The 124077-nt window shown below is 38.1% G+C and overlaps 1 protein-coding gene, 1 long non-coding RNA gene and 1 pseudogene across 2 annotated transcripts; 1 reads left to right on the top strand and 2 right to left on the bottom strand.

Annotated features, from left to right (window-relative positions):
- Positions 1 to 27965: 27965 nt before the first annotated feature.
- LOC130243108 (carcinoembryonic antigen-related cell adhesion molecule 20-like) lies at positions 27966 to 77410 on the bottom strand (annotated as a pseudogene).
- On the top strand, positions 55924 to 57092 carry LOC130243930 (uncharacterized). The gene is made up of 3 exons (XR_008839176.1): positions 55924 to 56088; positions 56801 to 56891; positions 56998 to 57092. It is a non-coding gene; the product is annotated as an uncharacterized LOC130243930 (long non-coding RNA).
- A 4616-nt stretch (positions 77411 to 82026) lies between the features above and the next one.
- On the bottom strand, positions 82027 to 105524 carry LOC130243107 (carcinoembryonic antigen-related cell adhesion molecule 1-like). Its single transcript, XM_056475164.1, has 9 exons — positions 105443 to 105524; positions 95827 to 96144; positions 94963 to 95244; positions 94609 to 94863; positions 94361 to 94487; positions 94029 to 94069; positions 87953 to 87975; positions 82129 to 82293; positions 82027 to 82032 (listed from the first exon to the last, which is right to left on the bottom strand). Exons 1-9 carry the CDS (start codon positions 105492 to 105494, stop codon positions 82027 to 82029), a joined length of 1269 nt encoding a protein of 422 aa, XP_056331139.1. The 5' UTR covers positions 105495 to 105524.
- Between the last annotated feature and the right edge of the window lie 18553 nt (positions 105525 to 124077).

Below are 124077 nucleotides of genomic sequence, written 5' to 3'. Positions count from 1 at the left end.
CATTATGTTTAAATTGTCTTTCTTTCTTTAACTAAACAGAATGCTGTAATTGGTCAAGCGCGGAAACGTCAGTTTTGAAATAACCCGCACTTAACTGAGCGGACTGTAGGGTAGTAGTTGTCGTACACCAAAAATGAGTGGACATGTGGAGAGAAACGCGAGAGAAAGAGGAGAGGAGGCATCTTTATTGAGGCATGTTCCATTCACACCTTCTTTAAACAGACCCATGATCAGGAGAATGAGGGAAAAGAAGAAGACGTTATGGTAACGTTAGATGAGTAATCTAGAATTAACCAGGCGGAGGAGGCTAACAGCAGCGCAACGCGGACTGGATTCATCATGTCAGAGAGAGAGAGAGAGGGAGGGAGGGAGAGAGACTGGAGAGGAGAAGAGGTATAGTGTGTGTGATTTCGAATACTTTTAGGTTTATAATCAAGTTGATCTATGCTGTTTGCCTACTCTTCATCACGAGGAGACTACAGAAAATACAGGAAGAGGAGGAGAGAGACAGTTAATCATTAATAAGTGTGTGTATTATGAAAGACTCATAGAACTGGATTGGAGAGGCATTGTGTGTTATATGCCATGCCAATAATACGGTTTATACGTTTGTAAAAGTTATACATTAAAATACCCTTAAAAATAAATAAATTATATATATATATATATATATATATATATATATATATATATATATATATATATATATATATATATATATATATATATATATATATATATATATATATATATATATATATGTACTATATTATATATAGTGTTTTAGTGAACTTGAACAAGTATAATAAAAAACATAAATTTTCATTAGTTTTATTAGTATTTTTATTAAATGCTTTGAAAAATAAGTTAAATCTTTGTAGACTATAAATATATGTACTATATATCATTTATTTAAATATGTGGTCATATGAAATTATATATTTTGTAATTCAATTCAACTATAGGGGTGCAGCCGGGTACAAGACAATGTGCCCAGGGGCCCCTGAGTTCTTAATCCGGGCCTGGGTCTACAGTTACAGGAAAATCTATAAACACTGATTCTCTGCAATAAAGTACTTTGTTCTGATATTCACCAACAGACAATCTGCCCACAAGCTTTTATATCTTTAGAGACACACTGTGTAAATATTCACAAGGCAGGACTAGTGCTTAACTTGAAATTATGTGGTGTTTATGGGTTTAATAAATGTTATCAATAACAGAGCAATAAATTCACGGCGTCTGCAATTGTAAATAACCCACGCAGCAGTCTGGAGGACTTTTGCAACATTTTTCTTTACAAAACTTTGTGCAGTCTATGCACTGATGGGGGTTGAAATAATTATATTAATTATAAAATAATATTTACAATTATTAAAATTATTAATATTGCTAATTATTTTAAAAAGGCCTGTTTCAAGCCTTGTGTCCCTGCGTAGATAGCAAATCTAGTTTATGACTATTTTGGGAAATTATCAATATTTATGTTTCTACAGTAAATATATCAAAACTCAATATTTTATTAGCAATGTGCATTGCTAAGCACTTCATATGGACAACTTGAAAGGTGGTTTCCTAAATATTTTGACCCCTCAATATTCAAGATTTGTAAATAGTTGTATCTCGACTAAATATCCTTACAAAGTACAAATCAAACTAATTCAGCTGTCAGTTGATTTCTAAATCTTAACAACAAAAAAAGCACGTATAGCTGATGTTGTGGTCCAGGGTTACAATTCTGATCGGATGATGAATATTCTAAGGCAGGGATGTCAATCTTAGTTCTTGGAGGGCCACAGGTCTGCACAATTTAGCTCAGCAGTTCTCGATCCTGGTCTTTCCGGCCCCCCTGCACTGCTTTTTTGCTTGTCTTTTTTTCTTTAGGCAGCCCATTAGAAAAAAGATCCAAGAAGGAAATGTGTTGAGATGGACCCTTTTCACATTTGCTGGTTGTGCAGTAGCTGAAGTCGTCATATTTGGGTAAACTTAGATCGTAGTGAATGGGAGAGTACGACAAATACATTTTTTAGAATCTTTATTGCTGAAATAATAATAAAAAACTCCACTTTGGTGTTATCAAGATTTCAGAAAAAGGAAAAAAAAATGAGTGAGATGGAAAACAGGAGCCAGAAAAAGAATAACGTCAAATTTACTGTCCTGCCTTCCTCCATAGACGCTGCTTTAGAAACACCTCGCAAAAGCGGTAAATTCATTATTTCTCATTTGATGCAAAAACAGTATAATACATACATAGATACATTTATTCATTTTCTATTCAGCTTAGTCCCTTTATTAATCTGTGGTCACCACAGCGGAATGAACCGCCAACTTATCCAGCATATGTTTTACGCAGCGGATGCCCTTCCAGCTGCAACCCATCATCCAATAATGATGGGTAATTAATAATAATAATACATAATATCAATACACTCTCATACACTACGGTCAATTTTAGCATACCCAATTCACCCAAGTGCATGTCTTTGGATTGTGGGGGAAACCAGAGCACCCGGAAGAAACACATGCAAACATGGGGAGAACATGCAAACTCCACACAGAAATGCCAACTGACCCAGCCGAGGCTTGACCCAGCAACCTTCTTGCTGTGAGGCGATCATGCTACCCACTGCGCCACTTAATTTAATGAAATATTAAAAACTTTCGAGGATTTAAGATGCTGTTGATCTTTAAATGCGTCAACAGTGTGAAAAGTGTTTATTCCCATGTTTCCTACAGAGTGTTCACTGCTCTCTTCCCTCTCCAATCGGTTGAACTTACTACATTGCTATATTAGAAAAAGAAAAAAATAGCTCTACACAACTTTGCAGCATTTTTCAACTGTAATCATGTGGTTAGCATCAAAGTCCTATCTTGCACACGTTACTCTTTGAATTGAACACATTCCCAGTCATGTCCATTTTGCAGGGCCCTTAAATGGAACAAACCTAACCAGGATTGAGAACTGCTGGTTTGGTTTACATCCTTATTTAAAAACACTTCAAACTCCTGATCAAACTAATTGATTGGTTCAGGCTTGTTTGAAACCTGCAGGTAAATGTGTTGAAGTAGATCCATACCAGATCTTTCTTGACTACTTTACAGTTCTCCACCCCACCCCAGTACTCTACTACCGCCCCCCCCCCCCCCCCCCATAGAGACACACCCACACACAGATGTCATTCTCTCATTCACCATGTTTAAAGTATGTTAAAGCCTATTTATAGCTGTGTACACATTGTCTCATATATGAGATTCCTACTTGTAAAAATTGCACCTCGCAGTTTGCAACTACCTATTTTCTGAGCACCACATCTTGCTCACGTGACCCAATTTTTACCCCTACAGTCATTAAACCCCCTTTCAGTTTCAATCTATACCTCTAAAACTGCAACTTGAATAGACATGTAAAGTTCTGAGCAAAGGTAGAGGATAGGTCATGATGGTGCAAAACAGGAAAGAAAAGAGAGTATGCAATGGTAATTTGTCAGTGGCCTATCCAGACTCTGACTAAACATCAGAGCTATTGTGGGAAAATACTAGATTTTTATATTTAGAGTGCTTAATCTTTAAATTTAGACAGATACCTGCTATGAAAAGACAGAAAATGGAAACTCATTTTTGAGTTGAAAACTCAGAGCCATTTACAATCGTGAGCACATGAACACAATGGCCAATTTGGGGAGCACAAGAAGCCAGCACAAGAAGCAGCCAGCAAAGCTTGATGATGTACTGGACCAGGTCTAATACGTAGTGGACGTGCGTGCTAGCGGATTTTGGAAACAATAACTATATTAATTGTTAAATTACACGTCAAATTGTGTGTTACTAATTCTACACCTCCCCCAACCCTAAACCCAACCGTCACAGTAGCATGTGCGTTACCTCAGTGGGCGTTACAGTGTCAACTTTGTATTGAACCTGATCCAGTATGTCATCGTGCTACAGACTGCAGCGAGTAATCCTAAATGCAAGTGGAAAATGCTACTATTGATACATTTTTATACATTTTAGTAAAAACTCATCGAGTTGGTAATTCCAACCCCATCTCACGGCAATTCATAACTTTTTGAATTAATGGCCAATTTGTATGAACTCGTACAATCTAATTCGTACAATTTAGTACAATTTGCTCATCACCCAGTGACGGTTGGGTTTAGAGGTGGGGCTGGGTGCCACGCCTCCTTTTTAAAATTGTACGTATATGTATGACTGAACTCGTACAAATTCGTACAAATTAGGTAAAGTACATACGTTTTCTCATTAGATCAGGCTGGTAATTCTGATCATGTCGCCACTGTGACCCATCATGGTTGCGGCTGCATCCCAGTGTGTGGCCTCACAGCTTATTAAAATAATTCATAATTAGCTCTTCTCATAGGATAAGAAAATTCAGTTTCATAAATAACTATTTTACTTTGTCATGTATAATGCTATGCTACATTACCGAAGTGATGGCCCCCTATGTAGATTCTAAACTCAGAAAATGAGGGAAAGCTCAAAATTAGCCAGTTATTAACAGCAACTAAAGATAACAGATGCTAATGTTGTCTAAATTGGTCTTCAACACATAAATCTGTTAGAAAATTAATCCAGGGTTGTATGACCTTTTAAATGATCACCCCTTGGTGTTTACAGTATATGGGGACCACCAGCATTATTAGAAGTAACACTGAAGTAGTATTGAAGTTAATGAGACAATTAAATGATTATTAAGCATTGTTGATAAACACCATAACAGGTAGCCTCAGCCTTGGATGGAATCATGTAACCAATAGGGATGTGTGATCTTATATCTGAGGCTGATGTGATACGCATCTCAATACACAGCCAATGTTGCAATAGGACAAATCCCAATTCTGTTTTATACCCATATGTCTGGCGTGCACCTATACCTTCCTCTTGGACCAGAGTGTGAAGGAGTAGGGCTGAAAATATACCCTTCTATCAAATGAGATACCGAACATGCATAAGTCATCATCATATGTCGTCGCTAGCTCATACATCATACAAGATGTTGATTGCAGTAGTCATTCCAGAAGGTGCAAGCACAGCAACATTTAACAGATTACTCACTTGAAATGTTGTTATGTGCTGTATTTGGACTTTGTTTTCAGCTTGACAGTCTTTCTAACAGGAACATATGATCATGTGGTAAAAAGCATTAAACTGAGCTGTGTTTTTACACAGCGCTCAAATTCATAGATGTAACCACAAGAAAACTATATGTTAACGTTATGCGTACCAGGGCATGATGTAAAAAAATAATAATTTCCTGGCCCTAAACTTTACTGACAGGGTCACTTAGGCCCAATTCTACCCCTTAGCCCTTCCCCTTACCCCTCGTTTTGCGGGTTCCCGTGAAGGGGTAGTGGTGTCCCAATTCTCTTTAGCTTGACAGCATAGGGCTAAGGGGAAGGGGTATACACTCCATCAAAAGAAGATTTTTCAGGACCACACTCGAAACCAAGGTGGTAAGAAAATTTCCCAGAATACACCAGCCACTGCACCCAGATCCACCTATTAGTATTTTTTGTCATTATTACGAATTTTTACGACAAACAAACATATGTTTTAATATATTCATAACCGTGTTCATGTTTTACAGTCATGCTTTAAAAAAAAGCTAAAATAAAAACCGCTAAATTTCGCGATCTATAATCCCTAATAATAACTTCTGTACAGCAGTTCCACAACATTCTAACACTCGATGACACTCGAATACCCTGTCAGAAAAGTCTAGTGGCTGAGAATGAGCTTTTTAAAGTGTCTGCTATAATGTTAATGTTATTTTTTGTGTTCACCTAGATGAATATGTGTAAATGCGCAGTATAGTTACAATCTTATTGCCACATTAGATTGTTATGATAACATAATATATGCCTTCAGTGATTTCCTGAAGATAAAAAACAAAAAATAGCACATCTGGAAAACTACAGCAGTCGCCATCATGTAATCAGATATGAAGCAAGAGATCGCGATTACACATGATGACGTGTGCAGGTGCTCTCCCAACTCTTAAGGGGTAAACTTCGAAGCCCTTCCTCTTAACCCTTGGTTTTAAGGGCCAAGGGGAAAGGGTAGGGGTACAAAAATAGAATTGGGATTGGGCCTTATTCTGTGAAGTCATCAGGTATCAGAATCTAAAATATGTTGGGGAAAACATATGCAAAGGTTATTAAGGGTATGATTAGCGAATTTTAGCCATTGTGTCACAAATAGTTGGTCACCACATTTTTTACCCATCAATAGACAGTTAATTATAGTTGTTTTGCTAAAATCATTTTATGTCATCGTGGCTCCATACAAACTGCTGTAAAATTAAAAATGCTGTCTGGTATTGTTAGAAAATAAGAAATAAGGACAAGCCCATAGTAGACTTAAACCGAAACACTTGTCATGGAAATAAATGTATCATAAAAATTTGTAGCAGCCCACTATTCAAGCCCAAATGTACAACACTTTTAATACAATTGCAAAATTTCCTAAAAGCATAACACCTGTCGACAATGGTTTAGTTAAAAATTGCAAATCATAGCATGTCTTTGATCACTGTTGTATTCTTTTGGTCAAAAAATACAGATAATAAACACAAAAGACAGAAAGTTTGGTAGTTAGATCAGCCAACATGAATAATCAGGTCTTTGTAATATCTTGCTCTAAGCCAGGGGTGTCCAAACTTGGTCCTGGAGGGCTGGTGTCCTGGAGAGTTTAGCTCCAACCTTAATCAAACACACCTGAACCAGCTAATCAAGCTCTCACTAGATATACTAGAAGCTTCCTGGCAGGTGTGTTGAAGCAAGTTGGAGCTAAACTCAGCAGGACACCGGCCCTCCAGGACAGCCCTGCTCTAAGCAATTGATTATTATTGAGCACATACAGAAGACATATTTCTCTGTTGTGCATTAAAAGATCATTGACTTGTTCTACTTTAACCAACACTTTATATTCAATACCATGTTATCATATTAATAAGCAATTAATTTAGATCACAATATTAATGAGTCTAACAACAACTTAATTACACAACCTGATAATACTTTTTCTTAGTTCACTTGCCACAAAAGCTAAAGAGAACCTAACCTGATATATGAAGTCAAAGACCCCTGAAAAGCAATCCCTGTTCTCATCAATGGTGATGGTAATAAAATGACTTTCAGTGAATATTGCTAAGGGCTTTTGCTGACGTCTGACAGTCAAGCAAATTAGTAATAAGCAAAGCTGTAGATACTGTTTGTTATCCTCTGTTGAAATGTTGAGAGATTGAATGTGTTTTATTTCTTTTAAGGCTGTAACCAGAGATGTATAAAGTACTAGAGACCCAGAAAATCAAAAAGTTACTTGAGTAGAAGTAGAAGTGCTCTTTAAGCACCATACTTAAGTGGAAGTACCAAAGTATTCAAATTTTTTGTACTTAAGAATTGCAAGTAGTTTATTTCAAAATGTACACTGTAAAAAAATGTCTGTGATTTTAACAGTAAAAGTCTGTACAATCCACAGTGCAAACCTGTTGAATGATTAACAGCTCATTTCAGTACAAAACACGGAAAATAACTGTAACAGATCTAACCTTTGTTTTCGAGAAACTAACCAGAGTGTCTGAAATCTCACCATACATTAGTAACTACACAGTTACATTTACAAAAAAGTTCTGGCAACCATGGCTGCCAGTATTTTTCCGTAAATTTTACAGAATTTTTTTTACAGTGTAATACTCAAGTACTGAAAGTAAAAGTACAAGTATTGTGTAATGTAGTTATTAAAGAAAGCAGTCAAAAGACATCATATTGTTTTGTTTATTTTAAATATCTTTTTTGGGGCACGTGATTAAGCAGAACGAAAAGAATCATGGCTTACAATACTGTTTTTCTCTCGCGCTTGAACCACAGATCTGACAGATTATAACAGCTTTAACACACACCTTTCAAAGTTGTGTCACAAAACCACTCCGTAATCCACTCAAAACGCTATTGAAACCCATTTTCGGAGCACAAATTATCGGTTGTAAATGCTGTAAACGGAAGTTCTAAACATTCTACCGGAAGACGTTGGTCGCTATGGGGCCCTCAATGCAGCAGCCAAGAAAAAGGTCTATAATTGTAACGAGTAGGGGTGTGAATTTACATTGGTTTCACGGTTTGGTTACGATTATCATGCCATCGATTCAGTTAAATTTGATATCTAAGCATTGACGATGCTTTCCATACACTGTAAAAAAATTCTGTAAAATTTACAGAAAAATACTGGCAGCTATGGTTGCCAGAACTTTTTTGTAAAAAATACAGAGCTTTTCAGTAAAATAGTTTTTACAGAAAAATGTTGTATTTTTAACAAGAGAAAATTTTATCCATTAACTGATGCGATGATCATTTACAAACATTAGAGTTAATTATTTATATTTGCAGAAAGCAACTACTTTTTAATTGTCATTTACAGGCATTAAAATTAATATTTTAAATGTCTAAGCAATATAGCTGAGCATATTGATATTGAGAAGCATTGTACATCAGTTCACTACAAAACCTTTTAAATAATGTAAAGTCATTCAATGCATTATTGTGTTCATGTGTGACTGTAATTATCAAACAGACTGTCACTGCATCAGTAACTACACAATTACATTTAAACAAAAGAAGATGCAGCGCAACATCAGATTTAAGTTCATCTTGGACTTGCACACAGACGCTACTATCCTCCACAATGTTGACACAAAAATGTTTTACAGTATTTTGCTGTTGTTTTTCCTGATTTTACAAAAAAATACTGGCAGCTGTGGTTGCCAGTAACCTACTGTTTTTAACATTTTACATTCGGAAATTCAATCTACAGAATATTTCTATTAAAAATACATTCCACAGTCTGTATTTTTCATCCGACACATTTAACCCTTTAAATCCCAGAGCACAAGCCTCACTAGTGTCCTCACTACAGAGGGTTGAACACTCAGACAGTGATGAAGTTAATGAGATAATTAAGTGTCTAATTAAAGGAGGATTAATAATTATTGATGAACAAGTGTTAACAAGCAGAATCACTGAAGGAAAGAACAACAAGACCAAATAACACAAATTACAGCCAAAATCAAAGATGAAATCAACTGAAAATAAAACTAAATAAAATAATAATTAATAAAAAATAATAATTACACAATAAAACTTTTATTTCTCAAGATCTCGGTAGAGATCATTAAACAACTCCACAAACATCAGGAGCTTCACTTATTACTGAGCTTTGACTTTATTTCTGTCACATGAACAAAAGCTCTTAATGAAAGTGTTGTTCATTTGAAGTCACCATGATGGAAGACAGGGCCTGCTTTAGTCAGGATCTTCAACTTCTTGATTTAAAACAGTTATTTCTTTGGTTGCTACAATTAATTTTGTTAATCATTCTGATTGCTAAACATGAAAAGCACAAATAAACATAAAATAAAGTGTGATAAGATTAACTATCATATCAAAGCCACCCTTGCATTCTTGTTATATATAATCTGAAGTGAGAGAATTGAATACAATTCATGTGTGAAACCACTGGAACTTCAGCTATCAATGACAATTTAACAGGTCTAAATACACTAGTCTAGAGCTTTTAATCATTTAACAGGTTTTCACTTTAGATTGTACAGACTTTTACTGTTAAAATCACAGTAATTTTTTACAGTGTACATAATTAGATTTTTTTTTCACAACACAAGAATTCTTTTAATTAAAATCTATAAATACATTAATATTTATATATTATTCCTTTAACTGCCTGCTCGACCAAATGATTGACCATATTTTGACTGACCATATCTTATTGAGAGGAGCACCTAACTTAACTAAACCTGAAAGCCCTCGTCACAACATTGCTTCTACATTGACATCAAAAACAAGGAAACAGTCCTGACATCATGTTAACTGTTTTTGGTAAAAATTTGCAAGGTAAGCATATCTTTTTCAAATATTATCCTCTAAGAGCCCTAACTTTACAAAGTTATGTTACTTGGTACCATGAAAAATATTTAGTTTGTCTGTATTAATGTTTCAAAAACATGCTCAACCAAATGGTTGATTTGTCACTTTATGGTAAAGGTAGAAAAGAAAAACTAATGATTTCATATCATGCATTTCTGCAGTCTGAATGGACTGTTTGCTGAGAAATATCCACTTTTAATCGTTCACAGAATAAATATGACACAGCTTGTTATTTATTTGTGAATATAGATCATTTCTTAAGTATATATTTTTTCCGACACTTTTAGGATATTTTTGGAGTAAATATAATGAATTTTTTGAACTTGTGTGTGGAAATCACAACTTTCAAAGATGATTACCTCTTAAATGACAAATACTTGTGTATCAGCATTAGCACAATTGTAAGAAATTGATATTTGATTGTTTGTCAAACATCGTCAGGCCCTTTTACCAGAAAATCCCTTCACTGATGAGACAATTCAGCATGTTCACTCACATACATTCTCTCTCTCTCTCTCTCTCTCTCTCTCTCTCTCTCTCTCTCACATTTACATTTACATTTACATTTAGTCATTTAGCAGACGCTTTTATCCAAAGCGACTTACAAATGAGGACAAGGAAGCAATTTACACAACTATAAGAGCAGCAGTGAGCAAGTGCTATAGACAAGTTTCAGGTGTGTAAAGTCTAAGAAGCAAAGCATTAGTAATTTTTTTTTTTTTTTATAGAGAGAGAGAGAGAGAGAGAGAGAGAGAGAGAGAGAGGGCACGGTTAGTGGTATAGCCAAAGAGGCAGTTGCAGATTAGGAAGGAAAGTGGAGACTAAACAGTTGCGTTTTTAGTCGTTTCTTGAAGACAGCAAGTGACTCTGCTGTTCTGATGTAGTTAGGGAGTTCATTCCACCAACTGGGCAGATTGAATGTGAGAGTTCGGGAAAGTGATTTCTTCCCTCTTTGGGATGGAACAACGAGGCGACGTTCATTCACAGAACGCAAGTTTCTGGAGGGCACATATATCTGCAGAAGTGAGAGCAGATATGAAGGAGCACAGCTAGAGGTCACTTTGTAAGCAAACATCAGAGCTTTGAATTTGATGCGGGCAGCAACTGGCAGCCAGTGCAAACGGGTGAGTAGCAGAGTGACATGTGCTCTTTTAAGTTCATCAAAGACCACTCGTGCTGCTGCGTTCTGAAGCAGCTGAAGAGGTTTGATAGAACTAGCTGGTAGCCCGGCTAGTAGAGAGTTGCAATAGTCCAGTTTGGAGAGGACAAGAGCTTGAACAATGAGTTGAGCTGTATGTTCAGATAGGAAGGGTCGGACCTTTCTGATGTTGTAGAGTGCGAATCTGCAAGATCGAGCAGTTCTAGAAATGTGGTCAGAGAAGTTCAGTTGGTCATCAATCGTTACTCCAAGGCTTTTTACCATTTTGGATGCAGTGATGGTTGCTCCATCCATCTGGATTGAAAAGTTATGGTGAAGAGTCGGGTTGGCAGAAACTTCAAGCATTTCCGTTTTCGTGAGGTTAAGCTGGAGATGATGATCTTTCATCCAGTGTGAAATGCCTGACAGGCAGGCTGAAATGCGAGCTGGAACCGAGGGATCATCAGGGTGAAAAGAGAGGTATAGCTGGGTGTCATCAGCATAGCAGTGGTAGGAAAAAACATGTTTCTGGATGACTGTTCCTAAAGATGCCGTCTAGATGGAGAAGAGAAGTGGCTCAAGGACAGAGCCCTGAGGTACCCCAGTGTTTAGATGCTGTAGGTTGGACACCTCTCCCCTCCACGACACCCTGAATGACCTGTCCGAGAGGTAGGAACTGAACCATTGAATAACAGTGCCTGCGACGCCCAGTGACTCAAGCGCAGATAGCAGGATCTGGTGGTTTACAGTGTCAAAAGCAGCTGATAAATCCAGCAAGATGAGGACAGATGATTTAGAGTCTGCTTTAGCCAGTCTGAGATCCTCCACGACCGAGAGCAGGGCAGTCTCAGTTGAGTGGCCTTTCTTAAAGCCAGATTGCTTGTTGTCCATGAGGTTGTTTTGAGTAAGAAAGTCTAGGACTTGATTGAACACTACTTTCTCCAAAATCTTGGCCATGAATGGAAGCAGGGATACCGGTCGGTAGTTTTCAAGTAGCGTTTGATCCAGGTTGGGTTTCTTTAGCAGTGGGGTTACCCTAGCCTGCTTAAATGAAGTAGGGAATAGACCAGAGTCAAGAGATGTGTTAATTATGTGAGTCAGTGTTGGTATGACTGCAGGAGAAATGGCTTGCAGGAGATGAGAGGGAATGGGATCAAGCGGACAGGTGGTTGCATGGCTTGATAGCACGAGATTGGACACCTCAGACTCAGAGAGCTGGGAAAAAGAGGTGAGTGTGTGTGGTGTTGGTGCTGTATCTTGCGTGTTTGTTGTAGGTGCAGCAAATTGAGCACTGATTTTTGCAGTTTTGGTGCAAAAGAATGTAGCAAAGTCATCAGTAGTGAGTGTGGAGGATGCGGGTGGAGAAGGAGGATAGAGGAGGGAGGAAAATGTTTTAAAAAGTAAGCGAGGATTGGTGGCAATGTTGACTTTCTGACGGAAGTATGTCTGCTTTGCAGAAGTAACCTCAGTCGAGAAAGAAGACAGAAGAGTTTGGTATGTTATGAGCTGTTCAGGATTTTTAGTTTTCCGCCAACTTCTCTCAGCAGCCCGAAGTTTTGAGCGATGCTCACGGAGAACATCAGAGAGCCAGGGTGCAGGAGGACTGGCCCGGGTTGGTCTGGATGTAAGAGGGCATAGTCTGTCTAGACATGATGTTAGCGTGGAGCAGAGTGTATCAGTGGCACTGTTCGTATCAAGTGCAGAGAGTTTGCAAGATGGAGAAAGAGAGTTAGAAACAATGGTGGATAGTCTATTGGGTGAGAGAGAGCGTAGGTTTCTGTGAAAGGCAATTAGAGTTGGACTGTGTGGCATCTCAGGAGTAATGTGGATGTTGAGAGAGAGAAGGAAATGATCCGATGTTTGTAGTGGAGTTACTAGTGTTTGATCAGCGAGGCAATGTCGAGTGTAAATAAGGTCTAGTTGATTACCTGATTTGTGAGTAGCAGAAGTAGGTGCTCTTTTGAGGTCAAAAGAGGCAAGCAGAGTCTGGAAGTCAGCAGCTTGAGGTCTTTCAATGTGGATGTTGAAGTCACCTAGTACCAACAAGGGAGTGTCATAATCAGAAAAAGATGAGAGAAGAACATCCAGTTCATCTAAGAAGTGACCTAATGTACCCGGTGGGCGGTAGATGACAACCACATTTATGCGGAAGGGGTGGATAATGGTGACCGCATGGAATTCAAAAGAGCTGATTTTTGGCAGGGACGGTCTCTGAGAATTTCCATTCTTTGGAAATCAGTAGTCCAGTCCCACCCCCTCTCCCTGTCTGACGAGGAGTGTGGGAAAGAGAGAAATTAGTAGAAAGAGCTGCATGTGTAGCAGTGTCCTCCGGTCTCAACCAGGTTTCAGTTAGAGCCATGAGACTAAAGTCAGAATGAGTGGCTATGGAGGTAATAAAATCTGCTTTGTTAACAGCAGATTGACAATTCCAGAGGCCCACAGAGAGAGAGAGTTATGAAATAGAGGATACATGAATTGATCGAAGGTTGTGAGGGTTGCGCCTGCAGCATACCTTCCGTGCTTTGCGAGTGTTAGTAACAACAGGAATTAGTAAACACATAATAAAGTGCAAGGAAAACAATAATGAGTGCAGAGATAACGTAAAACAATAAAGTAATAAAAAGTACTCAAGTGCTTTGTCGGTGTCTTTGCTCGGTGGAGTCGCGCAGGTAGAGTCGATGGTCTCATGCACGCACGCACGCATGCACGCACACACACACACACACACAAACACATTTTTGTGAATTGTGGGGACATAACATAGGTTACAATTGTTTTTATACTTTACAAACTGTTCTTTCGATTGCTCTAAAAAACAAGAAAACATGTATATTACTGTGTTAAATGAAAATCTGAAATATTTTATGGCTTATGGCTATGATTTAGTATTCAAAAATGTTTTATTTTGATTATGTTTTTAAATTAAATTGGTCTTACACTTCATATTTTAATAGTATATTTATTCATTCAGGTACTTTTACCATAAACCAACATCTCAACCATTTGGTAGAGGCTGATATTTTAGAAATTAGGGGATGTGTTGGGGAAAAAATGCATTGATTGTATTAACTAGCGACATTAGGAGTTAAGAAAAAAATTTTATTGCTTTTTTCTTGGTGTGACAGTTAAAGGGTTATTTGTAATACAATTTTGTCCTTTAATACAGCAGTAAGATATATGAACTGTGCCCTTAATTTGACCCACTCAAAGAAAACACTCTTTCTGAATGTATCAAACAAAACCAAAGACTGTAAAATATATGGACGTAGTATCCGTGACGTCACCCATAGGTTTCTGAAGAGCGCAAATGAAGCTACGAGTAGGCGCGGCCAACCATCGACATTTTGTTCGCGTGTCATCAGACCATAGACTGTAAAATAGCATCGCACCCACGGCGGGATACCAAACAAGGGCAAAGAGGCGGAGAGTAAGCGGAGCTACAGACACTTGCTGGCATTTTGCTTAGACCTGGCTAAGACAGACTTTACTTTGGGAGAAATGCTTAAAGAGCCCATATTATGGGTTTTTGAAAATGCTCTTCCATATAGTGTGTCACACAGCTCTAAGTGAAGTGAAATGTCCAGCTAAGGCTTAAACCTGTAAGTATACAGTGTTAAAAACTGTTGATTCATCTATAAAAGAGTCGACTCATAGTGCTTCAAATGAGTCGTCTTGATAACGAGTCATTAGGTGTTTCGTGATGACGCGGCTACGAAACACAAGTAGTTGCACGCGCAAGCCCGGGAGATTTGAAACCTGCGGCCCCGCCCACTAACAGAAAAAACACGCACACACACACACACACACACACACACACCGGTCGAATGAAGTCACGCTGTGCAGATGGATATTCTTGACAGTCTAATCAAAGATGAAACCTCAGCAATATAGCCTAGCCTTGAGCAGATCGAGTGCTTCTGGAAACTACATGCTTACAAAGAAGACTTCATCAGTTTGTTAAAGGAAGGATCAGTAAAGAGACTGCACAGCAAATTGTGAGGTGTTGAATTTCTGGTGTAAGCTCATGTAGTGTTTTAGTGTTAAAATCTAAGTGTACATATACTGTTTTTAACGCTGATGTGGGTTAAATTGTGACTTTAACAGTGTGCATTATTGGTGTTGCCTTTCCATACTCCTCATCGGTGTTAATTGCACATACGGGAACTTGAGGTGACTGAGTCAATACGGTCCCCATTTGACGATAAACTTTTCATTAATGGCTGCTCCTGCTGGACAGTTTCCTGCTGGAAACTTGACATAAAAGCAAACGAAAGACACGCGAGTCGGAATTTTTACATTTTAGAATTAAGAAGCCGGTTTAGCAACTTTAAAATCCGGGACTGTAAGACTATACCCGTGAATCATTACAGCATTTTCCTCATTAATAGCACAAACTGCAGTTTTTTTATTTGTAATGTTATATATACACGCCTGGGCTACTTGTTAATTACACAAATTGTCCTCATTTTAAATGATTTTTGGCGCGGGATTCTACACCACTTCAGTGTATATTTTACATACAGGACCCCCTCGTGAGTCATCAACACGGAGCGGAGCGGTAATGGCAGCAGCAAGTTTTCCGCTCATTTAATGCCAAAACAAGTGAGTTGTTTTGTACGTTTTATCGAAATTATAACGTAGTAATTTTATTTGAACAAAGAGAGTATTGCAGAGTAGTGTAATGTTACGCTTTCTGCCTTTAACGTTACTGCGAATGCCTCATAAAATGTCACTCATAAATTTAGTTTTAGACAGCTTTCCTATCTTTACACATGCTTAAAATCAAAATTTTTACCGTCTGTTTATTCGTTTGTGCGTAAATGGTATGGGTATGTTGTTGAAACTTATTTTAAATGTGATTGAATCAACTAATGCAATCCAATTTATTATTGAACGTCGCAAATTATGTGCTATTGAGCATTTTACACATGGTACACGATATCTGTAAGTGATTCTGGTCGGGCATGTGGAGAATGAATTCGTATCCTTACATGTATACCGTTAACAGCATTCCTTTTACGTTTGCCGTCAGCTAGTGTGTATAATTTTAAGGCGGGTTAATGTACCCTGATTTAGTGTTCCTTTTTTCAAACGGAAACTCGACGCCTTGCGTGACACGCTGGAAAAATAACGAACTATGCATGAAGCAAGTAGAATGAAAAGTAAGTTTTTCCTTTCCATTTTTGTTAGAAAACAAAATCATTAGCTTAACTTTAAGTTATACCGTTTTACATTAAGGATAGCAATTTAGTGTATGACGTCTGCTGCTGTAGTAAATGTTTTATTAATACTGCAAATGTTACTGATAATATATTCTAATATTAGTTTTATCATCTTTCTCCTGGAAAAGTCTAATGTAACTATTTACTAATATTATTTTTCATCGACGTTTGAAGGAAAAATGTACTAACCAGTCAATGTTTTTATTATATTTCGAGTTAAAATCCTGCACTAAGACCGGTTTTGTGCAAAGATTTGAATCTAATGTTTTTTGTGACTTGTCCAACTATTGCAAGAATCCACAGAATGTTAAACTCTCCATAATGTGCAAAGTTGGATTTCTACTTTTACATGTCGTAAAAGAAATGTGGTAAACCAGACTTAGAATTTTGAAGAACATTGATATTTATTTATGTAAATGTTTTTCTTTTTTTGTTTGTTAGTGTTTATTACCAAACTCTATTATAATCATATCTTTTATTTCTAACCAGATGATCAACAGAATGCTGTTTAAAGTACAGTATCAAGCTCGTAAGAGATACATGAAGCTTCCAGTATTGGCATATGATGCCCTTATACGGGAAGGTAAGTTTTCATACAATTTTTTTTGATACCTGGCATTTTTTTTTTTTTTTTTTTGGCTAATGTCTCTATATATTAGTTTAGCCTAAAACACGTTTAGAAACAGATATCATGAAACAACTGATGGAAAATTGTAATTTATTTAAATATTTGTTTTTCTATTAACCTAATTATATTATTTATTTTATGCCATTTTGTGTAGTCAAGGAGAAATTTGGTATATCTCCAGATCATACCATTTATTTGGCAGACGAGACCAGAACTGAAGTGGATGAAGATGTTTTTGCTGATATTATGGAACAAAAGCCTGACACACTTTGGACAATTGTTGATTCTATGGCTACAGAAGGTTTGCAAGGCTGCAAATGCAAATATGTGTGTTTTAAATAGTTATGTATTTGTAACATTTCATTTTCTTGTTAGATTCTACTGCCCCACCAACCTCTCAATTTTCAAGTGAAATGAAAACGGTGTCACCAACAGACAGCTGTGTTTCTGTTCTCTCAACAAAAAGACCTCGAACTGACAACCAATTTACTGAGGCCAAGGAGGTAGATTACATGATTAAAACCTGTATAAATGTTGCTTTATGAAATGATTTGATCAATTTATCTTTGTTTTTAAGCTTGTAAAAGATGTATTGGGGAAAAAAAGTGCAGGGGAGAAGATTTTTCAGGAGTACAGAGCAACTGGGAAAATCACAGATTCTACAAGGCGAATTCTTGTGAATGCTGTAGTTGGAGACATGATTGAAAAACATGGGTAAAGTATATAAATATGAGCTGTTTTTACAATGCATTGTCATCCCAATTAAAGGGATAGTTCACCCAAAACTGAAAATTTTGTCATCATTTACTCACCATTTACTTGTTTTTTTCTTTCTGCTGAACACAAAAGATGATATTTGAATAATGTTGTAAACATGTAACCATTTTCCCACTGATGGGTTGCAGCTAGAAGGGCATCCGCTGCGTAAAACATAAGCTGGATAATTTGGTGGTTCATTCCGCTGTGGCGACCCCAGATTAATAAAGGGACTAAGCCGAAAAGAAAATGAATGAATGAACATGTAACCATTGAGTGTGCTAAGGAAATCAATGGTTACAGAGTTCTAAAAGAATTTATTAAAACCACTAATTTGTGTTCACTAGAAAAAATAAACTCAATGGTTTCAAAGAACTTAAGGATGAGTAAATAGAGGAAATCTAAATTTTGGGGGACCCATCCCTTTTTAACAGACTTGAACATTCAAATCAAAATCTTTGAACTGTCTAGAAACTTGAGTCCAATTTTGCATATTAAAGGGACATTTAAACTAAAACTGAAAATTTACTCGCTATTTGCTCACCCTTAAATAGTTTCAGACCCTTATGGCTTTCTTTATTCAGTTGAACACAAAATAAGATATTTTGAAGAAAGCTGAAAACTTGTAACCATTGACTTTGTTAGTAGCAAATGCAAATAATATGGAAGTGAATGGTTACAGGTTTTCAACTTTCTTCAAATTATCTTTTTGTGTTCATAAAAAAAGTCTAGCAGGTTCGATAGAAGTAAAGTCTGGGTAAATGATTGTTAATATGTGGGTTATAAATGAAAATCGGTTGTACAAAGTGTGTTACCTTGTGCAGCAAAACTGTTGCATCACTTCACTACCTCATCATGGGATAGTAAAGTGTGCATATGTGCATTTCAGAATCTTTGTGATGGTAATTTACCTAAATACTTCTCACTCAGTGTCCTATTAATACTTTGTTTTTGGAAATGGTACTCTGCTTACATACTGTTTACATACGGTAGTATGTGTACTATGTGAGTTTGTACACAGCATAAGTCTGTATTGCTTGTTAAAGATTAAACTGTGCAGAAGCAGCACCCATGTTCTAGTTATTTGTTTTAATAAAGTACACGGTTTACTACATATTACACACTAAATTTTATTTATCTTCTTAGGAACATTCCACCAAAAGAAATACGAATTAAATATGCTGTTGGAATAGTGACTCTGTTCCCCTCCCTCAAAGATCCCTACTCCAAAAGAGGCTATGTGAGTTGTTGTTTATTTTCCCTAAAAAAATAAATAGTGTCTTTTTAATTTAACTAAAACATCTTGTTTTTTTATTGCAGGAACATTTTTATGATCCTTAAGGTAACTCTGGATACATAGCCTGAAGACTGAAAACGGTTCAGCGCAACAGTCAAGTCAGTAGGACCAGCATTCCACAAGGCATCTCTGAGAGGAGGGGCCCTATCACTGAAAGAGCGTTTTTGACAACGGAGATACAGCTAGAGGGAGATAGCTGCCAGGAAGCCATTTCATTTCTAAAACACTGTTCTGATCTGGAGCAAGTGGCTGCAAAGATGAAATCTACTTTCCAGTATCGCCAGGAACTGATCCGCAATCCTCAAAAGTCGCCATCTGTTTTCAATATATTCCCTAGGTTTCTTGACACAAAAGGCCTGGTATGTGCTGCACCAACTGATGGTGGTTTAAAATGGATTTTAATCTGCTGATGTGACATGAAATTTCTGTTTTAATCTATATAAAACATTAGGTGCTTCAAGACTTTGAGTTGCTGTTTGGAGTAGAGACTTCAGCAAAGCTTCTGGAGAAGTGGGGATCTTCTCTTAAACACAAAGTTTTTTTCAATGTGACAAATGTTTGTCTAAAAAATGACATTAATGATAAACTAAAGTTTTCAGGTATGAAATGCATATTCTGTGAAGTGATTTAATGTTGCCTGTGCTGTGTATTTTAAAGAAAATAAATTCTGTTTTGTAACTTTCTCCATGATTGTTTAATTTATGCGCTAAACACTTATTTTAATAAGGCTTTAACAGAAGAATTTATTTACATTTTGTTATTATTCCAGGGTGTTAAAATTTTTAAATATACACTTATCTTTATGAGTTTCATGTGTGGAAAATTTTAATTTTTACTCATGTTAGTTCAAAGAAAAATAGAATTTATGCTGAATATGACCTGGCTATGGTGATGGAGTATTTACTATACACTATATCTAGTTTATAGTTTTTACACTCTTAGTGTAAGGCAAGGCAAGGCAAGGCAAGTTTATTTATATAGCACATTTCATACGCAGTGGCAATTCAAAGTGCTTTACATAAACAGGAATAAAAGAAACAAGTATAAGAGAAATAAAAACAAATAATAGAAATGGTAAAAATTAAAATAAAATAAAATAAAATAAAAGCTGATAAAATGTTATAAAAGAATTAAAAAGAAGAGAAAAACATAGTAGTTCGATCTGTCGGACGTAGCACAGTGCTCATTCAGTAAAGGCACAGCTAAACAGATGTGTTTTCAGTCTTGATTTGAACGTGCCTAATGTTGCAGCACATCTGATCATTTCTGGAAGCTGATTCCAGCAGCGAGGGGCGTAGTAGCTAAAAGCCGATTTACCCTGCTTTGACTGAACTCTTGGAGTTTCTAGTTTATTTGATCCTAAAGATCTGAGTAATATATTAGGATTGTATTCAGTGAGCATATCTGTAATGTATTGAGGTCCTAGGCCATTTAGTGATTTATAGACCAGTAATAATACTTTAAAATCTATTCTGAATGTAACTGGGAGCCAGTGTAAAGACCTGAGGATAGGTGTGATGTGCTCTGATTTCCTGGTTCTGGTCAGAATTCTGGCCGCAGCGTTCTGGATGAGCTGCAACTGTCTGACTGTCTTTTTGGGAAGGCCAGTGAGGAGGCCATTACAGTAATCCACCCTGCTGCTGATAAAAGCATGAACAAGTTTCTCTAAGTCTTCACTGGAAACAAAGCATCTAATTCTTGCAATGTTTTTGAGATGATAGTATGCTGATTTACTGACTGCTTTGATATCACTATTGAAACTCAGATCTGACTCCAGAGTCACACCAAGATTCTTGACCTTATTTTTTGTTGTTTGACCCTTAGAGCCAAGGTACGCATTCACCTTGAGAACCTCATCTCTGTTCCCAAACGCAATCACTTCAGTTTTCTCTTTGTTTAACTGAAGAAAGTTTTGGCACATCCAATTGGTAATTTCATCAATGCATTGGCAGAGGGTGTCAATGGGGCTGTAGTCATTAGGCAGTAAGGCTAGGTAGATCTGAGTGTCATCAGCATAGCTGTGGTAGGAGATTTGTTTTTTTCTCATTATTTGGCTCAGAGGAAGCATATAAAGGTTGAACAGGAGTGGTGCCAGAATCGAGCCTTGTGGGACTCCGCATGTCATGGGTGTCCACCTCGACCTATGGTCACCTATACTGACATAGTAACCTCTCCCTTCAAGGTAAGATCTAAACCATTTGAGGACCGTCCCAGACAGCCCAACCCAGTTTTCCAGTCTATCCAGAAGTATGCTGTGATCGACAGTGTCAAATGCGGCACTGAGATCGAGCAGTACCAGCACTGTTACTGGGGGGGGGTTGGGGGGGGGGTTGTGAGTTTCTCTATCGTTGCAAAGAGTTTACGAGCATTGTTTACGTTGCTGTTTATAAGGCTTGAAAAGAAAGTCTGCCTAGCAGTTTTTAGTTCCATATTAAAAGCACGAAGACTGTCTTTATAGATATTATAATGGACTACTAGTTTGGTCTTTCTCCACATACGCTCAGCTTTCTGCACTGTCTTTTCGTCATTTGTATTCTTGGGGACCTAGTCCAAGATCCCCTTTGCCTGCTAGTTATCTTCTTGGCTTTAACAGGAGCAATGTCGTCTATGACATTCTTAACTTTAGAGTTAAACAAATCAAGGAGAGAATCAACAGAGTCTGCAGATATACTTGGTGCTAGCGATATGGCCTTCATAAACTGCTCATTGGTGTTCTCATTTATGCATCTCTTTCTAACAGAGACAGATCTGTCTTTAATAGCTGGAGTGATCAATATGTCAAAGAAAATACAGAAATGATCAGACAGTGCAACATCCTTAACAACAGTTGATAAAATGTGTAAACCCTTAGTTATAAGTAGATCAAGAGTGTGTCCACGATTGTGTGTGGGTCCTTGAACATGCTGAGTCAGATCAAAAGTGTTGAAAACAGTCATCAGTTCTTTTACAGCATTGACTTCTGGATTATCAATGTGAATATTAAAATCCCCAGCAATGGTAAAATAGTCAAATTCAGAGGTTACTAATGATAACAGCTCTGTAAAATCATCAATAAAAGCTGGAGAATATTTTGGAGGTCTGTAGATAATGATCAGTAAGATACGTGGAGCACCTTTTAGTGCTATACTCAGATATTCAAAAGACAAAAAGTCACCAAATGACACTTGTTTACACTCATAGACATCTTTAAACAGGGCAGCGATGCCTCCGCCTCTACTATTGGCTCTGCAAACACTCAAAAAGTCAAAGTTTAAAGGAGCTGTTTCATTCAGAACTTCTGCGCTACAGCTGTCATCTAGCCAAGTTTCATTTAAAAGCATGAAATCAAGGCAATTTGTGTTGATAAAATCATTGACTAAAAGTGACTTATTGTTGAGTGATCGGATGTTTAAAAGTGCTAACTTAACAGCTTTAGCTGTTTTTGCTACAGTAATCTCAGATTTATATTTAATAGACACAAGATTTGAGTGATTTGCTATACGGCCTGAAAAAGTCTTCGGTTTTCTGTCACGTAATACAACACATATATGTGTAGAGAAAGCTACAGGCACACTGGGTTCCTGCTTGTTCTGTAAACATCTGATAAAGACACTGTTATCTAAGCAGGCACCCGAGACACATCATGGAGAGCAGTTTTGTTCACCAGCTGAAGATGGTGCGTTGTTGTTTGGGCCCTGGCGGTGGGGCAAATGTCGGAGGGCTCTTCCAAGTGGGCTCAGAGGTGGTTGTGGAGCAGGCCGCTTTTTAGTTGGTAACTGGGGGCTTGCGGCAATAGAGTGTGAAAGTTTAGTTCCAGCATGCACCAGTTCCTCCATCTTTTTTGAGAAACCCAAGAGAGGCGAGCAAGATGATAATGAGAACGTGTCTGGTGACAGAGGCTGTGGCTCTGGAGATTCTGGGTGCTGAAATATGTTTTCCTGGGTGTTTTCCTGAGGATCATTTTTTAGTGACGAGACATGATGCTGTTCTGATGCGTCACAGTCTGTCTGTGTTGAGCAGAGGGCCAGCGATAGTGTCTCTATCAACAGTGGGTGTTTTGGCTGCGTAGCGTTATCACTGTCCTTGGGTGATGCATCAGCCCCAAGTCCACTCGGGAGCTGATTTGAGGTCCTGTGGTCATCCGGACAGATGCTAGGTGTGTATGTGCCATTTGGATTGAGGTCAGTGGCACACACAGCTGATGGATGATGGAGGGAGAAAAAGATATTGTCCTTTAGCACCTTTGCACCAAGTTTGTTTGGGTGAAGGCCGTCTGATGTCAACAGTTGTCTTTGGTTCCAGAAGAGATTGAAGTTGTCAATAAAATTCAGTCCTTTCCTGTTACATGCTTTCTGCAGCCATACATTTAGACTAAGAAGCCGTGAAAACATATTTGTCCCTCTTGCAGGGAGTGGTCCACTGATGAACGGCTGAATTTTCACTCTTTCAACTGTTTCCATGAGCTCACAGAAATCTCTCTTGAGCAGTTCTGACTGTTCCTTCCGAATATCATTCTTCCCCACATGGATGATAATCCGTTTTGCAGTCTTGTGCTTTTCCAGAATTTCCTTAAGTTCTTTGTTTACATCAGAAACTGTTGCATGAGGGAAGCAGTATGTCATTGTAGATTTGCTCCTAAAATTCCTGATTATTGAATCTCTTACAACTAGTGTTCTTATCTCAGGTGCGATCGGAGCAGAATGCCGCTGTCTAGTTGGCCTTGAGCCTCTGTTCCATGCAGAGTTAGCTGCTGAGTCATGGGATCTCTGTCTGACTGCATTTGGGGATTCTTCACCCATATTACTCAATACTTCATATCTGTTCTCAAGCTGTATTTGAGTCCGAGCTGTATTTGGGGTAGAGGACGCTAATGCGGCAGCATATGATCTGACCCCACGAGTACCCTTTGGTCTCGCACCTTGTTTATGCCAATGCTCATTTTCAACAGTTTTATTCTGTTTTTCTGTGCTTGAAATAGTGGTAGGAATAGATTTATGGGACTCACCGGCTATTTGCTGTGAGCGTCCACAATGATGCTGCAGTTCTGGTTGGATCGTAAGTAACTTTGTTTCAAGAACTGCAATCTTTTGTAGAAGTTTGTGGCAGTTTGTACAGCAGTGAGAATCTGAATTAATCCGATCCAGAGGCATTTTCACAGCCGTGTTTTCCCGTCTCAGGAATGTGAGCAGCTGATAGCTGGTAGCGGGAGGATTGTTTAGACGATAATTCCCCTCTTGTTAGTAAAGCTATATTCCAGAAAGTTTGTAGAATCGATGCTGATCTTCAAGCTGTGTCGTTTGAGCACTGTGCTTATAGGCTCAAGTTAAAATTAGGGTTTAAGATATAAAAGCAAGTGAGCAGAGAGCGGAGCAGTAGGCAAAGACGTCCGAACAGTAGCGAAGCAGGAAGCAGAAAACTTATAAAATTATTTACTCAGCTTAAGTGTATATATTCAACACTTTTCAAAGAGTAACTTATACACTGGGCTGGTGGGACTCGTATATACACCAGAAGAGAGTGTAATTTAACACTTGAGGAGTTATATGTACACTGGACAATTTGCCCTGCAGGTGTTAAAAATGTTTAATGTGGTGTGCATTTTTACACTCTAAGTGTAAAATATTTTACACTGCAGAGGTGTACATATTTAACACTTTTCAAAGTGTAATCTTGACACTTGGCTGGTGGGTCATATAGACACCAGAAAAGTGTTAAATTCAACACCTGTGGTGTAAAATGTACACTGGCAAATTTGCTGTGTGTCAGAACATGGATCAGTGCATCATGAATCAGTTTCTTCCCCCATTTCACAAGTGTAAGTACGTGCGATTAAAATTATTGCCTTGTTTACTCTAGTTTGCAAATTATGTATTTAGTTGTGTTTTGTTACTTGTAACCGCGTGTACTGTATCAGGTTAACTCTTTATTTTCTCATATCGCGTGTAAAACCACGTTGAAAACGCGACGCGTGCCGCTTTGTTTACGGATCGCCAGCTATTCCTACACACATGCAACGGTCAAGTTTCAAAATAGTTCAGCTCAGGTTCCAGGTGGGGTGTCTAAATTGCACCCAGCAAGCTGAACTGGCGCTCTAGGCGTGTGTGTTGTGGTCTCTGGGGAGGAGTGTAATGTGTGTGCGCGTAGCACTAGAGCAAGCTGAACTGCTGCTCTAGGCAAAGGATGATCACGCCGCCCTCATTATCCGCCCTTATTATTCGCGGATATAACTAAGGACACGGGTGGTGAGGGAGGTGTCGCCGACGCCGCTATGGACGCGCCGGCCCTGTGTGCGTGTGTGTGTGTGTGTGTGTGTGTGAAAAGAGCAGGTACACTGTGATGGGCTAGGAGATCTCCTCGCCAGTTCTTGGACTTTTTGCTTGATAAAATAGTTAGTCGTCTGTATTTTCTAGTCCATCGTCTGTATTTACATTCACCCACTGGCAGCCAAAATCCACTATGAAGCGTGTGTGCACTGAGACTACTTTTATATTGTTGATTAGCAGCTGGCCATTTCACTCTGTCTCGTGCTGAAGCCTGTCAGTGTCGTCGACTTGTTTGGGAACAAATGAATCGCTGAACGATTCATATGGGAGTCGCTGGGATAATTAGGTAAAAATAAATGCAGGTTATAAGACCATGAAAGTGTTGTTTGACCTTGCATGCATATTAGACTGTTGTTGGAGACCCTTACAACCTAAATATGACCCTATTTCATGTATAATATGGGCTATTTAATACTTTATTACCTGCGACTCGTTTGTGTTCTGACCACATGTGCTTGGTTGTACACTATATCAATAAAGTGTTTAGACTTTTAAAACACTGCTGTAATACACAGAGCCACTAAACATTGTTTTTATGACGTTTTTCAACAAGAGGAACACGTGAAATACGCCCAAACACTTCAAATATAGTCTGTGTTAGTAAATGCAAGACTATTGATGAAATCCAGGCATAACACTGTATGACAATGCTTCAGATGACTGTTCAAGAGCCTACAGCTAATCAATCTGTCAGATTCTGGAGTGCATTACAGCTCTAAAGAACATTATAAATAATAAATGATCTCAAATAAAACAAATACATTTATAGAGATGGTATATAAGTATATAATTTCACTCACCAGGGAAACGGAGGCCACGTGAATGGTTTGTGAGCACAATTAAGTGCACACAGCATGTCATATTATCTGATAATTGTAGGAAATAATCCCAAAAGGCAATTGACTGTGTTAAGAAACATTAACCAACACAAACACAAAAATGTGATGTATATGCAGAGTTCATCGGCTAATTAGCCGTAATCAGCTGAGGTGACGAGACAGTGAGCAGCCAGACCTAGCTGTCACTCAAGTGGCCACGCCCTTAATTATGCAAACTTAATATTAACTTAATAAACTTAATAAAAACGAAATGGATGAGTTATAAAAAAATTCACCCCCTCACAGTTATATACTGTAAGCATGTTTTTATCAGCTATAAAAATGGCCAATTTCCCATTGCAGTCAGAAATGACCTGGAATTCCTGAAGCCAGTCCCCCAAGGCAAGTCGATGAATTGCAGTTTTAGTTACTTCCGTATTAGCTTCCCGAGGGAGAGCCGCTTGAACAAAACTCATGCACAGAAGACAGCATGAGCATTTAAAGCAAATAAACTAATGTAAATATTATCCTGCCTGCTTTTTGAGCACTGACAGTCGACGCGAGGTTACACCTCTTAGATTGGTTATTGTCTTCACCTTTTCAACAGAAAGGGCTGCTATCGGCTTTAGAAATGAAAGCGCTGTTCATTGATGGCGGGAAGAACAGCCGCGGTTACAGTCTGTATGCGCATAATACGCGGTTATCACAGGTAATCTATAACAGACACAGTGGAGAAAACTTGCACCTCAGACACGCTCACAAAAAGTTACCTCACAAACAGGCCAGTGGGTCAAAAGTCCAAAGTGAGAGAGGCAGAGATGGAGTCTTACAGCATTTCTCCATAGTAGTGAAATAGCGGCTCGTGTGCTGTGCCGCCTTCACTCGCCCTCGCGCCTCCGTCCTTCGCCATAGTATTGCGACATCGCGCATAGGAGATAAATGACATCAGTACGTAATAACCTGTTATGATCTATTACTGAACTGATATCGATGATTTTGACACCTCTAGTAACTAGTAACGATGCAGCTCATAAAAAAAATTTATCGGAGTAAAAGTATTACTCATCGAAAATATGTACTTAAGTAAAAGTGGAAGTAGGAGAAAAAAAAACAATACTCCAGTAAAGTACAGATACTGCCTTTTAGTATTAAAGTACAGTAGTGAAGTAGTTCTACTTCGTTACGATACATCTCTGGCTGTGACTGAAGTCAGCTGTAGTTTTGTGTTACTCTTCAGTGATTCTGCTTGCTAACAGCAGGTGTTCATCATTAATGCTCAATTAACATGTAATTAATCAATTAAATAATTCATTAACTTTAACACTGAGCTCAAAACATATTTTAAATTAGTGGAATTAACTTCTAGAAAAAAGTTTGAGTTGACTACACTCACAGTGTACTTACAGTGTACTGCTTTGATTAGGTGAATTCAAGGTATATTTTTAGCTTCTCTTCCTTCTTTAAAAATCTCAATTGTAAATCTTTTTAATACTAAATATAACAAACGTATTAACAAAGAATTTAAGCGCATTATCAAGAATGATTTTAATTGTTATCATTTAGGAGGTGTTTTATATTTGTACATTTTAATGATATTTTTACGTTAAAAGTATAATTATTGCAAATTACATTTGCAATAAATCAATGCAGTCAGCTTACTTCTAACCTGGGTTACACCATTACTCTACAGCAGCTTCATCTGAGGTCACTCTTGTGTTTGGTTGTTGGCATAGTGTTGTATTTGGTGTTAAGCATAGTGTACTGATATTGTAGAACTGGCCGTGCATAAATATTGATATTTTCAAGAAAAGTCACAATAATTACACATAGTTTAGAAATATGTTGCTTTACTCACATTCTGTTGGTTTTTGTCAAGTAGACAATAAGACCACAGATGCCTCCAACCACCAATAAAACCCCAATGACAATCCCAGCTATTGCTCCTGCTGACAGTCCTCCTCCCAAACCAGCTTCACCACCCTCTGACAAATATACAGGAAAACAGAGTATACATTACACACTGTAATGGCCCGTTTCCACTGAGTGGTACGGTACGGTTGGGTTTGGTATGCTTTTATGGCCGTTTCCACTGTCAAAAAGCGTACCGTATCACTTCTTCGGCAACCTTTCGAAAGGATACCAAACACGAGAAAGGGTACCAAAAGGCGGAGCCACACGCGCAGCTGAACGCTAAGACACAAGCCAGAATGAAAACAAAAAACCCACCATGTTTGAAATACACAGCGAGAGACTACAGCAGAATTATAAATACATATAATAATGAGCAATGGTTGATCTGGGCTCAAACAAACCTTGTCGTCGTCTTGATAAACAGCCACAAAGCCAAGAAGAAGAGCAGATTTACCCTGTGCCCCATAGTTTCTTACGAGCCAGTCTGAAGTGAGAGCGGTTTCGCTTTCTTGCTAGCGATCGCGCGCGTCTACCATTATATCTGAAATAACAAACTTCTTGAGCTGATGATAATAACCATTATATCTGAAATAACAAACTTCTTGAGCTGATGATAATAACCTGCGCTTGATTATTGACGTGCTTTTGAAACCCGATCCTGTCAGACACTGACAAACGCGAGAGTGAAGCGCGAAGAAACAAAGGAAAAGCCAGGGAAAAAAAGGAGCACATTATTTTTAGCAAACATGAACAAAATGCCATGCATAACTAACTTATTATCTTCACCTTTTAGACTAATATTAACTGGGAAATGATGGAATTACTGTCTAACAGAGGCTACATGTGCTGCTGAAGATTATAGACACAGATGAGAGGTTTTCACTGACTGTAGGCTATATTTTGTGTTGATTTTGAACCTAAATACGGACGAAATGTCTGCGGTGTGTAGTTCTTCTGTAGTTGGTAACATTGACTGTAAGGGGCTGTATGTGTTCATTTATTTAGTTATTTAATATAATTACAGACGTTACAGTAGGCATTGATCTGCAGTTATAATCAACTCATGTTCACATTGAATTCAAAGAAAAGTTAGTAATAAACATTTCTACACAAGTATTTATGTGTATGAAGCATCTGTTTTGTGAGAAGTGCTTTTCATATGATATGTGAACGACCCATACAGCTTTATTGTAGACATTTCCTCGAGCGAGAATGACGTCGACTAAAACTTTCTGTCATACACCACACCCACCAAAAAGGTACCCTTGTTAGTGGAAACGCAAGCCTGATAAAGGTGACCCGTACCAAACCGAACCGTACCGTACCAGTCAGTGGAAACGAGCCATAATGCACCTAAACCTATATCCATTTTGAAATGTTTTTGTAAACGGTGCATTTTATTCAAAATGCTATGTTGTAACAGCTTATGCTGTAAGCTTACACTGTAAAAAATGGCTGTGATTTTAACAGTAAAACTCTGTAAAATCTACAGTGAAAACCTGTTAAATGATTAACAGCTCATTTCAGTACAAAATACGGAAAATAACTGTAACAGATCTAACCTTTGTTTTCGAGAAACTAATCAGAGTGTCTGAAATCTCACCATACACCCTCATCCATTAGTCCCTAAATTAGTCAATTAGTTTAGTCCACTAGACAGAGTGAATGACCACAAATAAGTGAATTGATGAACACCTGCTGTTAACAAGCACAATCACTGAAGGAAAGAACAAGAAATAAAACTACAGACGCCGCCTCACACCAAACCAACTGAATTAAAACAGAGGATTAAACAACTCCATTAAATAACAGCATCAGCAGCTTCACTGATTACAGTTTGATTCAATTCTCTCATATCTGCAAGAATATTGGATAATTAACAGAGGTTAATATTTTTATTGAAAATGTTTGATTTGATCTCACAATCATGGAGATCAGAGGCTGCTTTAGTTGAGCTCTTGAACCTTCACAGTTCTATTTTAAAGTGTCTCTGACTGTTAGAACTGTGTTTCTGAAACTCATCAGTTATAACAGTTAAGAAAGGCTAAGAGAAAATATGCTGTATGTGCTCAATTGTAAATTTTCTGGAAGCTACTTCGCAAAAAAAGAACTGCTACTATATTTATACTGTTTGAGTTAATACTTCTGCTTTTCATAGAGGAGCTACATACATTTGGGAGTGAAATAATAATACTTCAGAATTGGTGTGTCATGCACAAAACCTAGAGGGCTCTGATGGTACTTTAAGACACACAGAGATCAAGAATCAGGATATGAACCTCAACCATGGTTGCTGAAAAGAAAAAAGCTGCATCATTCATTCATGCCACAATGCATGCTGGGTACCAGCATAGTACAAAACTCCCAGCATGCATTGCAGCATGAATAAATTATGCAGCTTTGTGTTCTTACAATTTCTTTCTTTTCCTTTATTTTATTTAGTTTTTGGGGTGTAATATTTCAGTCGATTGTTTTGTATTGTTCTGGGTTGTTTTTTTATTTTTTGTTTGTCACCATTATTGAGATTCAAAGACTAATTGTTGATGTCTCTGTGTGTTTAAATCTTGTCATAGAAAAAAAAAAAATATATATTTTTTATTATAAACTTTGTATTTAAACCTGTTAAACAGTCATTGTTGTTTATTATTCATTTCACTCACACGACTAATAAGATATTAAACAAGCAGGTGAAGGTGGTTATGATATTATAGTTTGTCTCATCAGACTCTATTTATATTTTTTATTTTGGCTTTCTGTGCTATTCGAACAGCATTTAATTATCGTAACCAAAACTAGTTTTAAAGGGCACATAGTTTACGTCTTTTCTATGATTTAATATTAATATTAAGGTTCTTCTGAGTGTGCCAGTTTAGGTTCAGTTTAAAACACAATTCAGATTTTTTATTATAATGTGTTAAAAAGTGTCATGTTGGGGGCGTGTCCACAGTTCGCTGATTAAAGCTAAGGTCACACTGGGCTTTGTGTGTGCGAAATTCTATCGTGCGTCGCTGCGAAAAGGGGCGGTATTAAACAAGATGATTAGACATTAAAAAAGCAAGCGATTGCTCCATGTTTTAAATTTCTGTCCAGAGAGGTCCTGTTTTGATCCTCGATTGGTCTCACGCAATCAAGTGATGCGATTTCGCAGGTCAGAGTTCACCAAGCTTGAACTTTGCACCGCAGCGACATGCGAAACTTGACGCATGACCTTGCGTTTCCGGTCTGACGCATTCGCGTGCGTATGAATGGAAGTCTATGGGAGGAAAACCCCAGTGTGACCGCAGCTTTATGGGTGTCTTGCTTCACATGTAAATTAGTTTCGGCTTCCCGCCCAACGTAACAAGGGGGCGGGGCCGTGAGCTCACCCGCTCTGCGTTTGCAACAGAGTCTGACAGACAGACTGCGAGAAGGAGCTGGAGTGAAAGGTTCAGCATTCAGTCGTACATAGACCAAGACCAAGCAGAGAGTACAAAATCATATGTGTTTCAAGTGCTGAGCTTGTACACAGAAACTAATAACCACGCACACTGAATTAACTTTGACTGAGGCACCGGATTTGCCGCTCGAAGTCGCGACACGGCACACCAGACACTCTCTGTGGCGCGGCAGATACATGTAGATACACGCATTTTTTAATTCTAAACATAGGTTTCTGCAGCGGTCCGCGGCGCCCAGCCGTCGACTTGAGTGTACCCTGATAGAAACCTATGTTTAGAATTCTAAAACGCATGCTAGTTAAGATCACAGGGAGCTTCTGGGATCGCGAGAAATGCAAACGGCTGAAGTATAAGGTAGACTCAATGAGAAGTACACATGTTTGCAAACCTACCTAAAGATACAACCAATAATTCCGATTAGAGCGATAATGTGGAGAATATTGCTCTTGTGTTGAGCCCAATGAGCCTTGCATCTAAAAATAGAGCAAGGGTGTTCCTTTAGTGATATTGCTTCGACTCACGCTGAAAATGTCGGACGTGAATCAACAAACTGAGGATATGATGACACGCCTGTCAATCAATATTGGTGGGCGGAGGGACCGCTCTCCTATGTAAAGTTGCACTCGGTTTGAAAACCGCTCCAATTGGTCAACAGTTTTTTATGTTGTTAAATTGAGAAAAAAAGCACTGGGTGGGCTTATATCACCCCAATATGACGGTCTATACACCATACATGCACATATGTCTGTCCAAACAGCTTGAAAAGTAGATTTTTTTTTACCATAGGTGCCCTTTAAAACAAGAAGTTGAAGAGTCCAACTAAAGCAGATGCTGACAGCATCATGGTGACTCCAAATGAACAACAGAAATTTCATTAAGAGCTATTGTTCACATGACAGAAATAGACAGAAGTCAAAGGTCAGTAATAAGTGAAGTTTCTGATGTCTGTGGAGTTGTTTAATGATCCTCTGCTGAGATTTTGAGAGATTAAATTTTATTGTGTAACTAGATATTAAAGTTTGAGAACAAACTTTATGGTGGCTTGAAAAGCTGAGTCTAAAAGTTTGAAGTCGTTTTAAAGTGTAAATAACTGAAGCAGTTTTTATGAAGTTTGAAACAGTCGGCATAGATAAGTACATATATGTTAGCTTGTTTCTAGGTTGTTGCTAGGCGGTTGCTAAAGTATTCTGAGTGGTTGCTAAGCAGTTGCTAACATCAATTAGCATGATTCTAGCATTAATTAGCATGTTACTAGCAAGTTTAAGATAGATAACAATATGCTGGCTTTTCAAGCCACCATAATAAGTTTAAGATAGATAACAGTATGCTGGCTTTTCAAGCCACCATAATTATTATTTTTTTATTATTATTTTATTTAGAGTTTTATTTTCAGTTGATTTCATCTTTGATTTTGGCTGTAATTTGTGTTATTTGGTCTTGTTGTTCTTTCCTTCAGTGATTCTGCTTGTTAACACTTGTTCATCAATAATTATTAATCCTCCTTTAATTAGACACTTAATTATCTCATTAACTTCATCACTGTCTGAGTGTTCAACCCTCTGTAGTGAGGACACTAGAGAGGATTTTGCTCTGGGATTTGAGGGGTTAAATGTGTTGGATGAAAAATACAGACTGTGGAATGTATTTTTAACGGAAATATTCTGTAAATTGAATTTACTACCGTAAAATGTTAAAAACAGTAGGTTACTGGCAACCACAGCTGCCGGTATTTTTCCGTAAAGTCATGAAAAAAAACAGCAAAATACTGTAAAAAAAATTTCGTGTCACCATTGTGGAGGATAGTAGCGTCTGTGTGCAAGTCTAAGATGAACTGGGAATATATGGTGGTATGCTGCATCTTCTTTTGTTTCAAGGTAACTGTGTAGTTACTAATGCAGTGAAAATCTGTTTGCTAATTGCAATCAAACATGAACACATTAGTGCATTTAATGACTTTACATTTTAGTGCACTAAGCTATGTTTTTGTGAATTTAACATTGTATTATTTCATGAAATATGGTTATTTTCCATAAATTTAACAGTTCCATAAAAGTTCCATGTTTTTTTACAGAAAAATCCTGGCAACTACAGCTGCCGGTATTTTTCCGTAAATTTAATGGATTTTTAAACAGTGTATAATAAAAAAAATGTAAACATGCAATTTTAAAATGACAAATTACAATTGTTTTTTGAGAATGTTTGAGTGATTCATTACAAATCTCCAGATTGTGTTAGTGCATTAGATTTGCTGTAATATACAGTGCATCCGGAAAGCATTCATAGTGGTTCTCTTTTTCCACATTTTTTTGAGAGCCCATAATGACAATGTGAAAAAAATATTTTTTTGAAATTGTTGCAAATTTGTTTGAAATAAAAAACCTGAAAAATCACATGTACATAAGTTTTCACAGCCTACGGTAAAGGTACAATCTGTTTCCACTGATCATTCTTGAGATGTTTCGGTAGCTCAATTAGTTCACCTGTAGTAAATTCAGTTGATTGAACATGATTTGAAAAGGCATACATCTGTTTATAATAAGGTCCCAGGTTTGACAGTGCATGTCAAAGTACAAACCAAGCATGAAGACAAAGGAATTGTCTGTAGACCTCCAAGACAGGATTGTGTCGAGGCACAAGGCTAGGGAAAGTTACAGAAAAATCTCTGCTGCTCTGAAAGTTCCAATGAGCACAGTGGTCTCTATCATCCATACTGGAAGATGTTTGGAACCACCAGGACTCATCCTGGGAGCTGGCCGGCCATCTAAGCTGAGTGATCGGGGGAGAAGGGCCTTAGTCAGGTACGTGATCAATAACCCGATCGTCACTCTGGTCTTAGCTCAAGCGCTTTTCTGTGGAGAGAGGAGAACCTTACAAAAGGACAACCATCTGTGAAGCATCCACAATCAGGCCTGTATTGTAGAGTGGCCAGATGGAAGCCACTCCTTAGTATTGGAATTTGTCAAAAGGCATCTGAAGGACTCTCAGACCAAAAGAAACAAATTTGAACTCTTTGGAGTGAATGCCAGGCTAATACCAACCCTACAGTAAAGCATGGGGGTGGCAGCATCATGCTGTGGGGGATGTTTTTCAGCAGCAGGAACTGGAAGACTAGTCAGGAATAGAGGGAATAATGAATACAGCAATGTACAAAGACATCCTGAATGAAAACCTGCTTCAGAATGCTCTTGACCTCAGACTGGGGTGACGGTTCATTGTCCAGCAGGACAATGACCCAAATCACACTGCCAAAATATCAATGGCATGGCTTCACAACAACTCGGTTAATGTCCTTGAGTGGCCCAGCCAGAGCCCTATTGAAATCCTATTGAACATCTCTGGAGAGATCTGAAAATGGCTGTACACAGTCGCTTTCCATCCAACCTGATACTGCTAAGGTACTGCTAAGAGGAATGAGCAAAAATTCCCAAAGACAGGTGTGCCAAGCTTGTGGCATCATATTTAAAAAGACTTGAGGCTGTAATTGCTGCCAAAGGTGCATCAATAAAGTATTGAGCAAAGGCTGTGAATACTTAAGTACATGTGATTTTCAGGTTTTTTATTTTTAATAAATTTACAACAATTTCAAAAATATATCATACATATTGTCATTTGGGGTATTGTGTGTAGAATTTTGAGGAAATAAATGAATTTAATAATTTTTTTTTGGAATAAGGCTGTAACATAAAAATGTGAAAAGGTGAAGCGCTATCAATACTTTCCAGATGCACAGTGTGTGTGTATATTATATATATATATATATATATATATATATATATATATATATATATATATATATAATATATATATATATATATATATATATATATATATATATATATATATATATATATAATGTAAGTGTGTAATGTTTTGTATTGTATAGCACTAAACCTAATTTTTATTAAATATGCTTACCTTGAACTAGTAAAGCATGTGCTTTACGTTTTCTCTTTTGTGACATTATTAAAGCTGTACAGATGTATTCTCCACTGTCTGTAAAGTCAGTCTTTTCAATGGTGTATTGTCTGTTGTCACACGGGTGTCTGACCCATTAAACGTCCAGCTGAATGAAGCAGAAGGTTCAGACTTTGCAGAGCAAAACAGAGACACTTGAACCCCTAAATCCACCACATTTGGACCCTTAATAGAAACATCATCTGGTCCATCTAAAACAGATAAGAGACTCACTGTTAGAGGAACAAACTGAGCTGAAGAATGTCTATAGTTCATCAGGCTTGATGTTGAAATGTTTCACACTCACAGTTGATGATCAGGGTGAGTTTTGCCGTGTCAGAGCTGACAGGGTTACTGTATGTACACTGATAATCTCCAGCGTCTGATCTCTGCACTGGACTGATGGACACTGATCTGTTATCAGATGAGAAGATGATGCTGTTGCTAGAAGACAGAGGACTGTTATCCTTCATCCACTGCACAGAGATGACGGTGCCACTTCCCTCAGAGGTGATGTTAGCAGATGATTCACCCTCAATTAATGTTTTTTGTGGACCAGTGAGCGTGACGTGATATATATTTTCTGTGTTGGCAAAGATATAGAAGCAAGAAAGTAGATAAAATCCTTAGTTTTGGTCTGTTGAAAACAGGCTGTGTCCCAGGCATAGCTTTTGTTGACCACAAGTCTTGAACCAAAACTGTGTTGAATAAAAGGTTTCTCCGAAAGCACAACTTCACTGAATTATCATTGAATATCAGTTGAAGAGTTGAAACTTCTACATTGAGCTTTCATCAATTTTGGGTAAGGTTAGGAGAGTGTAAAGAGTGTGTAAAAGTGTAAAATTCAAGTAATAAATGATGGAATAGCAAAATGTTGTAATAATGTTCTTGCTTGGAGTTACATATTACATTAAGTCAATATAAGCACAAATATGGTTTTAATGAAGAGTTATTTTTAAATCCAGTCAACATGTACACTGTAAAAAATGTCTGTGATTTTAACAGTAAAAGTCTGTACAATTTACAGTGAAAACCTGTTGAATGAGTAACAGCTCATTTCAGTACAAAATACGAAAAATAACTGTAACAGATCAAACCTTTGTTTCGAGAAACTAATCAGACTGTCTGAAATCTCACCACACACCCTCATCCACTAGTCCCTAAATTAGTCAATTAGTTTAGTCCACTAGACAGAGGTGAATGACCACAAATAAAAGCTACGGTCACACCGGGCTTTGTGTGTGCGAAATTCTGTCGTGCGGCGCTGCGAAAAGGGGCGGGATTAAAACAAAGATGATTAGACATTATTAAAGCGAGCGATTGCTCAAATGTTTTTATTTCTGTCCAGAGAGGTCCTGTTTGATCCTCGATGGTCCTCACGCAGTCAAGTGATGCGATTTCGCAGGTCAGAGTTCACCAAGCTTGAACTTTGCACCTCAGCAACATGTGAAACTTGACGCATGACCCTGCGTTTCCGTCTGACGGCATTCGCGTGCGTATGAATGGAGTCTATGGAAGGAAAAGTCAAGTGTGACCGCACCTTAAGTGAATTGATGAACACCTGCTGTTAACAAGCACAAGCGCTGAAGGAAAGAACAAGAAATAAAACTACAGACACAGCCTCACACCAGACCAGCTGAATTAGACAGATGATTAAACAACTTCATTAAATAACAGCATCAGCAGCTTCACTGATTACAGTTTGATTCAATTCTCTCATATCTGCAAGAATATTTGATAATTAACAGAGATTATATTTTTATATTGAAAATGTTTGATTTGACCTCACCATCATGGAGATCAGAGGTTGCTTTAGTTGAGCTCTTAAACATTTATGCTTTTATTTTAATATTTTTCTGGCTGTTATGACTGTGTTTCTGAAACTCATCAGTTACAGCAAGACAAGCGATGAAAACTTTTATGTACATAATACAGAGCTGATTTTAATAATCCACAAAATAAAAGTTGCAATTAATATTTTTTAATTTATGTGATTTTATTATGGGACAGTAGTACAGCTTCCTAAAGGGTCAACAAACAATTATGATGGAATTAATCATTAGAGTTTCATTCACAAAGCCATAGAAGCTCAACTAAGGAGATATATCCAGCTGCAGAACCACAGAACCACCACGTTTCACACACAATCTAGCCCACACGATTTAGGCAAACCATATATGGTAACTAACTAACTCCTTAGAAGCATTATCACCACCTATTGAATTTCACAAATGGTTTCCCATTTCAGTCATTATTATTCTATCGTAACGATCATTTTAACATCTCTGCAGTTTCTGAACTCAAATTATGTAAAAAAATAATTGGTTAAAGACACTCATGACTTTATTCATGTGTCCACATACACAAAGAAAACATAATAGACCGTCTAAGTGTAATAAACTAATTCAGGATCTTAATATTATCATACTTGGTTAAAATCACTTTTTTTTGTAAAATATAAAAAGCAAACAATGATGTGTCACATTAAAATCAATTACTAAAGTTAATCATTCAAACAATATATAATATAGTTATAAACTGATTATAAACTACTATCTTTTACTAAACTGTCACAGCTGTTATATATATATATATATATATATAGATATATATATATATATATATATATATATATATATATATATATATATATATATTATTTTTTTAATTAAATATTAATAGTTAATTTGTTTCTATTGCAAAATTTGGTTTAAAAACAATATAATGCTTACTATAAATTATTACTGTATTTTATATGGGAAATCATTAATGAAAAAGTTTTTAGTAAATTAAGCAAATACACACTAATAAATCGCTTGAGTAAAATATTAATATAGTGTTATATTTATTACATGTAAAAGATTTTTATTACATAATGATGTATTTTTGCCTATAATAACTTGCTATTATTTCCTTCATTATAAATGAATCCATTATATAAATTAAACCTGTCCAATTGAGATCTTCAGCAAGGCCAGCAAACGAGTATCTGCTATGTTGACTCTGTCTGATAATATGACTGATCATCTATGATGACTGACAGAAAGCTTTAAAGTCTATACGCTTATTTCACGCGGCCGCCATTTTAAAGAACCAAAGCGAGGCTGGGTGGGGAAAGAAACGCGGAAGTATAGGACCAGCACTGTAAACATTGCAGTGACATGCTGTGGACTACAAACCTCCAGCTGTTGCCGAGATTTCAAAATACAGATATGGTGTAAACATCACTTTAATATCAATCAGTACGTTTAATTTAAACAATTAAAAGCAATTTAGCATCAAACAACATCACAAGCTCTGTAAGAGCATAGACTGTAAAATATATGGACGGAGTATCCGTGACGTCACCCATAGGTTTCTGAAGAGCACAAAAGAAGCCACAAGTAGGCGCGGCCAACCGTCGCCATTTTGTTCGCGCGTCATCGCACCCACGGCAAGGGCAAAGAGGCGGAGAGTGGGCGGAGCTTGCTTAGACCAGGCAGACAGACTTTACTTTGGGAGAAACGCTTGATACTTTATTACCTGCGACTCGTTTGTGTTCTGACCACATGTGCTTGGCTGTACACTATATCAGTAAAGTGTTTAGACTTTCAAAAACACTGTTGTAATACATTGAGCCACTAAACATTGCTCTTATGACGTTTTTCTACAGGAGGTAAACGCGAAAATACTTCCAAACACTTCAGATATAGTGTGTGTTTAATGCAAGACTATTGATAAAATCCAGCACAACACTGTATGACAACGCTTCAGATGACTGTTCTAGAGCCTACAGCTGATCAATCTGTCACATTCTGGAGTGCTTTACGAGTCTAAAGAAAAAATATGATAAATGAACTTAAATCAAACAAATACATTTATAGAGATAGTGTATAAGTATAACTTTATTCACATGGGAAACGAGGGCCACGTGAATGGTTTGTGAGCACAATTAAATGCACACAGCATCCCATATCATCTGATAATTGTAAGAAATAAGTCCAAAAGGCAGCTGACTGTGTAAAGCCACACAAAACAACAAAAAATACGATGAATATGCCGAGATCAGTGGCTAATCTGCCGGATTCAGCTGAGGTGAAGTGACGGCGACCAGCTAGACCTAGCTGTCACTCAAGTGGCCACGCCCTTAATTATGCAAACCTAAAATAACCTAATATAAAGGAAATGGATGAGTTATAAAAAAATTCACCCCCTCACAGTTGTCATGGAGGGTAATAATAGCTATATGAACCATAATCGTTCTTTGTACCAGCTGTAAACACCTTTTTTTCTGCTGTAAAGTGGCCATTCTAACAGTGGGCTCAATTGCACTTTGCTCTATTATGGAGCCAGGACTAGCGGAATTTTGATGAATTGCAGTTTCAGTTACTTCTGTATTGGCCTCCGAGGGAGAGCGGGAGGTTGCCGCTTGTGTAAGAGTAATATGCTCAAGTGTCCTCCTAGGCTTCAGTTCATCAGCAGGTAAGCAGTAAACAGAGGGGACGCTTCCCTGCTTCAGCCTATGTAACTTGGTGAGCGATAAACACTGCAGTCCTCTGTAGCACACCCTCGTGTTGTCCCGGTACTGAAGTTTTAAAACAGTCTAATTCCCGCTAAGTTAAAATGAATGAAGCGCCGCTGAGCGCGGATGACTCGACTGATCTTCACGGCTGCTTCGCGATCCAGTCTCCATGTATCTTGTGTTTGCACTCAGTTTACCGCTCTTCAGCCAGTGCAAACACAGATACACGGAGACTGGAGCGCAAGCGCGAAACAGCCATAAGGATCTAGAGTCATCAAAGATCGCTCGGCTGTGTTTGTGCTCAGTAACAGCGGAGGGTGAACTGATGACCTTCTCGGCCAATCACAAGCATATCTGTTGAGCACGTGAACACAATGGCCAATCAGCGCTGTTTTAAGAAAGCCATCAACAGTGCTTTTAATGTAGCGGGAAATTGACAAATTTTCTTTTAATTCAGTAACGTGACAAGTCTATATAGTGAAAGAATCAGTTCATTAACTTGAGTTTGATAAATGGCATCTAAAACGTGTGTTTGGGAAAGAAAACGTTAGCTAACTAGTGCCGTTTCCCTTAACTTAGCTGAAAATGAGCTCTGATATCCCTTTATATTGTCACCATTCATTCAGAACGGACCTTCGAGTCACTCAGAAGGCGGTGTGAAATGATAAATTTGTGTTTCTTTCTAATCGCTGATAAGATATACAGCCAAGTACACAACGTTCTAATGTAACTCCCAACGATACTTCGGATTTCCGGATTTCTTCCCACCGCAGCCTCGATTTCGCTTTTAAAAATGGCAGCCGCGTGAAATCAATCTATTATATCGGTCTTTGTCAGGTGACATCACCCTCGTAAGCACCAAATTGCATTATAGGACATAGCCGCCATTTGTGTTGTATCCGAGTTAACGTGAGCTGTTGTATGGTTAGCGTCTTTCGCAGAGTACGTTCTTGTTGTGTTAAGGGCTGTAAGTAATAGCAAATCACGCGATCGAAAAGGTAAACAAATTATCATGACGACCAATAATATCCAGCTGCAGGCCAGCAGAACCGCACACGTTTTAGGCACACACAATCTGGCACACACAATCTAGGCAAACCATATATGGTTATGACGGATGTTAATGGTATTAACGTCTTCTTGGACATCGTCATCGATATATTTTGATATATATGGTTAATAAATATTGTACACAATAAACAGTAGTGTTTACTTTACTTTATTCACAAATATTGCGATCGAGACGGGCGAATGGGGAGCGTTGTTTCCGATCGCTATTCAAATATACTGAACAGTTTTCTATCAGTCATCACGTATGATCAGTCATTATTACCTGACAGAGTAAATATCGCAGATACTCGTTTGCTGGCCTTGCTGAAAGATCTGAATTGGACAGTTTTAATTTATATAATGGATTCATTTATAATGAGAAAATAATAGCAGGTTAAAATTGGCAATAATACATTTTTATATGTAATAAACATCTTTTACATGTAATGTATAACACTATATTCATATTTTACTCAAGAGATTTAATAGTGTGTATTTGCTTAATTTTCTAATAACTTAATTAATGATTTCCCACATTAAATACTGTAGTAATTTATAGTAAGCATTATATTGTTTTTAAACCAAAATTTTGCAATAGAAACAAATTAACTATTAATATTTAATTAAATATTATATTATATATATAATATTATATATATATATATATATATATATATATATATATTATATATATATATATATATATATATATATTAACAGCTAACAGCTGTGACAGTTTAGTAAAAGATAGTAGTTATAATCAAATAATCAGTTAAGATAATCAGTTTATAACTATATTATATATTGTTTATGATTAGCTATGGTAATTTATTTTAATGTGACACATTATTGTTTGTTTTATATTTACAACAAAGTGATTTTAATCAAGTATGATAATATTAAGATCCTGAATTAGTTTATTACACTTAGACGGTCTATTATGTTTTCTTTGTGTATGTGGACACATGAATAAAGTCATGAGTGTCTTTAACCAATTATTTTATTTACATAATTTGAGTTCAGAAACTGCAGAGATGTTAAAATGATCGTTACGATAGAATAATAATGACTGAAATGGGAAACCATATTTGTGAAATTCAATAGGTGGTGATAATGCTTCTAAGGAGTTAGTTAGTTACCATATATGGTTTGCCTAAATCGTGTGGGCTAGATTGTGTGTGCCTGAAACGTGTGTGGTTCTGTGGTTCTGCAGCTGAATATATTTCGAGACGACAGATATATTAAATTTCACACTCAGAGAAAGGAGATTGACAGACTGTAGCGGTGCAAGGCTTAAATCTGTAAGTGTACAGTGTTTAAAACTATTGATTCATTTATAAAAGAGTCGACTCATAGTGCTTCAAACGAGTCGTCTTGATAACGAGTCATTAGGTGTTTCGTGATGACGCGACTACGAAACATAAGTAGTTGCGCTCGCAAACCCGGGAGATTTGAAACCTGCGGCCCCGCCCACTAACAGAAAAAAAGTCTCACACACACGCACACACACAGACACCAGTCGAATGAAGTCACGCAGTGAAGATGGATATTATGGACAGTCTAATCAAAGATGAAACCTCAGCAATATAGCCCAGCTTTGAGCAGATCGAGTGCTTATGAAAACTACATGGTTAAAAAGAAGACTTCATCAGTTTGTAAAGGAAGGATCAGTAAAAAGACTGTCTGAACATGGATCAGTGCATCATGAATCAGTTTCTTTCCCCATTTCACAAGTGTAAGTATGCGATTAAAACTGTTGCAAAATGGAGCTCTAGTTATTAATTTCATGATAATTGTTTGTGGACTTTTCTGGAAGCTGTACTGTTGTCCCAGATGACATCACATAAATTTATTATAAATAATTGCAAATCTTGTCTTGCTTCAACTGATAAGTATCAAGAACACAGTTATAACAGCCAGAGAATCATTTGAACAAAACTGCAAATGTTTAAGAGCACAACTAATGCAGCCTCTGATCTCCATGATGGTGAGGTCAAATCAAACATTTTCAATAAAAATATAAACCTCTGTTAATTATCAAATATTCTTGCAGATATGAAACAATTGAATCAAACTGTAATCAGTGAAGCTGCTAATGCTGTTATTTAATGAAGTTGTTTAATCCTCTGTTTTAATTCAGTTGGTTTGGTGTGAGGCGGCGTCTGTAGTTTTATTTCTTGTTCTTTCCTTCAGTGATTGTGCTTGTTAGTTGCAGGTTCATTAATTCACTCAAGCTGCGGTCACATTGGGCTTTGTGTGTGCGAAATTCTGTCGTGCGGCGCTGCGAAAAGGGGCGGGATTAAACAAGATAATTAGACATTTAAAAAAGCGAGCGATTGCTCCATGCTTTAAATTTCTGTCCAGAGAGGTCCTGTTTTGATCCTCGATTGGTTTCACGCAGTCAAGTGATACGATTTCGCAGGTCAGAGTTCACCAAGCTTGAACTTTGCACCGCACCAACTTGCGAAACTTAACGCATGACCCCGCGTTTCCGGTCTGACGCATTCGCGTCACACTTGACTTTTCTTCCCATAGACTTCCATTCATACGCACGTGAATGCGTCAGACCGGAAACGCGGGGTCATGCGTTATTTTCGCAGGTTGCAGCAGTGCAAAGTTCAAGCTTGGTGAACTCTGACCTGCGAAATCTCGCCACTTGACTGTGTGAGACCAATCGAGGATCAAAACAGGACCTCTCTGGACAGAAAATAAAAACATTGAGCAATCGCTTGCTTTAATAATGTCTAATCATCTTGTTTAATCCCGCCCCTTTCGCAGCGCTGCACGACAGAATTTCGCACACACAAAGCCCGGTGTGACCGTAGCTTTAGACATTAAAAAAAGCGAGTGATTGCTCCATGCTTTAAATTTCTGCCCAGAGGGGTTGTGTTTTGATCCTCGATTGGTCTCATGCAGAGTTCACCAAGCTTGAACTTTGCACCGCAGCAACATGCGAAACTTGACGCATGACCCCGCGTTTCCGGTCTGACGCATTCGCGTGCGTTTGAATGGAAGTCTATGGAAGGAAAAGTCAAGTGTGACCGCACCTTTATTTGTGGTCATTCACTCTGTCTAGTGGACTAAACTAATTGACTAATTTAGGGTTTAGTGAATGAGGGTGTGTGGTGAGATTTCAGACACTCTGATTAGTTTCTCGAAAACAAAGGTTAAATGAGTGGTTAATCATTTAACAGGTTTTCACAGACTTTTTATTGTTAAAATCATGGACATTTTAAGCTACGGTCAGTGGGCTTTGGTGTGTGCGAAATTCTGTCGTACGGCGCTGCGAAAAGGGGCGGGATTACACAAGATGATTAGACATAAAAAAGAGAGCGATTGCTCCATGTTTTAAATTTCTGTCCAGAGAGGTCATGTTTTGATCCTCGATGGTCTCACGCAATCAAATGATGCGAAATTTGACGCATGACCCTGCGTTTCCGGTCTGACACATTCGCGTGTGTATGAATGGAAGTCTATGGGAGGAAAAGCCCAGTGTGACCGCAGCTTAAAGCTACGGTCACACCGGGCTTTGTGTGTGCGAAATTCTGTCGTGCGGCGCTGCGAAAAGGGGCGGGATTAAACAAGATGATTAGACATTTAAAAAAGCCAGCGATTGCTCCATGTTTTAAATTTCTGCACAGAGAGGTCCTGTTTTGATACTTGATTGGTCTCACGCAGTCAAGTGATGCGATTTCGCAGGTCAGAGTTCACCAAGATTGAACTTTGCACCGCAGCAACATGCGAAACTTGACGCATGACCCCGCGTTTCCGGTCTGACGTATTCGCGTGCGTATGAATGGAAGTCTATGGGAAGAAAAGTCAAGTGTGACCATAGCTTTACAGTGTAGGCTACATTTGAATTGCCGCTGCCCCCTTCCCCCACCTCAAACCTGAAAGTTGCAGTGAGAACACCTTGATGCCTAAGTCTCAATAGCAAAAGATCATAGCCCATTTACACCTCAGGACAGTGCTAAATATTTCTGAATGGCACATCTCCACTATCTCATTCTACCCAAAGCAAAAGTTACGATGTAAAATAATAAATATCCTTCTAATCAAGCTTCATTTAAAATTTCATTTTTAAAAAGAGATAACAGGATAATGTTATGGATAATGACTGTAGGAAAAAAATGTATATCTAAATCAATTTTTTTTCAAGATTTATTACTTAAGCTTGAAGTACAGTGCATTCTTAAATATTGTAGTTACAAATAAGCATTTGTAACTACAAAATAATGTACAAATAAGCATTTTTATACATGAACATCACAAAAGGCCTACAAAAATATTCACTTAACCCCATTTCTCTGTTAGGCTTGCATTAAATCACCAATTGCCTATTTGTTGAGTTTATGATACTGCCCCAGGCAGCACAGAGGCGAACAACATCAGTGCTGGTTTGTCAACTTCTCCGTGTTAAACTGTGACCAGAAATATCCTTTCTGGCTTCTATGAAACGGTGAATATTTCACTTTAATTTTAATTAGGCTAGATTATTATTATTTTATTAAACAAACCAACACAATCTCACGGCAACTAGTGTTTGGTGCTGAAGCAAATAGCGGAATTAAGCACTTCCCCCCCAAATTTTTTTGTTATTCTTTATTCCTTTAAATAATGTAGCCTAGTTGTGTTTTTAATGATTAACGAAGGACTTATAATGCTTTGTTTCATGCTTATCTCTATATACAAGTAGCAGAGTATTTACAGCTAATGTATAGTCTATTTCTGTCCGTTCGCATCTCATCCCTTTGTGCCACCTGTGTGTATTTGTGTATTTAGGTATTTGTGTCATACCTAAAAAACAAGTTCTTTTTTTTTAAAGCGGCAGCTGTAGATCATGCAGCGGTAATGGTCACATTGAACTCTCACCTACTGTATATTTGAACCCCCAAAAGGCAGTTTTAAAAATTATAATCTGCTCAAGTTAATTCATAGGTTTTACAACTTTGACCATATATCATTATAATTAGTGTTTGTAGTTTGATAGTTAAATACAGTTAAACACAAACAGTTCTAAAGCAGGATAAAGCATTGTAGTCCATTCACACTGTTTGTGAGAGATTTTAAAGCTTAACAATCTCCAGATGCATCTTGATGTTACTTTTACTATTTTATTACTCAAGTACTATTTAAATCTAGCACATTTTTACTCGAGCATGTTTGCGTCCAAACAATTATACCTGAGTACCATTTTTCCACCATGTTTGATCTTTCACTTGATAGAGGATGTAGAAAATATAGAAGATGCCTTTTGACATCCTTTGAACAAACACATCAGAAAATTCAAAGACATACATACACCATGCTCCAAATGTCAAACTAAAGAATAATATCTTACCATAAATCATCTTTATAATAATAACAATAATAATAATTCCTTACATTTATATACATTTCTGGACACTCAAAGGGCTCTACACAATTCTTTTGTGGGGAATCTCCTCATCTACCTCCAGTGTGTAGCATCCCCCTGGATGACGTGAAAGTAGCCATATTGTGCCTCACCACACACTACACCAGCTGATTGGTGGAGGTAGATGAGGAGATTGCACTGCAAAAAAAAATTGTGTAGACCCTTTGAGTGTTATTATTGCATATACAATATTTACAGTCTTATATCTTCTGGTCCACCATTTCTTCTGTCTAATGACTTTTGTATGTTATAGACCTATTGTGGATTGTATCAAATAGGCAACAGAAAAATATAGGCAATTAGGAACGAATGGACTATTCATCAACACAGTAATGTTTGTAAATTTACTTGTATTCTCAAATACAAGTTTTAGCCTGTTTCAGTAACTCACTCACCGAACACCTGTAGTGAAGTTTCTCCTCTAAGCTTGACTTCATTAATGAGATCCATAGACATAACGTATGAGCCAGCATCCTTCAGTGTCAGCTGCCGGAGCTCCAGAGTGAGAGTGTTTTTGTCAAAACTGACTCTGTCTCTATATGCTATGAATATGAATGGTGAATCAGGATGTCCTGACAGTATCATATTTTCTTCAAATTGCCAAGACACTGAATCAATCTCTGTTGATGGTGAATTATCAGGGGTGAACGTCACGCTTCCTGCTACAGCTCCATTAGTCAGCTCAGGAAACTGAAGTTCTTGGCCAAAATATTGACCTATCAAGAAAAAATGTCATTTGTTTTGACAAAAAAAGCCCACATTACCATTATATATATATATATATATATATATATATATATATATAATATATATATATATATATATATATATATATATATCAAAACCTGATCTCATGGTTTAAATATTATTCATATTTTCAGTTTTAAAACACAAGTATGTCTTTATAATTAATAATGTATATAATTAATGGGGTGCCAGCAATGTACCATTATTTTACTGCCAAAAACTTTGCTGTAAAAAAAACAGTAACATTGTACAGTAAAATACAGTAAAAATGTACAGCGATATTCTGTAAAAAAAAAAAAAGCAAAAAAAAAAAAAGTGCATACTGGGTAATTGTTGTTGTTTCGGAGAAAGTAATCTGTAAATTAAACTCCTCTTTTCTATTGCAAATGTTAATGTACACTGTAAAAAATATTCTGTAAAATTTACTGAAAAATACTGGCAGCTATGGTTGCCAGAACTTTTTTGTAAAAAATGCCGAATTGTTCTGTAAAATGGGTTTTACAGAAAAATATTGTATTTTAACAAGAGAAAATTTCATTCATTAACTGATGCAATGATCATTTACAAACCTTTGAGTTGATTATTTGTATTTGCAGACGTTTTAATTGGCATTTACTGGCATTAAAATCAATATTTAAATGTCTAAGCAATATATCTGAGCATATTGATATTGAGAAACATTGTACATAAGTTCACTAAGAAAAACTTTTAAACAATGTAAAGTCATTAAATGCATTATTGTGTTCATGTGTGACTGTAATTATCAAACAGAGTGTCACTGCATTAGTGACTACACAATTACATTTAAACAAAAGAAGATGCAGCGCAACATCAGATTTGACAAGTTCATCTTGGACTTGCACACAGATGCTACTATCCTCCACAATGGTGACACAAAAATGTTTTACAGTATTTTGCTGTTGTCTTTCTCGATTTTACAAAATATTCCGGCAGCTGTGGTTGCCAGTAATTTACTGTTTTTAACATTTTACATTCGGAAATTCAATCTACATAATATTTCTGTTAAAAATATATTCCACAGTCTGTATTTTTCATCCAACACATTTAATGAGATAATTAAGTGTCTAATTAAAGGAGGATTAATAATTAGTGATGAAAAACGGTTAACAAGCAGAATCACTGAAGGAAAAACAACAAGACCAAATAACACAAATTACAGCCAAACTCAGATGAAATCAACTGAAAATAAAACTCTTAAAATATTAATTAATAAAAATAAATATAATTACACAATAAAACTTTCATTTCTCAAGATCTCAGTAGAGATCATTAACAACTCCACAAACATCAGGAGCTTCACTTATTACTGAGCTTTGACTTTATTTCTGTCACACGAACAAAAGCTCTTAATGAAATTTCTGTTGTTCATTTGAAGTCACCATGATGGAGGTCAGAGTCTGCTTTAGTCGGGATCTTCAACTTCTTGTAATAAAGTATATTTCTTTTGATTGCTGTGTTTAATTGTGTTAATCACACTGTTAGTATAGCATGATAATCCCAAACAAAATAATATTAAGAGTGATGAGAATAATAAACATATTAAAGCAACTCTTGGTTTCTTGTGATCGTTTGAGAGTCATCTCAAGTGTGATGATAAAAAATTAACCGTAAGTGGAACTAATGACACTTAAGCAATCAATGACAATTTAGCAGGTCTAAATAAGCCAGTCATTATGAGAACATTTGATCTATGGCAGAACTTGCAAAAACACAAATGTCAAAAATTTGTCTCTGATCTCAATAATGGTGACAAACAAAAAATAAAAAACAACCCAGAACAATACAAAACACTCTACTGAAGTATTACACCCCAAAAACAAAATAAATTAAAGGCAAAGAAAGAAATGTTAAGAGCTTCAAGCTGCATAATTTATTCATGCTGCAATGCATGCTGGGAGTTTTGTACTATGCTGGTACCCAGCATGCATTGCGGGATGAATGACTTATGCAGCTTTTTTTTTTAGCAACCATGGATGGTTCATATGCTGATTCTTTATGTCTGTGTGTCGTAAGTGAATTACGGGAGTTTTTAAGGTATTCTGCATGAAAGTCTAACGATGAACTCCTTCATAATTGTTTGTTAACTATTCTGGAAACTGAAGTGCTGTCCCGAATATTACTGTGTACATTAAATATAAATTAGCCAAGTTCGTACATCGCTCTTCTTGCTATAGCTGATGAATTTCAGAAGCTCAGTTATAACAGCCAGAGACACATTGTGATAAGAAGCGTGCAGGTTCAAGAGCCCAACAAATACAGTCTCTGATCTCCATGATGGTGAGGTCAAATGAAACGTTTTCAATAAAAATATAAACCTCTGTTAATTATCCAATATTCTTGCAGATATGAGAGAATTGAATCAAACTGTAATCAGTGAAGCTGCTGATGTTGTTATTTAATGGAGTTGTTTAAAGCTACGGTCACACCGGGCTTTGTGTGTGCGAAATTCTGTCGTGCTGCGCTGCGAAAAGGGGCGGGATTAAACAAGTATTAGACATTAAAAAGAGAGCGATCGCTCCATTTTAAATTTCTGTCCAGAGAGGCCCTGTTTTTGATCCTCGATTGGTCTCACGCAGCCAAGTGATGCGATTTCGCAGGTTAGAGTTCACCAAGCTTGAACTTTGCACCGCAGCAACATGCGAAGCTTGACGCATGACCCCGCGTTTCCGGTCTGATGCATTCGCGTGCGTATGAATGGAAGTCTATGGGAAGAAAAGTCAAGTGTGACCGCACCTTAATCCTGTTTTAATTCAGCTGGTTTGGTGTGAGGCTGTGTCTGTAGTTTTATTTCTTGTTCTTTCCTTCAGTGATTGTGCTTGTTAACAGCAGGTGTTCATCAATTCACTTATTTGTGGTCATTCAATCTGTCTAGTGGACTAAACTAATCGACTGATTTGGGGACTAGTGAATAAGGGTGTATGGTGAGATTTCAGACACTCTGATTAGTTTCTCGAAAACAAAGGTTAGATCTGTCAGTTATTTTCCGTATTTTGTACTGAATTGAGCTGTTAATCATTTAACAGGTTTTCACGGTAGATTGTACAGGCTGTTACTGTTAAAATCACAGACATTTTTTACAGTGTAGCCTATACCCTTCTTGTTTTGTTTTTTTAATTATTATAATTATTAAGCTTTTTAAATGTTTTTACAATGTGGATGTCATAATTGCAAGATTTTGGTATCATTTTGATTGTTAATTATTCCGCATAGGACTGATTAAAAGTCTTTGTTCACCACATTGGTCAAGTTATATATACACTCTGGACACGTTTTGGTGCATTATCCTATTTATTGGTAAGAGGAAAACCCACTTAAAAAGAGCATTCCTGCCCCCTACTAGACATAAGGGTGTATCGTAACCCATGACGAATAGTGACACCAATAATAAAACAAATATAAAACTAATATTATACAAACATATTTTATTCTAAATAATTACTTATGCAAGCTTTCCAGAAATTTAATTACATAATGAACCTTTAATTTTGCGGGAGCATTCCTTAGCTTTATCTTTTTATATTTTTTATTATTAGCATAATCTATTTTCATTATTAAACAGATGTAGTTCCTTGGTAAATTGCATTATTTCTGTTTCATAAGCTTTGCGACAACATAGATTGATGACATAATGATCTTGTTCATTTTGCTTAAAGGACTTTTAAGTTGAAATTAAACTACTTCCTTTCCAAGTGAAATAACTTCCTTTCGCACTGAGAATTTAAGCATATACACATGTGAAATCACTTGCATATACTCTCTAAAAAATGCGGGGTTGGTTTTTTAACCCAAATGCTGGGTTGAGACTGCTAGGTAACAAAATTGGGTTGATTTAACCCAATTTGGGTTAAAAATCTGTCTTGATCTATAACCCAGCAGTGCTGGGTTGGGAACGCAGACGTGAAAGAGAGCACGCACTTCACGTCAGCATGCAGGCACATCAGCGTGAGAAACCGACATTTTTTTCGACTTTCGAGGGAAACGTAGACGTAAGTTGTTTAGTGTGTGTTTAACATTTTTATAAGAAATAACACACTTAGTTCACTGTATAATGTATATGCACGCGCTTAAAAAAAACAAAAAAAAAACTAAAGACTTAGCATCACGGTTGACCTGTAATCGCCCAACGGCCGAACTTACTCCGCCTCACGGCCGATCTGTCCTCGCCTCGCGGCTGACCTGTGATCGCCCCTCGGCCGAACGTGCTTTGCCTCACGGCCGACCTGTCCTCGCCTCACGGATGGCCTGTCCTCGCCTCACGGACGACCTGTATGGCGAGTGGATAGTGCCACGGATAACCGAACGAAGGAGACAGTCGTGTACTTTTACGTCTGAGAGGGTTACGTCGCCTCAGCAGTCGTGTGATAAGCACGTCGCCTCAAACACGTCTGACACTGACGTCGCCTCAACAAACGTGTAATAAGCATTTCCCGACATACGTGTCATGTGACGCCAAATAATAAGTAACCTTAGGTTGTTGTTTTACTACCAATTTATATTTATTATTTCATATAATTCACCATCACTATAAACGTGGTTTTAAGTTTAGCTCGAACAAGTTATCATTATATTGTTCTGAGATGTATAATTCCTTTATGTTATGTTTATGTTGATTTCTTGAGTCATTCTGACCGTGAAATGTGCGAAAATACTTGGCCCTTAAAAGAAGTTCAATAGGGGGTATAGCCTTTTGCATATTTAAAAAAAATATAGGCCCAAAACCATAAAATGCTCAAATTTGTTGCTGAGAAATGCTCTGATTATTTTTTGTAAATCAATTCACATTTCCACATGAAAAGATTCACGTTGGACACTAGATTATAAGGACTTATTTATCAGTAAAGCATATAATGCATCACATGAGTTAATTGTATAAGGGATACATGTCACATTGACATATCTCCTGTTCAAACAAAAAAAATTAACAGCTATTCCTCCATGAGATACCCATCCGAAGGCCTGTAGAGATCGCGGAGTGCCACTTGATCCAAGCCGGGATAATGCCAACCCTATGAGGACCTGAGAGGTGATGCCTAAAAAACGGACTTTGTGGACAAGATACACACACAGGCTATATATACACACACACATGGTTGTATCATACACAGACAGCATTTTTAGAAGCACTAGGCTATATGTTTATGTGACGTAAATTATTGTGAAAAGCACTATATGTAATGGCGATCTAATTCTTCAAGTTCTTCACCATTTCCATAGGGGCTCGGCACAAAGGATTTGACGCGCAAAACCAAAAACTTGCAATACAACAGTTTACTTTTTTGTTTGTCGAGAACAACAATAATCAAATACAAACAAAAGAACTATGTACACTTTATCAAGCTTCAAAATAAATATGGTTTTAGAACGGTCAAAAGACTGTCTATCATCAAGCCCCTTCCTTCTTTCTGATCCTTTTTTCCCGGATGCATACGCATACATATGACGTATAGCATTACTGAACACATAAACGTCATGCACATATCACAATATCACAAATAATAATATTAAATACTGTATCAAATAGCACTAACTTTGTATCCCAATACAAATATAAAATATTACAGAAAAATATTACAAAAATAAAAAGACAAATCTCTAGTGCTCTTTATGGCTCTAACACTATACATAAAAACTTAAATGAATGAAAAATCTTAAATTATGGTAAATATTACTGTTTCTGAGCTGCAGCCCTAGTTCATAATATTATAATGCATAAATGATAAATAATACTGTATTATACTTGTTCACTAATCAATGTGCGTTTTCAGCACAGGATGTGTATATTTTGACTATGTTATTTTATATTTTGATTTAGTTTAGCCTTATAGAAGACAAAACATTACTTATTTAGTCATCTGAATCGTTTTAGGCTACTTTTGTCTAGTTTTAGTCAAATTTCATATGATTTTAGACCTGAATCTACTCTGGATTTAACGAATACACATTTTCTAAGAAATTGTTGTACTATCTATGCATTTTCTGTGGTCGTATAGCTATGCTTTGTAAAAAGTTTCATTTGGCCACATAAATCTGTCTGCGACTAGTGTCTACATCTTCCTGGCGACAGCCCGGGGAAGAAGACTACCGGTAAAATCTTTTTTAACGTTAGAGATGCATCCAATGCTTTTTAATGGGCTCACTTAACCCCACCTCTAACCCTACCCCTCACATTGATGTCACTAGCTCCATTGAGTACATTGTGTCTGACATTGCATCACTGAGACGATGCAATCTCAGCTTGCATCATCAAGGCTGCATCCAGATACTATTGACTTAAATGCATTTGGTATACAGAGCCACACAAACTATGAAAATGATACTTGTGCCACGCTGAATATCATTAGATATTGTGATTTTTTTATTTGTGTGTTCATCAAATGTATTGTGTAAAAAAAAGGAATGCAAAGGCTGTGGAGCAAGTAATGGAAACTACTGTTAAAAGAAAATTAGCCAATAAATGTAATATTTATTCTGAAAAAAAAGCTCAATTGTTTTTGTTGGTAAAAAACATTATATTCATGTGTTCCATAAATAAAAAATTGTATAGATTATTTGTTAAACAAATCTGTATAACATTTATAGATTTGTTTGCACAGATCTGCGCAAACTTTCTTTTACGATATAATCACATATTAAACAAAATTTGACAGCACTTTGTGTATTGATTAAAAAAAACTGTAAATTTAGTCTCAAAATAAAAAACACAATGATCCAGTCAATGCAGTGTGTTTAGCAATGGTATTTGTGTCTCATGTTTTTAATCAGTGAGGTTCTAAGCCTTGTGAGTCAAAAAATGTACAGGTTCTAACCAGATTTACCAAGCCAGCCATGACTTACAAATCTTACAAGTCTATCGTTAAATTTATCCCTCCAGACAGCAATTTTCTTTGCAATCTCTTTCTCACACGTAAAGAAACCTTAAATGAAATAATGAACAGGATGTAAAAAAATGTATTGGACTAAAATACTGACACTATTAATTCTTTGGTATAGTAAAAAACAGGTATATAACAAATGAGTGTTTGAGCTGTATTTTTGTTTTAAACAAATACAAACATTTTAAATGCCTTATGAAAACCATAAACATCTGAAATGTTTTTAGACACATACATTGTACTCCTGGAGGTCCTCTTTTTCATTTAAATACACTAAGCTGGGAAGGACAACATCACTTGTCTAATACTTGACTTGATGCGAGTTTTGATAATACAAAAGTGTAGAAATTAGTCATACTGCATAATAATTACAACTGCATAATAATTACAACAAAAACAATAATTCACATAATAATACACATGATATTATCAAAATACCTGTCATTTTAAATATATTTTAAAATATTCTACAAATTGTATATTGCATTTTATATTTAAACCATAAATTATAAGACTAAACAATAGAATAACATATTAGTTGAAGCTGCCCGCATGAATGCAGTAATAAATTGTTGATTACTGTTTATATTGAAATTAGCCTACATCTTGATATACACCAATTAACAACAATGCATATTACAACACCCAAAAAATTTATTTTGCCTTTTTACTTTGAATTCTCATGGTCAGAATGCAGATTTCTGTATCATTCTGAAAGTGATACATTCAAATGGAACACAATTTAATCTGTTTTTAATAATTTATATATTTTTGTCGTTTTTATGTTTTTTACTTGCTTCTTTTAGGCTTATCTTGTTTATGTAAAGCACTTTAAATGACTATTTTAAAAGTTGTATTATTAAAATAAACTTGTCTTGCCTTGAAAGCTGCATAACAAAGCCTTAAAGTAGACTAGAAAATGATCCTTTAATGAGTGTAGACACTCATTTGTTGACACATAATAAGCCATTTCAAGACATAATTTGCTCGTGTATAATTTATGTATACAGCGATCTCAGGTGGTTAAGAACATGAAATTGACCTTTACATATATCCAATGCAGCTAAACCATAAGCCTGGCTTAACTGGCCCTATTATGTTATGTTTCTTCATTATCATGTGTTATAAAATATTCCTGCAATTTAATAGGCTACTAATTTGGTAACACTTTATAATAATAACTACACACTAATTAGCTATTAAGCATCAGCAAATAGAGTTTATCATTTAAGCATTAACTTTACATGAATAGACATTATAAGCAGTTTAAACTACAAATACCGTAACGTAAAAACACATGTATAATATGCTTAATAATTTCATACTTTGTTAATGATTTAATTTTTTAACACTAAATGATGTATTGCATTACAAACCAGCCATTAAAGAGAAGTTGGGTGTTTTTATAATCATCACAACTTTTTGGATTAATAAACTATGATATGAACATAGATATTGTTTTCAGGCATTAAGTAATGCTTTATTTGGTAAAGTAAAGCTTTATTTGGACACGGATGTGAGGCGGCGTGCTTAGGAGACGTCGTGTGAGGCGGTGTACTTAGGAGACGTCGTGCTTAGGAGACGTCGTGTGAGGCGGCGTGCTTAGGAGACGTCGTGCTTAGGAGACGTCATGTGAGGCCGTACTTAGTTAAGACGTATCATACACGTCAATTTTTTTTGCAATTTTCTTATGTGCGTCGCCGCTACGTCGCCGCCTAAAATGGTTTTTATATGACGTCGCCGTGTCGTCGCCGCTACCTTGACGTCTGCCCTCCCATTCACTCCTATTCAAAATTCGACACGTTGAGGCGGCGACGTTAGGGTCGACTGCTCCTTCTCCTTCTCCATGTGAGGCTGAGAAGTGGCACTATCACTCGCCATACTCGCCATAGACCTGTGATCGCCCCACGGCCGAACGTTTCTCCGCCTCACGGCCGACCTGTCCTCGCCTCACGGCCGACCTGTGATCGCCCCACGGCCGAACGTTGCTTCGCCTCACGGCCGACCTGATGATCGATAGACGGGAAAGCGCGTGTGACATCGGAAGGAGCTTGGAAAGGATAAGGTATTTTTTTATATTACTTTTGTATACGCAAAGTCCCTTTGTTCTATAGTCTTTGGCATCTACTTTGTTAGATACGGTTAACGGTTAAATCCACTGTGTTAGATACGGTTTTGATACAGCGGAGTTTACTTAACTAATCTGATGGTATTTTGTCAGCACATAAAGTTACACAAAAACTTCCCGCTCTGCTTGTAAGGTACATTTCGTTTAACTTAGTTGTACATTCGACAAGTTCATTTACTAATTTACGGGCATAATAATAATAATCCGATAACGTTACGTTTTTTTGATGTAACGTTAGGCAGGAATGTCTGAGCTCAGGATAAAGAATGCTTGAAACTAACGTTAAGCTTGTTTATTTTATAAACACCACACCAAGGATAATTAGGATAATTTAGGAGCTTTTTATTGAAATAAAGTGCCCTTTGAGGTGTAAACTGTAAAACAGTAAGCAGTATTTCTACTCTTGTACTTCTTAAATTTGTTCATTGATTTTTGTAACAATACTTTGATGCATAAGTGTATTAAATTCAGCTTCTCTAACAATGTTTTTTTTTGGTCAGAACATAATAAATTTCCTGCTCTGCATGTACATTTTGTTTAGCTGTACATTGAATAGCAAATGTTATTAATTTACTATGAGCGTTTTACATTCTAGACGTGATTTGAGCTATCTTTAATTAATCCTGTATGTATGGTTCATTTGATGCAGATTGGAATGTCTGAGCTAAGGCTAAATCCAACCTAATCATCTTCAACTGCAAAAAGATAAAGTTTGACCACCTTTTTATGTGACACCCTGGGTAATTATGATTATTTAGAATTATTTGTGATAAAGTGACTTTTGGTTGACATGATCTTTTTTTAATTAATTTTGCTAAAATGCTTTTATCTGTTATTCTTTTTCAGATGGATGAATGTATGCGTGAAAACCAAACTAAAAGAATAGAATCTTAAAGAGTTAATCCCCACAATTGAAGGTATGTAGTAATATTTTACTTGGTTCATTGTAATCATTAGGGCTGCCCTTGTGTAAAGATTTGGTTGACTTGTGATGTTCATTTGAAGCATTAGTTGAATAATATACATTTATTAATTAAACCATTTATTCATTCATTCATTTTCTTTTCGGCTTAGCCCCTTTATTAATCTGGGGTCGCCACAGCGTAATGAACTGCCAACTTATCCAGCATATGTTTTACACAGCAGATGCCCTTCCAGTTGCAACCCATTACTGGGAAACATCCATACACACTCATTTACACACACACTCATACACTACGGAAATAGTTAGTCAATTATTAGGGGGCAACCCAAGTAATCATTGGCCACTTCGACACTTTAAGCTGAGAGATAAAAAAAACAACAAATGCCAATTTTTCATTGACTGGTTAAATTTTAACATCTGCTGTTCATGCAACCAGTGGCTTTCTCTTGTTTTAGTTTTGGCACAGGAGTGAACCTTCCCTCGTCTTTAGGTCAGTTTGATTATAATTCAGAAGGTAATGATTCAATTAAAAGTTTCTTGATGCATGATGCATTTAATGCATGATGCTTTTCCTACAGTTATTTTATTAATAATGAAATATGTTATTTTTATGTTTGTCATTAGGGCAGCATAAGGGCGCAGTGGGTAGTGCTGTCGCCTCACAGCAAGAAGGTCGCTGGTTCAAGCCTCGGATGGGTCAGTTGGCATTTGTGTGGAGTTTGCATGTTCTCCCCGTGTTGGCGTGGGTTTCCTCCGGTTTCCCACACAGTCCAAACACATGCGATGTAGGTGAATTGGGTAAGCTAAATTGTCCATAGTGTGTGTGTGAATGAGAGTGTATGGGTGTTGCCAGGTGATGGGTTGCAGCTGGAAGGGCATCTGCTGCCTAAACATAAAAGGATGGCGGTTTTGTGAAAGTTGTGATGTGGTCACAGCTATGGTTTATATTTCTGAAATTTTTTGTGATAAGATGCTTTAATTGATAGTGAATGCATTGAAGTCTATATGGCCTGTAAGTTTAACATGAATTGAGAAAGCACTGGGTACCAGCTATGCATTATTTCCATTAAAGGGGAAGTCCACTTCCAGCAAAAAGACTCGCATATAATGTACTCACCCCCTTGTCACCCAAGATGTTCATGTCTTTCTTTCTTCAGTCAAAAAGAAATTGATTGATTGTTTTTTTTTAGGAAAACATTTCAGTATTTTTCTACATCTCCATGGACTGAGATGGTGCCTCAATTTTGAACTTTCTAAAGAAAATTTAAATGGCTTAAAATAATCAAAATGTGGTTGCAATCAGCTGAGGAAGAAGGGTCTTAGCTATTTTCATTAAGAAAATACAATTAAAATACTTAAAGAGCCCATATTATGGGTTTTTGAAAATGCCCTTCCATGTAGTGTGTAAACAGCTCTAAGTGAAGTGAAATATCCAGCTAAGGCTTAAATCTGTAAGTGTACAGTGTTTAAAACTATTGATTCATCTATAAAAGAGTCGACTCATAGTGCTTCAAACGAGTCGTCGTGATAACGAGTCATTAGGTGTTTTGTGATGACGCAGCTACGAAACACAAGTAGTTGGGCGCGCAAGCCCGGGAGATTTGAAACCTGCGGCCCCGCCCACTAACAGAAAAAAAAGTCTCTCACACACACAGAGACACACACAGACACCGGTCGAATGAAGTCACGCTGTGATTATTGAGTCTAATTAAAAGGAAACCTCAGCATTATAGCCCAGCCTTGAGCAGTTCTGAGTGCTTATGAAAACTATATGCTTTCAAAGAAGACTTCATCGGTTTGTAAAAGGAAGGATCAGTATAGACTGTCTGAACATGGATCAGTGCTTCATGGATCAGTTTCTTCCCCCATTTCACCAGTGTAAGTACGTGCAATTAAAATTATTGCCTCGTTTACTCTAGCTTGCACATTATGTATTTAGTTGTGTTTTGTTACTTGTAACTGCGTGTACTGTATCAGGTTAACTCTTTGTATTCTCATATCGCGAGTAAAGCCACGTTGAAAACGCGACACGTGCCGCTTTGATTACGGATCGTCAGCTGTTTACACACATGCAACGGTCAAGTAATATGTGGTGTGTGTGCGTGTGTGTGTGTGTGTGTGGTCTCCTCGTGTGTGTAAAACACGGGTATTCGCGGATATAACTGAGCGCCGCGCCGCTTCAATTCAGCCGCTCCTCTATGGAAGCGCCGGCCCTGTGGTGTGTCTCCTCGTGTGTGTAACGCACGGGTATTCGCGGATATAACTGAGCGCCGCGCCGCCTCAATTCAGCTGCTCCTCTATGGACGCCGGCCGTGTGTGTGTAACGCACGGGTATTCGCGGATATAACTGAGCGCCGCGCCCTCTCTATTCAGCCGCTCCTCTATGGACGCGCAGGCCCTGTGTGTGTGTGCGTGTGTGTGAAAAGAGCAAGAAACTGTGACTAGGAGGCTAGGAGATCTCCTCGCCAGTTCTTGGACTTTTTGCTTGATAAAATAGTTAGTCGTCAGTATTTTCTAGTCCATCGTCTGTGTTTACATTCACCCACTGGCAGCCAAAATCCACTATGAAGCGTGTATGCACTGTGACTACTTTTATATTGTTGATTAGCAGCTGGCCATTTCACTCTGTCTCGCGCTGAAGCCTGTCACTGTCGACCAATCGCAGCAGGCTGTCATCGGTCCAATCAGCGCAGATTAGCTTCGCGCTGAGGAGGGTTTGGGAACAAATGAATCGCTGAACGATTCATATGGGAGTCGCTGGGATAATTAGGTAAAAATAAATGCAGATTATAAGACCATCAAAGTGTTTTATGACCTTGCATGCATATTAGACTGTTGTTGGAGACCCTTACAACCTAAATATGACCCTATTTCATGTATAATATGGGCTCTTTAATTATTTCAAATGCTCATCTTGCCTTACTCTCCCTGAACTCTGTGTAAAATACAGTCAGAGTGTTCAACATAATCTAACTGTCTTGAGGTAGAGTACATACAGTTCAGACAAGGCAGAGCCTCGACAAGATGAATGTTTGACATTGAAATGTATTTAAATTGTATTTTTTAATGAAAAAAAAATAAGATTGTTGTGCTATATAAGTCCCTTCTTTCTCATCTGGAATCGTTTACAACCACATTTGTGATTGTTTGAAGCGGAATTTAAAGTTTAAACTCGGGGCAGCAGATCAGTCCATTATATGAATAAGAAAAATGCTGCAACGTTTTCATAAAGAAAACATAATTTCTTTATGAATGAAGAGAGAAGGCCATGAACATCTTGGAAGGGGCACATTAAGCTGACATTATTTAAAAAAACTATGGCAACCCTGTTGTTGCTTTAAGTCATCTGTACCTAGGCCAAAAGTGCAGCATAGTGCCATGGTCAGTGGTTACCTAATGCCAACACTGGCTGATAGCTTGGTGTGTTATGGTCTTAATTGCTTCTAAAGGTATTTCAGGTGTTCTAAAATTCACTCTTAAGATATTTACATTTTACACTTTTGAGTTTTTAATGAATCTTAATGAATTTTATTTATTTTTAATTTTTCAGATTGGGACCAATATGGCTGAGTATCTTCATCCATTGAATTCAAGAGTCCATTGAGTTTCCTTATGTTCTCATGCTTGGAGTTCTCATGTTCTCATGTTCACCACTGCTTTCAAGCCTTTGCCATAATAAATGGCACAGCACGTGAACGCTAGCAGTAAGAGTTCTGCGAGTATTAATTTTTGACGACAAACGGTAATTATTATTACTGTGACCTCACCGCTTCCTTGGATTCTGTGTACTTCAACATGTACACCTTCTAATACAGTTGAAGTCTGAATTATTAGCCCACCTGTTTATTTTTTCCTCAATATCTGTTAAACGGAAAGAAGTTTTTTTCCACACACATTCTAAACATTCGTTCATTCATTTTTTCTCTTCGGCTTAGTCCCTTTATTAATCAGGGGTCGCCACAGTGGAACGAACCCGCCAGCTTATTCAACATATGTTGACATTCAACAAATGTACGCATTTAATGCCCTTCCAGCTGCAACCCAGTTCTGGGAAAACATCCATACACTCTTGCATTTATACACATACACTACGGCCAATTTAGCTTACCCAATTCACCCATGTGTTTGGACCTATGGGGGAAAAAGAAGCACTTGAAGGAAACCCACGCAAACACGGGGAGAACATGCAAACTCCACACAGAAACACCAACTGACCCAGCCGAGGCTTAAACCAGTGACCTTGTTGCTGTGAGGCGATTGTGCTACCCACTGCGTCACCATGAAACCCATTTCTAAAGATATTTTTAATAACTCATCTCAAATAACTGATTTCTTTTCTCCTTGCCATGATGACAGCACATAATATTTGACTAGATATTTTTAAGACACTAGTATTCAGCTTAAAGTGACACTTAAGGCATAACCCGGTTAATTAAGTTAACTAGGCAGGTTAGGGTAGTTAGGTTATTAGGTAGTTAATTCTGACTTCAACTGAACTTTAAACTGCAATTACATTACAATCAATGAATTGTACCGCAATGAATCCTACTGTGACTGTTTCTCTCACATGGTAACTTGAAGCTCATGCACATAAATATTTGTGCATGTTATAAAATGTTTTTCATATTTTAAATGCATATTTTCTTGGAAGTAAATTTGACTTCAGTCAGTTTGATTCACTTTTATTATTCTAATATAGTTTTCTTCTACACTACAGTTACATTACAACTAATGTTTCTTACAGATGACTCTTTCATATCTCAGGATCTTTTGATGTTTGCACATGATTGTTCAAGTAAAAGTTATAAAATGTTTTCCTATTTTAAATTGTTTTTAAAATGCTTCCATCTTCAGATTCATTTTTACTCTTACAATCTGTTTTTTCTTCTAAACTGCATTTACATTACACTTGATCATCCTTACTGATGATTCCTTTATATCTTAGGATATATTCATGTTACCACATAATTGTTAATGGGAAAGTTATAAAATGTTTTCTTATTTTTTCCCAATATTAAATTTGTATTTTCTTAGGTTTTTTTTTTCAGTCTGTTTGATGCCTTTCATTATTACTTCACATATTTTTTCTACATTGCAGTTGATAATTTATATGAGGATATTTGATTGTTTGTGCACAAATTTGTATTTTGAAGTTAATCTTTCTGACTTCAGTCATTTTAGATGCATTTTCATTATTACTTCTACATACTTAAATTTTTCTCTACTCTGCAATAACATTGCAATTGATTCTTACTGATGATTCCTGATTTATGCATGATGTAAATGTTATGAAAAGTTTTCATATTTCAAACATGCATTTTAAGGTAATTTGTCTGACTTCAGTCTGATGCATTGTTACCGACTTTAGTCAGTGTTTCTGTGATACAGTTTGATATATTTTCATAGAAATGTGTCTTAACCCTTTAACTACCCTACCAAGAAACAAAATTCTCCTAATGTTGCTAGTTAACACACTCAGTACATTTTTAAACACATCCCATAATTTCTAAAATATCAACCTCTACCAAAGGTTGATGTGTGTGTTTATGGTAAAAGTACCAGAATTAATACATCTACCTCTGAAAATATGAAGTGTACGACCAATTTATTTTAAAATAAATAAATAAATAAAACATTTTGAACACTAAATCATCTTTTATTTTTTTTAATGACTTTAGATTAGATTAGATTAGATTAGATTCAACTTTATTGTCATTACACATGTACTAGTACAAGGCAACGAAATGCAGTTTGGTCTAACCAGCAGTGCAATAGCAGCAAGTGCAGGATACAGGTATAAGTTATAAAGTGCAGTTATATGAAAAACTATGGTGATATTTACAGATGGATGTACTATCAACATTATATACAGGTTGTATTAGCTATGAACAGATTTACAATAAATGAATATATGTACAGGATGCTATTAATATCAGGAGTGGCAAATAGATAAACAATTACAAATGTCCATGTGCAGTGGGTATGTCCAGTTCAAAAGTAAATCAGTGCAATGAATATGTGCAAACTTTAAATGTGCAAATGTTAAATAGTGCAGTGATTGTGAGGAGTTATAAGTTAGAGGAGTGTGGGGGTGTATGGGGGGGGGGGGGGGGGGGGGGGGGGGGGCAAAAGAGTCAGTGAGGGGCAGAGTTTCAGGAAGGAGACAGCTCTGGGGAAAAAGCTGTTCCTCAGTCTGCTGGTTTTTTGTCCGGGGGAGCCTGAAGCGCCTGCCGGAAGGCAGGAGAGAAAACAGTCTGTGAGCAGGGTGAGAGGTGTCCTTAAGAATACTGCGTGCTCGGCGCAGACAGTGTTTCTTCTGGATGTCCTCTATGGCTGGCAGTGTAGTCCCTGTGATGCGTTGGGCAGTTTTCACCACCCGCTGCAGTGTCTTACGCTCAGCAACAGAGCAGCTTCCATACCAGACTGTGACGCAGTTGGTCAGGATGCTTTCTATTGTGCATCGGTAGAAGTTCACCCAAGACGGCTGATGAAAGCTGGTTCTTCTTAAGTGTCCTCAAGAAGAATAGGCGCTGGTGAGCCTTTTTGACCAGGCTGGAGGTGTTGGTGGTCCAGGAAAGGTCCTTAGAGATGTGGGTCCCCAGGAACTTGAAGGATGAGACAGGCTCAACGGCCATCCCATTAATGTGGATGGGATCATGTGAGCCTGTTTCGTCCCTTCCTGAAGTCCACAATGAGCTCCTTGGTCTTGTTGGTGTTGAAGAGCAGATTATTGTCGGTGCCCAAGTGGCCAGATGCTGTATCTCCTCCCTGTAGGCAGTTTCATCATTATTGCTGATTAGACCAATCACTGTGGTGTCATCTGCAAATTTGATGATGGTGTTGGATCTGTTCGCAGGCCTACAGTCGATGGTAAAAAGGGAGTAGAGGAAGGGGCTCAGCACGCAGCCCTGTGGTACACCAGTGTGAGTGTGACGGTGGTGGAGCAGATGTGGCCTGATCTAACATTCTGAGGTCTGTTAGTCAGAAAGTCCATAACCCAGTTGCAGAGAGACGTGTCGATATCCAGGTCTCTGAGTTTGATCAGTAACTTAGAGGGTATGACAGTGTTGAATGCCTGAGCTGAAGTCAACAAACAGCATTCGTGCATAAGTGTTTTTATTGTTCAGGTGTGTGAGGACAGAGTGCAGTGCTATGGAGACGGCATCTTCTGTGCTCCTGTTGCCACGGTAGGCAAACTGATGTGGGTCCAGTGTGGATGGCAGAGAGTCTTTCAGATGTGCCAGGACCAACCGCTCGAAGCACTTCATGATGATGGGTGTGAGTGCTACAGGGCGGTAGTCATTCAGGCATGTTGGGCTGGAGTGTTTGGGCACTGGCACAATAGAGGTGGTTTTTAAAGCATGTTGGCACAGTTGCTAGGTTAAGTGACAGGTTGAAAATGTCTGTGAATACCCCAGCGAGCTGTTCTGCACATGCTTTGAGGACGCGCCCAGGAATACCGTCTGGTCCAGCAGCCTTACGCACATTGATCCGACTCAGTGCAGTGTAGGAGGTGAGTGTGATAGGTGAGTGGTCGGTTGAGGTAGTGTTCCTGGTGTACGGTCCTGTATTGTCTCTTTCAAAGCGGGCATAAAAGTCATTTAGCTCGTTCAGGAAGGAGACATTTGTGGCTGTGGGGGTGGACTGGCTGGGTTTGTAGTTGCTGATGGCCTGGATGCCCTGCCACATGCGCTGAGGATCAGAGTTGGAAAAGTGCTCCTCTAGCTTTAGCTTGTAACAGTTCTTGGCCTTTTGATGCCCCTCTTCAGATTAGCCCTGGAAGGGCTGTAGGCCTGTGCATCCCCTGATCTGAATGCAGTGGTGCGTGCCTTCAGCAGGAGGCGCACCTCCTTGTTCATCCATGGCTTTTGATTTGGGTATGTGGTGATCTGTTTCTGGGTTGTAACACTGTCTATGGTGGTGTTGATATATTCCAGAACAGAGGAAGTGTAACTGTCAATGTCTGTGTGATAGCCACATGTGGCCTGGGAAGCAAACATACTCCAGTCTGTGTGTTCAAACCTGTCCTGGAGTGTGGAGTCCACCCCCGCTGGCCACACTTTGATGGTCCTTACTGATGGCTTCACACGGTTGACGATGGGTGAGTACTTGGGGGTGAGAAACCAAACAAAGGTGATCTGATTGACCCAAGTGGGGGAGGGGGGTCACAGCATATGCTTCAACCATGTTTGTGTAAACTTGGTCTAAAGTTTTGTTTCCCCTTGTGTGGCAGAAAATGTTCTGAGGAATTTGGGGAGCACTGTCTTTAAGTTTGAGTGATTAAAATCCCCTGCAACATAAAAGCAGCCTCCGGGTGAGCAGTCTGTTGTTTGCTGATGGCTGCATGAAGTTCATTCATAGCGAGCTTGGCATCAGCGTCGGGAGGGATATAAGCGGCAGTTATTATGGTGGACGTGAACTCCCGTGGCAGATAAAACGGTCTACATTTAACCATTAGAAATTCCAGGTTAACAGAGCAATGTATCCCAACGACGACAGAGTTGGTGCACCAAGCTTTGTTAATATAAATGCATAATCCTCCGCCTCTGGTCTTACCGGAGTCATCCGCCGTTCTTTCTGCTTGAAATGTTTGATGCTCCGTTAGCGATATAGCGTTGTCTGGTATCCCGCTGTTTAGCCATGTTTCTGTGAAAATCATGACATTACAGTTCCATAATCTTTTGCTGTGGTTGATGCGCAGTCGAATGTCATCCATTTTGTTCACCAGTGACCGTACATTGGCGAGAAAGATGCTGGGTAAAGAGAGCCGGTGTGGTGTTAGCTTTAGCTTAGCTCTTAGCCCGCCGCGCTTCCCCCGTCTTTGTTTACGTTCTCTGCGCCGCCTCCGAGCACTTCCGCCCGGCCGGGTAGGTCTCTCAGGCCAGGGTGTTCTGGCGATCTCAGGGATGAGTCGAAGATTGTTAATAAAACTGTCCGGAATGCACAATCCAATATCCAAGATGTCCTGTCGGGTGTACGATGTAAAGGCACTGCTGTTCTGCACGAACAGACCCGAAATGAGCAGGAATAATACTGCGAAATTGCAGAAACTGGAGAGACGCTGAGCCTCGCGAACCCGAACGCGCCGCCATCTTGTCTCTCTATAACTTGTCTCTCTTATAACAGCCATTTAAAACCGTAAAAACCATTTTGGTCAACCATTTGGTAGAGCAGGCAGTCAAAGGGTTAATGCTGAGGTGCAGATGGGAAAAATGTCTTAAATTCATTTGTCATAAATAAAGTTCCATTACTGAAGTATATTGCTGTATTGTTTTTATTTTAGTTATTTTATTCACCAATTTCTAGATTAAATTTCTGACCCATTTTGGGTTACATTCAACCCAGCAGTGTAGTAATTTTTAACTAAAAGGTGGGTTTAATATCACAACCCAGCATGCTGGGTTAACGTGTAACCCAACTTGTTGGGTTAATGTAACCCAGCGTTGGGTTTGTCCCTTTTTTACCCAGCGTTGGGTTACCAAAACAACCCAAATTGGTATATGCGAGTAATTTATAGGTGTATATGCACGTGTTTTATGTATGTGTTGATAAGTGAAGTTTGATTTAAATCCTACACGGCGCCTCATAATAAACTGTGAAACATTTTTGTGTCACCATTGTGGAGGATAGTAACATCTGTGCAACTCCAAGATGAACTAACAGATCCAGATGTTGTGCTGCATCTTCTTTTGTTTAAATGTAGCTGTGTAGTTACTAATGCAATGAAAGTTGTTTGTTAATTACAGTCACACATGAACACAATAATGCATTTAATGACTTTATTTAAAGAGTTTTTGTAGTGAACTGATGTACAATGGTTCTCAATATCAATATGCTCAGATATATTACTTAGACATTTAAAATGTTGATTTTAATACCAGTAAATGCTAAACGTAGTTGCTTTCTACAAATATAAATAATTAACTCTAATGTTTGTAAATGATCATTGCATCAGTTAATGAATAATTTTTTATCTGGTTGAAAATACAGTTTTCCATAAAAACTATTTTACAGAAAAATGTATTTTTTACAAAAAGGTCTGACAACCACAGCTGCCAGTATTTTTCCGTAAATTTTACAGAATTTTTTTTACAGTGCATGCTGTAAGAATCACACAAAACTTATTACTCCCAGCATGCACTGCAACAAGACATTTTTACCATCATTGAGATGCAATGGCAAAAAACTCTCGCGATGGCGAAGTGTGTTCTGCGGATTGAGCTGCTGGCTGCAGTTACTCTCCAAAGACTGCGATCACCAAAAGCATGATAGGAAATGACTGGCTGACGACACAGCTCAAAGCTTATTGGCTGTGACTGTCAAAACTACAGGTTATTCTCTATCTTGTTTTTTTACTAAGCTTTATACCTGGCTTTGTTGTATAACTTTTTGTATTGTCATTGATAATTAAAAAATATATATAAAAGCATTACATATGGTTATTTATTTAGATTTACATGTAAACAAAACGAAATCCATGTAAAAACATAACGTGACCTATCTGATATATTTTAATGTTACTAATAAATCATTAGGATGTGCAAGTGCTATATTTTATTTCTATCTTAGTTTAAAGTCTTGTTTGTTGTCATTTTCACTTTTTTGTATGGTTGTGTGAGTTTTGTATTATAATTTTTTGCAACATTATTCCATGAAAGTCAATCCAATACATACATATGTGCATACATACAAGGTAATCAGACTGCTTGTCATTATGCCTCATCTTTGTGTGATTTCACAGTATTTTCCTACAGTCTGTTTTTATTCTGGAGAAAGTCTTAGGCTGTTTATTTCAGTCTGGAGTAAAAGCAGTTTATATAGGCCTAATAAGCATGTTAATATAATAAGCCCCTTAATTTCTTTGTCAAACAAACATTTGTCTTGTCACTCAAAAGCATCTTGCTATAGCTGCTTAATTTATAATGTAGCCAAATGAGATTTCTTGAAAGCTTTCTTGCTGCATAAGCTATTTATTTTGTCATTCTTTTAACATTTGTTTGAATATACATATTTATATTGTTACAACCCTATGTTTGTCTTGTCTCATCTGTCTTTTCTGTTTTGCTTAGAACACATCTAATTGGCCACTTCCAGCTTGCTTGTTCCTGATTGGCCTACAGTGTTTAAAAGCCATGACACTACTTCCTTGGCAGCCATCTTGTTTTTGTTCACTTGCTTTGTGTTTGTTGAAACTTTTGTATGTGTTAAGTCTGAATATTGAGATTTGTGAGTACTTTTTGTTTTGTGTGACTACTGAGATTCTATTGAGATTTGTGAGTACTTTTTGTTTAGTGTTTGTTTTGTTTTTTGATACTTTGTTCCACTGGCTTGTTTGACCCTTGTTGCCTGCTGACATTGATTTTTGGATTGTCCTTTAAATATGGTTGCCTGTTTTGTAAATAGTATATAGTGGGATAGTAAGTAGTTTGACACCATTTTCTTTGTAAAACCTTTTTGACCTCTGTTTTTTTGTGTTAGGAAGTTAGGGTAGTGAATTGTACTTTTCTTTTTTTTGATCAGGTAAGTTAGACATTTAACGTAAAGGAATTTTTGTTTGTTATTTTGGCCTTGTCAGCTCCCGAATTCAAACCCCAATAAATCTTTGACTTCATTTTCGTTGTCTTGTCTTTCATGTTGTGCACCATCCCTAGACGGTGCGTAACAATATTTTAAATACATCCTTTTAAGTAATGGGCTGTTCATCTTTGTGATTGTGGCCATCTTTTTGTAAAAACAGTGATATTTCAAATGCATCCACTCCCACATTAAAAAAATACTATAGCAATGCTATAGTGTTTTTGAACCATATTATAAAATAGCCTATTTAAAATAGTTGCTTTGGTATCACAACTATAAACATAACCCAATACTGAAACAAACTAAACATAACCCAAACTGAAACAAACATGTTCAAAAACACTATAATATTTACTATATATTACCATAGTATTTTTTTCATGAGGTCATTCGTCCGCGTTAAACGCGAACGCGAGCTCAGTCCCTGGTGACGTTTCCAGGCGGCATAACGGCTATGCATAACGGCGAGATGCATAATTGAGGTAGAGAGAAAACACATAATTAAATGACTATATAATAATAAAAATAAATTCTATGCATTATTCCTATATTTCCTAAATATTTCATTAACATTTCTTGAATTCTTGTTCATCTAAGCCCATTTCCTAGCAAGACTTTCAAAGAAATTAGCTCACCTTCCAGCTGCCCTAATTCTTGTATAAACTCAAACCTCTCTCTTTCATATGTAGGACCTTCTAAATTATATGATTAACTGTTTCCAACTCTCTGCAATTATCACACTTTCCTGATTCATGCTTTCCTATTTATACAGGCTGTAATTTAATGATGTATGACCAATCCTTAATCTTGTAATGATGACATCTTTCTTTCTATATCCGTACCTTTTCCTCTCATTTTCAACATATTCCTGAATCTGGTACAGATGTCTTCCTTTAGTTTCCTTGTTCCACACCTGTTGCCATTTCTTATATATTTCAACAGCAATCATTCTTTTAAATTCTGTTTTACTTAAGGCTAATTTAATTTCTAATAGCAAATTATTTAAAGCTTTTTTTGCTAGCAAATCAGCTTCCTCATTCCCATCTACACCCACATGTGCCGGTACCCAGAGAAATTAACCATTATTCTTAACTGCCTGATTCTGAATAAACTTTGTAAAATTTCAAATACTAAATCTTATCTAGCTTCAGATTTGGCACTTTGAAAGCTATTAAGTGCAGCCATTGAGTCTGTACAAATTACTGCTTGTTCTGGTTGAACCTCTTCAATCCATTGTAGTGCTATAATAATAGCTAATAATTCAGCGGTAAACACTGACACATGATCTGATAATCTCTTTGCAATTTTTTTAAGTTAAATTGTGGAATATATACAGCAGCAGCAGTTCTTCCACCCTTTGGCTCCTTAGACCCGTCTGTAAAAATCTGTAATATAGAATAATAATGTTGTTGCATATATTCTTGAACTATTAAATTAGATGGAATAATTGTCTCCTTGTTTTGAATTCTTTCGTGAATTTGCAGATCTACTAATGGCATAGGAAACAACCATGGGAGAATTGTTGGTATAACAACAGAGGGAGCAACTTCCAGATCTTTCCATTCTAAACTGTTTATTTCCTTTCTTATTACCCAACCAAAACTAGTCACTTTGTTGTACTCGTACTCCCAGCAATCTTTTTAAAAGACATCTAACTGGATGGTTTTCTAAATGTCTTTTTATTCCTATCCAATATCACATTCTCAACTGTGACATTCGATGTTCTAATGGCATCTCTCCCATTTCAACTTGTAATGAGACAACTGGAGATGATCTTAAAGCCCCACAACATATTCTCAGAGCTTGATTTTGTATAACCTCTATCTTTTTAAGCAATGCTTTATTAGCAGAACTATAAACCATACACCCGTAATCAATATTTGACCTTATCACAGCATTATCAATTGTTTTTAATGCTATACTACTGGCTCCCCACTCAACTCCAGCCAAACACCTTAAAACATTTATTCCTTTTTTACATTTTTCAATTAATTTCTCAATATGAATTTAAAATGTTAATTTATTATCCATCCATAAACCTACAAATCTGATTACATTTACTTGTTCTAGCCGAGTTCCATAAATTTTTATGTTTAATACTGGATTGCTTTTCTTTTTCGAGAAGCATATTACTTGCGATTTTGCAACAGAAAACCGAAAACCCCATTTATTAGCCCAACTCTCAACTTCATTCACTGCTATTTGCATTTTATTTTCTACAAATGTAACATTTCGTCCCCTTTTCCATATCGCTCCATCATCTGCATACAATGATCTTCCTATTCCTGATTCGATATTTTGAAAGATGTCATTTAATATTAGGTTGAACAGAATTGGGCAACTCACACTTCCCTGGGGTGTACCATTCTCAATTGGAAGAATCTTAAAAAATGCAGTCCCTACTCTTACTTGAATCGTTCTACCAAATAGAAAACTCAGAATCCAATTGTACATTCGCTCATCTATTCCCATGTTTTCCAATTTTAAAGAAGACCTTCTTTCCACAACATTTCATAGGCTTTTTCCACATCGAAAAACACTCCCACAAGTACCTCTTTCCCAATTTGAGCCTTTTGAATTTCATTTTCTAAACACAAGATTGAGTCCATTGTGTTTCTTCCTTTTCTGAATCCACTTTGACATGCTGAAAAAATGTTTCTACTTTCTATCCCAAAAACCAATCGACCCATAACCCTCCGTTCCATAATTTTGCATAGATTTGAAGTCAGAGCAATAGGTCTATAACTAGTTGGCTGAGAATGATCTTTTCCAGGTTTGGCTATTGGCACTAGAACTCCATGTTTCCAATCTGCTGGCAAACTTCCTTTCCCCCAAATTTTGTTAAACAATATCAAAATGGTATTCAAAGATACATCTGACAGGTGTTTAATCATCTCATAGCATATGTCATCTTTTCCTGGAGATGGATGTTTAACCCATGAGATAGCTCTTTTTAACTCCTATAACGTGAACTCTGAGTCGAACACACTTCCTGATGTATTCTTCTTTTCATATATGAGTTTTTTCCCTAATTTTCTGTTCCCTGATTTTTCTCATATCATCTGAAATATTTTTATTACTATGAATTTTTGCAAATGATTCCACCAACATTTCTGCTTTAGCATTATTATTAACGGATATTTTTCCATACTAACTAAAACTGGAATGTTATTATTTTTCTGAATTCCTCCCATCCTTCTGATCATATACCAAACTTCATTAATTTCAATTTCTTCCCTTATTTTATTACAGACTTCTCGACAGTAAAGTCTTTTTGCTTTTCTTATTTCTCTCCTAACTATTGCCTTCTTATAATTAATGAAATCATTGAACAATACAGATCTCCTGGCTTTCTTCATTGCTTTATTTCTCTCCCTAACTGCATTACTACATTCTTTATTCCACCAAGGAACTGCTTTTTTATTGTTTACATTTTTCTTTTTGCCAATAACTTCCTCTGCTGTATTTCTTAATACTTCACTTATTTTCTCATTTAACTCTTCTATGCTATCATTGTCATTGACCATTTCCCACATTTTATCATGACACACATCTCTAAAAAGTTCCCAGTTAGCATCATTAAATTTCCATCTTCAAATTCTTTCTATCGAAGTATTGATGATGTCTACCCCAATTTTACACCATATTGGATAGTGATCACTTCCCAAGGTACTGTGATGATATATTTTCCACCCACATTTCCTAGCTAATTCTCCTAGGGTCACTAGGGTAATATCTAATACAGATTTACGTCCATGAGACAAACAAACTCTTGTGTAACACCCATTATTCATACATACTAATTGTCCCCAATCTAACATTTCTTCCACAATCAATCCATTACTGTCCGATTTATCATACTACCTTCTGTCTAATGTTACCTCTTATGACTTCTAGTTTATCTTTACATAATTTTTCACATGGATTGTAAAAATGAATTACCTTAATACTACAACACCCTTCCCAAACTTCTATTGAAACCACCTAGTGATCCACCACCACCTCAACATTCCTATACCCTACACCTTGTTTTATAAAAGTAGCAACTCCTCCTCCATTACATTGTTTTCTATCCTTCCGAATAACCATATATCCTTGTAGAACAAAATCTTATTGTGGTTTAAGCCATGTTTCTTGAACACATATAATATTTGGTTTGTTTTCTAAATTGGAAATTACTTTTATAAATTCTTGCCCATTAGCTATTGAGCTTCTTGCATTCCACTGTAATATTAATAACACTATTAAGGGCCACCACATAATTGCTGAGAGGACGAAATCTGCATCTTTAATTTCTCACCAGTGCTGATTGTGCGGATACTAAATAAGAATTTTCCCAGCTTCACCAGCTGCTGCCTGTCCATTAGGAAGCTGTTGATCCACTGACAGACAGAGGTGGGCACAGAGAGCTGAGTTAATTTGGGCAGGAGAAGTTTTGGGATGATAGTGTAAACGCCGAGCTGAAGTCAACAAACAAGATCCTCACATAGGTCCCTGGTCTGTCTAGGTGTTGCAGAACATAATGCAGTCCCATATTTACTGCATCATCCACAGACCTGTTTGCTCTGTAAGTAAACTGAAGAGAGTCCAGTGAGGGTTCAGTGATGTCATTCAGGTGGGCCAGCACCAGTTTTTCAAAAGACTTTATGACCACAGATGTTAGTGAAACCAGTCTGTAGTCATTTAGTCCTGTAAGTTTGGGTTTCTTTGGGATGGGGATGATGGTAGAGCGTTTGAGGCAGTAGGGCACTTCACACAGCTCCAGTGATCTGTTGAAGATCAGGGTGAAGATGGGGGCCAGTTGGTCAGCACAGGATTTTAAACAGGCTGGTGTTATAAAATCTGGACCTGGTGCTTTTTTCCTCTTCTGTTTCCGGAAGACCTGGCGCACCTCATCTTCGTTAAACTGTAGGGCAGGTATGAGGGAGGCGGGGGGTGGTGGAGGTGTTAATGGTGGCGTGAAGAGCAGTTCAGAGTGGGTGTGGGGGGTTTTCTCAAACCGGCAGTATAACTCATTCAGCTTGTTTGCAAGTCGTTTATTGTCTACAGTGCTGGGAGATGGTGTCTTGTAGTTTGTGATGTTTTTCAAACTTTTCCACACAGATGCTGAGTCACTGGAAGAGAACTGACTTCTTAGTTTCTCAGAATAGTTCCTTTTTGCGACTCTGATCTCCTTTTCCAGTGTGTATTTGGCCTGCTTATACAAGGCCCTATCCCCATTCCTGTAAGCAACCTCCTTGGCCTGACGTAGCTGTCTGAGTTTTACAGTGAACCATGGTTTGTCATTGTTGTATGTGAGTTGAGTCCTGGTAGGAATGCACACGTCTTCACAGAAACTGATATAAGATGTTACAGTCTCCGTGAGCTCATCCAGATAATTTGCAGCAGCTTCAAAAACACTCCAGTCAGTGAGGTCGAAACAGGCTTGTAGATCCCGCTCTGTTTCGTAGTCCATCTTTTCAAAGATCTTAATACAGGTTTGGCTGTTTTCAGTTTCTGTTTGTAGTTTGGAATGTGATAATGGTCAGAGTGTCCCAAAGCTGCTCGTTGGACGGAGCGGTATGCATCCTTTATTGTGGTGTAGCAGTGATCCAATATATTACTGTCTCTTGTCCCAGAGAATAGTTAAAACAGAGTCCGGGTGTTGTTGCTCTATAACCGTGATCTGATCAGCTAGTTTCTGTATCGCCAGGCTCGCGTGCGCGTGCAGAGGAATGTAAACACTGACGAGGATAAACGAGCAGAACCTGCGCGGGGAGTAAAAAGGCTTACAGTTAATAAACAGTGCTTCGAGATCTGGACAGCACATCTTCTTTAAAACTGTTACATCTGTACACTACCTTTCATTGATGTAAAAGCACTTCCCGCCACCGCGCGATTTCCGCGTTGATTCTTCGTCGCGATCCGCTCTGAACAGCTGGAGGTGAAGCGCGTTGTCCGGTATGATGTTGTTCAGCCAGATTTCCGTGAAACACAGAGCAGCTGAATGCAGAAAATCCCTGTTTGTCTGAGAGAGCAGAATGAGTTCGTCTATTTTGCTGGATAGAGAGCGGAGATTTGCCAGATGGATGCTAGGCAACGCGGTCCGAAATCCGCGCTGTCTGAGTTTCACAAGCGCGCCTTCCTCGTCTGCGCGCTTGAAAGCGTTTGAGTAGCACTGCGGCTCCTCCGACTACAATGTCCAACAGAATATCAGATAAATCCAGGTATGGAAAAATATTTGGTGGTGTATGTGCCCGAATGTCCAACAATTCATCTCTGGTGAAACTAATTGTAGGAATGTGACTCAAGACAGGACAAACTAAAAAAAACACAAACACTACTGCAGAGCACGACACGGAGGTGGCCATCGTCACTAAACAATCACTAAACAATCTAATAACCATCACTAAACATGGAAACATCAATAACCGCGGCACCAGTAAGGCCTCTTTTGATCTTTTCGCCTATTACATTGGTAGGGATGCCAGTGATTACTCCTTTAACCCATTTCTTTTCTTCTTGTACAGTACAAGTCACTTTTTGCCCCATGATTGATTTAATTTCTACAGCCCTTTTTGTTGTCTGTTATCCTTACAGTATATTAGCAACCTGCCGTCTCTCAACTTTTTAACACTTTCTACCAATCCTATCTCTTCCTTGATTGTTTTAGACATCTTTAGCGGATTAATGAAGCTAAATGAACCAGAATCGAGTTTCACCACTACCATAAATTCTTCTTTCCTTCTTCTTGTCAGATGCAATCCATTCTCACTATCAGTCTCAGATGTATTACTCCAGCTTCTTTTACAATTTTCTACTGTAATCCATTCATTTTTCGAATTTCCCCCTTTATCCGCGCCAGACATTTCTTCTTCCATTTCCACAATGCTTCCGGAATCTAAGTTACCTCCTACCATGCACTCTCCAGTCACAGATCAGCTGTTGCCAAACCGCCCTCCTACAATGCAATCAATGCGAAGTAGTGACCTAAAGTAAAGCAGCCATGCTTTACTGCAATGGTGATGCTGAAAACTTGTATTTTCAATAAAACAAACTAAAATTCTCAATAAATGTGATGGGGACATTTGTAGACAGTAATCAAGTCAAACAGGTTAGTAATAAGTGGAGCTGCTGATGCTGCTGAGTTGTTTACTGATCCTCTGATGAGATTTCAGGGATTTAATGTTTTAGTTGATTTCATCTAAGAATTCAAACAGGACATCATAATTTTGATTATGCACCCTTAGGGGACATAATTTCAACATCTAAAAGAAATATCTAAAAGAAGTCATTTGAACAAAATTGTGCTTAGTCTTGTCTTAGAACTTGCAAAACTAATCATTTGGCCCCTAATAGGCCTTAAATGCTTCTCATCTTACTGAGGTGGTCTGATTTGTATAACTCAAAAATAAATCAATTTGGTTTCCTACAAAGTCAAGAAATTCAGGATTATGTAACCACTTAAATACAGGTAATTTGATAAATAATTAAGTTTAGAATCTGTTCTAAAACACATTTGGATATATACATCGGAGTGTTTTTTTTTTGGTGCCCATTTTGGACCTTCTGCCCCAGCCCCACCGGAGGTCTGTGCATGCCACTGTTCTTGATGATCTGAGTTCAGCTCTAATCCTAAGAATCAGCGGCATTACTTCTGCACACCACTGATGTAGCTTTTACTATCAACATTTAAACATTCTAATGTCAATTTTTGATGCAGCAGCAAACTGTGTTCTCCTAAGGTCATGTGGTTTTATTTAACAGCTCCACATGACAGGTTTTCATGCAGTGCCATCTGAGGCTCAAAAGTGAAGCACATTCAGCTGAGGGTTCCTGCCTTTCTCTACATATATGTTTTTGGATTTCCTCAATGTTTTCACAATATCAAATATAGTAGCTTAAAGACATAAATTGGTGTTGTTTTGCATTGATCAATCAGATTTTATGATTTGTTTGACAACTCACATGATTTTTGGCATAAAATAATGAGCCATGATCCTTCTTTACTTGAAAAAGACTGAGATGCACATTTTATACTCAACCATGAAGCTCTCATGAATCACCAGTTCACCTGCTTCATTTGGATATTCTATGAACTTTTCACTTTTAAATTGCCTCTGTACCAACTTTTTGGAGTATGTGCATGCATCCAAACTAAAATTAGTTTATATTTGCAGAATACAATTAATTTGGTTTTTGAAATACTGGAAATCTTTTCTCTTTTCTTTTTACTTTTGTCAATTAAATTTAAAAAGCAAATAGAATTTTAATGATTTTATTGTATTTTAAAAAAACTCTTACATTTACAATAGAAAATCAAGTTTTAAAATGGAAATACAATGTATCATGCGTTTACGTGTGTTTGAAATTTTAAGTCATTGTGCACAAACATTTTTATATATATATTTTATTGATATTATATATATATATATATAATATATATATATATATATATATATATATATATATATATATATATATATATATATATATATATATATATATATATATAATTTTTAACTATAATAATTTTTAACTAAAATCTTAAATTGTGACTTCAATAATGAATAGTTTGCTAAAAACGTTGTTCAGCAGTAACAAATTGACTGTAAAAATGCAACTACCCACCATTTTTATAGTTTATTACTTTAAACACACCTTAAACACAACATTTGATAATTTGATGAACAAGAAAAAGACTCACCAAAACAGGCCAACATCCAGAGAGTCCATAATAAACCATGAGAACCCATCATGATCAAGCTCTCATCTGTAAGAAACTGCAGCTCAAATCATCTGAACTACTTACACTAGCTTTAGGTTAATGATAAACTGCTGATACAGATGAGGACAGAAAAATCACTGCGCCATCTAGTGCTGAGGTAAAGACATGATTTTTATTCGATTATGGTAATACTAACGTCACATTTTTTTGATCATGAAAATTTGTAAACCAAAACTAAAATATTTTATTCATTATTGCTGCATTCGTCAATGCTGCATTTACTAAGATGTGATGCAACAGGCATTTTCCATTACTAAGCAGAATGGAACTGGATGGTCTGCAGCCAGTGACTTTGGCTTTATTAAAACAGTCAACATAATTGAACCTGGTCAAGGGACTAACCCACATACAATTTACCTTTATAAGAAACCAAAGAATTACATCTACACTCTCAGAAATAAAGGTACAGGAGCTGACACTGGGGCAGAACCTTTTCAAAAGGTATGTATTTGTACCTGAATGGTCCATAATAGTATCTCAATGAAACTTTTTAGGTATATTTGGGTACCAATATGTATCTTTTAAAAAGGTACTGTCCCAGTGACAGCTCCTGTACCTTTATTTCTGAGAGTGTATAGGTGCTGTTTTTATAATTATAAATAGCTAAGTGTAAAACTTACATTTCATTTATAAAATGTATAATGTTATATTATAATAATTTAATTGTATTTATAATACTTATAATTTCATTAAAATAAATTTGATTTTATTTTTTGTTCAAGATTTTGTGCTCGATAACAAATTTTGATGGTGTACTGTAATGTTTTAAAGAGCCCATATTATGGGTTTTTGAAAAAGCCCTTCCATGTAGTGTGTAACACAGCTCTAAGTGAAGTGAAATATCCAGCTAAGGCTTAAATCTGTAAGTGTACAGTGTTTAAAACTATTGATTCATCTATAAAAGAGTTGACTCATAGTGCTTCAAACGAGTCGTCTTGATAACGAGTCATTAGGTGTTTCGTGATGACGCGGCTACGAAACAAGTAGTTGCGCCGCAAACCCGGGAGATTTGAAACCTGCGGCCCCGCCCACTAACAGAAAAAAAGCAACAGACACACACACACACACAGAGAGAGAGAGACACCGGTCGAATGAAGTCACGCTGTGCAGAGGGATATTATTGACTGTCTAATCAAAGATGAAACCTTAGCAATATAGCCCAGCCTTGAGCAGATCGAGTGCTTCTGAAAACTACATGGGGGGAGGTGGATATAACTGAGCGCCGCGGATATAACGGAGCCATTCGCAGATATAACTGAGCGCCGCGCCCTCTCTATTCTGCCGCCCTAAGTCTCCTCTATGGACGCGCCGGCCCTGTGTGTGTGTGTGTGCGTGTGTGTGTGAAAAGAGCAAGTAGACTGCGACGGGCTAGGAGATCTCCTCGCCAGTTCTTGGACTTTTTGCTCAATAAAATAGTTAGTCGTCAGTATTTTCTAGTCCATCGTCTGTATTTACATTCACCCACTGGCAGCCAAAATCCACTATGAAGCGTGTATGCACTGCAGAGATGTATAGTAACGAAGTAGAACTACTTCACTACTGTACTTAAGTACTAAAAGGCAGTATCTGTACTTTACTGGAGTATTGTTTTTTTCTCCTACTTCCACTTTTACTTAAGTACATATTTTCGATGAGTTTAATACTTTTACTCCGATAGATTTTTTATGAGCTGCATCGTTACTCGTTACTAGAGGTGTCACAATGGTCGATATCGGTTCAGTAATAGATCATAACGGGTTATTACGTACTGACGTCATTTATCTCCTATGTGCGGTGTCGCAATACTATGGCGAAGGACGGAGGCGCGAGGGCGAGTGAAGGCGGCACAGCACACGAGCCGCTATTGCACTACTACAGAGAAATGTTGTGAGACTCCATCTCTGCCTCTCTCACTTTGGACATTTGACCCGCTGGCCTGGTAGGCGTGTATGAGGTGCAAGTTTTCTCCACTGTGTCTATTATAGATTACCTGTGATAACCGCGTATTATACATACATAGACTGTAACCGCGGCTGTTCTTCCCGCCATCAGTGAACAACGCTTTCATCTCTAAAGCCGATAGCAGCCCTTTCTGTTGAGAAGGTGAAGACAATAACCAAAGGGGTGTAAGACCTCGCCTGTCAGCGTTTAAAAAGCAGGCGGGAGAATATTTACATTAGTTTATTTGCTATAAATGCTCATGCTGTCTTCTGTGCATGAGTTTTGTTTGATACATTCAGAAAGAGTGTTTTCTTTGAGTGGGTCAAATTAAGGGTACAGTTCATATATCTTACTGCTGTATTAAAGGACACAATTATATTACAAGTAACCATTTAACTGTCACACCAAGAAAAAAACCAATAGAATTTTTTTATTTATTGTATTTCTTAACTCCTAATGTCGCTAGTTAACACAATCAATACATTTTCCCCCAACACATCCCATAATTTCTAAAATATCAGCCTCTACCAAATGGTTGAGATGTTGGTTTATGGTAAAGTACCAGAATGAATAAATATACTATAAAAATATGAAGTTTAAGACCAATTTAATTAAAACATAATCAAAATGAAACATTTTTGAATACTAAATCATAGCCATAAGCCATAAAATATTTCAGATTTTCATTTAACACAGTAATATACATGTTTTCTTTTTTTTACAATAAAATCAAAATCAAGTGAATTAGAACGTTCGTTTACAGCGTTTACAACCAGTAATTTGTGCTCCGAAAATGGGTTTCAATAGCGTTTTGAGTGGATTATGGACTGTTTTTGTGACACAACTTTGAAAGGTGTGTGTTAAAGCTGTTATAATCGGTCAGATCTGTGGTTCAAGCGTGAGAGAAAAACAGTATTGTAAGTCATGTTTCTTTTCATTCTGCTTAATGACGTGCCCCCAAAAAAGAGATTTAAAATAAACAAAACAATATGATGTCTTTTGACTGCATTCTTTAATAACTACATTACACAATACTTGTACTTTTACTTTCAGTACTTGAGTAGTAAATTTTGAAATAAACTACTTGCAATACTTAAGTACAAAAAATGTTGAATACTTTAGTACTTCCACTTAAGTATGGTGCTTAAAGAGCACTTTTACTTCTACTCAAGTCACTTTTTGATAAAGTACTTGTACTTTTACTTAAGTCTTGGTCTCTAGTACTTTATACATCTCTGATGCACTGTGACTACTTTTATATTGTTGATTAGCAGCTGGGCATTTCACTCTGTCTCACGCTGAAGCCTTGTCCGTGTCGACCAATCGCAGCAGGCTGTCATCGGTCCAATCAGTGCAGATTAGCTTCGCGCTGAGGACGGGTTTGGGAACAAATGAATCGCTGAACGATTCATATGAGAGTCGCTGGGATAATTAGGTAAAAATAAATGCAGATTATAAGACCATCAAAGTGTTTTATGACCTTGCATGCATATTAGACTGTTGTTGGAGACCCTTACAACCTAAATATGACCCTATTTCATGTATAATATGGGCTCTTTAAGACAATACTCAGTCGTAACAGTTTAAATAAAAGCCAGCCTTTTCTTAACTAGTTTGAAAAGTGTAATCAAATGTTTTAGCACGTTTGAATTATCTGTTTAGTTTGTCAAAAAAAATCTTCCAACTATCAAATATATATTTATTCAGATTTCAAAATATATTTTTATTATTTTAATCTGTTTTATGGGGCGGCGCGGTGGCGCAATGTGTAGCGCTGTCCCCTCGCAGCAAAAAAGTCGCTGGTACAAGCCTCGGCTGGGTCAGTTGGCATATTTGTGTGGAGTTTGTATGTTTTCCCTAAGTTTGTGTAGGTTTCATCCAGGTGTCCTGGTTTCCCCCACTAGTCCAAAGGCATGCTGTATAGGTGAATTGGGAAAGCTGAATTGTTCGTAGTGTATCTGTATAAGAGTGCATGGGTGTTTCCCAGTACTGGGTTGCAGCTGGAAGGGCATCCGGTGCGTAAAACATATGCTGGATGAGTTGGCAGTTCATTCCGCTGTGGTGACCCCTGATTAATAAAGGGACTAAGCCGAAAAAAAATGAATGAATTAATAAATAAATAATCTGTTTTAGCATGTTTGAAAAGGTTTAATGTGCACTGAGTTAAACAGACAAGTAAGCAGACATTTCAGCAACAACAGCAAACAACAATTATTTATTCCTTGTTGTATTCAGACTTTAATACTTATTAAGCACAGACAAATACTATAAAAATCCAGTTTTTGCAATGTCACACTACATGTGTTCTTCATAAAAAATTTCATTGTACATTTATTATAGATAAAAACAATATTATATCAATCACAATGTTGATAAGGATAATGAACATGATTGGAAATAAGATAATTCAACTCATTAATAACCATTAATAGCAGTCACACAGCATTTCTTATTAGCAGGAGTGTGGTGTGAATCTGAGGATGATTGTCAGTTTCTGCAAATGGAGAATTCAATACCAGATCTATGAATAAACTACTGAAATATGACAATACATGTAATTTGCAGTAGATGTTTCAGTGTCTTTAATTCTTCACCTGCGTACAGGAGGAGTGATTGATACCTGAATATAGAAATTATGTAAATATGTTATAAAAGTAACCGGTCAAATGATTTTCTTATTGCAGAGCTACATCTACAGAATAAATAAGACTCATTTTATAACCACACAAACTCTATGACGTTCTTCTGCTGACTGCAGTATTCGATTAATTATTATAAAACTGCTCACCTGAGATTCAGGAGCTTGTGGCTGGTTTGAAACTCCATGTTTTAGATTTTCATATTCACTTTTATACGCAACATTCTCATACGTTTGAGCTTCGCTGATCTTCTCCAGATTCATATTATTTTCTCTGGCATTCTGGGATTCGGTGATTTCTTCATAGTGCAAGTCCTACAACAGTTAGTTTTGGTTAAATTACAATATCAGATTGGATTAAAAAGTAGCTTGCTAATATTTAAATCACAAAACAAACCTGGCTATTGTGTGGTGTAATGGTAATCTAAAAGTAATCTGAAAATAACCAATGTTTGACAATATCTATAGTTTTGATTTTAATTTAACATATCTTTGAACAGTATTTTGAGAAAAACAATTGTCTGTTTGAGCTGACGGCAAAATACACTTATTTGCCCTCCTATAAAAACCATAAACTCTGTAATTACGTTTAAACATAAAGGACTTATAAGAGATAGACCAGAAATTATGATCTCATTTCACAACTCTCTCTCTCCGTGGGCTTCTGGAATTGTCAATCTGCTGTTAACAAGGCAGATTTTATTATCTCCATAGCCACTCATTCTGACTATAATCTCATTGCTCTAACTGAGACCTGGTTGAGACCGGAGGACACTGCTCCACATGCAGCTCTTTCTACTAATTTCTCTTTTTCCCACACTCCTCGTCAGACAGGGAGAGGGGGTGGGACTGGACTACTGATATCCAAAGAATGGAAATTCACTCAGAGACCGTCCCTGCCAAAAATACGAACAGTGCCACTGATACACTCTGCTCCACGCTAACATTATGTCTAGACAGACTATGCCCTCTTACATCCAGACCAACCCGAGCCAGTCCTCCTGCACCCTGGCTCTCTGATGTTCTCCGTGAGCATCGCTCAAAACTTCGGGCTGCTGAGAAAAGTTGGCGAAAAAATAAAAATCCTGAACAGCTCATAACATACCAAACTCTTCTGTCTTCTTTCTCGACTGAGGTTACTTCTGCAAAGCAGACATACTTCCGTTAGAAAGTCAACAGTGCCACCAATCCTCGCTTGCTTTTTAAAACATTTTCCTCCCTCCTCTATCCTCCTCCTCCACCCGCATCCTCCACACTCACTACTGATGACTTTGCTACATTCTTTTGCACCAAAACTGCAAAAATCAGTGCTCAATTTGCTGCACCTACAACAAACACGCAAGATACACCACCAACACCACACACACTCACCTCTTTCTCCCAGCTCTCTGAGTCTGAGGTGTCCAATCTCGTGCTATCAAGCCATGCAACCACCTGTCCGCTAGATCCCATTCCCTCTCATCTCCTGCAAGCCATTTCTCCTGCAGTCATACCAACACTGACTCACATAATTAACACATCTCTTGACTCTGGTCTATTCCCTACTTCATTTAAGCAGGCTATGGTAACCCCTCTGCTAAAGAAACCCAACCTGGATCAAACGCTACTTGAAAACTACCGACCGGTGTCCCTGCTTCCATTCATGGCCAAGATTTTGGAGAAAGTAGTGTTCAATCAAGTCCTAGACTTTCTTACTCAAAACAACCTCATGGACAACAAGCAATCTGGCTTTAAGAAAGGCCACTCAACTGAGACTGCCCTGCTCTCGGTCGTGGAGGATCTCAGACTGGCTAAAGCAGACTCTAAATCATCTGTCCTCATCTTGCTGGATTTATCAGCTGCTTTTGACACTGTAAACCACCAGATCCTGCTATCTACGCTTGAGTCACTGGGCGTCGCAGGCACTGTTATTCAATGGTTCAGTTCCTACCTCTCGGACAGGTCATTCAGGGTGTCGTGGAGGGGAGAGGTGTCCAACCTACAGCATCTAAACACTGGGGTACCTCAGGGCTCTGTGCTTGGGCCACTTCTCTTCTCTATCTACACGGCATCTTTAGGAACAGTCATCCAGAAACATGGTTTTTCCTACCACTGCTATGCTGATGACACCCAGCTATACCTCTCTTTTCACCCTGATGATCCCTCGGTTCCAGCTCGCATTTCAGCCTGCCTGTCAGACATTTCACTCTGGATGAAAGATCATCATCTCCAGCTTAACCTCATGAAAATGGAAATGCTTGAAGTTTCTGCCAACCCGACTCTTCACCATAACTTTTCAATCCAGATGGATGGAGCAACCATCACTGCATCCAAAATGGTAAAAAGCCTTGGAGTTACGATTGATGACCAACTGAACTTCTCTGACCACATTTCTAGAACTGCTCGATCTTGCAGATTCGCACTCTACAACATCAGAAAGGTCCGACCCTTCCTATCTGAACAAACTGCTCAACTCATTGTTCAAGCTCTTGTCCTCTCCAAACTGGACTATTGCAACTCTCTGCTAGCCGGGCTACCAGCTAGTTCTATCAAACCTCTTCAGCTGCTTCAGAACGCAGCAGCACGAGTGGTCTTTGATGAACCCAAAAGAGCACATGTCACTCCGCTACTCACCCGTTTGCACTGGCTGCCAGTTGCTGCCCGCATCAAATTCAAAGCTCTGATGTTTGCTCACAAAGTGACCTCTAGCTGTGCTCCTTCGTATCTGCTCTCACTTCTGCAGATATATGTGCCCTCCAGAAACTTGTGTTCTGTGAATGAACGTCGCCTCGTTGTTCCATCCCAAAGAGGGAAGAAATCACTTTCCCGAACTCTCACATTCAATCTGCCCAGTTGGTGGAATGAACTCCCTAACTGCATCAGAACAGCAGAGTCACTTGCTGTCTTTAAGAAACGACTAAAAACGCAACTGTATAGTCTCCACTTTCCTTCCTAATCTGCAACTGCCTCTCTGGCTATACCACTAACTGTGCTCTCTCTCTCTCTCTCTCTCTCAAAAAAAAAAAATAAAAAAATTTCTACTAATGTTTTGCTTCTTAGACTTTTACACACCTGAAACTTGTCTATAGCGCTTGTTCACTGCTGCTCTTATAGTTGTGTAAATTGCTTCCTTGTCCTCATTTGTAAGTTGCTTTGGATAAAAGCGTCTGCTAAATGACTAAATGTAAATGTAAATGTAAATGTAAAAATCAGCTCCTTTGAATTCCATGCAGTCACCATTATCCACCCCTTCTACATAAATGTGGTTGTCATCTACCGCCCACCGGGTACATTAGGTCACTTCTTAGATGAACTGGATGTTCTTCTCTCATCTTTTTCTGATTATGACACTCCCTTGTTGGTACTAGGTGACTTCAACATTCACATTGAAAGACCTCAAGCTGCTCACTTCCAGACTCTGCTTGCCTCTTTTGACCTCAAAAGAGCACCTACTTCTGCTACTCACAAATCAGGGAATCAGCTAGACCTTATTTACACTATAATTGCTTCGCTGATCAAACACTAGTAACTCCACTACAAACATCGGTTCATTTCCTTCTGTCTCTCAGCATCCACATTACTCCTGAGCCGCCACACACACTCCAACTCTAGTTGCCTTTCGCAGAAACCTTTGCTCTTTCTCACCCAATAGACCATCCACCATTGTTTCAGACTCTTTTCCTCCATCTTGCAAACTCTCTGCACTTGATATGAACAGTGCCACTGATACACTCTGCTCCACACTAGCATTATGTCTAAACAGACTATGTCCTCTTACATCCAGGCCAGCCCGTGCCAGTCCTCCTGCACCCTGGCTCTCTGATGTTCTCCGTGAGCATCGCTCAAAACTTTGGGCTGCAGAGAGAATTTGGCGAAAAACTAAAAATCCTGAACAGCTCATAACATACCAAACTCTTCTGTCCTCTTTCTCGGCTGAGGTTACTTCTGCAAAGCAGACATACTTCCGTCAGTAAGTCAGCAGTGCTACCAATCCTTGCTTACTTTTTAAAACATTTTCCTCCCTCCTCTGTCCTCCTTCTCCACCCGCATCTTCCACACTCACTACTGATGACTTTGCTACATTCTTTTGCACCAAAACTGCAAAAATCAGTGCTCAATTTGCGGCACCTACAACAAACACGCAAGATACAGCACCAACACCACACACACTCACCTCTTTTTCCCAGCTCTCTGAGTCTGAGGTGTCCAATCTCATGCTATCTAGCCATGCAACCACCTGTCCGCTTGATTCCATTCCCTCTCATCTCTTGCAAGCCATTTCTCCTGCAGTCATACCAACACTGACTCACATAATCAACACATCTATTGACTCTGGTTTATTCCCTACTTCATTTAAGCAGGCTAGGGTAACCCCACTGCTAAAGAAACCCAACCTGGATCAAACGCTACTTGAAAACTACCGACCGGTATCCCTGCTTCCATTCATGGCCAAGATTTTGGAGAAAGTAGTGTTCAATCAAGTCCTGGACTTTCTTACTCAAAACAACCTCATGGACAACAAGCAATCTGGCTTTAAGAAAGGCCACTCAACTGAGACTGCCCTGCTCTCTGTCGTGGAGGATCTCAGACTGGCTAAAGCAGACTCTAAATCATCTGTCCTCATCTTGCTGGATTTATCAGCTGCTTTTGACACTGTAAACCACCAGATCCTGCTATCTACGCTTGAGTCACTGGGCGTTGCAGGCACTGTTATTCAATGGTTCAGTTCTTACCTCTCGGACAGGTCATTCAGGGTGTCTTGGAGGGGAGAGGTGTCCAACCTACAGCATCTAAACACTGGGGTACCTCAGGGCTCTGTTCTTGGGCCACTTATCTTCTCCAACTACACGACATCTTTAGGACCAGTCATCCAGAAACATGGATTTTCTTACCACTGCTATACTGATGATACCCAGCTATACCTCTCTTTTCACCCTGATGATGCCTCGGTTCCAGCTCGCATCTCAGCCTGCCTGTCAGACATTTCACACTGGATGAAAGATCATCATCTTCAGCTTAACCTCGCGAAAACAGAAATGCTTGAAGTTTCTGCCAACCCGACTTTACACCATAACTTTTCAATCCAGATGGATGGGGCAACCATTACTGCATCCAAAATGGTAAAAAGCCTTGGAGTAACGATTGATGACCAACTAAACTTCTCTGACCACATTTCTAGAACTGCTCGATCTTGCAGATTCGCACACTATAACATCAGAAAGGTCCGACCCTTCCTATCTGAACATGCAGCTCAACTCATTGTTCAAGCTCTTGTTCTCTCCAAACTGGATTATTGCAATTCTCTACTAGCCGGGCTTCCAGCTAACTCTATCAAACCTCTTCAGCTGCTTCAGAATGCAGCAGCACAAGTGGTCTTTGATGAACCCAAAAGAGCACATGTCACTCCGCTACTCACCCGTTTGCACTGGCTGCCAGTTGCTGCTCGCATCAAATTCAAAGCTCTGATGTTTGCTCACAAAGCGACCTCTGGCTTTGCTCCTTATCTGCTCTCACTTCTGCAGATTTATGTGCCCTCCAGAAACTTGCGTTCTGTGAATGAACGTCGCCTCGTGGTTCCATCCCTAAGAGGGAAGAAATCACTTTCCCGAACTCTCGCATTCAATCTGCCCAGTTGGTGGAGTAAACTCCCTAACTGCATCAGAACGGCAGAGTCACTTGCTGTCTTCAAGAAACGACTAAAAACTCAACTGTTTAGTCTCCACTTTCCTTCCTAATCTATAATTGCCTCTCTGGCTATACCACTAACTGTACTCTCTCAAAAAAAAAAAAAATTACTAATGCTTTGCTTCTTAGACTTTACACACTTGAAACTTGTCTATAGCACTTACTCACTGTTGCTCTTATAGTTGTGTAAATTGATTCCTTGTCCTCATTTGTAAGTCGCTTTGGATAAAAGCGTCTGCTAAATGACTAAATGTAAATGTAAAACTTTATTGTGTTGAGAAAAAACAAAACAAATTGCAAAGTCACTCACAGGCTCCTGTCCTCTTTGTGCTGCTGTTTAAAGAAAGCAAAAGAGTTTGAGTTTAATAAAGACAGAAATTTGACTGAATTAACTTAAAAAATGAACTGATCATTTGAAATCTATTATGGGATGGTCATTATGAAAGATTATGGCTGCAGACCAACATGAACATGCACTCTCAGACACATGTGCTTAAAACGCCTACACTGTAAAAATATGTCCGTGATTTTAACAGTAAAAGCCTGTACAATCTACAGTGAAAACCTGTTAAATGATTAACAGCTCATTTCTGTACAAAATACGGAAAATAACTGTAACAGATCTAACCTTTGTTTTCGAGAAACTAACCAGATTGTCTGAAATCTCACCATACACCCTCATTCACTAGTCCCTAAATTAGTTAAGTCTACTAGACAGAGTGATTGTCCACAAATAACTGAATGATGAACACCTGCTGTTAACAAGCACAATCACTGAAGGAAAGAACAAGAAATAAAACCACAGACACTGTCTCACACCAAACCAACTGAATTAAAACAGAGGATTAAACAACTCCATTAAATAACAGCATTAGCAGCTTCACTGATTACAGTTTATCTTCAATTCTCTCATTTCTGCAAGAATATTTGATAATTAACAGAGGTTTATATTTTTATTGAAAATATTTTATTTGACCTCACCATCATGGAGATCAGAGGCTGCTTTAGTTGACCTCTTGAACCTTTATTATCAAAGATTCTGTGGCTTTTTTAACTGTGTTTTTGAAACTCATCAGTTATAGCAAAAGAGACAATGAGAAACTATATTGTGAGAATGTACTTCATCAATACAGATGTAATTACTAGTACCTTATATATTGAGTCATAGGATATAGTTGTATTTGATATTGTTTGGGATATTTAACAGCTTTCCATGGTGGTTAAACAAACTATTATCAAGGAGTTAATAAGAAATTTAATACGTTTTGTACACAAAATCCCCATATGCATGATAAGACACACAGACATCAAGAATCAGCATATGAACGTCAATCACGGTTGCTAAAAAAAAGCTGTTTCATTCATGCATGCTGCAATGCATGCTGGGTGCCAGCATAGTACAAAAATCCCAGCATGCATTGCAGCCTGAATATATTATGCAGCTTAAAGATCTTTTTTTTTTTTCTTCAGCTTAAAGTTCTCTTACAATCTCTTTCTTTTCCTTTATTGTATGTTGTTTTGGGGAGGTAATATTTCAGTAGTGGTTTGTGTTGTTCTTGGGTTGATTTAGATTTTTTTGTTTGACACCATTACTGAGATTCAAAAACTAATTGTCGATGTCTATGCATCAAACATCCTCGTTTGAAATTAAGCAATACAACCTGTTAAAATCATTGGCTGCTGTTGATTAAGTGGTTTTAATTACATTTGGTATCTGTTTCTCACTTTCATTTAACAAGTTATTCAGTAAGTGCACAAACAGATAAGGGTTGCTTCAATATCATAGTTAACTTAATTGGAATAATTATTGCTTTTTCATGGCTTTTCATACTATGCTAAAAGTGAGACTAACACAATGATTAGCATCCAAAACAGAAACTAGCATCAAATCAAATAGTTGAAGAGTCCAACTGAAGCAGACTCTGTCCTCCATCATGGTGACTTCAAATGAACAACAACAATTTCATTAAGAGCTTTTGTTCATGTGACAGAAATTAAGTCAAAGTTCATTAATAAGTGAATCTCCTGATGTTTGTGGAGTTGTTAAATGATCTTCTGCTGAGATCTTGAGAAATTATATTTTTATTATGTAATTTGTTTTATTTTTATTATTTATTGTTTTATTTAGAGTTTTTTTTTTTTCATTTAATTTCATCTTCGGTTTTGGCTGTAATTTGTGTTTTTCTTTCCTTCAGTGATTCTGCTTGTTAACAGTTGTTCATCCATAAAGGTGCGGTCACACTTGACTTTTCTTCCCATAGACTTCCATTCATACGCACGCGAATGCATCAGACCGGAAACGCGGGGTCATGCGTCAAGCTTCGCATGTTGCTGCGGTGCAAAGTTCAAGCTTGGTGAACTCTAACCTGCGAAATCGCATCACTTGGCTGCGTGAGACCAATCGAGGATCAAAACAGGGCCTCTCTGGACAGAAATTTAAAACATGGAGCGATCGCTCTCTTTTTTAATGTCTAATAAGCTTGTTTAATCCCGCCCCTTTTCGCAGCGCAGCACGACAGAATTTCGCACACACAAAGCCCGGTGTGACCGTAGCTTTCTTCTCAATCCTCCTTTAATTAGACACTTAATTATCTCATTAACTTCATCAAGGTCTGAAGCTACGTCACAGCAGAGTTTGTGTGTGCGAAATTCTATCGTGCGGCGCAATCCTCAATTGGTCTCACGCAGTCAAGTGATGAGATTTCGCAGCTCAGAGTTCACCAAGCTTGAACTTTGCACCGCAGCGAACTGTGAAACTTAACGCATGAAGCTACGGTCACACTGGGCTTTGTGTGTGTGAAATTCTGTCGTACGGCGCTGCGAAAAGGGGTGGGATTAAACAAGATAATTAGACATTTAAAAAAGCCAACGATTGCTCAATATTTTAAAGGGCACATAGTTTACCTCTTTTTTATGATTTAATATTAATATTATGGTTCTTCTGAGTGTGCCAGTTTAGGTTCAGTTTAAAACACAATTCAGATTTTTTTATTATAATGTGTTAAAAAGTGTCATGTTGCGGGCGTGTCCACAGTTAGCTGATTTAAGCTGCGGTCACACTTGACTTTTCTTCCCATAGACTTCCATTCATACGCACGCGAATGCGTAAGACCGGAAACGTGGGGTCATGCGTCGTGTTTCGCATGTTGCTGCGGTGCAAAGTTCAAGCTTGGTGAACTCTGACCTGCGAAATCGCATCACTTGACTGCGTGAGACCAATCGAGGATCAAAACACAACCTCTCTGGACAGAAATTTAAAACATGGAGCAATCGCTCGCTTTTTTAAATGTCTAAAGGTGCGGTCACACTTGACTTTTCCTCCCATAGACTTCCATTCATACGCACGCGAATGCGTCAGACCGGAAATGCGGGGTCATGCGTCGGGTTTCGCAGGTTGCTGCGGTGCAAAGTTCAAGCTTGGTGAACTCTAACCTGCGAAATCGCATCATTTGACTGCGTGAGACCAATCGAGGATCAAAACACGACCTCTCTGCACAGAAATTTAAAACATGGAGCAATCGCTCGCTTTTTTAATGTCTAATCATCTTGTTTAATCCCGCCCCTTTTCGCAGCGCCGCACGACAGAATTTCGCACACACAAAGCCCAGTGTGACCGTAGCTTTATCATCTTGTTAAATCCCGCCCCTTTTCGCAGCGCCGTACGACAGAATTTCGCACACACAAACCCCAGTGTGACCGTAGCTTTATGGGTGTCTTGCTTCACATGTAAATTAGTTTCGGCTTCCCACCAACGTAACAAGGGGTGCGGGGCCATGAGCTCACCCGCTCTGCGTTTGCAACAGAGTCTGACAGGCAGACTCAGAGGAGAAGGAGTGAGAGGATCACCATTCAGTCGTACATGTACGACTCTGACACAGACCAAGCAGAGAGTACAAAATCATTTGTGTCTTTGTACAGTTTTACAGTCAACTGTGGGCTAGTTTCAAGTGCCGAGCTTGTACACAGAAACTAATAACCACGCACACTGAATTAACTTTGACTGAGGCACCGGATTTGCCGCTCGAAGCCGCGACACGGCTTACCAGACACTCTCTGTGGCGCACCAGAAACATGAAGTGTCCCGAATTGTCGCGCCACGCATTTTTGAGTTCTAAACATAGGTTTCTGCAGCGGTCCGCGGCGCCCAGCCGTCGACTTGGGTGTACCATGATAGAAACCGATGTTTAGAATTCTAAAACGTATGCTAGTTAAGATCACAGGGAGCTTCTGGGATCGCGAGAAATCCAAACGACTGAAGTATAAGGTAGACTCAATGAGAAGTACACATGTTTGCAAACCTACCTAAAGATACAACCAATAATTCCGATTAGAGCGATAATGTGGAGAATATTACTCTTGTGTTGAGCCCAATGAGCCTTGCATCTAAAAATAAAGCTAGGGTGTTCCTTTAGTGATATTGCTTCGACTCACGCTGAAAATGGCGGACGTGAATCAACAAACTGAGGATATGATGACGCGCCTGTCAATCAATATTGGTGGGCGGGGGGACAGCTCTAGTACGTAAAGTTGCGGTCGATTTGAAAACAGCTCCAATTGGTCAACCCTTATGTTGTTAAATAAAAAAAAAAAAGCACTGGGTGTGCTTATATCACCCCAATATGACAGTCTATACACCATACATGCACATATGTCTGTCCAAACAGCTTGAAAAGTAGATTTTTTACCATAGGTGCCCTTTAAATTTCTGTCCAGAGAGGTCGTGTTTTAATCCTCAATTGGTCTCACGCAGTCAAGTGATGCGATTTCGCAGGTCAGAGTTCACCAAGCTTGAACTTTGCACCGCACCAACTTGCGAAACTTAATGCATGACCCCGCGTTTCCCATTCGCGTGCATATGAATGGAAGTCTGTGGGAAGAAAAGTCAAGTGTGACCGTAGCTTAAAACAGGACCTCTCTAAAATTTAAAGCTACGGTCACACTGGGCTTTGTGTGTGCGAAATTCTGCATGTTTGTGTAGCGAATGCATAAAGTTCAAAATATCCACACAAACACTACATAAATGCAAAGTTGAGAAGTGACCTTAAAAAAATTATAAATAGTTTACCATAGAGAAATGTATATTTCCCTATGTAATTGGTCTGTAAATATTTGGGTTCAGGAGGACCCTAAGGAACCCTTTTTCCTGAGCTGCTCTATAGGGTTAATAGCAAAAATAATAATAGTAATAATAATTGTAATAATAATAATAATAATAATAGCCTCACAGCAAAAAGGTCGCTGGTTTGAGCACCGACTGGGTTAGTTTGCATTTCTGTGTGGAGTTTGCATGTTCGTGTGGGTTTCCTCTGGGTACTCCGATTTCCCCCACAGTCCAAAGACATGTGCTATAGGTGAATTGGATACGTGAAATTGTCCGTAGTGTATGTGTGTGAATGAGAGTGTATGAGTATTTCCCAGTGATAGGTTGCGGCTGGAAGGGCATCCGCTGCGTAAAACATATGCTGGATAAGTTGGCGGTTCATTCTGCTGTGGCGACCCCAGATTAATAAAGGGACTAAATCGAAAGGAAAATGAATGAATGAATAATAATAATCATACATTCATTTTATATAGCACATTTAGAAGTTACTTTCTCAACAAATAAGCAAGCATTAAAGACACAACAATGATAAAAAATAAAAACAGAGGAGCTTCAAGCAAAAATGTTTTAAGTAAAGATTTAAAAATAGCAAGAGACAGCTGAGAGATAATGCCACAGTTCAGGAGCATAATGAGAAAAAGCTCTGTCATCTCTGGATTGCAGACGATTGCAGACAAGTAGAAGACCACACTGAGAAGACATCTGGTAGGGGTGTATTAAATGATCTGCCAGATATTGTGGTGCAAGTTTATGCAAGGTCTTATATTCATTTATTCATTTTCTTAGTCCCTTTACTAATCTGGGGTCGCCGCAGCGGAATGAACTGCCAATTTATCTAGCATATGTTTTACACAGCAGATGCCCTTCCAGCCGCAACCCATCACTGGGAAGCACCCATACACTTCCATTCACACACATACACTACGGCCAATTTAGCTTAACCAATTCACCTGTATCGCATGTCTTTAGACTTGTGGGTGAAACCCACACTAACATGGGAAAAACATGAGAACTCCACACAGAAATGCCAACTGACCCAGCCAAGGCTTGAACCAGTGACGTTCTTGCTGTAAGGCGAGAGCACTACCCACCACAGCACCATGCTGCCCGAGGTCTTATAAGTTAGCAATTTTTTTTTTCATTTATGCAATATTTCACAAGCAGCCAATGTTTGATTAGGTTTGATGCAAAACTGCATGACCGCAACTCCCTAGAGGAGAACTTGGCAATCCCTGTTTTAATTAGATCAAACTCTTGTTGATTTTATGAACAACAATAAACATACCTCCACTTGCTTGTCCTTTCTGTTGAAGTCTTTGGTCTGGGCTTTAAAGACAAAAATATTTAGTTATCACTACCACATACTATCTTGCAAAAAGACAGCTTTTACAAATTGTTTTCATTAGTTGTTCTGTTTTTACACATGAAAAATAAATAAATAAGAACACATTTTTAGAAGAGTAACTGTAAATGGACACAGTTCAGAAACAGATAATACAAACTGGAGTTTCAGGATTATAAAATATCTATTCAAACACATTAAATCTAGATTATGAATATCTAAATATCAGCATTCAAGCTAATGTGTTAAAACTTTGCTGAATTTAACTTAATCACATTTTGTTGGTTTTTGTTAAGTAGACAATAAGACCACAGATGCCCCCAACTGCCACTAAAACTCCAATGACAATCCCAGCTATTGCTCCTGCTGACAGTCCTCCTCCTAAACCAGCTTCACCACTCTCTGTGACAAGTATACGAGACAAAAGATCATGTAATGTATACAATATAAACTGCAGTGATGTTTACCTTTAGTTTTATTTAAATTTTAGTTGAGTTTAGTTTAGTTAGCTGTAACTGTTTACCTTGAACTAGTAAAGCATGTCTTTGAGATTCACGTCTGTTTGTGACTCTATTAAAGGCTGTACAGATGTATTCTCCACTGTTTGTGAAGTCGGTCTTATCAATGGTCAATGTGTCTTTGGTCACACCAGTGTCTGACCCATTAAACGTCCAGCTGAATGAAGCAGAAGGTTCAGAATTTGCAGAGCAAGACAGAAATGCTTGAACCCCTAAATCCACCACATCTTGACCCTTAATATAAACACCATCTGGTCCATCTACAACACAGACAGGAGACTCACTGTTAGGGGAACAAACTGAGAGCTGAAGAATGTCTAGATTTGATCAGATCTGAAATTTAAATGTTTCAGACTCACAGTTGATGATCAGGGTGAGTTTTGCCGTCTCAGAGCTGACAGGGTTACTGTATGTACACTGATATTCTCCAGCGTCTGATCTCTGCACTGGACTGAAGGACACTGATCTGTTATCAGATGAGAAGATGATTCTGCTGCTAGAAGACAGAGGACTGTTATCTTTCATCCACTGTACAGAGGTGACGTTGCCGTTTCCCTCAGAGGTGATGTTAGCAGATGATTCATCCTCAATTAATGTTTCAGTTTCATGTGGACCACTGACTGTGATGTAACTAATTTTTTCTGTGTTGGCAAAAGATAAAGAACCAAGACATTGGATCAAATCTTTAGTTTTGGCCAACTGTTGGCGCTTGGCTGAATTGCAGATCGGAGTCATCTTATGTGAGCTAAGGGAAATCTGGTTGTATCCACAGGACTTTTCTTTGATCTTCAGCATCCCTTGCTACAATGATGTAGGCTATAACACACTTGCTCTCTAGCAGTTTTTTTGAGTTTATTGGTATTCAGATACTGTACAGTCATTTCATTATTTAATGTTTTAGTTTTGTATTTGCATTTAATATTTAAGGACAGACTGTATAATCATAAATTAAATGGCTTGATTAAAAATATATTCAGCTGTTGGATTAGTCAGAAGTTAATGGAAAGTAACTCTTTTGATATAAATAAATTAGCTCTTTTTTATTCCTGTTGCCATCAGTGCTGAAAACCAGTGCTTAAGCATGCAAATGCAGGATGTGTTCTTTGACTAGACTGCCAAGTGTTGAATGCAATAGTTTTAAATATTGATCAGCTCATTATCATCAGATAATCACCTACATAGAATTAAGTACAAGTTTCAGTCAGTATTTGCAAAAAACATACCGAACACCTGTAGTGAAGTTTCTTCTCTAAGTTGGTCTCCATTACTAGAAATCACAGTCAGAATGTATGATCCAGCATCCTCCAGTTTCAGGCTCCAGAGCTCCAGAGCAAGAGTGTTTTTGTCAAATGTGGCTTTGTCTTTATATGCTGGGACAATTAAGGCTGTATCAGGGTTTCCAGACAATATAAAAGTTGCTCCAAATTGCCAGGTAATTGCAATAATCTCTGATGGTAGGTTATTAGGTGTGAACTTCACACTTTCTCCTACTGCTCCATTACTCAGCTCAGGAAACTGAAGATCTTGACCAAAACTTTCACCTGTGGAGAAAAATCGATATTTATCTATTTATTTATTTGCTAAAATGCAAACTTACATTTGTTTTTAACTGTGTAGTTTAAATATAGAGAGAAATAGAAATAATACAAATTCAAAAGATACTTCAGAATTCTAATATATTTTCAGATCTCCAAAAAATGCATTTATAGTCCGTTTATTAATCTGGGGTCGCCACAGTGGAATGAACCGTCAATTCATCCAGCATGTGTTTTACACAGCGGGTGCCCTTCCAGCTGCAACCCATCACTGGGAAACACCCATACACTCTTATTCTCACACACACACTTATACATTACGGTGGATTTTTTAGCATACCCAATTCACCTGTACCACATGTTTTTGGACTTGCGGGGGAAACCGGAGCACCTGGAGGAAACCCACACGAACACGATCCACGCAGAAACGCCTACTGACCTAGCCGAGGCTCGAACCAGTGACCTTCTTGTTGTGAGACGAACGTGCCCACTGTGCCACAGTGCAGCCCGTTAAAGTATCTACTATTCATCAAGTACACACACAAATAAAAACAAAAAAAACTAAATATAGTTTACTCAATAGTTAATTTAGTTGCAGGCATTTTTTATTATTATTGACAAGCCGAAACATGAAAGACATTTAGTTCCTGTACAGAGTTTTAAGAGATTAAAGAGATTAATTTAAGACATCCTCTGCTGAGACTGAAGGTGTTTTATGTTCATTTTATGTAATGCTTTAACTGACATCACTGTTTGTGTTTATTGTTTCTCTTTCCTTCAATGATTGTGATTATAATCAGCAGTGTTCAGTGTCTGAATTCACTCATTTGTGCTTATTAGGTGAACTATATTAGTGAACTAATGTACATAATAGTGAATGAGGGTACAAAGTGTGATTTCAAACATAGACTTCAAATGTTGACTGAGCTCTGTTAATTCACAGTGTGCTGCTGTTGGCTACTTTCTTGCAACAAGAATATTACCCAGAATGCCCTGTTTTAACCTTGATTAAAGACCCCAGGTAAAGACTCACTCTTCACTGCCATGGTGACTTTTTTTTTCAATATAAGATTTAAAACTTTCATTTCTCAATAACTGTGACTGAGGTCTTAGATAGACATCTGATAGAAATGAAGTCAAACAGGTTAGTTATAAGTGAAGCTGCTGATGCTGTTTGTAGAGATTTTTAATAATTCTCTGTTGAGATTCTGAGAGATTTAATGTTTCCATTGATTTCATCAAAGACTGTGTCTGTTCTATAAAAGACATCATAACTTTCATTCTGAACCAAAAGGGGACATTATTTAAACTTCTTAACATTCAAAAGAAATGTCTAAAAGATGTCATTTGGACACAATTCTAATTAGTTGGTGTGCTCTTGGATATGTTTAGGTCTTGTACATCACCTTTTTAGGGCGACGCAGTGGCGCAGTGCTGTTGCCTCACAGCAAGAAGGTCACTAGTTTGAGCCTCGGCTGGGTCAGTTGGCATTTCTGTGGGGAGTTTGCATGTTCTCCCCGCGTTCACGTGGGTTTCCCCTCACAAGTCCAAAAACATGCGGTACAGGTGAATTGGGTAAGCTAAAAAATTGTCTGTATTGTATGTGAGTGAATGAGAGTGTATGAGTGTTTCCCAGTGATGGGTTGCAGCTGGAAGGGCATCAGCTGTGTAAAACATGTGCTGGATAAGTTGGCGGTTCATTCTGCTGTGGCTACCCCAGATTAATAAAGAAACTAAGCCGAAAAGAAAATGAATTAATAAATGAACATCACCTTTTTAAAATGTATTTGTTAAACTGCATTGACAATCTACAGTACATTTTAAAATAATGAGTAAAGATGACCTGACTGGACTTCCCAAGTCATTGCCGTATACCACAAAACGTCATAATGATGAGGCTTCCTTGAAGAAAAGTGACCCTCTAATGTAAGGATATGGTGAAATATACATTTGAGTTATGTTTGGTTTACAGTTTGTTATGCACTTGTTTGTTGATGCACTTTACTTGTATTTTGCACTTGGTGTGCAGACTATTTTACCGATTAGGTTATTTTTCAGTGTCATTTTATACCTTTCCTAGTTGTCAACTAGCACCAGTCTGTACCTGCTAAAACCAAAAACCTCATCTGTGTCTGCTCAGTCCAAACAATAGTTGTCTGTTTTTCTGTTCATTTGTGTGGAACGCTGTTTTGTTAATTGTGGATTCATATTTTCAGACATTTGAAATTTATAAAGATATATAGAATTATATTATTCTTTCACTGTACAACCCAATAATTGAAGGTAACTCAAACCATTTGTGTTCGAATCCTAATGAGTACTGTGAACTTAATCCATTTGAGTTCACAAAATAATTTGAGCACAGTAAAACCCACTAAATGAAGAGAACTCAAACCAATTGAGTACTATAAAAAGTCGTTAAGGCAACTGTTGGGAAAAAGGAATATATATATATTTTTTTATAATTTTTTCTTTTCATTAAACAATTATTTGTATTGGTCATTTAAAAGGTCAAATATTAACTGAAGTTTTTCTCGAGTCTGATATGTTTTGCTTATTCATTTATTTTCTACCACTTTTCCGGGACCGGGTCACGGGGGCAATAGTCTTAGGAGAGAACCCCAGACTTCCCTCTCCCCAGACACTTCCACCAGCTACTCCGGGGGGATTCCAAGGCATTCCTAGGCCAGCCGAGAGACAGTGTCCCTCCAGCATGTCCTGCGTCTTACCCGAGGCCTCCTCCCAGAGGGACATGCCTGGTACACCTCCCTAGGTAGGCTTCCAGGAGGCATCCAAAACAGATGTCCGAGCTACCTCAGCTGACTTTTCTCTATGTGGAGGAGCAGCGGTTTTACTCCGAGCTGTCAGAGCTCCTCACCCTATCCATAAGGGTGCACCCTGCCACCCTGCGAAACTCATTTCGGCCGCTTGTATCTAAGATCTTGTCCTTTCAGTCATGACCCAAAGCTCATGACCATAGGTAAGAGTAGGAGCGTAGATTGACCGGTAAATCGAAAGCTTTGCCTTTCGACTCAGCTCTTTCTTTACGACAACAGACCGGTACATCGACCGCATTGCTAATGCCGCTGCACCAATCTGCCTGTCAAGCTCACGTTTTATCCTCCCCTGACTTGTGAACAAAACCCCAAGATACTTGAACTCCTCCACCTGGGGTAAGGACTTTCCTCCAACCTGGAGATGGCAACCTGGAGATGCCACCTTTTTCTGGTGGAGCACCATGGTCTCGGACTTGGAGGTGCTGATTTTCATCTCAACAAGTCTGACTTATTGCCGGCAATGTGAACTAAACTCCTACTCGGTTCATACAGGGACGAGATGGCCCTTAACGGAGCGCCTCTGATCCCATAGTCCCAGAGCACCTTTCACAGAATGCCACGAGCGACATGGTCAAATGCCTTCTCCAAGTCCACAAAACACATGTGGACTGGTTGAGTATTACTGAGTGTAAGCTGGTCCAGTGTACCACAGCCTGGACAAAAACAGCATTGTTCTTCCTGGATCCTAGGTTCAACCATCGGCCAAATCGTCTCTAGTACCCTGGCAATGTTTTGCATATTAATGAAGCATTTTTTTTTTTGCAAAAGTAAATACTGGTCCAAAAGTAACTTCAGCTCTGTAGAAACTTCCTGTCAGCAGAAAGGTGTTAAAACTGAACACAGAAAGTATTATGCTTTTAATGCTGTGTAGAGAATTCGTAGAAAAAGAGTATGTATGGATGGGTGGAGCCAATGGAGGACTGGACAATGATTGACAAGTGACGAATTCCACTAAACTCCACCTGTTAATATCAGTTGCCTATATAAGTTGAAGTCAGGAAATGAAAACTGTTGCACACCTCCTTAATGTAACTTTTGCATTGCATTGAGGATAACAGAATTCTGTGAATTGATTTATTCATTTGCATCCAATATGTTGTTACGATTTTTGACATTGAAGAAAAACCTCTCCTGACCTCTTTTTATTGAATCTAAATAAAAACTAATCTATATGTGTAATGTGAACTTACTCCATTTAAGTTGAAGTAATGAGCTAATTAAGTAAGTAAGTGTTGATTGAGCATTAATGATGAAGACCTGCTGTTTGCAAGCAGAATTACTGAAGAGAAACACAAAACCAGGGCTTAAAAACAAAACAAAAAAAAAATAATCCAATCGGTTCGCTCCGAGCAGAATTGATGTTTTTCCGGTTCTGTTATTGCGTTCCTTAATAAACAAAATATTCCGAAAACGGTTTTAAAAACAGTTAAGAATGTTATTTTATAACAAAGTATTGCAGGGCTCTAGAGTGCCCTGATTTCTTAATGGTGCAACTAAAAATTCTATTCGAAGGGTTAAATTAAATGAATTTTCGATAAGTATCATTAAAGAAATATTTATAATATGAACTTGCTTTTGGTTATATCTATACCGGCTTTGCGCACCTACGTGCGCTCTCACTCACCGGCAGCATTTGATTGACACTCTGCTTAAAGGCACTACACACACAGCCCTACTCCTTGGTATCGAGCGCAGGCCCGGCGCTACATTTAGATATTGAATAATATGAAATAGCAATTAAATTATGACCATTTTTAGATTAAAAGCTAGGCCTATAGTCCAGAGATCTGGTCCCCGCATCAGGTCAGGTGCGCCTGTAAATAGCCTTTAAAACGTGTAGGAATGAAAATTATCATATGCATTTGTTTATATTGAAAAACATGTCCTTCACCAAAGAAGGTCCATACTGACTCCAAAGGCAGATACTGATCAGATCAGGGCCTGGTGTGTGGACTTTGGATGTTTCACATGTTGATTGGTCAGTTTGAATATCTCAGTATTTGGGCTTTAGTCACATGGTCAAGAAAGATACAAAATAGGTGGTAAAACGCTGCTCTGCCTCTTTTCCTGGCCTTTCTTTTCCTGGTCTGCTTCTCTCCTCCTCTGGAGTCTATCTTCTCTGACTCTACTGCAATCAGGCTAACTTCTGGGCCTGCTCTCTTTGTCTCTCTCTCTCCCTCCCCGTCTCTCCTTCTACCTCTGGTAACTTTAATTTTACATTTAAGCTGGTTACAATTTATATCATATGTTTTACCATTTCATATTTGATAATTTTATACAGTTATTTTGTAATTAATTCAGTTGTAACCATAGAGAATTATTGTCATTATAGAATTTCATTTTCAAGTATTTGTGAATTACTTTTGATTTAACATTAACATTTAATTGTTCCATATTGCAATACAATACAATCACATAATATCAACGCTCTCTCACATTTATAGCTAATAATACTGCCCTTATTTCCGTTTTTGGTATAAGATTGCAGAAGAATGGTTTGACTAGAATGTACAGTTTTTTACCATCATGAACTTTTTAGTCATTTGGCAGAACTACAGTTCGAACTGCTGTGGTTTAAAACCCATTCTTACAAACGCGCACACGGCGGGGCACTCACAAAATATGTAATTTAGGCTATACTGCTATTTGCACATGTAAAATTAATAATAATAAAATATGTTAATAATAATAATGGGTCGCCACAGCGGACGGATCCGCCAACTTATCCAGCATATGTTTTACGCAGCGGATGCCCTTTCAGCTGCAACCCATCCAACTCATCTCTGGGAAACATCCATACACACTCATTCACTATGAACAATTTAGCTTACCCAATTCACCTGTACCACATGTCTTTGGACTGTGGGGGAAACCGGAGCACCCGGCGGAAACCCACGCGAGCGTTGGGAGTACGGGCAAACTCCACACAGAAACGCCAACTGACCCAGCTGAGCCTCAAACCAGCGACCTTCTTGCGGTGAGGCTACAGCACTACCCACTGCGCCACCCGTTTCTCTTAAAGAGCCCATATTATGGGTTTTTGAAAATGCCCTTCCATATAGTGTGTAACACAGCTCTAAGTGAAGTGAAATATCCAGCTAAGGCTTAAATCTGTAAGTGTACAGTGTTTAAAACTATTGATTCATCTATAAAAGAGTCGACTCATAGTGCTTCAAACGAGTCATCTTGATAACGAGTCATTAGGTGTTTCATGATGACGCGGCTAGGAAACACAAGTAGTTGCACGCGCAAGCCCGGGAGATTTGAAACCTGCGGCCCCGCCCACTAACAGAAAAAAAGTCACACACACACAGACACACAGACAGACACCGGTCGAATGAAGTCACGCTGTGCAGATGGATATTATTGACAGTTCACCCAAAGATTAAACCTTAGCAATATAGCCTAGCCTTGAGCAGATCGAGAGCCTCTGGAAACTACCTGCTTACAAAGAAGACTTCATCGGTTTGTTAAAGGAAGGATCAGTAAAGACTGTCAGAACATGGATCAGTGCATCATGAATCAGTTTCTTTCAGAAAAGAGCAAGTAGACTGCTAGGAGATCTCCTCGCCAGTTCTTGGACTTTTTGCTTGATAAAATAGTTAGTCGTCAGTATTTTCTAGTCCATCGTCTGTATTTACATTCACCCACTGGCAGCCAAAATCCACTATGAAGCGTGTGTGCACTGTGACTACTTTTATATTGTTGATTAGCTGCTGGGCATTTCACTCTGTCTCGCCCTGAAGCCTGTCAGTGTCGTCGACCAATCGCAGCAGGCTGTCATCGGTCCAATCAGCGCAAATTAGCTTCGCGCTGAGGAGGGGTTTGGGAACAAATGAATCGCTGAACGATTCATATGGGAGTCACTGGAATAATTAGGTAAAAATAAATGCAGATTATAAGACCATCAAAGTGTTGTTTGACCTTGCATGCATATTAAACTGTTGTTGGAGACCCTTACAACCTAAATATGACCCTATTTCATGTATAATATGGGCTCTTTAATATATCATATAATTATACACATTAAATATTATTGAACATTCAAAGAAAAACTAACATGAGAAATGAAGTCAAGGAGCCCTGGAAAAGTGTTCTCATCAATGGTGATGTCTAACAAGACCATTTCCAGTGAATCTTGCTAAGGTCTTTTGTAGACGTCTGACAGAAATAAAGTCAAGCAGGTAATAGGTGAATCTGTTGATACTGTTTGTGGGGTTGTTTATTGATCCTCTGCTAAATTTTTAAAAGACTGAATGTGTTTTATTTCTTTTAAGGCTGCAACTGAAGTCAGCTGTAGTTTTGTATTTCTCTTCAGTGATTCTGCTTGCTAACAGCAGGTGTTCATCATTAATACTCAATCAACTTTTACTTAATCACTTAATTAACTCATTCACAATCTCAAAACTCTTTTCAAATGAGTAGAATTTACTTTCAGTACATTTTGAGTTAACTGCACTCATTTGATTTGATAAATTTGACTGTTGGGTTTTACAGGGTTGTAATATTTTGTACAGAAGGAATATTTCTTGCACAATAGAAAATGTTTTTAATGATTATAGTATTGTGCCAATACATTACTAATAAACGCTTATGCACTTTGTACCTTGACTAAGTGTCCAGTAGTTTGGGCTGCAAACTAAGGTTGTGCAGCACTGATAGAATTTGGAATTTGTGCAATTTGTGTTTGACAACTTTACATTTTGTAGCGTAATTAGTTGCTTGAGGCCTTTTGGTAATTTCAGTTTTCATACAGTAGACATCCATCTTCTCATCAGTGTAACATGTCTCTCTGTCAATGTGTGTGAAGACTTTGTGTACTCTTGGGGATTTTTAATGCTTCCTCTGCAGGTTGAACGAAAAATGTGCACTAAAAATACAGATACAGCACTAAACAATTACAATTTTCAAAACTTCTTATTAACATACAATTCCTGTGAAATACCACTCCATTACAATAACTTGAGTATTTGTAACTAATTACTTTACACCACTGTAAATAATTTATTTGAACCAATGATTATGCATGTGAAAATGATCATTGTATAAATGCACAAGCTAATGTTTTGTACTTTGGACACACTAAGTGTTTGACTTTTCTGAATGTTGGTTTTAAAGTTTTGAGCAATTAAATAAAGTTTTGTAATTAAGGATAATGTTTTGGGGTCTGCAGATGTTTAGGAAAAATGCTGAATTTATTTGACTGAAATGTACAATAAAACAGTAATTTGGTGAATTAGAACACAGCAAAATCCTCAGAGTAAAATTTACTCAGCTGCAGAGTTAAAGTTAATGAGACAATGATGGGGTTATTATTTGCAGTTAATATACAGAAACGCAGAAGAGAAACACAAAACTACAATTAGTATTTTTGCCACACTCTACAAAATTCCATATAGTGATATAATTAAGAATTAACTAAATATTTTTTTACAACAATAAAAAAACAAAAAACATTTTTTTTGTTTTAAGCTGTCACCATTGAGGAGAACAGTAGTTGCTTTACTTGGACTCTGACCCGATTGTTAACGTTAGTTCCTTTTTTCTTGACAAATTTTGTATAAAGAGAGCAAATGTGCTCTGGATAATTGATTTTGTTGGGTTTTAGGCAATGGTCAGATCAGGAAAATTGGTTTTGATCTAATAAGTTTAAATAATGTTGTATCACAAAAGGAGCACTGCATCTGGAACTCAGCAATACTTTTATCAAATCATAAAGCACATTGAACATCTGAAACACTCTAAACACACAGGCATAAAGAATCAGCGTATGCTTCTCAACTATGGTGAGTTGGGTTTTTTTTCCCCCCTTACAGTGCATGCGGGGAACTATGGATGAATGTTGTATGATTCTCTAAGCATACGCTGCAGCCAAAAAAAAAAAAAAAAAAACTCTAACCACTGCAGAGATAGATACGTGGATTGTTTGTCTGTGTCTCTAAAGTAATTCAGATGCTGAATGTGTTTTAAAGAAATTATAAAATCATAGCTGAAGTCCATTCTCTTGAAAACACTTAATTTTTTTAAATATAATTTACAAAGTCAAGTATAGTCTCTTATTCAGTGACTATTATCAAGAGTAGGAATCAATACGGTATCAACCAACCTAATCATATTTGCTTTCTTTAAACTTGTTATAGCAAGCAAAGACACATGAATGATAGGGGTGGGGGAGTTTCTGCTTATTAACAACAGGTTTTCATCATCAGTGCTCAATCATCACTTAATCCCATCATTGTCTCATTAACTTTAACTCTGCTGTTGAGTAAATTTTACTCAATTTAGAGCGGGACCAATTATTCTCTGAATTGAGTAAATTTTGCTCTGAGGATTTTGCTGTAGAATTTTAAACATAAAACTACACTTATGTTCAAATCAACTGAAAAATAATATTCAATTTTTTTTAATTTAACCATTTTATAGAGAAATTCAATACATAACATTATTAAATAAATAAAAAGACTCACCAAAACATGCTACCATCCACAGAGTACAGTATAAACCATGAGGAACCATCATGATCGAGTCTGAAGCTCAATTCATTCCAAATCTTTCAGGTACAGTAAATGATAAATAGCTGATACAGAATGAGGACAGAAAGATTACTGCGCCATCTAGTGCTGATGTGAACATGAGAACAGCATGGAAGCACTACCTACTACCAGGGATGGGCAAAAATACATTAAAAAGTACATTAAAAATACATTAAAAAGCAGCCACAACTAGTATCACAATAAATACTGTATTTAATTTTTTTTTAAATACTCCAAATTACTTTTTAAGAAAGCAATACATTTCTTGGCAAACCTTCCACCAGGCCTATTCAATTAATCCCTTCACTGACCTGAGTTGTGGCCTAATGTTTAGAGAGTTGGTGTACCCAAACCTTTTTGGTAACCCAAAGGTCCCAGTCCTAGCAGGACCTGAAGATGAGGGGAGTGAATGAGCTGCACTCTCTCCATCTTTGGTACCCCTCAGCAAGGTATCAAACCCTTAAAGGGCACCTAGGTTAGCCTTTTTTTCAGATTTAATAGAAGTGTTTTGCGTCTCCAGAAAGTGTGTGTAAAGTTTCAGCTCAAAACACCCATCAGATTTTTTATTATACCTTTTATTAAATTCCTATTTATACATTTTTTCACTGGGTGGCGGTTTTGGTGTACTGCTCCTTTAAGGCTAGTCCTCTCCGCCCACCGTTTCTACGTGCCTTTCTGCTTGCCTTAATCTCCTCCCTCGGCTGAGTCAGACTTAAAGGAAGCAGATCTCACGTAGCGTTTGTGAGAAATACTACAGTAAGAACTTTACCAATTAGTATTTATTGTGCAGTTGCATCGCAGAGTCACACAAAGTTCAGGCGCGCACACACACACAGAGATACACGTGCACACACACACACACACAGACAGACAGAGCGCGTTTAGCTTTGCACTCTTTTTGCACGCAAATGTGACAGGATACAGGTTAATTTCCACTGCTGTGTGAATATCTGTTATGTTAATGAACAAAATAAACCTGATTTAACGTCCACAAACCGGGATTGAAGCGTCTTCCTTTATAATTGTTCTGACACGCGGCTGTGCTGATGAAGTAAAGCTAAGCTAAATCGCTATAATTCATTACACATGTGCTCCGTTTTAAAACATTTTAAACATGTGAAACTCACTCTTGATCACATTTGATGATGATTGATGAACCTAGCAAACTCAACACCCCTTTTATTCCTGCTGTCAATCAATTCGGTGGGCGGGGGGACCGCACTCCTACGTAAAGTTGTGGTCGATCTGAAAACCGCTCCAATTGGTCCACCATTTTTATGTTGCTAAATTGAAAAAAAAGGACTGGGTGTGTTTATATCACCCCAATATGACGGTCTATACACCCTACATGCACATATGTCTGTCCAAACAGCTTGAAAAGTAGATTTTTCACCATAGGTGCCCTTTAAAATTACAGACAAGTACTTTTTAAATTAAAATCTGACAAAAGTGAGTTTTTGCAATGTCACACTAAAGCATTGGAGTTGAGTGTACATAGCACTGAAGTTCATTCATTCATTCATCCATTCATTCATTCATTCATTTTCTTTTATGCTTAGTCACTTTATTAATTCGGGGTCGCCACAGCAGAATGAACCGCCAACTTATCCAGCACATGTTTTGAGCAGCAGATGCCCTACCAGCTGCAACCCATCTCTGGGAAACATCCATACACACTCATTCACTTTGGACAATTTAGCCTTCCTAATTCACCTGTACCGCATGTCTTTGGACTGTGGAGGAAACCGGAGCACCCGGAGGAAACTGGAGCACCCGGAGGAAACCCACGCGGATGCAGGGAGAACATACAAACTCCACACGGAAACACCAACTAACCCAGCCGAGGCTCGAAACAGCAACCTTTTTGCTGTGAGGCTACAGCACTGCCTATTGCGGCACTGCATCACCCAAGCACTGAAGTATAAATAATAGATCAGAACTGTAGTTATCAATAACATTGATTGATGAAGATTATTAACATTATTGAAAAGAAAAATATGTTATCCCAGAGTAAAAAAAAAGGCTAGAGAAAGTGAAAATCAAAAGCGAGCTCTCTTTGATTTCAAATATTTCTCCTAGACAGAAATGAAATTACTATCAAATGGAGACATTAGTCTAAGTCTTCTACTTCTTACATTCATCTCATGAGACAAAAACTCTAATGCTCCCACTAACGTTTCTAAAGAGATCTCCTTAATGTCTCAAAATGTTCTTAGACTTAATTTCTCCATCATAAAACAATCTGGTGCTCTCATACTTGTCTCCTCTAAAGTTTCATACACATCATGTACTCACCATGTCAAAGGTCACAACAGACACTCAAATGATTTAGAAATGGCTTTATACACCTTTTCAGAGTGGTAGATCTCAATTATTTTCTTTCTATTATCTACTTCACTTTCTGTTTCTGATTTCTTCATTGTGATCATGTGTGGCAGCAATCAGGTCTGGTCATGTGGCTAGAGAAATTAAACTAGAGGATTCAGAAATCTTGATTTCTGATGCAGGTTTTTTATTTCATGATATACAAAGTATGTACAAAAATTGTTTACTGTTGTGGAAATTCACATATTATTGTCATTAATCATGTCAAAAAAAGAAATCCAGGCCTGCTACCTGGATGTCCATAGCCTTGCATTTTATGAACTGTGTTCGGAAAGAGCTGGCACCATGAGAATGGAACGAAGACCTTTCCTTCTGAGTATCCTTGCAGAGTAGGCTTCTGGAGTGTGGCGTTCTTTAATATCAATGTGTTCATAAATGGCGACTTCAATATCACAGACAATATCGCTTCAATATATTCAATGTCAGTAGTTCTTCAGGGATTAACTTGATAGCCAGGAGCTCTCAATTGCTGATATCATAAGTTTGCACCACAGGGTGACAGTTTTCTAGAGATGTATGTGCAAGGGTGGAGGCGTATACAGAGGAAGATTGGAAAAAAGCAAGAAAAAGGTAACCTGATAAAATTAAAATTAACAGTTGGGCTATGATGCAAGCTAACATTAAGAAGCAAAGTTATTATTTGATTAAACATTCACAATTAGCTTTGCAATCTTAATAGACCAATTATAATACAACTTATTATTAAGCTTGTTTAAAAAAAATTCTGTGTAAAATAATTTTATTGGATATTTATTTATGTTATAAAAATAAGCTTTCAAATAATAAATTTGGTACTGAAAACATGACTTGGTATTACGAATCATCTTAAGTCAGTAAATATACATTCATGTGCTTATCATTCATGCATCTGTTTCTGACTGTTTGGCATACTTTGCACGTCTTCAGCTTCAGGTAAAAATGGTGTTTTGCTGCCGATGTTCAGCCTGGTTCCGGGAATAGACAAAGATGTCATCAATGTAAACGATAACAAAGTTATGGAGACACTCCAGAAAAACCCCATTCATGAAGTTTTAGAAGATAGCTGGAGAAATGGGACAGTCCATACAGCATGACCTACTTGTGGGAAGCAGGAGACAAAAGCCCTCTTTTTCACTAATCATCCTTCCTGATATGAACAAGGTTATTTGAACTAGATCCACATTTGAAGCTTCTGTCATGATTACCAGCGATCTCTAACCACCAGAGGTCGCTGGTAAGCACTCACCTTCACAATAACCTATGGACTACAAATCTGCCATTCATGGACTACATTTTCAAACATGCACTCTGTTCACAAACACACATGCTTCCTCATTTTGACTGATTACACTTGCACCAGCTGAGGATTGTCAAAGACTGATTACACACATTATTTAAACAGCACACACACTCACTTCCTTTGCTGAGTCTTGTTATCTGTAAAGTGACATTACAACGCGTTTCCCCTAGTCTTGTTCCTCCGTGTTTTGATCTTTGCCTGGTTTCTCTTTCTCCTTGTCTGCCGCCTGTCTACTGACCTCTCGCTTGTGTTTGACTACGATTCTGGACTGCCTTTATACATCTGTTTGCACCTGTGTTGACCATTGCCTCCCTGACATAGAATAAACCTGCACGTGGATCCTAAACCTCAGTTGTCTCTGTCACTCCCCGTGTTACAGCTTCATTGTCTCTGACTGTGGTCTGTTTCTCTCATGAATCACAGAGCCATTTTGAGGTTAAAACAACAACAACAAAGCAAAACCACTAATTACAAATTCTACATTGTTGTATGTGCACAATCACACACAAACAAAAACTGCACAAATACTGTCTCCTTTTTTTTTTGAGAAAAGCTGCTGCAAAGTCAGATTTTGCATCTTTTTTTGTTACTTAGTAATTCTCTTTAGGTTCTAAAGGATATTTTATTTATAGTTTGTATTCGATATCATATTTGGGTTTAGTGTAGAGTTGGTGTCAAGAGAGTCATCAAAGGTTTTTATTGTAAATGTAGAATTTGAATTAACTGTTTTAAAATGACAGAAATGGATGATGGTGATTATTCATGATATTTGTTTGTTTTGACCAAAGATCTTTGCATCTTGTATGGACTTTGCATCTACTCCAGAATCAAATGCATAAGAACTAAAGACAAAAACCAAGCAAATGCCTACAATATTAATAAGTAATGAATGAGCCATTAGATAATATAACTCTCATATAAATAACAGCCATATATGTTTACCAAGTCTTGCTATTTGTGACCAGAACAAAATACCTTCCTCATTTCGTTTCCTCAGATGACACTGTATTCTGGTCCAAAGGTGATTTGATCAGGAACGTAACTTCTTTTTTTATTATTATGATCCCAATTAGTTTTATCTTCACTTTTTAATTACTCTGTGCAGGAGAGAAGTAGGGGTTAGTCTTGTGATTTCTAAAAAGCTCATCCAAGTGATAGTAAAACACTATTTGTCACGGATTGGCCAGGCTCTTCCACCAGCATCACGCAACGATCACCTTCACCTGAGTATTAACCACGCACAGCTGCACCCAATCACTCAGACACACTATATAAGCACACACCTTCACTTCACTCATGGTCCGGTCTCGTTCCTACGAAGCGGACACTGAGTGAACACCTCCTGGTAATCACTAACCCTCGATTTCAGAAATATTGTACTTACCTACTCTCTGTTTCTCCTAGTCTGTCCAGTGTTCCCGGTATCCTGTCTGCCTTGTGTTTATCGTCAGTCTGTCTTCCCCTCAAGCCCTCTGGTGTGTGCATTCGGTCTCCCTCGGTGTCTGTCATCCAATCTGCCTCAAAGGATCCTCAACACAACCAAAATCCAGTCACTTATCATCAGTTCTCCTTGTGTGCTCACTGTTGTAAATAAACACCGTTATTCATCTACTCACCTTGTTTGTCCGTCTGCTTCCATAACAGAAGACCGGACCTACTACAATCAACAGCATGAGCACTCACGATCCCATTCAGGAGTTGGTGGACTCGCTGAAGAGAGTCTTGTCACCATCTGCTCCACTTCCCGAAGCACCACCAGCACCGAGCACTTCTTCACCGTCCACCCACTCATCCAGTCCCATGGCTCGACCAGCGCCCTACTCTGGCGGGGCGGAGGAGTGCAATGGTTTTCTGTTACAATGTTCACTGGTATTTACCATGCAACCTGAGTTATATCCCACAGATTGGTCCAAAATTGCGTTCATCATCTCCCTTCTCTCTGGATCGGCTCTTCGGTGGACAGAAACCATCTGGCAACAGTCTGGGCCGGTAACAAGCTCCATTCAAATGTTCACCAAATATTTTAAGGAGGTTTTTGGTCGCGCAGATGCAGAAGTAGCAGCCGGAGAACAGTTATACCATCTCAAACAGGGAGCCATGTCCACTCAGGATTATGCGCTCCGATTCCGCACTCTGGCTGCTGCTAGTGGATGGAATGAGCGATCTCTCCTCACCACCTACCGGCTCGGATTGGAGCCCAGCCTCCGATTACAACTGGCAGCCCTCGACGATACCATGGGGTTGGAGAAATTCATTCAACATTCTCTCCGCTGTTCTGATCGTCTGAGGGTCTACCAGCATGATCTTCCGCCAGTACCCCAAGCACTCCTCCGTTCGCCAGAGCCAGCCGTCCCTCCAGAACCAGAACCAATGATCGTAGAATCTGGTAGACTCACAATCGCTGAGCGACAGAGGAGGCTGACCCGGGGTCTGTGTATGTACTGTCGAGCCGAAGGACATGTCAGACTGGACTGTCCCATTCGTCCAGCACGTCCCTTGGTGAGTGTGTTCAGTTCTCCCATTGAAAAAATGCATCCTCTCACCACCAATGTCCAGTTAACTACCCCTTCTGTATCTGTTTCAGTCACGGCCCTCATCGACTCCGGGTCAGCTGGAAATTTTATCTCATACGCCCTCTGTCGCCACCTCCAGCTTAACACCGAAGCCTCGACGCACGTCTACCAGATTCAACCCATAACCAACAATATCCATTCCCAGGCACGTATCCATCGTAAATGTGAACCTATCAATCTCCAAGTGGGATTGCTCCACAAAGAGGAGATTCAATTTCTGGTTCTGGAGGGTGCATCTATGGATATCATCCTAGGGCGCCCGTGGCTGGTGAAGCACGATCCCATCCTCTCTTGGGGCACAGGAGAAATAAAGAGATGGGGTGAAGACTGCAGATCCAGTTGTTTTCCCGACCTACCCGTTCAACTTCAGAGACCCCTTACCGTCTACGTCACGTCTGTCGAAAGTCCAGTCGATAAACGATCCATCCAGATCCCGAAAATCTACTCCGCATACGAGGACGTATTTTGCCCCAAGAGAGCTTCCCAGCTACCTCCACATCGGCCATGGGACTGCGCAATAGACCTGCTTCCGGATGCTCCTATGCCCAAAGGTAGGATCTACCCGTTGTCCCTTCCGGAAACTAAGGCCATGGAGGAGTATATTCATGAGGCTCTGAGTCAGGGGTATATTCGTCAGTCCACGTCACCCGCGGCCTCAAGTTTCTTCTTCGTGGCCAAGAAGGATGGAGGGTTGCGGCCTTGTATAGACTATCGAGTCCTGAATCAAGGTACAATCAAATTCAGATATCCGCTTCCTCTCGTCCCTGCGGCCCTGGAACAACTCCGATCAGCAAAGATATTCACTAAGTTGGACCTCCGCAGCGCTTACAATCTGGTAAGAATACGCGAGGGGGACGAATGGAAGACGGCGTTTGTGACCCCTACAGGGCACTATGAGTACCTGGTCATGCCCTATGGTCTGGTCAACGCCCCCTCCGTATTCCAAAACTTCATCCATGAAGTCCTCCGGGAGTTCCTCCACCTCTCAGTCATAGTCTACATTGATGATATCTTGATTTACTCCCGGAGTGAGGCTGAACATCGCCACCACGTTGCGGAGGTCCTACAAACCCTCAGAGAGCACCAATTGTACCTCAAGGCAGAGAAATGCTCATTCCACTTACCCTCTGTTCAGTTCCTAGGGTACATCATCGACCAAAATGGGGTTCGCATGGACGAGGGGAAGGTCAAATCCGTTGTTTCCTGGCCAGAACCCACAACCATTAAAGAACTCCAACGATTTCTAGGATTTGCCAATTTCTATCGACGTTTCATCCACAACTACAGTCTCATCACCGCTCCGCTGACCAACCTACTCCGAAAACAACCCAAGAAACTCTCCTGGCCTCCCGAAGCCGCCGCAGCCTTCCACAATCTCAAACACTCCTTCACTCAAGCTCCACTCCTGACTCACCCTGATCCTGACCTACCTTTCGTGGTAGAAGTGGATGCGTCGACCACTGGAGTGGGAGCCATTCTGTCTCAATACCACGGTACACCAGCATTACTCCATCCATGCGCCTATTTCTCCAGGAAACTCAGCCTGGCGGAAAGGAACTATGACATCGGGAATCGAGAACTACTAGCGATCAAGCTCGCTCTAGAGGAATGGCGACACTGGCTGGAGGGAGCCAAACATCCATTCCAGGTGATTACTGACCATAAAAATCTACAGTACCTCAAAGAAGCCAAAAGACTCTGTCCTCGTCAGGTCCGGTGGTCTTTGTTCTTCTCCAGATTCCAATTCTCAATCTCTTACCGACCAAGATCAAAGAACGTCCGAGCAGACGCCCTTTCCAGAATTTATGATCAGCCGGAAATCATAGAAACACCAGCCAAGATCCTCCCAGAACAAATTTCTGTTTGTCCCATCACCTGGTCCGCTCCTACAGTCGTCGCCACTCCAGACTCGAGGATTCCGCCGGGCTGTCCCCCCAATCGACGCTTCATCCCTGAAAACCAACGGGTAGATCTTATTCATTCCAGCCATACATCTTTGGGCACAGGACATCCCGGGGCCAACAACACCCTCTCGTTGCTTTCCCAACGCTTTTGGTGGCCGAACATGGCGAGGGATGTGAGGAGATACGTCCAAGGCTGTAGGGAATGTGCTATGTCAAAGAGTCCTCGCCATCTGCCTGCAGGTAAACTCCATCCCTTGCCCATCCCGAACCGCCCCTGGTCACACCTAGGAGTTGACTTCATGACAGATCTCCCATCATCCGAAGGTAATACTTGTATTTTAGTCATTGTGGATCGATTTTCTAAGTTCTGTCGTTTAATTCCGTTGAAGGGTCTGCCCACAGCCCTAGAGACCGCCGAAAACCTGTTCAACCATGTCTTTCGAAATTTTGGAGTACCAGAAGATATAGTCTCGGACCGAGGACCCCAATTCATCTCCAGACTATGGAAAGCCTTCTTCAGACTCCTAGGTGTGACCGTAAGCCTCTCGTCTGGCTACCACCCACAGACCAACGGCCAGACCGAGAGGAAAATTCAGGAAGTGGGGCGGTTCCTCAGGACCTTCTGTCACGGTCATCAAAACTCCTGGAGCCAGTTTCTGGGCTGGGCGGAATACGCCCAGAATTCACTGCGGCAACCTACCACTGGACTTACGCCATTCCAGTGCATCCTAGGATTTCAACCTCCACTCTTTCCCTGGGATGGCGAACCATCTGATGTCCCCGCAGTGGATTACTGGTTCCGGGAGAGCGAGAGGGTCTGGGACGACGCTCATCACCATCTCCAGAGGGCTGTACGCAGAGCAAAGGAGGTATCAGATAAAAGGAGGAGTCCAGGTCCCATCTATACTCCAGGGCAGAAAGTCTGGCTCTCCACCCGAGATATCCGCTTGCGACTGCCCTCCCGAAAACTAAGTCCCAGATTTGTTGGTCCCTTCACCATCCTGGAACAGGTCAACCCCCTCACGTTTAAGTTACAGTTACCACCACAATACAGAATCCACCCCACATTCCACGTGTCACTCCTCAAACCCTTTCACGACCCTCTGATTCCCTCCACAGAGCCTGGCCATGAAGAGGAACCTCCTCCCCCACTGATGTTGGAAGAAGGGTCCATCTACAAGGTCAAGGACATCCTGCGGTCCCGACGTCGTGGTGGTCATCTGGAGTACCTTGTCGACTGGGAGGGATATGGTCCAGAGGAAAGGTCTTGGGTCCCCAGATCAGATATATTGGATCCCGCACTTATGGAGGAGTTCCACTCCAATCACCCTGAGTTCCCAGCACCTCGTGGACGTGGTAGACCACCACGGCGTCGGAGGTTTAGGCCCTCAGGAGCGGGCCCTGGGTAGGGGGGTAATGTCACGGATTGGCCAGGCTCTTCCACCAGCATCACGCAACGATCACCTTCACCTGAGTATTAACCACGCACAGCTGCACCCAATCACTCAGACACACTATATAAGCACACACCTTCATTTCACTCATGGTCCGGTCTCGTTCCTACGAAGCGGACTCTGAGTGAACACCTCCTGGTAATCACTAACCCTCGATTTCAGAAATATTGTACTTACCTACTCTCTGTTTCTCCTAGTCTGTCCAGTGTTCCCGGTATCCTGTCTGCCTTGTGTTTATCGTCAGTCTGTCTTCCCCACAAGCCCTCTGGTGTGTGCATTCGGTCTCCCTCGGTGTCTGTCATCCAATCTGCCTCAAAGGATCCTCAACACAACCAAAATCCAGTCACTTATCATCAGTTCTCCTTGTGTGCTCACTGTTGTAAATAAACACCGTTATTCATCTACTCACCTTGTTTGTCCGTCTGCTTCCATAACACTATTTAAGAAACTAATTTTCAATTCAATTCAATTGACCTTTATTTGTATAGCGCTTTTACAATGTAGATTGTGTCAAAGTAGCTTCACATAGAAGATTCAAATAATTCAAATAGCTTTTATGCATAAACATTAAACTCAAATCTTTAACTAAATTAAACTAAACACTACAATTGGTCTCTTTCCATTGTTGTGCAAACAAACAAACAAAAAACAAACAAACAAACAAACAAAAACACCCAGACTTAAATAAACAAAAACAAGAACTTTATTTTGCAGCTGGGAGGGTATCCGCTGCGTACAAAAACATATGCTGCATAAGTTGGTGGTTCATTCCGCTGTGGCGACCCCAGATTAATAAAAGGACTAAGCCGAAAAGAAAATGAATGAAATGAAATAACTTTATTTTAACCTTAATTTATGATAAACAAATCGAGTGGTTCAAGTTCAGGTTAAAACATTACATTTTAATTTCATTCAACTTATCTGTCCATCACAATAAACTTTAATTAATATTTAATTAAATAAACTATTTTGATTTAATTGTTTTGACATGTTTTTTAGTGAAGACACACAAATAACATTAATACCAACAATGTACTGTAAATGAATAACAGAAATATCAAAATCTTTGTGAACATGTGTAAGACTTGAGATACCCCAAATACTTTGATGTCTTTGACAATTCAAATATGAGCTGAAAACACAGACAATCGGCTCCACAACCCACCAGGTGGTAATGCGGGAAAAATAGCTCCCCTCCTTTCCTCCATTTACATTTGAAACATCTCCCGAAACACCCCTTGGTCAATCAGCCCCTTTTCACTCTACTCACACAGAATGGTCATTTCAAAGTATGAATGTTCTATATTAATCCAAGTCACTTTATCTATCATGTTTGATATCATTTGAAATGTCTCAATGCGACTGGTACAATGGTCTCATTCCCTTAGAAATAGACATAATCAAAACAATAAATATATAACTTCAGGTATCTGTTGAACCACTGCGAAGGGTATGCCTTTCCTATAGACAGAAACTCTTCCACTAAATGCAAATGCCTTTTGTTATTTAACACACCCCTTTCCTCGAGGAGATTCTTAGGTTGACTACTTAAAGTAAAGTTTCTAAATGTTCGGGACGATTCTGTTAGATCAGCCCATAGCATGGAACTTCATGTTCCATGCTAGGTATATTTTGAAGTCAGGTATGCATCTTTTAATCTTGGATTTATCTTTGATAATTTGATGTCTTGCATTGATCGTTTATGAATTGACTGAATGAATTGGAATAATATACATTTACCTGACTAATAAATTGTTATGTTTTGAATTATTCAAACAGAGTTTGTGTTATTCTCTAGTAGAATATGTTGCATTGTTATAACATTGTTTTTGCTATTACATTGTAATTACATGTTATTACATTGTTGTTACATTGTTATAAAATTGTTGTTACATTGTTATTACATTGTTATAACATTGTAATTACTTTGTTATAACACTGTAATTACATTGTTATTACATTGCTGTTACATTGTTATAAAATTGTTATTACATTGCTGTAACATTGTTATAACATTGTAATTACATTGTTATTACATTGCTGTTACATTGTTATAACATTGTTATTACATTATGATTACATTGTTATAACATTGTAATGACATTGCAGTTACATCCAGGATAATATTTCTAAATATAAAAGTTTCTTTGGTATATTGCATGTACATTATTTGTGTATTTATAGTTGGATATGTAAATAAACACAGCATACATGTAATTACAAACTTATAACATTGTAATCACATTGTTATTGTTATTACATTGTTATTACATTGTAATTACATGTTATTACATTGTTGTTACATCGTTATAAAAATGTAATTACATTGTTGTTACATTGTTATTACATTGCTGTTACATTGTTAAAACATTGTAATTACATTGTTAATACATTGCTGTTACATTGTTATAACATTGTAGTTACATGCTATTACATTGTTATAAAATTGTAATTACATTGCTTTTACATTGTTAAAACATTGTAATTACATTGTTAATACATTGCTGTTACATTGTTATAACATTGTTATTACATTGTTATAAAACTGTAATTACGTTGTTATTACATTGTTATTGTTATTACATTGTAATTACATGTTATTACATTGTTGTTACATTGTTATTACATTGTTATTACATTGCTGTTACATTGTTATAACATTGTAAATACATTGTTATTACATTGCTGTTACATTGTTATAACATTGTAATTACATTGTTATTACATTGCTGTTACATTGTTATAACATTGTACTTACAGTTATTACATTGCTGTTACATTGTTAAAACATTGTTATAACATTGTAATTACATTGTAATACATTATTGTTACATTGTTATACCATTGTTATTACATTGTTATAAAACTGTAATTACGTTGTTATTACATTGTTATTGTTATTACATTGTAATTACATGTTATTACATTGTTGTTACATTGTTATTACATTGCTGTTACATTGTTATAACATTGTAAATACATGCTATTACATTGTTATAAAATTGTAATTACATTGTTATTACATTGCTGTTACATTGTTATAACATTGTAATTAGATTGTTATTACATTGATGTTACATTGTTATAACATTGTAATTACAGTTATTACATTGCTGTTACATTGTTAAAACATTGTTATAACATTGTAATTACATTGCTGTTACATGTTATAACGTTGTAATTACATTGTTATTACATTGCTGTTACATTGTTATAACATTATAATTACATTGTTATTACATTGTTTTAACATTGTTACAAAGTTTTAAATGCAATTACTGTCATTACATTACAATTACATTGTATTTACATTGTTATTACATTGTTAGTACATTGCTGTTACACTGTTAAAACATTGTAATTACATTGTTATAATATTGTAATTACATTGTTGTAACATTGTTATAACATTTAAATTACATTGTTATTACATGTTTTACATTGTTATTACATTGTTATTATATTGCTGTTACATTGTTATAACATTGTAATTACATTGTTAATACATTGCTATAACATTGCAATTACATTGTTATTACATTGCTGTTACACTGTTAAAACATTGTAATTACATTGTTATAATATTGTAATTACATTGTTATAACATTGTTATAACATTTAAATTACATTGTTATTACATTGCTGTTACATTGTTATAACATTGTAATTACATTGTTATTACATTGCTGTTACATTGTTATAACATTGTACTTACAGTTATTACATTGCTGTTACATTGTTAAAACATTGTTATAACATTGTAATTACATTGTAATACATTATTGTTACATTGTTATACCATTGTTATTACATTGTTATAAAACTGTAATTACGTTGTTATTACATTGTTATTGTTATTACATTGTAATTACATGTTATTACATTGTTGTTACATTGTTATTACATTGCTGTTACATTGTTATAAAATTGTAAATACATGCTATTACATTGTTATAAAATTGTAATTACATTGTTATTACATTGCTGTTACATTGTTATAACATTGTAATTAGATTGTTATTACATTGATGTTACATTGTTATAACATTGTAATTACAGTTATTACATTGCTGTTACATTGTTAAAACATTGTTATAACATTGTAATTACATTGCTGTTACATGTTATAACGTTGTAATTACATTGTTATTACATTGCTGTTACATTGTTATAACATTATAATTACATTGTTATTACATTGTTTTAACATTGTTACAAACTTTTAAATGCAATTACTGTCATTACATTACAATTACATTGTATTTACATTGTTATTACATTGTTAGTACATTGCTGTTACACTGTTAAAACATTGTAATTACATTGTTATAATATTGTAATTACATTGTTGTAACATTGTTATAACATTTAAATTACATTGTTATTACATGTTTTTACATTGTTATTACATTGTTATTATATTGCTGTTACATTGTTATAACATTGTAATTACATTGTTAATACATTGCTATAACATTGCAATTACATTGTTATTACATTGCTGTTACACTGTTAAAACATTGTAATTACATTGTTATAATATTGTAATTACATTGTTATAACATTGTTATAACATTTAAATTACATTGTTATTACATTGCTGTTACATTGTTATAGCATTGTAAATTCATGCTATTACATTGTTGGTACATTGTTATAAAATTGTAATTACAATGTTATTACATTGCAGTTACATTGTATTTACATTGTAATTACATTGCTGTTACATTTTTATAACATTGTAATTACATTGCAGTAACATTGTTTTAACATTGTAATTACATTGCTGTTACATTGTTATAATATTGTAATGACATTGTTATTACATTGTTATAACATTGTCATTACATTGTTATTACATAGCTGTTACATTGTTATAACATTGTATTTACAGCGTTATTACATTGCTGTTACATTGTTATATCATTGTAATTACATGCTATTACATTGCTGTTACACTGTTATAACATTGTAATTACATTGTTATAATATTGCTGTTACATTGTTTTAACATTGTAATTACATTGTTATTACATTGCTGTTACATTGTTTTGACATTGTAATTACATGCTATTACATTGTTGTTACAATGTTATAAAATTGTAATTACATTGCTGTTACATTGTTATTGTTATTACATTGTAATTACATGTTGTTACATTGTTATTACATTGCTGTTACATTGTTATAACATTGTAACTACATTGTTATTACATTGCTGTTACATTGTTATAAACATGTTTAAACAAAGGTTATGGTTATTGTTCCCACTGCCATATTGTACTGTGTAATACCACATTGCTTTGCGTGATAGTTTTTTTTATTGTAAACTATTACAGCATTTTGGTGTTATTTTTCTTTCATTTAAATGTTACCTTTTTGTATTCTCATGATGGTTTTATTTCTACTCCCCATTCAATGTTTAAGAGGGTTTATGTTTCCTTGCAAACTGATAGTGGAAGATATGTTTATGCATTAGAGAGAGAGAGAGAGAGAGAGAGAGAGAGAGAGATAAATATACACAACATGATGAGACAAGATGGCGGCAATGTAACAGCAATGTAATAACAATGTAATTACAATGTTATAACAATGTAACAGCAATGTAATAGCATGTAATTACAATGTTATAACAATGTAACAGCAATGTTCTAACAATGTAACAGCAATGTAATAACAATGTAATTACAATGTAAACAAAGACGGGGGAAGCGCGGCGGGCTAAGAGCTAGGCTAAAGCTAACACCACACCGGGTCTCTTTACCCAGCATCTTTCTCGCCAATGTACTGGTGAACAAAATGGATGAGATTCGACTGCGCATCAACCACAGCAAAAGATTATGGAACTGTAATGTCATGATTTTCACAGAAACATGGCTGAACAGCGCGATACCAGACAATGCTGTATCGCTAACTGAGCATCAAACATTCCGAGCAGACAGAATGGCAGATGACTCTGGTAAGACCAGAGGCGGAGGATTATGCATTTATATTAACAAAGCTTGGTGCACAAACTCTGTCGTCGTTGGGAGACATTGCTCTGTTAACCTGGAATTTCTAATGGTTAAATGTAGACCGTTTTATCTGCCACGGGAGTTCACCTCCACCTTTATAACTGCTGCTTATATGCCTCCCGATGCTGATGCCAAGCTTGCTATGAATGAACTTCATACAGCCATCAGCAAACAACAGACTGCTCATCCGGAGGCTGCTTTTATTGTTGCGGGGGATTTTAATCACTCAAACTTAAAGACAGTGCTCCCCAAATTCCATCAAAACATTTTCTGCCACACAAGGGGAAACAAAACTTTAGACCAAGTTTACACAAACATGGCTGAAGCATTTGCTGTGACCCCCCTGCCCCACTTGGGTCAATCAGATCACCTTTCTTTGTTCCTGACCCCCAAGTACTCACCCCTCATTAACCGTGTGAAGCCATCAGTGAGGACCATCAAAGTGTGGCCAGCGGGGGTGGACTCCACACTCCAGGACAGGTTTGAACACACAGACTGGAGTATGTTTGCTTCCCAGGCCACATGTGGCTCTCACACAGACATTGACAGTTACACTTCCTCTGTTCTGGAAAATATCAACACCACCATGGACGGTGTTACAACCCAGAAACAGATCACCACATACCCAAATTAAAAGCCATGGATGAACAAGGAGGTGCGCCTCCTGCTAAAGGCACGCAACACTGCCTTCAGATCAGGGGATGCACAGGCCTACAGCACTTCCAGGGCTAATCTGAAGAGGGGCATCAAAAAGGCCAAGCACTGTTACAAGCTAAAGCTAGAGGAGCACTTTTCCAACTCTGATCCTCGGCACATGTGGCAGGGCATCCAGGCCACCAGCAACTACAAACCCAGCCAGTCCACCCCCACAGCCACTAATGTCTCCTTCCTGAATGAGCTAAATGACTTTTATGCCCGCTTTGAAAGAGACAATACAGAACCCTACACCAGGAACACTACCTCAACCGACCACTCACCTATCACACTCACCTCCTCAGAAGTCTACACCACACTGAGTCGGATCAATGTGCGTAAGGCTGCTGGACCAGACGGTATTCCTGGGCGCGTCCTCAAAGCCTGTGCAGAACAGCTCGCTGGGGTATTCACAGACATTTTCAACCTGTCGCCTAACCTAGCAACTGTGCCAACATGCTTTAAAACCACCTCTATTGTGCCAGTGCCGAAACACTCCAGCCCAACATGCCTGAATGACTACCGCCCTGTAGCACTCACACCCATCATCATGAAGTGCTTCAAGCGGTTGGTCCTGGCACACCTGAAAGACTCTCTGCCATCCACACTGGACCCACATCAGTTTGCCTACCGTGGCAACAGGAGCACAGAAGATGCCGTCTCCATAGCACTGCACTCTGTACTCACAGACCTGGACAATAAAAACACTTATGCACGAATGCTGTTTGTTGACTTCAGCTCAGCATTCAACACTGTCATACCCTCTAAGTTACTGATCAAACTCAGAGACCTGGATATCGACACGTCTCTCTGCAACTGGGTTATGGACTTTCTGACTAACAGACCTCAGAATGTTAGATCAGGCCACATCTGCTCCACCACCGTCACACTCAACACTGGTGTACCACAGGGCTGCGTGCTGAGCCCCTTCCTCTACTCCCTTTTTACCATCGACTGTAGGCCTGTGAACAAATCCAACACCATCATCAAATTTGCAGATGACACCACAGTGATAATCAGCAATAATGATGAGACTGCCTACAGGGAGGAGATACAGCATCTGGCCACTTGGTGCACCGACAATAATCTGCTCCTCAACACCAGCAAGACCAAGGAGCTCATTGTGGACTTCAGAAAGGGATGAACAGGCTCACATGATCCCATCCACATCAATGGGATGGCCGTTGAGCCTGTTTCATCCTTCAAGTGCCTGGGGACCCACATCTCAAAAGATCTTTCCTGGACCACCAACACCTCCACCCTGGTAAGGAAGGCTCACCAGCGCCTATTTTTCTTGAGGCAACTTAAGAAGAACCAGCTTTCATCCGCTGTCTTGGTGAACTTCTACTGCTGCACAATAGAAAGCATCCTGACCAACTTTGTCACAGTCTGGTATGGAAGCTGCTCTGTTGCTGAGCGTAAGGCACTGCAGTGGCTGGTGAAAACTGCCCAACGCATCACAAGGACCAAACTGCCAGCCATAGAGGACATCCAGAAGAACCCGCTGTCTGCGCCGAGCATGCAGTATTCTAAAGGACACCCCTCACCCTGCTCACAGACTGTTTTCACTCCTGCCTTCCGGCAGACGCTTCAGGCTTCCGCGGACAAAAACCAGCAGACTGAAAACAGCTTTTTCCCCAGAGCTGTCTCCCTTTTGAACTCTGCCTATCACTGACCCCCCCCCCAATACACACCTTACTCTCCTCTAACTTATACTCCTCACAATCACTGCACTGTTTAACATTAGCACATTTAAAATGTGCAAATATTTATGCATTACATTGCACTGATTTACTTATTTATTTATAAGTAAAACTGCATTTCGTTGCATTGTACTTGTACATGTGTAATGACAATAAAGTTGAATCTAATCTACTCTAATCTAATTAATTATGATTCTGCAATTTGTTATTTAACCTGATTACATTTGTTTTCCTTTCTCTTAATAACATAAATTTATTAATAATGTTATATATTATTAAACAATCAAAGAGAAACTAACATGAGAAATGAAGTCACAGAGCCCTAGTAAAGCAACTGCTGTTCTCATCAATTGTGAAGATTATTTGCAGTAAATCTTGCTAAGGGCTTTTGTAGACAACTGACAGTAATAGATGAAGCAGTTGATACTGTTTGTGGAGTTGTTTAATGATCCTCTGTTTAGATTTTAAGAGATTGAATTGTTTATTTCTGTTCAGGTTGTGACTGAAGTCAGCGGTAGTTTTGACTCTTCAGTGATTCTGCTTGTTAACAGCCGGTGTACATTA

Source organism: Danio aesculapii, chromosome 16 (assembly GCF_903798145.1).
Source record: "Danio aesculapii chromosome 16, fDanAes4.1, whole genome shotgun sequence".
NCBI lineage: Eukaryota > Metazoa > Chordata > Actinopteri > Cypriniformes > Danionidae > Danio > Danio aesculapii.
The sequence above is the reverse complement of the archived record's forward strand: the minus strand, read 5'-3'. Positions and strand labels throughout refer to the sequence as shown.

Coding starts and splice junctions, on each gene's coding strand:
- LOC130243107 (XM_056475164.1), bottom strand. CDS start 105,494: ATGATGGTTCCTCATGGTTTATACTGTACTCTGTGGATGGTAGCATGT. Junction 96,145..105,442: donor GTGGATGGTAGCATGTTTTG/GTGAGTCTTTTT, acceptor TTTTCTCCACAG/GTGAAAGTTTTGGTCAAGAT. Junction 94,488..94,608: donor ACATGCTTTACTAGTTCAAG/GTAAACAGTTAC, acceptor TACTTGTCACAG/AGAGTGGTGAAGCTGGTTTA.